Source organism: Dicentrarchus labrax, unplaced genomic scaffold (assembly GCF_905237075.1).
Source record: "Dicentrarchus labrax unplaced genomic scaffold, dlabrax2021, whole genome shotgun sequence".
NCBI lineage: Eukaryota > Metazoa > Chordata > Actinopteri > Moronidae > Dicentrarchus > Dicentrarchus labrax.
In genome coordinates, this window is record NW_026136706.1 from 18,241,998 (window position 1) to 18,356,720 (window position 114,723).

The 114,723-nt window shown below is 41.7% G+C and overlaps 1 protein-coding gene across 4 annotated transcripts; it reads left to right on the top strand.

The window, feature by feature from the left end:
* Window positions 1-5,134: 5,134 nt before the first annotated feature.
* On the top strand, window positions 5,135-105,180 carry myo16 (myosin XVI). 4 transcript variants are annotated; one of them, XR_007885207.1, is made up of 36 exons: window positions 26,349-26,836; window positions 31,397-31,666; window positions 40,759-40,829; window positions 41,517-41,660; window positions 47,721-47,829; window positions 49,329-49,453; window positions 49,617-49,742; window positions 52,888-52,963; window positions 55,338-55,488; window positions 55,652-55,802; window positions 56,446-56,556; window positions 58,798-58,863; window positions 60,523-60,650; window positions 62,527-62,632; window positions 63,920-64,037; window positions 64,504-64,651; window positions 65,518-65,635; window positions 67,503-67,620; window positions 68,285-68,356; window positions 68,995-69,136; window positions 69,762-69,834; window positions 73,107-73,259; window positions 73,769-73,969; window positions 75,552-75,627; window positions 76,799-76,995; window positions 78,130-78,210; window positions 79,970-80,175; window positions 87,371-87,473; window positions 88,234-88,330; window positions 88,429-88,702; window positions 90,266-90,648; window positions 90,763-92,019; window positions 94,446-94,598; window positions 95,333-95,418; window positions 96,627-96,733; window positions 101,690-101,780. XR_007885207.1 is itself a non-coding variant. In XM_051403472.1 (35 exons), the coding sequence occupies exons 2-35, from the start codon at window positions 31,432-31,434 to the stop codon at window positions 101,858-101,860; spliced, it is 5,826 nt and encodes a 1,941-aa protein (XP_051259432.1). In that variant the 5' UTR covers window positions 5,135-5,308; window positions 31,397-31,431; the 3' UTR covers window positions 101,861-105,180. The 4 variants fall into 4 exon arrangements, 3 of the variants coding, with proteins under 3 accessions (XP_051259432.1, XP_051259433.1, XP_051259431.1); XM_051403472.1 differs by lacking the exons at window positions 26,349-26,836; window positions 96,627-96,733 and adding an exon at window positions 5,135-5,308 and having other exon boundaries at window positions 101,690-105,180; XM_051403473.1 differs by lacking the exons at window positions 26,349-26,836; window positions 96,627-96,733 and adding an exon at window positions 12,345-12,549 and having other exon boundaries at window positions 101,690-105,180.
* The last annotated feature ends 9,543 nt before the right edge of the window (window positions 105,181-114,723 follow it).

The following is a 114,723-nucleotide window of genomic DNA, read 5'->3' on the forward strand; positions in this document are numbered from 1 at the left end:
TAACTGAACTTAAAATCAGTTTGATTATTTCACCTGACAGCATAAATTTGACAGAACAAAAAGTCAACATTGATCTCTAACATATCACCAGTCTCTAGTATGCAATACACTTTACACAAACACAAATTAATGAAAGGCTGCTATCTGCTATCAGGGATTTTTGGATACAGATCCAATTGTTTTTTACTCAGCTGCTGGCTAATAAAGCTTAAGTTAAGTTGACCGTTTCCTAGAAGAGACTTCTATTTGTACTTGTTAAGCTTACTTGTTTTTGCTTTTGTTTTTGAATTGATTCATTTTGAAATTACTGGCTTGTACTGATCTGTGTTATGAAATCTGAAATTGATTTTATTATGCAAATGTGAAACATTTACATCTGGGGCCAGATGCCCTCTAGAGGTTTGGAGCAAAATGCCCAAGGGACATCCTCCCCCACAATATTTTTCAATATTTGTTGATAAAACACACAAACCAACTCATTCTTTGATAATGCTTCTAGCTTAAAGCAAAGCTAAAAGGCTACACATGGCTATAGTTAATATTTAGATGATTAATGAAGAATAAAGCATAATTTAGTCATAGCCTAAAATGTAGAAGCGGTGACATAATACAAAAAAAAGGAAAAAGATATATATATATATATATATTGATTCTGGCTTAAACCCTTTAAAGCTAAACCACATTAAATTAAAACAAAATGAACTTGCCCTTTTGAAAAGATTTTACTCAGTTACTCAACGCCCTCCATATTGACCCAGATAGGGTGTGACCTTTTGATATTTTTCAATCAGGTATTTTCTAAGTTGTTTATTTTGAAAAGATGGATATTGCTTTGGGGTCCACCCCTACCTATCACACTGTCCCATCTGTTTCTCCCTCTATGTGTAACTCTCTCACACACACACACACACACACACACACACCCCCACACACACACACACACACACACACACACACACACACACACACACACACACAGGCCTTCTGTCTGTTGGGGCAAAGAGTTAGACAAAGCCCAGTGGGTGGTCACTTCTTCACTCGGCATTTTGCCCTTGGAGTCATGGCTCCATTTGACAAGAAGAGAGAGACCGAAAAGAGGGGGAGGGAGGAAGAAAGTCTAAAATAGAAGGCTGAGAAAAAAAGATTTCAAATGAACTTAATGGATAGGAGTAAGCATTAGTAGAAAAAGCCAACGGAAGAGAAGAGAGAGGCTGTGAGGCTAAAACAGATAGAGAGAGCAGGCCAGGCCCAGGGTACTGCCGCCATGGAAGTTTGAGAAGCTCTTTGATGATCTGGTAAACAGAGCAGACGGCTGTACAAACACCGATCGAGAAAAAGAAGACGAAGGTGGGGGAGGAGGGTATGAGAGAAGAGGGGAGCACAGACCTCTCCTATAAATGTGTCAGGCATGATGCTCCCCCTCCCTCTGGGCCAGAAATGTCTTTGTGTGGTGCCATGGTGACGGCTGGTGTGTTGGCGGAAGCTGATGTCATTGTAGGCTCGGCTCTCAAAAGAGAAACCAGCATCTGACCGGAGAATCAGGAAATGAGACCTGCTGTGTACACATGCTGGCACTGTGTGTAGTTCACACACTCACACACATGTTGCGGCTACACAGAATGGTATTCACTCAAAAAGCAGACAGATATACATCACATATACACGGTAAAAAGGGACAATTTAAAAGACGTCATACTTACAATGATGAGTTTTTTTATCGCATATTTTTAATACCATTTGCATTTGGATATTGAACATATCTTTAAATACAATTGTTTTTAGCTGGAGCTGACCAGAAACAATTCATAAAAGCACTCACAATGCTATCCTAAACATCTGTGTAAGGATCAATGTGTAGGATTTAGTGACATCTAGTGGCGTAGTTTCAGATTGTAACTAACTGAACACGGCTGGGATCTGTTTTTGATGACCCATACGCAATAAACTGTGATGCACTGTGTGTTCTGACACCTTTCTATCAGAACCAGCATTAACTGTTTGAGTAGTTTGAGCTACAGTAGCTCGTCTGTTGGATCCGACCACACGGGCCAGCCTTCACTACCCACATACATCAGTTAGCCTTGGCCACCCATGACCTTGACTCCAGTTCACCACTTTTCCTTCCTTGGACTACTTTTGATAGGTACTGACCACTGCAGACCCGGAACACCCCACAAGAGCTGCGGTATTGGAGATACTCTGACCCAGTTGTCTAACCATTACAATTTAGCTCTTGTGAAAGTTGCTCAAATCCTCACACTGCTCATGTTTCCTGCTTCTAACACATCAACATCAAGGACAAAATGTTCACTTGCTGTCTAATATATCCCACCTACTGACAGGAGCCATGATAACCAGACAATCTGTGTTATTCTCTTCACCTGTCAGTGGTCATAATGTTATGGCTGATCGATGTATATTCCATTTCTGCCAATAGATCCTCTTAAATGTTTCACACTGGACTTTCAAGTGAAAACAGACTAATCTTTAAAAACTGTGCGAGACAAAAACAAAACACTGCAAATACCTTTTTCTTTGTTCTTTTAATGGGCACAGTCTGCACTGCACTATGTATCCACAGGAAGCTAGCAGGATAATCTCATATTTAGATTTAAAAACCGTCTTTGTCTGATATTAGTAAATTTCTCAATATTACAAAATATTTTGCTGGTAGGACACAGAGGGGCAGATTCAGAGGAATCATCAGTCCCAGCCTCTTAGAGTCTGGCACCTTCATCCTCTTCATTTTTCAGGTTTTCTTGTGTTAAACATGGACCTTAGCATCTCTGTGTCCCCATCTGTCCTTTCATTTCCTCCCTCCTCCCTCTCTCCCTGTTTGTTAGCTTTAGGACAGGTCTGACTGATGACAGAGGCTAAAGGTGATCCCTGAATCCTGATTATAAAACCCGGCATGCTCTGTTTCTGTAGCAAACCGCCACTAAACGCTCAAACACATTGCAGTGTTTGCAAGGAGACTTGCACATAGACACACACGTGCACACATGCACCTTCATTTCCTCCCCTAAATACTTACCAAATGTACATCCCTCTCATCATCTCGCTGTGCTTCAGCGCACTACACGGTTGCCCCATGTACGTACTCCTTTAGTATTCAGGGATTACTTTGATCTGCTGCAGTCAACCCAAAGTAATCAGGCTGATCCAGAGCCCTGCAGCTGAACTGGCAACAGCACTGCCTGGATTTCCCATTTAAGTGAGGATTTGGTTTTATCAACAAACCAGATAGTGCCATCCGTTACTCTAAAGTCTAAACACTAAACTGTCCTGTGCTTGCCATGCTGTAGTTTTTTAATCGATTCAGCTTTAGAAGACACTAATTTTTTTTTATCTGAAAAACGTGACCGACCCAGGCAGCATGAGAGGTCTATTTGTTTTTAGTGTAACAGCGTTAACGTTACATTTGGTTAGTTTTCTTCTCCTGCTGACTACATAAGATCTGCTGGAATATAAACTGATCTATAATTCATATGGTTCTGCCTCTGCCTGGAATCAAACCACGATGAAACGCCACGCTTGAAAATCTGCGTGTGTGCAAGAAAAGTTCAAGAAAATAGCAGATTTAAAAAGTTGCCTCTGTTCAAGCTCATCTTGATGAATCTTTTTTTCTGGCCTTGTTCTCGAGCACATCAGCCTATTACAGAGGAGAGGAAAAACATCAAATGGATGAGAGGAGGGAAGGATTTTGGTTTGCCACAACTCTGCCCCCCTTCCTCTCTCCATCTCCTGACTCCCACACTCCCCTCTGCATTATGGCTACAAGATGGAGCTTTGGCAGACACACACACACAGAGCCAGCAACATTCATCTAAGGCTGTTTTTGTGTCGTGCTAAAATGCAACCTCCCCTCAAGCTAATTTAGAGGCCGCAGGACTGAGTGTGCAGTTTGTATACACTGTAAATATAAGCTGTGTGTTTATACTTGTGCACTCCTTTTGCCAAATGTACCCTTATCTCTCTGCCCAGTGTGCTGTGTGTGCAAAAAGCCTGACAATACAACAACAAACAGCACATAATCATCCATGAAGACCATTGTAATTTTAGGTATTTTGTATCTATTCCTCCGGTTATAGTTTTTTGTTAATGTTAACGACACGTAATTCATGTTGGTGTGTTGTTAATTTCCAATATTTCACAGAAATGGGGGAAATCGTTGCCTGATATCAGACAGAATTGGCAACTCGTTACACTCCATTTCCATCAGTCAACTTGCTGAAGTGGGAGGATTCAAAGGGAATTCTGGTTTTGGAGACATGCTTTAAATTTCTTAGGCATAGCGGTGCTTTGAGCTAAATGCTAATGTCAGCATGCTAGTATACTCATAATGACAATGCTAACGCATAAGCAGGTAAAGTGTTTATGAAGTTCACTGTCTAAACTTAGCATGGTAGCATGCTAACATTTGCTAATTAGCACGAAACCCAGTACAAGTACAGCCGAGGTTGATGGGAATGTCATTACTTGTGAGGGAAAAGTCAGGGAATCACCAAAACCATGCAGGTCCATCCTCTAGCAACCATGGACCGGCACTGCCATCCATAGCGCTAAGGGGATGAGAGGAGAGGGGGGGAGAAGGCATAGAGAGTTGTCCTGTTGATCAGCACATGTGCTCTTTATTGTCCTCCTAGGTTTCACTTTCAGTCCATTGTTTGAGTGTTTGGTTCTCCTTCCCCTAACACAAACACACTGCATGCATGCACGCACACATGCACACACACACACACACACACACACACACACACACACACACACACACACACAGCACACACACACACACACACACACACACACACAACACACACACACACACAGTACAGGCGCAACAGAGTGTTGAGTGTATGAAGTTCTGTGTCACTCACTCCCACCAGCTGCTTATGGGCTTGTGTTAAGCAGTTGTAATTAGAGATTTAAACTCCTGTCTCACTCGCTTTTCTGTTTTTCTCTCACACACACTCCCTCGCTGACAAACTCCTAAATCTCTCTCTCTCTATCAATGACTCATGCTCTCTCTCCCCTTCACGCCCCCCCCAATTCACCCAAACTGGCACACTCCCCACACTCCCCTCTCTCTCTCCCTCGCTCTCTCTCTCTATCTCTCTGATGGGATGTCAGTGGAGGATTTTAGCCTATGGGTGTAGATGTAGAGAGAGCTGGCAGTTGAATTCTCTCTCGCTCTCTCTTTCTGAGTGTTTCAGATCTTTGCAGCTGAGACCAGATTGTCTCTGGATGTTATTTCCTAGCTGGTGAGAAAGCATCAAGAACTGCTGCACGGGGGAGATGTTATAGTGAGGTAGGGTGCCACTTGTCTCCTGTTGGTCTGTGTATGAGTTTCTCTGTGTTTACTATTTATATAAGGCCTTGTGGCCAATGGCAATGTGTTCACACTATGATTGTGAGTGCTTTAGTTGTTGCATGAATGTTTTTCCGGAACTGAACAAACATTTCTCAAAGGGGGACATGTCACAGTGACATATATCTTCCAAGGAGAAAAACCTTCTTCTTCTTAATGGGCACCGTCTTTGTTCACTGTCTGTGGACTGGCCTTTGTTTCTTTCCCTTTTTTCTGTCTTGCATGCTGTTGTTTGCCCCGAGATGTTGCATGTGTTGCCGGCTGGCATCGCAGAAAAAAGAAAAACTGGTTTGTTGGCTTGCTCACCGCACACACACAAACACACTCTCCTCCAAAAAAGCCTTTGGGGGGGTGCTGGATGTCAGCTGGGAATCGTCCCAGTTTCAGAGGACCTTGGACGGCTTTTACACAAACGTTGTGTTGTTGTGATATGTACAGTGTGTGCCTGTATGTCAGTGTTTAGCGGTAGAGTGAGGGACAAAAAAAAAGCAGGGAAAGGTAGAGACAGTAAAAGTAAAAGAGAAAAGTGGAGACACAGAAAGAGAAGCGTTGTCATGGGCAGACAAAAAAGAGCAGCGAGGAGAACAGATTTTATCCTCTGTAAAAGCTTTTTCTGCTTGGTGTGACAGAATGTAGCTGAGTAACAGACAAGAACATAACTCTGCCTGTGTCACCCCACAAAACTCTGCTTTTGTTTCACAGGGGCTCACAGATGGGCTCTTTCAGACGGCTGGCTGAGAGTCTACGCACACCAGGGTGTGTTTGTGTGAGTGTGTGTGGTTTGGTGTTAAACCCTTTGGGGTGACATTATAACTGTTAAACACTGATCGATCACTGAAACTGATGTACGAGGAGCCATTTCAGTCACAGCCCCCTTTCAGCAAGGTGTGTGTTTGTTTGTGTGTGCGTGTATGTGTGTGTGTGTGTGTGTGTGTGTGTGTGTGTGTGTGTGTGTGTGATGTGTGTTACACCCATCTGTCCTCCTGCTCAGCCAGATTGTGGGCCTCTGTGTCTGCCAGCATTGCATGGAGGTAACTGAAAAGATTATCTCATCCACACGGTTCCACAATGCCATTTTCCAGCAGTGGACTTCTGGCTTGTCTCTCTTCTTTCATATTTCTCTCCTTTGGAACGTGGCAAAGCGTGCTGCGTTGATCTGTGGGTGTGCCCAACAAGAGGCTAATGTAATGAAAGCTGTAATCTGTCGGCCTGTGTCAGGACAGGACGCAGCCCAGTCCCCTGTGCTGTGGTCAGCTGTTGAGCCACATGATCTCAAGACTTAGTCACCCCCCTCCCTGATAATTATGGGTTGATTTATGAGCAAGAGAAAACGATGACGAAGAGCAGGAGGAGGAGGATGGGAAGAATAGGATGGCTGTGCAAAGACTTTTCCCCGCAAGAAAGCTTTTTGATGGATCTGCTGCCATTGTTTCACTCATGTAAAGCAGCCCACCGACTGAGTTGCAATGCCGAGGCCCTGTGGCTTTGGCAAGATTTAAATTACACCTTTTATGCATGATTAAGGAGGGGAATACTTGTTCGGAGAAGAAGTGTGATGTGGTCATGAAAGTCACAGCTGCATAGAATTTAGATTTAGAGAGGAAAAACTTGAAAATACTTCCACCACCTGTTACCTGGAATATCTGCCTGCTGTCTGATCAGTCAAGTAAAACCGATAAAGAATTTCTGCTCGCTAACTGTGGGCCTCCCGACGGTCAAAAGCTTTTACTACATTTTTTATGTCTAACCCGGGTTCTGATCTATTCTTAGATGGGACTGACTGGTTACCACACTTACTGGATTTCCTCTGCAGCTCTGATGGAACCCCCCCCCCGCTAACCCCTTCAGAAAAAAATACATGCATACATACACACTGACACTGAGTAGATGCATTTCATGTGCCTGCCATCAGAAGGCAGACAGGTGACTGGGCAGACAGAAGTGGGGGTAGGATGGGATTAAAGGGGTTAACCCATTCATCTTGGAAAGCCATAGATTTGTTTCACCCACAAATCTTATTAGTGCAAATTGTAATCCACACCAATATGTGCTATTTATAATTGGTGAACTTGAGACAGATGTCTATCATTTATGATTGAAAGTGTGCAATATTTACAATAGATTGATTGAATCTTTTTATTTATTAGATTTTTTGGTTAATTTTGGTAAAAATGTTTATTTTGTCCAACCAACAGCAAAGCTACTCCAATACATAAAACAAAATCAGCAAATTCATATAAAAAGGTACTCAGAAGATTTCACACTGCACTCCTGGAACATTGTCGGACTCACAGTGGACAGCATAAACAGAGATATTTTCTTATTTCCCCCGCACATACTACTTACGCCTATGTTACCAACAATGCAATCAGGCCACTAGCTCTCTTCTTTCCAAGTACAAAATTTCCAATGCTGGAAATCAGAGCTTATTTAAATGGAGTAGATTCCTGAAAATGTAATACATAAGTAATAAAATAAACAGGAAGTGTAAGCTTTCTTATTTGCATTTGTCTTCTTCCTATATCTCAGGTGTCCACATGAGTTGAAAACTGATCCTGAGATGAAGACTATTCTGATAAGTGAGGCCCATGGGACTGGGCAGTTGGCCGACTCAAACAGCGGCTAAAGCTAATGACAGGTGGTTGGGAGCACTGCTGGCAGCAGCCGCAACATGGTATTTGGGAGTGGAACACTTCCAGCAGCCTAAGATTAAATCCAAACCTTTGGTCGGAGATTTTCCCCCATCTGATGAAACAACATCATCAAAGCAGTGCAGTCTGTATGGGTTCAATACTAAACAGGTGCACTGACTGTTGACCAAGCTCTATATGATAGTAGTCTTTGTCAGAGGAGGGGGAGGTTGTTCCCCATGCGACCTCATCTTTCTATAGAAGACTTCCTCTTATTAATGCGGGCTCGCTGCCTCTGGCATGTGACTGCCGGCCTCGCAGACTTTGTTTCCCTTCCAGAGCTATTATGGGACACCTTGTCTGTATGGGACATCAGTCTCAGGGTCAGTGTCTGGGCTTGCCAGGACTTGCTTCTGCTACATTTGTGTGTGTGTGTGTGTGTGTGTGTGTGTGTGTGTGTGTGTGTGTACATGTGAACATGTATGGCCTCTCACCTGCTTGTACTCTGAAGTGGAATGGTAGAAAAAAAGGGGCAGAGCTCACAGTGATGGAATTTCTGCTTCTGGTGAGAAAAAGAGCGCTCGACAGTGCAGGTACTTGAATGTTATGAAGCTAATTTAATGTACATGAGTGGGAGCTGAAATGATTGTGTGACAATAGCAAAAATGGTGAAACAGGTAGATGGTAAAGGTTTTAAAAAGGAGAGAGGTGGGAGAGAAGAAACTACAAAAAAAAAAAAAAAAGGGAAGGCGAGAGTACCTCATGAAGCAGCTCTTCCCTTTATGGAATGTGTGGTTGCAGGTGCAAAACCTGCAACCACTGTATTGTTCCCATCACTATCAAGCCTCTAACACACACACATTAACACACACGTGCGCACATGGACCCTCCCCCTTGCACACAAATGCTTGTCCACCTACCAGGTTTTCTTGCCTGCAGCTAGACAGTGTGTATTAGAGTGCTGAGTATGAGCCCAGCTGCAGAGCCATGCTAATGATTTGAACAGGATTGGTTAAGCATTCCCTTTAAAAAACATCGCTTTGATCTATCCGAGAAGCCGTGGGGGAAGTTTATGCTGAGATGAAAGATAACGTCTGGCTGTGATGTTTGTGTGCTTGATTTCAAACATGTCATCTCTCACATTCAACCCTAATCAAACTGGGTCAATATCTAATGGGGCATGATGCCCCCCTCTGACAATGCCATGATACACTCCGACGTACTATCGTACTAATCTCTTACGGATCCCTGTCAAACGGTTGTCTGCGACAGAGGGGATGAGATAGATGGAGCGTGTATGAATGAAAGAGTGAGGTAAGAAGCAGAGTGTGTGAGGCAAATAGAACAAGACTGACGCCACGGCACAGCTTGACCGATGGAACGTAGGGTTAAAGAGAAAAAAAGAGAGGGATATGGGGGGAAGGCTGATGCGAGTGATGAAGAGGAAGAGAAGGTATGGAGGAAGGGGTTAAAAAGGACAGTCAAATCTCGTCATATCCTCTGCTCAATTCTGTATGTGCAGATAAGAGTTCTGAAGAGGGGGATTATGTCTAGATAAATCAACATCTCACACCATACTGTGGAGGGAATTACTTCCGACTTTGGATTACAGGTTCCCTCCTCGGGTGTATTCTGTATATGTGCGTCTGTGTGATTTCAACCACTAGTCTGGTACAGTCATGCCTCTGAAGGACCTCAATTCTGAGATTTAATAGACCTCTGAACTTCTCCCACCTCTCTTTCGTTTGTCTCCATCTTCCACTTCCATCCATCCATCTTACATTTTTCATTTGACCCTATTCCAGAGTAGAGGGAGTTTAAGCTCAACAAGCGTAAGTAGCGGGCCGCACCACCTAAGAAAGGAGAGCGATAGGCTGCTATTCACGGTGAATGGCCGCCTGCTGAGCTCCAGATTTTCAAAAGGCGCTCTGTGGCACCACAGAGAAAAGTCGAACTTTATGCAAATGTCCACCGACTCAAAGCGAGAGACAACCACATCTAAAACTAACTGTAGAAGAAAAACGACCTTCCTCAGCACGGTGTCTGCATCAGAACACAACTGTTATTACGAGCATGTAAATTACATCCTCCTTGAAACACAAATACGAGAGCTACAGCTTCACGAGAGGCCAGACACAGCCTATCTCTTGGTGTCCGTATTTGAACGCACCATAAGTCATCTCCAGTGTGACACTGGTGTTACTGTAAAGCCAGGGTGCATCGCAGGACCTGCATGAATTCAAATCGAACCAACTGGAACAATAAGGTAAGAAAAGACAAAAAAAGGAGGTCAATGTAACATACATTAAAAACCCACAAAAACTGTATAACTGTAGACTCATTTAAAAACACAGGCACAAAATAAATGTTCCTCCTACGCAGGCTATATTAATAAATTACAGTTAGTTAGCTAGCATTAGATAACACCCTAAAATGTATGTTTAACGTTAGCTAACCTCACCAAGACACTGCTAACAGCTGACATCAGGCAGCTACAATAGCACAGGTGTTAGCAATGAGACTAATTAAGGGTCCATCCCATTCAGATTCAGAGTGCTGCTTTGTGCGTGTTGGCCTCCGACATGTTGATGATGTTGGCTCTGGAAGGGCTCTGCAACACTAAATGGAACGGAACCTCGGTAACTCCTGTGTTTTCATTGGACAGCAGCCAGCAATGAGCGACAGGGGAGGAAAGTAACTAGCGAAAAGGTGGAATTGGGCTTCTTTTTTTTTTTTTTTTTTTTATGACAACCACTTTAATGAGAGACCACAACCATACTAACGCTAACACTTGGAGCGCCATACTAATGTCAGCTCAACTGCTTCTCTACCATGAAAACTGGAAACGGAAAACAACCGCAGGACAATAACAAGGTCAGAGTTGTTTCGTGTCAAAAGTTATTGCATTGGCTTGTGCTGTAATTTTGCCATGTTGAATGACAGTTGCTAATCATCCTATATCTATTTTCAAGTACATTTCACTGATTTAGTGCTGCTATAAATGAGCCAGGACGTCTAATATATATATATATATATATATATATATATATATATATATATATATATATATACACATCTCTCAATACAGTCAGAATGTTGAAATCTGTGAAATCACAGAGGTTGAGAAGCAAAAACTTGTTACTTTATTGGTGGATTGGGAAGACCACCATCAATTATGTGAGAAGCAACAGAGAGATAAAGAATGATGTGTGAGGGATTGATGCAGACAGATGGAGAGATTTTCCAGGAGGAAAGCACAGGAAGCCAATTAAAAACCAGATGATGTGTGAAGACAGAGGAGATTCCTGTCTTCTCCAGTGATGCCTCTTTCTTTCTTTAGGCTTCTTGATTTACTTTTCTTACAATTTCTTAATTGCTTTTTTAACCTGCGTCTCTGTGTCCTTTGTCCCACTCCAGACCATAGTCCCCTCAGGTTTTTTTTTTTTTTTACCCTTATGTGTCTTCTTGTTCCTGTTTTTGATCTGCTCCTTAATGTCAGTGTGGTTGACAACCTTTCAATGGCTCTCTCAGTTCTGTAGGTGAAGATGAGGGTGAAGAGGGGGGATGCTGAAGGGAGATTTAAACATTTGAAAACAGCAGGGTGGTGAGTGGTAGGTGTGGCGGGTGAAATGGTTTAAATATGGCAGTGATGCACATCTTAAGCCTATGTGGGGAGGTCTGTGAAGAGAGGGCATGCTGGGTAAAGAAATGTGGACTGGGGGAGAAGGCGGCTCATAATTGAATAAAGGAGGCGGCTTCAGACAGGGGTGGTGGTGTGTATGTGTGTGTCTTTGTTTGATTTGTCTCTCAGTGACCAGCTTTTCCTCCTCCTTTTCCAAGGTCAACATGGGGATTATTAGCAGAGAGGCACCATAGTAATAGTGGTGGTCATTAACTATTCATCAGTTATAGACACATCTGTGCATCAGTATTTAGGCTCCATGATGTGTTGTTGTGTTCTGTTCGTCTGTGTGCAAATGAGACAGCTGGCTCATGTCTAAACAAGAGTTTTCCAGGTGCACCTATTCAGGCTCTGTTGTGTCTCCAAGCTGCGAGCTCTTTGTCTGTCTTCACAAAAGTGTGCCTGTTTGACCGCAAACTCTTCAAGGCGTGTATGCTACATGAGGTGAATCCAGGCGCCTCCCCTTTTTGTGTTTTGTACCCTCCTACTGGTTTTTTTTACACCAGCTCCGCGATGTAATAGTAGAGGGGGGGAGGCTGGGGGTGTAACTGTACCCCGTCAGATGGAGTAAGTGGGTTGGGTTCACTGGGGTCTGGAGAGGGGGAGGGACGTAGAGAGAGAGAGAGAGAGAGAGAGAGAGAGAGAGAGAGAGAAAAGACAGATGTAAAAGAATGAACAGCTCCAAGCGGCAGAGTTGCCATGGCTACGGGGAAACGGATGAATGAATGACATCACAGTGGCGGGGAGGTGAGAGAGTGTGAAATTGATTTGGTGGCGGTGCACGGGGAGGCGTCTCTCGTCTTTTCGTCGGGCAGACACATTTCTATCTCCTCCGTACCCCGGTGTCTCCTGTGGACGCGCTCTCACCGGTAAGGCTCTGCTTTTTCTCTACTCCTCATTAGAGTGAGGGCTGATTTTGAGGATGGTGGTGAGTGCAAGTGTGATTTCTCTTTTTGCTCTGATAACTGTCTTCAGGTTTTGACAACACGTGAGACAGACATTGAGAGACGATATGTGTGTGTTCCTGTGCAGGGCTGTCATTTGGGGCTCCCCGCGTGCCACTGGGAATGAAAGGAAAGGCAGATGTGCCGTGCAGTTGTCACGGGTCTAAATATACCATGAGATGCTTAGTGTGGAAGAATGTGTGTGTTTCTGGGTAAGAATGAACAGCTGATTGAAGAATGATATGAGTGTGCTGTGAAATATCTTCACTATAATGAGGATTATTATTGTATAGGTTGTCACATGTGAGAGCTGTACTTATCTGTTGATATTATGCTTATGTGTTAGTGGAGACGCATTATTTTGTAGCGGTGCGGTTGTCAAGCAACTTGCTGTGCTGATGCTTTCAGTTATTATGCAATAATGTTCTGGTCCCTTAGCGAAATTGTCGTGTCACTCTTCCCTCTCCGTGGGGATATCAAAGCAAAGGGCCACTGAACAACACCCTTGGAGCTGGTAAAGTTTCACTAAAGAACACTTCAGAGAAGCTGCGTTTCAAACACTGGAGTTTGAACCTGGCTCCTTTCCGATTAAAGGGTGGTCTTCCTTCGTAGTTCACCACCCTCCTCTGAGTTCATTGGCAAAGCCTGTGCCATTCATCTGGCTGTGTGATTAATGACAAAGTTGACTTGCGATGACCCCCTGAGGCACAAACAGCCAGAGTGGAAAGGTAGAGGCTAGAGGTCACAGCAAAGCCAATCAGAACCCTTAGCTCAGTGTCTCTTCCCTTTTGGCCAGCATCCACAGTGGAGAAACCGATTACATTAGGGATCAAAGGATAAACATTAAGGCTGATTTGGAAATCATAATCCATTACTAGGACTATCAACTGGTGAACAGATCTAGTGTGGAGGTGGATTTGGAATGGTTGATGGTTTCACATCTTTTCAGTGGCTACCATCAAGGCCAAAATGTTGTTGAACAGTGAATTCAAGCTCCAGGGACACCGTACTGCAGGCAATCTAGTGTGTTGGCCTCCTGTGACAGGCATATGTGAACAGTGCTGTCTGTTTGGTTTCTGGGAGAATATGCAAAGAGAGAGATTTACATTTGAATCTGCATTTAGTCATTTAGCTGCTGCATTCAAAAATCAGAGCAGTCAAGTACAGAGTACATTACAATACTATACAGTTACCTGAAAGGGTTGGAGTTAAGGAGTAAAGGTTGAAAGCTTAGTTTAAAAAACAGCAGGAGAAATGTTATTGCTGATGTGTTTCACATTGTGCAAGGTAGAGTTAAGTGGAGGAGATGTTGTGAGAGTGTCTTTGAGAAGGAGTGAGATGCCAAAAGTCAGTTAGGCCAGCTTCAGCACTGAGGGTATGCTCAGGGCATCAATTATTAATTGGGAGGAGATGAATATACATGAAGCTATTTCAGACAGTTTAATTTGAAACTGAAGAAAAATGTCCCTGGCAGGTGTAGGTTGTATACAATACATATACATATATGTACACCGATCAGCCATAACATTAGGACCACCTGGACACCCTGGTGGTCATAATGTTATTCAGCCCCATACCAACAAACTGTGATACACTGTGTCTTCTGGCGTCTTGCCTAACAAATACCCCCCATATTATCATAATAAAAAAACAAAAACACTGACGCTAATAAAAATATAAACTAAACATCTATAGACAATAAAGACTAAGCAAAAATAAGCAAACTGACTAAACTAACTGAAAAAAAAACTCAATTCAAAAAAAATTCAAAAAAGACAATATAAAGCTATAATAACTCTGGTACAGACAATATAAAGCACTACTGGCCTGTCTTTTAAGTCAGTTTAAAAGCTCAGTGGCTGTAAGTCAGCCTGCTTTTTGGATGGCATGGTTGGGGGCACAAGTGGGTCAGTAGTGTAGCGCCACACCAGCTCTGATTGCACTTTGTCTCCAATCACTAAACAGAACTGCCCTGTAGCAAAACAAGGTTTTTTTTTCTCAAAGTAAATAATGTGAAGTGGAATCTAAGCCGTTCCACTCTGGGCCTCTGACAGTGCATCCTTTTTTTTATGTGATTCTATTAAAGAGTGAGTTGAGTTTTATTCTTGGTCTTTCAGTTCACTTTGTGCCTCTTTCATTTACTGTTCCTGACCACTGGAAAGGAGGAGGTGTTTCAGTGAGGTTGCTTAGTGACATGAGGAGTTGTATTTACACCATGCTGAACACTCTGCTTATGTGTGTGTGTGTGTGTTTGTGTCTGTGTGTGCAGTCAGTCCTTCCTCCTGGTTGCCAGTTGGCAATGCTGTGGTCCGATGTGGTGACTGGACCTGGACAAATACCCTTAAACATGCCCACATCCACAGTGTGGAGGGTTTTGTCATGTAGGTCTACCCTATAGAGTTAGACAGAGACTTATTATATATGAAAACGGTTTGTTTCATATGTAACCACCACTTTCATTTACTGTATGTACTATGTCACAATATGAGATATTTAGTACTCGATACCAATCCCAGTGAAATTTCATGATTCTCAATACCAGTTCGATACCACGGTAAAAAACAAAAATAAATCCCAATAACAGTGGCCCCTTTTCTTATTTACTTATTTCACAATTTAACTCACAAACCACTTTAATCTGCTCACCTTGCTTTTCCCTTCAGTACTCTTTTTTAAATTTTCTTCAGCAGTAACTTTTATAAAGTCGGCCATAAAACACAACCATCCATGATTCTGTTTTAACAGCAGGTTGGCATTGATCTGCTACTGAAGTATCGGTTCTCCTGACATCCCTAGTACGTAGGCGTTGAAAGCAAGTGTTCAGATGGTTAAAGCACCACGTTTTTGTGGAGCACCATGATTGCTGTAGCATAACTATAAGGCCATACATGCTTGTGACTTATTAAGTCCTACAGACAACAAACTCTCTCTTCCTCACTTGGTGTCAGTCTCTCTTTGACTTGTAATTTGTAAAACAATGGTAATCTGTTGAGCGGAAAACCTGGAACTTTTTTCTTGAAAAATAGCCCCTAACTTAGATCGCCTAAATAAACGCTCCCTTTTAAATGCTCCCTTTTCATTTTGGCCATGTCAGTCAATCTAGCTGTTCACATCAGACGCAGAGTGGAATGGACTTGATGACACTTGATCATTAAAAAAGGAGGCATTAAACTGGAGTTAAAGTCAGTGCTTGTCACACTGGTAAATTACTGCTGTTTGTAGCACAACTACTGTTTGTGAGCAAGTGCTGTCCTAAATTGTCAAGAAGAACCCCTGGAAAGGTCCTGGAAAATGATTTCTCTAGAAGAGTGTATGTTTTGAATATGTGGGCATGGATTTCAAATCCTTGGGCATGGTTTACAAATCTATGGACACAGATTATGAATCTGGAAGCACAGTTTCTAAACTATGCCCACGGACTTGAAAACTGAGAGTACAGATTTGCACATGAGGGCTCTGTACAAAATTGTGGGCGCAGGTCGCAAAACCGTGGGCACGGTTTAAAAGTCTGTGGGCACGGATTATGAATCTGTGGGCAAGGTTTATGAATCAGAGCGTGCCCACAGTGTGCACACAGACTTGGAAACCAAGTGTACAGATTTACACATTGATCTCTTTTTTTCCCAGTTGAGCCCAGGGGGGCACCGTACACAGCAGAGACTGCGGAATGATTATAGCTTGTTGAGGTCTGTGCTGTGATTGAAGACATGGAGTTAGGCTATGAACTCCTTGCCTCCTAAACAGTTCATTCTACTCTAGATCTTTCTTACACAGGACATGTTTGGGTGGAGTTTGCGCAAAAGAAAATGTTGCTGACTGGTCAAACACAAGCTTTGTGACTGCTGCAACTTGTATGGAGCATTCAGTCAGATTCCAAGCATGCAGTGGTTGTTAATAGAACATGGGGTGGGAACTGTAATTGTAGTGTAATTTAATTTTGAGTGAGACATAATGTAGCTCACTTTGTTTCAATGCAGTTATGTACGAAACACTCACTGATTTTCAGTACTTCAGTGACGGTTGCCAAGCCTGTCTGTATTTTTTTCACTTTCTCTTTTCTCTCTGTACAGCAGCTTTCAACATCAGTGTAGACAGCACGCAGTCATGCAACATTAGATTATGAAGAATGATAAATGACTCTGCTATTGTCTAGTCTTATTAGAAAAATGTGCCTCAGTTTAAACTGAATATATGACTATACTGGGATGAAACACTAATGCTGGTGTTAAAATTGACATTATTACCAAATTTTTGGGCAAAAAAAGGCTCAAATGTTTTAAATCAGCCTGTACGTTTTAAGACAAATGCTGAGATAAAGTTGACTGTTTGGACCAACTCTACATCTTAACTTCTGTTCAAGAAAAGAGTGTTAATGCCCTCTAATAACCACCTCCTCCAGCCTCCACTGTGAGTGGGAGTCTGTGAAACTGCTGCGCTCATTTTCAGATGTATACTGATTGCGACGCTCCATTGCTGTGGTCAGTCTGTCAGTCACTCCTACCGGTGTTAAGGCCACGCCCCCTACACTCACTGTCCTTTGTAGGTCTCGGATGTGTTTTTTCAAATGTGTTAAGAAAGGGAGCTAGCAGAACTGCCGGGTGTAGTTACACTTTGGTCTTTTATCAGCTTAATCGTGCTCTTCTCAGTCTTCTTTGTTTTGTATTGATTTATCAAGACCACTAGGCTGGAGAATGGCTAAATAAAATCTGAACTGAACATAAAATTGAACTATTGATGAAGGCACTGTGACCAAATGTCGGTATACTTTCTGTGTTTGCCTTAAGATCGGTTTGTTCGATGACTCTTAAAGCTGGATGGGAAAACTTGCCAGTTGTGGAGATTACAATGAGATAGGAAACTCTTTGTTTTGCATGTTGGATTTTCTGACAACATCAGCAAGTCTAGCTACAAACAAAACCATTTTGCCAGAGCTTGTCTGATCCCACTTCTTGATCCACAGTCAACAGTTATTTAATATCTGCAAACATCTCAACATTTCACTTTATATAGAATGTCCTCCCTATTACAGTCACAGTTCACATGATACAGACAGTGCTATGAAGTTTTCTTCAAATCATAATACTCAAACCAAATTATTATTATTATTACACTGATAGTTGTGTTGTAGGTGTGTCGGTGTCTTCGTCTACTGTCTTTTGTCTTGACAGTTGTTGCTTTGGCGATTATCTTGGTTTTGCCAAAGAAAGAACAAAAAGCTTTTTGACTATAATTGTACATGTTTTGGAGTGTGTGTGTGTGTGTGTGTGTGTGTGTGTGTGTGTGTGTGTGTGTGTGTGTGTGTGTGTACTCTTGCTCTTATACACAGCAGTATCTCAGGCAACATTGAAATTGAATCTGAGCAGAGTGAGCGTAGCATAACATAAGCAGAAGGGTGATGTGGGGTAGAAAATTAGATCCAACTGTTCACAGGTCTGTTAGCTCACTGTGAGTCACTAATACAGTGTGCGTCAGGCAGTGGTCATGGTTTTCACTCTTAGTCAGCGGAGAACAGAACAAGGTAACAGGAGGACGCCGCCTCTGCGCTGAGTGCTTCTTTAGTCGGGAGCTTCTCACATGCAGGACTGTGCTGCTCTTTTGTTTGTCTGGTTATTGATTGTCTCTCGCCGAAGCTTGCAGGCATCTTTTATGTTCCCATGTTGTCCATTGTGCCAGCTGCTTGGAGCTGGGAGCTAGGGGAGAGGGTAGTAAAGGATAGACAAAGGCAGAGAGAGATGCACTCACTTCCAGTCAAGGGATTTTGGAGTTGACGAGCGGCGGGGAGGTGATCTAGGGACAGAAAGAGAACCATAATTAGAGACAAAAAGTGAGGTCTTCAGCAGGCGCTTGTGTGAGAGTAGAGAACCTAGCTCATAAGTTATTAATTGCTATTGCTCTCCTCTGTCTCTCACTGCCTTTGTCATATACTAATTTACTTAATTTGTCTGTAAAATTGTCCTGATTCTGACAGTGTTCACCCATAGCCTGCGGTGTTCCATTCACCAGCGTCCCATCTGTAGCAATCTACTGACTGAAAGATGCCGCTGATACGACCTCTGCGTCCTTCCCTCACCCTCTTCTTTCTTCCAGCCATTGACTGTGAAATTACAGAAATTAAACTTTTCCTGGCTGCTGCATAGTTAATGGTTGGGTGATATGTTTAAATTTTCCAACCGGCCATTATCAGTCCAACAATCTGTGATTGCTGATATATTAGCCCATGTGCTGCGTTTAGCGCCCCCGGACCCCCCTATTCACCGCCACAGTAGGTTCAGTTGGGACACCAACTCTGGTGTCTAATTATCTACTCTGTGAAAATATTCTGCTCTACGGGTGTCTGTCAACTCCCTGTGTGTCCTCATCTTCCCCAGACTTATCTTGCTTGAAATTAACTTATTCCATGATGCTCAAAAACAATTTGAAATGGGCGCCCAGTTAGCTCAGTGGGTAGATCTGGCGACCCATGTACCGAGGCTGAGTCCTTGCTGCAGCTGCTCAGGGTTCAAATCTGACCTAAGGCCCTTTGCTACGTGTCATCCCCTCTCTCTGCCCCCCTTTCCTGTCTATCTTCAGCTGTCACTATCATAAAGGCAATAAAAAGCCCCAAAAAATACTTTAAAAAAACAATTTGAAATAAACCCTTAATTCACCGCAGTCAGATATGAAAATACAGGGGCTCTACAGGTCTTTTTCCTCATTTGTTTTGTGACTCAGTGTCAGAGACAGACCATTAAATTAGCAAAATAAAATGACAAAAATTGGCCAAAAAAAAAACCAACCGCTGATGGACTCAGCTAATTGCCGATATATTCGTCCAGTCGCTATCGAATAAATAAATAAATAAATAAAGTTATTACATATTATAAGTATGTCCGCCACCTGATCACTCAGTTAGGATCATATTCCCAATTTAAAGCTAGCAAGATGAATTATGATCAGCTGTCCAGTTGTTTTCTAGTCTTTCTGTTTCTTTTTCATAGGGAATCTTGATCAACCAATGGGAGTTCATCCTTTTTTGTCTTGATTGTATGTTTGTATGACAATATTCTAAGGTAAGGGGGATTCCAGTTGAGTATTAGGGAACTTTTCACCACATTTGAGTGTTGAGCTGACTGATCTGCTTAACAGAATGCATTTATTGTTGCTCTAAGTACGCACAAATGACACGACTGTAGCTGCACTGGCCTGGCACACATGATGGACAGGCAGCTCCAAAGTAGATAGTGCCTATCTTGTCACACTGGTGGACCTGTTTCCCTGGAAACAAACAAGTCTTGGTTCAGAAGGATGGAATATTATGAAAAAGTATTTACAATGGTCCTTTCACAATATTTCTCAACATTATTGCCAATATTATACATGGGTTTTTACCAAAACAATACTTTTAAATACTTTTTTTAACAAAATGCTTTCTTACCTACCTCTTCTACCATATCGTGGTACCATGTACCAGCACCACAATGAGATTGAGCATCGTGTCACTTAGGGATGTCACATGAACCGATACTTCGGTACCCAGTTAATGCCAACATTTTTCAAACTTGACGGTACAGGATTTTCTACAGTAGCGTAGGTACCAAAGGTACAGAGGACGTAATTCTTCCTGACCTGACAGGGCAGCATATATGCCTACAGATATTCTGGTCTGCCCCTAAATGCCAAAGGAGGAAGAGGAACATGTAGGAAACGGCGACGTGCAGCTGTACTGGTGATTTACTCTGGAAACTTTTAATGCACAGTGCTCCTGGTCAACTCTTTCCTCTGCGTCTCTGTTACTGTGCTCTCTCTGTGTGTGTGTGTGTGTGTGTGTGTGTGTGTGTGTGTGCACGCGCGCAGGAGCTCAGCCCTGCCCGCAGTGATATACCGCTGCAGGAGGGCCTGAGCTGCTGCTCTGAGGCGAGACAAGGTGGTGGAGGCGCACACTCACCACTCCACTGCAAGTGCAACAAAAGCCCTGCACACAAAAAGCAAATAAGAGTAATTGATTAATGTAATCCGTGAAAAGATGTACAGACCAGGAAAATAAACACTCAGCAGAATCCAGTTCATCCAGGTTACTCAGGTGAAGGCTGCACTGAGGCAACAAACACTGCAGAGAGCAAGAAATTCCCTCTAGACAGCTACAAGACCAGACAAGATTACAAAGATTACAGGGGGTTTGTTAGGCGATTGTATGGCCTACTTTATTAATTAGTTATTTAGTATAAAAAATAATATTAATATATTAAGTATAAAAAATATTAAAGAACAGCTTGGTTACAGGCATTTTTTTCTTAATGCAATGCAGAGCTATTCACTTGTATTATTAAAGAAAATACATAATATTATATTAAATCAGGAACAGGGGCAAAAAGACTTGATTGGGACATTTTTACCGTGGTATTACATTGGTATTGAGAAATCATGGAATATTTGTTGTATTGATTATTTGTACTTGTTTCCTTTTTAAAATGAATGGAGCAAAGGTGACATCACGGGCGGCTGTGGCTCAGAGGCAGAGCAGGTTGTTCCTTAATTGGAAGGTTGTGGGTTTGATCCCGGGCTCCTGGTGCCACATGTCGAAGTATCCTTGAGCAAGATACTGAACCCCAAATTGCTCCCGATGCCGTGCATTGGTGTGTGAATGTGTATGAATGTTACTTTCTGTTCGATGCACTTTGCCATCACTGAGTGAATGTGTGTGGAAGGGTGAATGTGGCACGTAGTGTAAAAGCGCTTTGAGTGGTCGGAAGACTAGAAAGGCACTATACAAGTACAGGTCCATTTACCATTTACCATCACCTGCTGTGTGGCAGGCAGGGGAGTAATGTGTCACTCTGCAGCCCTGCCTGTTGGCTTGTGAACAACTATCAGTGATTGAGCCACATCAGCAACTCTGATATGTCCTTTGTACAGATAGTCAGCATGACTGTTGTTTACCTGAATGCCATTCTTACATTAATCTCTCCACGTTTTCCAATAATGCATTTAATGTGTTTTTTAGCCAGTGGGACTTCATTCAATGCTGTGACAGGCTTAGCTGTATCTGGAGAGGAGAGACTCCAGTGTGACGAATGTTGCTTTGCTTCTTTTTTTGGATTTATAAGTAGGTCATTGTCTCTTATCCAGAAGAACTAATATTGTGCCAGGGTTTGTTGCTATACGTTGTTTTTGAGTCTGTCTGCCTCTGACTGGTCAGAAATTGCATAATGCAGTTTTAATTACTCTCTATTTGGACTTGAGCAAGGCACATAAACCTCTATTTGATTCAGTGAAGTCTCTTCGTGCGTTGCAGCATCACTACGGAGAAGCATTTAAATCCTCCCTGTGCAGGCAACGATCCACCATGGAATTGACCAATATTACTGCTAGGCTATCAACTAGTATTATGAATAATAAATAATAATCCCTGCTGTTCAGTTTAAACCTGGACTGAGCTGCTGTTTTGGAGGAAATATGGTCGGATTACAATATAATCCACCCTAAAAGGTGCTACCCAGATTATAAATAGATTTCACACATACACAAGGAGGTCTGTGCATAAATGTATTTATAGTTATTTTTTAAGTAATTCCTCAGTTTCTGATTAATGTGACAATCTGACAGATATCCAAATGAATTGCAGCTTTGTGAATTCCTTCATGCTGTTTACAGTCAAGAATACAATATCTGAGCAAAGATAGAAGTCTTATATGCTTGCTGTTGACAACTCTTACTTCAGTCAGTCTCTGTGTTACACTTCATTTTCTTCAATGCTTGTTTTCTGTTTTCTTCCTGCAATCCGCTATTAAAGTCCATGTTTGTGTTTGTGCCTGTGTGTATGCTAGAAGCTCCTATCTGTGCATATTGCTGTCTTGTATCCTCCTTCCCTAGAGAATTAAGTTGCTAGTTTGTGCTCTAGCAGATAGATTCCAGAGAAAAAAGTGAATGGAAGAAGCAGCAAGGAGCATTGAATGCTTAGATAGGACACCCCTCTCTTCACAGCCTAGGAGGAAACATAAATACATTAATACATCTGTCATCATCACAACTGAAGCAAAAAAAACAAACATATAAAGGAGTTAACAGAGCAGTATTTTTATATTACAACTCACACATGTGTATGTATGTATGTATGTACAAACACACAAAACACACTTTGTAAAACACTATCCAAGAACAACCTTCTAGTCTTGCGTAACAACCAGGTTGGACAGCAGCTGGTGCAAATCAGCATGTCACTCCCAAAAACTCGACAGCATGTCAGGCAAACCAGCAGGACATCAGTACCATACAGCAATCAGAGGGCCAATCTGTCTTAACCACATAAACTCTAGATTAAATACATGGCGCACTTGAGCTTTTAAACAGAATGCACCTTTTAATCGGCTACCATCTATATGTTGTTGGTGTTTGCATTGCCAAAGGATATTTGTTCACTTTTAGACTACCCCTTCAGTTGCATTTAGTCATAAATATTTCATTCTTACATTTAGTTCTTGCACATTGTCAATTCTTCCTTCCCCAGTAGCTAGGAAATATCCACAGGTGTCAAACATAAATGACTCAACATTCAGTTTGATACGATATGTTATGGCGTTGTAATGATTCTGTGCTTTTGATTGTGCCTAAAGTTCAATTTCCAGTTAGATAAAACCTAGTAAAGTCTCACATAAAGAAATACTTTAAAAATAAACAATGGACCATTTCAGAGTGTATCATCAGTAGGAAAATGAACAAAACCAACAACAGTGTTTGGCAATGTAACAATAAAACCCAATGTTCTCCCCTCAGTTTAACAACTGCAGCTCTGTGTACTGCAGCAGATTTCTAAACAATACACATGGTAAATTATAAAATACACTGCGTATTTAAAGGAGAACCTTGTTGTGTAATAGTATAGATTAGCCCTTAAAATTAAATGTTGCTGGGAAATAGCCGTAGGACAATCAAATGACTTTGACCGTGCAGATACTGTATAAAGGAGAGGGTTTAAGATTGAGATAAGAGGCCAGGGAGATAACATAATCTAGTGAATAGAAAGGCACTGGATTAACCTGAATGGTGGTGGTGTGTGTGTGTGTGTGTGAGAGAGAGAGAGAGAGAGAGAGAGAGAGAGAGAGAGAGACGAGTGAGCAAGTGTTTCTCATTATAATCACCAGTGGTCCATTGGGGCTTGAGGGATTCTTGTTTCTGGTAAATGCACTATTGGTTGCAGAAAAAGCTTCATTATGTGTGTGGATGCAGGTGCACATGTGCCGCCCAGCATGCAAGGTTTTTATTTGCATACAACATTAAGCAATCCATAGTACGTGCAAATAGTATTCAAAATTTAAAATTTGGCTGCTAAAATAAATAAATATTTATTTGTGTAAATATTTCACATATGATGAATAATTAATCCAAAGAGATCTCTTTTCATATTTAATGCATCACCCCCAAACTTTCCAAGTGCCTTTGGCTTTACTGTAATTGGGAACATTTCCTGCATCAGACATCCCGCATTATTGGTGTCAGATGGCATGCGAGCATATGCACAAACTCAAGGGTGGTAACCATAGAAATCATGATGGTAATACACGCGTAGTATTGATAGACACCTGAGGGTGATGATGGCAAGATGACAGCCGTGTCAGAGAGAATGAAATTTGTCATCTCCTGTGGAATAAAAGCTGTTATAATGAGACTTTGTCACTGCTGTGTAGATGCAGGGAGCCAAAACAGCATTCGCTACAATATGAGCTATCATCCAGAACATTCATTCTGATACTATACAAACATGCGGTGTAAACAGATGTATATCACGCATTTAGATGATGGAGCAAACACACTGAGAAGTGGGTTATTTCTTTGGGCAATCATTTTCTCTCTACCTGTCTTTTAGATTTAGATATCTGTCATAAATAAAGAAGTTCTCCTTTCTGTTTATTTTCTTCACTGTATCCGTACTGGCTGTGTACCTCGCTGCTCAGGTGCTTGACCTAATTGTAGCTGCAGAGAGGTAGAAATTATTAGGACGTGACTCCAACCCATTATCCTGTCACCGCTTCACCAGAGATGAGTTGACTTGCCTTCTAGCAAGATGTCTCACATTGAGACCTTGTATTACCTTTTGTCCTAATGTTCCAGCACATCACTACTCCCTGATACAGCATGTTACATGTCTATCGCTGCAGGCGCAGATAGCAAGATTTCACACGAGCCATTAATGCTTCACGACATTCAGATGTAAAAGCATGACATTTTCTTGTCAGATCTACAGCTGTGAGGTCTAGATAATACGGGTAAAGTGTTAATAGGGTAGTCATTGTGTTATCCTTGACCAGAAATACCACTCAATCCGGGTGGCAAGGGCAGCAGAGGTGTGAATGTGTGTGATTTAGTAGTCAGTATATTGCAATCTTTACAAGCCTTCAGATTCAGACATATAAGCATGCACACACACACACACACACACACACACCTGGCATCTTATTTTACCCAGGTAGATGTTAGAGTAGTTGTTCTGGCAGTGTTTTGCAGAAGATGCAGCGAGTTGCTTCTGTGACCTGATTTTCTATGACAGGAATTACTCGAGCATTCAGTCTGACACACACACACACACACACACACACACACACACACACACACACACACACACACATTCATCTCCCAGTCTCTGCCTACCTTTCGTTGTCTTTCAAGCTTGCTCTGCCACTCCTTCTTATTCAGTACCCTCACAAAATGAATTCACCTGATTCTCACATTCCTTTATGCCATCTCTACATGCCTGTGTTTGACAGCAATGTGAGATAACAGCTCAAAATCTCCCACAGAAAATGCAGCACGCTATATAATCTACAGATGTGGAAGCACCGTGGCACAGATTTCTTAAATGTGTGTCACACACCCCGTAAAGCAGTTTTTCTACGCTCATGGGTATTTGTGTGTGTCTGCAGTCTTTCTTGCTATCTCACTTTATCGTTTTCTTTGTCACTTTACCTTTAATCTGCCGTTTTTTTCCCCCACTTCTCTCTCCCATCTCTTTCATTCGCTCTCCCCCTCTCTCGTTCATCCTCACATTCTCACCCTCCTCGTGCAAATCCTCTTTTTAATGCACAGCTTAGGTATTCATGTATGCAAATCAGCCTTAAAGCACAAAGTCATAGAGACTACCCTACAGACACACTGACACTGCGAGGACATTGGGCATGTTGCATCACTTAACACAATGTGTGTATGTGTGCGTGTTGCAGCATGATAAACGCATGATTGAGTGTGTGTTAATGTACTGGTCTGAAGCCCTACCATTCTAGTAAACTACACTTAGTTTGTGGCCAGTTTAAGGCCGTTTACGAGCACTTAACCTGTCACCGCACCAAAAGCCGCACTGCAGCAGCTTCTCTTTCTCTCTTTAGCTGTCCTTCTATCCAATTTAATGCCCCCCCTTCCTGTCTCTTGCTTATTTTTCTTTCTCTTGCTCCCCCTGCTGTATCTGCATTTCCTCCATTTTCTATTCCCATCTCTATCCTTCTGTTTTATCCAATGACCTCCTTTGCTCTCTCTCTTCATCTCTCTCTCTCTCCATTATATCTATAGTATAGTGAGGCACAATTAAACCCACCCCCTGCCCCCCGTTTTTCTTCTTTTGGCTGAGAAGGTAGAGGATCGTCCAAAGAGGTGTGCATCCTTATGAGTCACTCTGAATTTGTGATAGGAGACCGGGAGGGATGTGTGTAAGGAGGTGAGGAGCATTGCGTCATTGGGGGTGTGTTGAGCAGGAGGTGGGCTGAGCCGGCTGTCAGTCAGTGACGCAATTGGAGCACGTGCGTCGGTCATGGCTGAGAAGACGTTGTGCAGCGGTTATCTGGCTGTAGGCGAGGAGAGCTAGAAACAGCCGCAGCTCTCCTTGCCCACGGGTTGATCGAGGGAGTGAGTGAATGTCTGTGTGAGTGTGTGCGTGTGTGTGTGTGTATGTGAGTCTGCGTCTGTGCGCATGTAGATGCTGCATGGGCTGCAACCGGAGCTGCCGCTGCTGCTGGTGGTGAATAATGCAGACAGGGGAACGGAGTTTGGATAGCATGCAGGGAGCCAGATTAATAATGCATCCTGCTGGGTTACGAGCTCTGCATTAGTTAGTTTTACTGGAACCTGTAGCTGCCTACCTCTCTGCTGCCTGCCTGCCTGCCTGCCTGCCTGCCTGCCAGCCTTTTTACCTGACAGGCGGACTGTCTGACTTACTCTCAGAAAATGTCTCACTACCATTTCATCAAATGCTGTAAGTAGCCATACACCATCTCCTTATCTGTGCATGCATGCGTGTGTGCAAGTGTGCTAATGTATGCCTCAGCCATGGGTGTGTGCCTGTTGTATTAGCACTTACTATATATGCAAGGTGTCATATACTGCATGCGTTTACATGTTTAAGGGTTCTGGTCACCAGCTGCCGACACAGCAGCGCAATATAAACTTCAAATGGGTATTTGTGTCCCTGCTTGTGTGTGCGTGCAGTAAGTGGGTGTGTGAGCTTGCTGCAGAGAGCCGCTGCAGATGTGTGAAGTTGACCGGTGAATGCGGCAGGTAGCGGCAGAGGGATAGAAAGATGAAATGTAGCCACAAAGATGCAGATCCCATGAGTGTCTGGCATATTCATAACACAGTGACAGACTGACAGGGAGAGAAAGTCATTTCAGAGAGAGAAGGACAGATGGAGAGAAACTGAGGGTGATTTAGAGGAGCGTTGGGAGAGAGGGAGAGAATGGCAGGATTGGGAAATGGAAAGGAGGTGAGGATGGGATGAGTGACATATGAAGAATGCGGCCAAGTGGTGCAAAGAATGATGAGCAGACACAGGGAGGAATGAGGGAGGGTGATGCTGATACTTGAGAGGTAATGGCAAGGACAGAAAGAAATGGGAGGAAGGGAAAAGGAGAAATAAGTTTAATCTATGATACTGTAGAGGTGATTATGGCTGTCAAAATCTTTCCTCGACTCTGTCTCACCTGCTAATCTCTCCCTACATACATGTATCTATAGCCTGTAAATTTATGGTGTCTGCAGTTTGCAGTGTGTGTGTGTGTGTGTGTGTGTGTGTGTGTGTGTGTGTGTGTGTGTGTGTGTGTGTGTGTGTGTGTGTGTGTGTGTGTGTGTGTGTGCTATTTTCTAATTTACAAGCTCCTGCAGTGCTGTCAGTGTTATTAGCTGGAGCCTGCATGGGATATTCCAGTCAATCAATAACTGATAGCCTGGAGATGGGATGGCAGGAGAAGAAAGCTCCCTGTCTTTTCTTATCCCTGTCTCTCTCTTCCTGTCTCCCCACTAACTCCATCTCTCTCAGATTATTTCAGCCCTGTTTCCCATCAGACTCAGTCCTGTCCTTTTACCACTCTCATTCACATTCCATCAATCTGTAGCAAACGCCAGTGTTATTTTAGTAGGACTGAGCAGACATTATGTCATAGTTTTTCCATCAAACTATTGAGTCAATTGTATGCAATTGTCTGAAAATGATTTGGAAAATTAGGCAGTGATGTTTGTTCCTTAGCTGATGGAGCTGAGTTGATCTGAATTTATATACTGTTTTCATGTGAAAAATGGAAATTCAAGCATTTATTGATTGAGGGCAAATTTGTATGGATCTTTGCTGGCAGTGCTGGTCATATTTGATGTTTTCATCTACAAACGTAAGACAAAGAAATTATCCTGGGAATGTTCTGATACAACAACCAATGATTTTATATTAACAACACATTCAGCCACATTACATGTAGCAACATACAGCAGGTTACGACAAGTCATGAGGGACAGATTTTATAGTCACAACATTTAGAGCCGCATGTAGACTGCGGTGCAGTTAAAGTGAACCTTTTAGCTTACTAAGCATACATCATCATTTATTTAGAGGTGCATTTGTATCACTTTATGTAAATGTCTTTACCGACTAAATGTTATTTTACTTTGGGGTGTTCAGCTGAATCCAATATATATCAATCAACTACATACTGTATTGTACTGTACTGTATTGTATGACTTAATGTGTGTGTATGTTATGTGGCGTCTGTCCTGTGCTGGGAGTTCATGGGTTGATGTGACTGTAGCCTTGAATTCATAATAGATGATATACGAGGTTGACAAGAGAGTGTGGAGGATATGAGTGGCCGAACCAAGGAAGAGATGACAGAGTCAAGGCGGAGATGCAGACAGAGTTCACCATGTCCACATTTTGTATGGTACTGACAGAGCTAGTGTGCTTTATGATCTCTGATACTTACTGTTCATACTACTACCTAAGTATTAAAGAGAAGAAGAGAGAAAAAAGAAGAAAATCTGCAGTCTCAGTGATTTTTCTAGGTGTGGCAAATCTGGCTCCCATCCTCATACTCTCACAGTTTACCACAAACCTTCAATCAAGACAAATATCTGTCTATAGCCGAAATAATTAGCTGATTAATCTGCTATTACTATTTTGGCATTTTATAAGCAAAAATGCGAATATGGCCATATTTTGGTTTTTACTGTTCGTCAGACAGAGCAAGGATATGAAGATATGATTATATAATGAGGATTTTCAATGATTAAATCAAGCAAATCATTTTCTAAATCGACAATGAAAATAGTTGGATTAGTCACAGCCCCAGTTCTTTACCTTTTATCCACTTCCACACACCGGCTGACCCTTGTGCTCACAACATATTCGCCTCTGGCCTAGACTAGTCATCGGGGGTGAGTGCATGCATGTACATGTATCCTAATGCTCCAGAAGTAGAGACAAGTTCTGTTCTTGATGCTGTTTTTTTTAGATTTGCAGTGAGCTATGTGTCAGTATATGATAGATCAGGGCAACTTATATCAGTGCGCCCACTACTGTATAGATGTCTACTATGGACCCAGACTGAACACACTCCACCACTACTCCTGTAAGTCAGAAATAAACATGGGCCGGGTAGAGGAAAAGGTAAGGGGGAAAAATATGTGAGAGTAGAAGAAAAAAGGAGGGAATAATAGTGCACCGAGGAAGCTTGACTGTGGAGAGATGGAGTGGCATTATGGAGTGGCATTATATTGAAAAAGGCAAGAGATTGAGTGTGTTTCTGTGTTTGTATATGACTGTCTGTTCAACCTGCAGCCAAATTTCAAAAATAAAATACAGTTAAAGGAGACACCTAGCATGAACAGTATAATAATGACCCCCCTTTGTCTGGGACCTGAACACAAAAGAACCTTTTTTACATGTCTATCCAGAGCAGATGGCACTAGTGTATTGTGCAGGGTGTGTGTGTGTGTGTGTGTGTGTGTGTGTGCATGTGTGTATGTATGTGTGGCAAACGGGGGTGGAGGGGGCAGGTGTTGGATTGAATGTGTAGATGTATATCAAACAGAAGAAAGCACAGAGACACAGCAGCTCCATTTGTCTGCCAGGATGTCTTTGTCTCTACACGATAAACATCTAGTCCAAACACACCTTGGCCCTTACAAATGAGCAACAGCAGCATGCTGTGTAAAGTAGACACAAAATAGCAACAGTTCACTCGTGTTCGTCGGAGGAGTCACTGACTATCTTTTATTGTTGTATTGCTTTTCCGTCCTGGATGTGAATACTGTTTAAATAATATTGTAAAGAATATTGTCACTCTGGATAGGACGTGAGAGGAAGAGAGATAATAAAATAGTGAGAAAGAGACTGGTGGGGTTGAGGGAAACATGGCGACAACATGTAGCACTTCAGAGGTGTCCAACTAACATTGTCAACCTCACGACCAAACTGATGTGTTGTCCCTCACCCCGAGAGGGAGGGAGGGAGGGAGAGAGGGAGAGAGAGGGAGAGAGAGGAGAGAGAGAGAGAGAGAGAGAGAGAGAGAGAGAGAGATCCACTAGAAATCAGTGGAGAGACAAATAGGGGGGATACTTAAAACAAAAGGATGAAAGCAATAAAACAGCAACATGGAGTTTGGTAAAAGAAGAAATGAGTTATAGTGACAGCAGGGGCCAGAGAGAGATGAGTCGGCGAGTCAGGAGAAAAACACACTCTATTTCTGCAAAGACATCCTACTCTTTACATTTGACTTGTCCTATGGGGTGGCTGTGGCCTGAATTTGTCAAATGATCAATGCTATCAAAGCCAGATTCCTGCTAAAGCTACCTTATGTAATACATTTTTCAAATAAAGTGTGTCTCCCTTGATTTTTACCTGAGCACCCTCAGCGAATCTCATTCTGAGCCCACCTCCTGCACAAGCCTTGTACATCCTAATCAGCCAAGCAGACCATAATAGGTTCAGCAGCTGCCTCACGATGAAATCTGTTTGGCTAAGTTCCACCGAGAGGCAGGGAGATTATGCGGAGTCAGGAGAATCACTACACACTGTTGGGACAGGAGGGACTACACACAAAAATGCTGTGATGCTTCTCTCAACTCACCCCACGGCTAAACAGACACAGCAGATATCCTTTACAGTCAACATGCTAAATGATGGCCCGCAAACAACTGTGAAAACTGAAGACATGCAAGCATACAATGCACGCACACAGAACAATAACACGTTAAAACCGTTCTGCCTGGAGATGAAACAAACAGCGTTACCTCATTAGCTCAGTGTCAAACTGTATCAGAGTAAATAGACTGCAGTGTTTTCACTGATTCACCAGATTATCACTTTTAGCATGGACAGCTTGCCATCGGAGCTTGAATGAAAACAAATAATGCATAAATATATCACATTTGCATCTAATTCTATGCAGCTATATCTTTTTCTGACATTAAACATTGTCATTGTCTTGCTCTCTCTCTCTCTCTCTCTCTCTCTCTCTCTCTCTCTCTCTCTCTCTCTCTCTCTCACCAGGTTGTTTCCAGCTATGTAATGTCTTTCGTCAGAACATGGAGATAGACCAGTGTCTGCTGGAGTCTCTCCCCTTTGGCCAGCGCCAGCGGCTGGTCAGGAGGATGCGCTGTGACCAAATAAGGGCGTACTACGAGAGGGAAAAGAGCCTTCAGCGGCAGCAAGGTGGTATCAAGGTTCGAGTTCCGCCCGCCCACCGCAAGAAGCACCACATCCGCTTCGGCCTCGCCGATGTCCTACAGGATGCCATCATTCGCCATGACGACAAAGAAGGTGCGTATGTGGATGCACGTATGAGGGTGTGTGTCATGGCAGTAGTGTGTGTGAATGTGTACACGGTAAACTTATGAGGGAGAGGACTGGCTACTAGATTTGCAGTGGCTCACTTATTATATTGACCTATCACACACACACACACACACACACACACACACACACACAACACAGCCGGCCAAAACAGTGCTGCTGTCTGCAGGTTACACGTTCTGCTGGAAGCTGTCCACTTGACTGAGTGAGGAGAACAGAGTGAAGCTTTTATCCTGATACAAACAGCTCTCAAGGACAAATATACCTTAGCTGAGAAGAAAATATCTGCTGCTGAGAGCAAACTAATTCCACAGAATGTCACTTTTTGTTGGACTCGGGGTAAAAGACGTCCATTCGCTTTTGTTTTCTGTCACCTGCACTGTTCAGTGTCAGCGACAAGGGGGTTTGAAATATTCTTCAAAGATAAAATGCCTAACAAAAAGTAACGTGAGAACATTTGACACAGATTCTTTTCTCTAACGCAACAGTGAATAGCAGCCGGTTCGTATTATTGATATTACGTCTGTTTGTGGTTTCATGTGGCTTTTCACGTTTGTAACACAAACAACAAAAAAACTAAAACAAAGTAAGGCATTAAAACAATCATTAGCAAGTTAACATATTAGCCCTGGAACATTGAAAACTGGGCAGTGTTTGAACCCTTCAGCCATTGGTTTCAAACAAATGGGAGCTTGCTAATACTTAATGCACTTTAATGATTTTGTTTTCTATAAATACAGATGACACTGAAGCACTGGAGCATTTGAAAATAATTAAAAAGATTTGCTAAGCCTTATTACTCTGGAATGGCTGTTATTTTAACTGCTTTTAGTAAACATCTAGTGTGCATTTCTGTCTGTGAGCTTTTTTCAGGTACACAGTAAATCATGTCTGGCTTCGGGTTGAAGCAGGACTGCAGCTTGCCTGGCTCCTGGCAAAGACACATGCAAGTACTCAGGCTGCTCTTTAGATCAGATAGTCAATGAACTCATAGGACCAAGAGGTCCTCACACTTTACTGTAAAGTGCATTGAGTTTTTTTTGTCCAACCTCACCATCTTTCTTTTTGTCTGTGGCAGGCATTTGCCAGTCCTTTACCCAGCTGTCCGGGTGTATCTGTGTCAGTCCTACAAGCAGTCTTTGCAGGTCACTGTATTAATCTTTGCTCTCTGGCTGCCAATGAGGTTCAGCTGGGGTCTGTGGGAGCAGCTGGTGTGCTATTGCAAACAGCCAGACTGAAACTAGGGTTCCTTGGCTTGGCATGAATCAGATCTGCAACCCCTCAGCCTAATGCTTACCTACCACCCAGCACCGCTATGGCGCTGAACTGGTCCCAGGCTACCTTTTGTTTGGCCTCCTGACCTTCTGGTGGTGTTCAAGGCAAGAACTGGACCTAGATCAAAGAAAATAGTAGACCCAACGTGCAGCAGTCCCAGCATGAGGGACAGATTCACTTCTAACAGTAACTCTTCTGTTACTCTGTGTTGGCCCGTCTTGCTCTTCTGTCCGTAGTGCAGCGTGTATCTCTTTGATGTAGCACTTGGCTAGGCGGATCAGCACTAGCTCCATTTTGACAATGGTTCTCGAGCTTTCCTCGCTGGTGCTGGTGAACTGAGTGATAATAGTTTTTCTCACCGTTGCTGCTTGAGTTAGCGCTCTTCTCCTTTTGTACAGAGTAATAAGATTTGCCCCAGGCTTGGGCTTTTCCCAAAGTAATGTGAGAACATTTCTGAATCGTTCCCCTTACTGCAGAATTACTTTAAGAGATAAGGGATTGTGTAAACATAGTTGTTGCAATGAGAGCCTAGGGCTTTATCTAGTGGATAGGGGTAAAAGAATAAGGGATTTGCATTTGACTCATTGACAATGCCAAGATAACCCAGACTAGAAAGCAGACTACAACAGAAATATCAAACAGGACATGTGGGGGCTGATTTTCTCTTTATGATGCAAGTATTTCATCACATCTGTATCAGATAAGCCTACCAGAAAATGTTTATGCTCTCAGTTTTTTAAGGGATCCACGAGATGAAGGTTGAACTGTGAAATGAGACTGAGAGACTGTGTCGAACTAGAAATTCACGCCTGTTAACTGATAGACAATGAGATCTTTAACATTGCTGTCGTGTTGATTGCACCATGTTTCAACTTGATTAGTTTTCAATTTTCAGTACCATGTCCCCCAGATTAATGAAAAAACTGATTGTAAAGACATTTTGGTGACTCATCAGTGTTTTTAATGTCTTGTGACTCTGCAAAAGAGAAGTAGAAAGATTAGCCAAAGAAGAGTCTGAGAGGAAATGGCAAAAGAAACACAGAGACTGACTAGAATGAGAGCTAGACAGAGAGATTAGCTGAACCCTTGTTATGTCCTAATTAAAAACTGGGTTTAGTGAGCTGACTTGAGAATTACATTCATAGCTGTTGGATGTTCGTAGAGATATATATGATCAGCAGAAACTCAGTCTGCTGACAAGGCAGCCGGGTAATCAGAGATATCTCACACACACAGTCACACAAGGATTTATTTTCTTATCGGTTGTCTTTTACAGGAAACAAGATGAAGGACAATGAGATAAAGCTGGGTGGAGAAAAGGTAAATGGGTGAAAATGGAAAATTGTAAAGCAAAAGAAATTGAAAGGCAGCAGGAAAGAAGCATCAGTTCAGGGAGGATATTGTAGGGTTAGGGTGAAACAAATACCAATAGCACACAGCCCTTAGATAGGCGCTATACTATACCACATCTCCATTCTCCATTCCCATCTGTCATATGCAAACATATTGCTCACTTGCGTTTTGACATTTGGTGAAATTGCTTTTCCCAAACCAATCTCTTAACTTCATCAAAGCAAGACACAAGTGGAACGGCAGCAGCTGTTGCCCTTGTAGCCATAGAATCTACAATCAATTTTTATCATGTCTTCCCCTTTCAACAGAATAATGATATTAAAGATGACATTTTATTGTCAGTGGTTCTTACTGAGATGATGATTCCTGGCAAAACACAAGGTGAGAAATCAGAATCAGAGTTAATGTAAATCATTTATAAAGAAAGGTGACGTTAAGGTGACTTTTTATTTGAGGAGAAGAGTTTTTCTAAGTCATCTGATGGTAATGAAACTTCAGTTAAGAGTCTAACATTACATCATCTGGGAATTACTAGTGATGTATGTATGTATGTATGTATATATGCGTCTCCACAGCCTAGATAATCATGAAAGACATTCAGGGTCCCTAAAACAATGAGTCTTTGTTGGTCTCTTGACTTTATATCTAAAACAGTCCTCAGGTCCGACGTCATTTTTTCCCCCACTGGCACTTGAGATCACGTCATCTCCCACCCACAAATACTTCATATTATTTTCAGTGGGTAGGCCAGAGGCAAGCTGGTGGGGACTGCACCCAGGTCTCTGCTTTAATAGGCTAGTGCTTTTCCCCTGTGCCTGTGTTGGTTGCGTGTCATGTATGTGTGACAGCATGTGTTTATGCGTCAAGAGGTTGACATATCCTGTTCCTTTATCATACATAAGGTACATTTACTGTATGTGTGCATGCAACTTCACAAAGAGTTGTTTGACTAGCCACCCACCATTATTGATCAGTGTGTATAGATCCATCCTGTAGGCACAGTACAGGGACTCACAGACTCCAATCAGTTCTCCATAGTGAGCAGAGGTAACAGTAATAGCTTTTGGTCTTGTTTTTTTTCAAGCACTGCTGTGTGCCAGTGTTATACAATGTTTAGCCATTTGTGTTGACGCAGTCCCCACCTTCAGATCAGTGCAGCAAAGCTTCTTAACAACAGAGCAGCCAGTTTTAACAGGCTTTTTTCCTTTTGAATCTAACTAATGAATACCTCCTAACTCCGTAGAATCCTGTGACGAGGTGGCCTTGCTGCTCATAGTCCTTCTTAGTCCTCAATACTCAATACTCAAATGATTATAAATAATCAAAATTTCATTTATCGTATTCTAGTGTGAAGATGTGTGATGCAGATTTAGGTGTATATGCTAAACTGTATCTTTCTCTATATTTTGTTTTACAGTAAGTTTGTATTACTCTAGACACCTGTTGTAATTGTAAGTGATGTACTGGACGGCACCACAGCTGAAGATGAAAATCAATGTACCACTCACAGTAGTAGGGATGTCCTGTACTTCAGTGGGAACTTACAGACATTTAGCTGTCTTTCATTTATCAGTCATCTTGCCATCACCACCTCACATCGATCCAAAACTCAGATATCCTGTTCAGTGGAGAAAACATGTCGCTGCCAGTCACTTTCCCAGATGATAAAACACAAACCGGAGAAGTGGAGGAATATAAATTTTAGAGGAATACATTGATATTTCTCTGCAACAGAGCATACTGGGATTATAGGCATGTCAAACACCTGTCATGTTTTTGACAGAACGGGGCCTGTGCCCACAGAGTGCAGAGTGATGCCATAATATCTTTTACTGAAATTCAATTTAAAACCTTATGACTCTCTCTGATACAGCAGGGATCCCTTTAATGTCAACTGCATCATCGAGCAGCATATTGAAACTTTTGACTAGCAGTGTTGTTTATCTGAGCCTCTAATATTAAACCTTTGGTTCACTTGATGATGCATCATTTTTCCTTAAGAGATTTGGCAGTACAGGTTAATATGAGAGGGAGGAAAGGATGTAAAAAAAGTACTTTGTGTGAATTCATTTTCTCACCAATGTCTTTACTGCTAAGCTTGAAGTTGAAATGTTTTCCTCCTATGTTTGAGTTTTTCAATTAACATTAAAACCAAGAGGGAAGCAGTGAAGTGTGTAATGGCACCTTTTTCCCAAATACGGTCAGCACAGACATCAAAACACATTCACTTATTTTCAATCTCTGGAGTGTTTACCTTCTTCTTCTTCATCCTAGTTGGTCTGTTTGCTGGATTTCCTGAGGAGATTTCACAAGTACTTATTAACAAACAAACAGGAACAGTGTCATTCCAACAATGAGATATCAACCAGGTTCCACAACGATTGCTAGTCTGAGAGGAACACTACAGATACAGTACTACAATACGATGCACATTACAGAATATACTACAGTACTGGTAATGGTAACACTTTCAGTACCAATGGTTTTGTTTTTGGAGGACATAATTAGCATATTATTGTGCAAAAGAATATATATATATATATTTATTTCATGAGTAATTTTTGTTATTCACTCACTATTAACACAGTGGCGTGACCACAGTTTTGCTGATTAGTTGAAACGCTTTGGCCAGTATTATGTTGCATAAATGCATAAACACACTGGTGTGTTTGCTGTAAATGCATGGCATTGTTTAAGAGTCTTTTACCACCTGAAATCCATAAAGCCATCTAATTTCTGAACATGTTGGCAGGAGATGCCTGTTCCATCTTACAGAACTCATCATACAACAATCTACATTTAGAGTTAAGCATTATTGGAAAACTGTACAGTAAATGTTTTTCATCAGGATCGAAACGAAGAACAAATGTCAAAGCTCATTTCAGAAACATGGGGCAGCGAGGTGAGACAGTGCCTCTGGTGACTATGACTGTATGATAAGGACCAAAGAGGCAGAAGCACTTAGAAGGGTGAGGGATTTGAACAGAATCTCATATGGGGCTGCCAAGGAATGATGCTGTACATGGAAAAAATATGTCTGGTGCCTACATGAAGAAAATTGGCAATACTGCTGTAAGTAGCATATTATGGCGGATGAATTACAGGGATTTGTTCAAATGCATTGAATATCACAGTCCAATAAGATAAAGAATCAAAAAGAGAGGTTGAAGAAAAGTACTTTTGATCTTAGACCTGCCAAAAACATTCAGCTTGTGCATCTACCTCAAGAAGTTCAAGTTCAAAAAAGAATAATGTTGTTATGACTTACATCGATTGCTGTGAAGGTTTTTGATATTATAGCGTAGGAGAAAAGCATATCTATCTGCCCTTTTCAGGAGCGGAGAAGTGCAAATGGTTTTTTTTTAAGCGTCAAGTGTACTTACCTGTAATTTTCTGTGTAGGCAAGAGATCCTGAAGAGCTCTATTCAGGTCTTACATAAACACAACGACTATGGCTAAGGACAGAAACTCTGTCAGTCTGAATTACATCACAGATTTCGAGGAGAGCAGGTCTGAGAAGACTAATTAACTTTTTGTGCATGCTTTTAGCTGTAGTTTCTGACACGTGTTGATCAATCTGACCTTATTTAGGTTTCTCTATCTCGTCCTCTCTTCCCCCCCCTCTCTCTCTCTCTCTTCCACTCTGTTCCTATCTGGTTGCCATGGAAACTCCACATATGTCTTGAACAGCTGTTTTTTTCAATTTTCCACAAAATGACAGCCGACTTTGCTTCGGCCAACACTCTATTTCCCAATCAGAAGTGTCCTGATAGAGGGGTAACACACACACACACACACACACACACACACACACACACACTCCACCAACTGAAAGTACAGATTTAATATAGTCAGAAAATGACTGTTGTTGCTGTGGGACAAGCATATAGCTGTTCTCTTGGGTAATGTTTAGGACTGCACGATATGGAAAAATAAATCATATTGCAATATAATTCAGGATTAATGGGAATGATAATTTTGCATCACAATTTTCATTTTCTAGATGACCTTGTAGGGTCTGTACCAAATAAAACATTTTTTCGGACATCTGGAGAACAAGATTTGTAAGCCGAGACATCTCTGCACCACTACAGTACTTTATTATAATGCTGTTTGTCACATGTTTGACTTATTATTAGTGTCTCCCCCTCACACCTTGTGTGCTGTTATTGGGTGTGGGATACACAACCACTGCTCGAATGTTGATGCTCCAAAACTTCCCAAACACAATAAGCTAAACACTTCTAGTGGGTCATAAGTTATGATTGAGAGGGATTCTTTTTGCAGTCTATACATTGTTTTTTAGGCAAATCCTACTCACTCTGCTGTGAAGCCAATCAGATTGGTATTCATTGCCAGCTGTTTTGAGCTTTAACACAGGAAAGTCATTTTTATCCATTCTAATATTGGCTTGACATATGGCTTTCTCCAGATAGACACAGTGGATACGTGGGCTTCACACACAGACTAGAACTGTGGTTGGTGTTGACCAATCTGTCAATTGTACAACAGTACTATTGATTCGTAATGGCCGTATTACTAGACAAACACTTTGATTTTTTCTTTAACTGCCTGAGGGTCAATATGTACCTCTTGACCTTTGACCTCTCTTTAGGCACATTCAATAATGTGCCATAAAACTCTGGTAACTCTGCGCTAACAGATACTGTGCTGAGCACTGACACTCTCCAAGCATGATGTATTTTTGTTCAGAAGCAGCCCTTGGATATGCTGTTTGATAGACAGGGAAGCAAGAGCATTATCTATTCCCTTGTAACGACTTTAGCTCTAAATGAGCATTAATTGGTGGTTTACAGTCTTGAGCCCCAACAGTACGTTGAAGAGATGGGAGATAATTGTGCTGATTGACTCTATGGTTGTTTCTCATCAACCATTTAAAGCCCATTAAGCACTGAAGGCCACGAGAAGAGTGAAAATGTCTGTGTACAATATGTGTTTGGTTTGTGTGTCTCTGAAATGATTAGTCAACTGACATCAAATGTGCTGACGACAGTATTGATAAATGATAAATATGTAAGTCATTTCTCAAATAAAAATATCAAACATTTGCTGGCTACAGCTTCTTATATGTGACACTATAATGTAACAAACAAAAGTATATAACTGTATAATATAGTGTGTAGCTATGGGGGTTTGGAAATGCATGCACAGATATGTGCTGCACACTGACAAGGTTATCTGTAAAATATACATGTGTATATATGATGAAGGCAAACCTATAAGTGTGTATATATAGTTAGTGTACACATACATACTCATTTTGGAGGCTGTAGTTTGTGGTGCTGTTGAATTGTATGACCGTGTTTGTGAGAGTTTGGTGTTTGATCTGTTAGGGGAATTGCCGTTCATCTCATATCACCTGTACACATACATTACAGTAGCAACACTGAAAGGTCTCCCAATATACCTATCTATTAGTAGTGGTAGTACGTTCAGATTAGCACAAGATAATTAACCTGCATGTACTGTTTTACAACATGCTTTCTGTATGTGTATGGGGCTGTGTGTACGTTGGATGATGTTATTTAAGCATGACTGTCTAGATAATGACCCTTTTAAGTGAAATGACCTCATGGGGGTCATAAACAGGGTTCATTAGTTGGAATTATCACCACCGTAATTACCATGGTAACTGTCCTCAGAGCCATTGGCTTAAAGACTATCGTGTAGTAGTAGTAGTAGCTGTAGCTGTAGCTGTAGCAGCAGTAGTAGAAGTAGTGGTAGTAGTGTGATTGCGTGACAGTGGTGGCTGTTCTGCTGGTATAAAGTCTTCCAGGGTCAAATCAGTGTCCATCTACTGCTGTCAGTGTCAGTGAAATCACGTATGTCCAAACCACAGCGCTCGCCCTCTCTTGTTTGTCCATCCTGTTCTATTTATCTGTCACACACTCCAGTACTCTCTCACTCCCATCTCTCTCGCTCTCTCATGTTGAATAAAAGATGATCTGTGGTATAGTAAAATCACTGTGACCTTGTTTGACTACTACTGTCTGCTCATTTGTTTATGGCTGACTGCGTGAACTTGTTTGCAGTGGTTTGTGTTTCCTTCAGTGGATCTGTGTCAGTCTGTGAGTGAGGCTCTGTGGCTCACTGGAGCCTACAGTGTGTTACATGAATGTGTGTAACCCAGAGGCTTTCTGACCTGCTGCTGGAACCAGGAGCAACCACACACACACACACACACACACACACACACACACACACACACACACACTGATGTGTCAAGGACAGTCAGAGGACACTTGACACATATTGGGTTTGATAGCGAGTGGCAGAGATCTGTGTGTGTGTGTGTGTGTGTGTGTGTGTGTGTGTGTGTGTGTGTGTGTGTCTTCTGCACATGCCCTAAGCACCCTGTCTGTCTTCACATACAGCAAGTGTTAACGTGTGGATGTTGTGTTGTGTTGCAGTGCTGCGTCTCCTGAAGGATGGAGCAGACCCCAATACTCCTATTTCTTCTGGGGGATCCTTACTACACTTGGTAAGATATATGTATATATAAATATATACATATATATGCACACACAGGTTTTTGACACTTATCTTATTCTAGCCCTGCATGCAGCCCTTCAGTTCATCCTCCGTCTGAAACCAGCCATCTCTTTTAGTTATGTTACAAACTGGTGTAGATCGTTATATCAGCAGTCCCTACATACCAGTTTAGTTTTTGTTCATGTTTTCAGTCATCCATTACTGTTGTATGTTATGAGTAATATTATGAAATACCACAATACATTACACTGGAAATTTTTAATTAAGAAAATGTTGTTGCAAAAATTCTGGGCTGATTTAAGATGATAATCATTAAATCTAAGAAAGTAGCCCTCATGTGTTGATGTGTCAAAACAAAATAACTTGAGGGTGTGCATATTATGCTACAATTGACTAAGAAATAGTCAGGAAGAAATAGGTGTTGTTCTTTGACATAATGGTGTCCCAATAACCTTTCTCCATGCCTTTATCATTAGCATTTTGCAATTTCCTTTACATAAGTTACCCCTGTGGTAATACAACAACCTAATAATTGCTTTACAGTACATTTGTTCACATACATTAATCATTACGCACTGAGCCATTCATGTGTACTGTATATAGACAGCAATGCTTCAGGAAACCTACATTTCTGCAAACTGATAATAAGGAAACCTACTGTCCTTGCATTCTGCAGTGTGCTCGTCACGACAATGTATTTGCGGCGGAACTTCTGATTGAGCGAGGCCTGAATGTCAACCTGCAGGACGAAGACCTGTGGACACCCCTGCATGTAGCATGTGTTTGTGACCATGCAGATGTAGTGCTGCTGCTGCTACTGGTAAGAAACACACATGCAAACATGAACATGCAGCTTATTTTGTGGTAGTGACTATTTTATATAGTGCCAAAAATACACACACACACACACACACACGCGCACACACACACACATACATTTTGGCTCTAGTTTTAGTAATTTTCCTGTTGAGCCTTGCAATTCCAAGCGTGTCAGCTACAAATTAGATTAGTGTTTTGGAATGGGTCAGCATACTAGCTACATGTTTCGCATTAGCTTTGAACCAGTGGCTGTATTCATATTAGTCATCCAGAATTTTCTCAGCAAGTGGAGCGTCTTCCGTTGATGAGGGGTTTTGGATTACCAAGGGTCTGAAACGCGACTTTCCAATCTCTCAAAAACCCAGCTAAAGACTATTTAGAAATTTGGCATTAGCATGATATCAAAGAGAGAGCCTGTTCCGTGGAGGATGTTTCCAGCTCTTGTCGGGTCTGTCTCGTCAAGAGCTGCGGTTGTACTGATTAGGTCCATAACGAGAGATGGGCCAGCTGCAGGGGAGGGCATGCACATCCAGCCCATTCACTCAGTGGGCTGGGTCTGTTCTGCTGGTGTTGATTAGACCCGGGGAGGGTTAACTGCAGTCTGGAGCTCAGAGGCATCCGGTACAGCCTGGTTCTGCTGATTGGGCCCTGAGTGGTTGCTGACTGTCTTGTGTGTGGGGCAGGAAAGAGACGTTCCTGAGAGGAATGGATATGTTTGAAGAGCTGCCAGGGAGAGGGTGTGCAGAGTGGATCTGTCAGCCTGTAGTGACTGTATGACGGTTGGTTCATGTGTATGTTGAGTGTTTGTGTATTTGCATATGTTTAATGTCCCTCAAGGCAGAGATTCATGCAGGCAGCCTAGTTTGCAGAGTAGGGTGTGATATAGATATGCCACACGCAATTTATGCAATGAGTTATGTTTTCATGATAGGCAATACCATGAAAGAGAGCGAAAGAGAGATTTAATACTGCTCACTGGGAGGCAGTAGCTAAATGTCTCCCATTCACTACTAAGACAGAACTTGTTTCCAGTAAATGAGGTCATATTTACACAGAACTCAGCCCTCTTGGAAGAGAACATTGTCTAATAAAGAAAGAAGGAAAGAAGTACAAGAACATTAAGAACTTTAAAAAAATCTGATTTCAAACATTTCTCCATGTCCTTTAGTGCTAAGTGCTTATTTATTTGACTGTATTTTCTTCTGCTCACATTCCCTTGTTCATCCTTGTGTGACAGTTTGTGACTGTGAGAACACTAGCCAAGTCAGATTTATCATTTCCAAAGTTGAGCACATTTTCATGGAGTGCTTTTATTTTTCTTTAGGGTAAGATAAACACTTGAGTTTCCTGCTATAATCAGTAGGGAAGACGGTCTCTGAAATGAAAGCCCGAGGCTCTTCCTGTCTAACAGGATAAAAATAGCTTCAGTCAGCCATATTTCCGATAGAGATGCAATATCCCTCTTCTTCTATTCATTCGTTTTGACACCCATCTCCTCCACCACAGACCCTGCCAGTGCCCAGTCATTCTGCTCTGTTCCCAAACTACTGTCTTATCAGAGCTGTAAGTGGGAGATCTCCCCTTCAAATATAACGGATTTACATTTTAATGAGAAGTGGAACAGTGGTCTTGAAAGAAGAGCTTGACTGGCAGCTTTATCTTTGATTGGCACAGGAAGGAATAGTGCTGCTAATATGTACTAATCTATTGTGTCCTACTCTTCCACCTCCTTTCCCGTTTCTCCTCCCCTCATCCTCTGCTTCTCTGTCCTTGATTCCCTGTCTCTAGTCCCTCCACAGAAAAGTGGGGAGGTTTTTGCTGACAGAGATGTTACCAGGCTTGTCTTATGGGGAAAGTAGGGGGGGGTTGATGAGAAGTCTGGGTGCATTGTCGCTCTGTGTCCGGATTGGCAGCAATGTAAATTCTCTTATCTCTTGTCTCCAAACAGCAGGAGAGGGAGTAAGCTATTTCTGTATCTTCTCATTCTCAAGCCATTTCCAAAGTAATTCCTAAACCTATTCCTAGCTCCAGCTCTGGTTATTGTTAGTCATGAGAACCTGGTAGGATTAACTGGCAGTTTAGAGTCGCAGTGGATTGGCTCTAAGCAAATACAATATGACAAGGTGTGTACTTAATGTTACAAACCAGACCGATCTCATTTGATTTCAACACAGTCAAGTTCCTAAATGGATACATATCAGAATGCCTCAGCAAAGGTTCTTGCTCTCCGTGTGTTACATCCTCGCTGGTCTTCTATACAAACCCATAGCCCAGATGTTACTTATCAAATCTTACTTCTTTTAATGTCTCAATTATGTCTTTCTAATTTTATTTCTTATTAAACTCTGAACTGAAAAGTGACTCTGACGGAGGAGATGTGTTAAGTGATTAGAGTTAATTGCAGACTTGCCCTAATTATGCTTCATTGTCTGAAAGAAAGCTTCTACCTTTTGACACAGTGTTGAAAATACGGACTCATCAAGAGCATAAGGATGAGTATGGCTGTCTTAAGCTGTTAACCACCGATGCACTTCAGCCTATTTTTTGGGAAAAAGGTATTCTTTCCTTTTCTTCTCTGTCATATATCTTAGTTCTGTGAGATATTAGCTTTCAGTCTCTAGACGTATGCAGTGGAAGATGTAGAAATGCAATCATATGATCCATGACAGGTTCTGTTCCAAAATGTTATTTCTCATCTCATAGCTCAAAACCCAGCGGGGTTACAGTTGTAGGATTGACCCACTTTCTGTGCTTGTAAATGATGAACTTAAAACTTCTCAACTCTGAGCCTTTTGAAGTCAAACGATTAACAGCAAGCCCCTGGCTGCACTGAACTCCACTTCACACCAGCTGAATTTTTTTGGTGGTTTTCTGTTGAAGTAGCCCTGCCTCTTCTAAACATGATAGTGGTTCATCAAGCAATTGTGGTACATTCCTCTGGTCTGTGATCTGCTTTAATTGAAGTTCAAAACCTTCAAGTCTTTATTTTGTTTTTTTGTTTAAATATATGTATATATATCTTTCGTTTAGAAGGAAAGTTTATGAACTAACTCCTGGTTAGGTATAAGAAATGTGTTATGGTGACGTGTGGTCCATTTTAGGTTGTTTAACAGTACAGTATGTTGTCTTATCCTAGCATCAGTATCTGCGGGAAGGTCAATGTGCAACCATACAAATTAAAAAAAAAATTCTTCATGGTGATTTAGAAAAGGAGTCAGTTTTTTTCCCCAGCAGACTATGTTAGCAGATCACAGCTGAACAGATGTTGTGTGCAATCAGTTGAGAATAATAATAAGGTCATTGCTCGGTTGTAAAACATGCTGCCTCTGGTGCATTTCTTTGCCGCAACTGTTGATACTGATAATCATATTTCAGGGATCATTGACACTGGGTTAAATTTTTTAGGAAGAAACAAAAACGTATGGAAATCTAAATGGTACAGTATGAGTGAGATATGCTAGTATTTTTATTAGAGGGAGTGTTGGGATTATTTTTAACCATCATATACATGAGATGGGAGAGTTAAAGGACCAGTTTGTCAGATTTAGTGGCATCTTGCAGTTAACTTGGAGGTTAAAAAACTCAATACCACTCCCCTTCCAAGCAGTGCTGCATACAAAATTGTATGGGAAGTATTTGCTTTGTATGATTTCCACTGGGCCGTGACAGTGTCCAGCTCAGCAATGGACAGCTCTGAGCGCTCCACTAGCTGTTATTGATTCTGTGGCAGTCACTGCATGTAACAGCTTCCATCATGAACCGCAGGCAGCATAGACTTAACAGATTTCCTTCTCCGGGACGTCTGAGGCGGATTCATCATATTGTGGCGGGGAGTGTGTCGGAGGTCAGAAGTCAACTTGTTAACCCCTTGCAGCTTGTGTGGCTGCCAGCCTGCGCCAACTCGTTTATATCTGTCAGCCCTTATCACGTGAACTCAGACACATGATTAATGTCTCTCAATCAATGACCCACGCATCATGCTTCCTTCACCGTAATCTGTGTGCGGTGGTTCGTGTGCCATAACAGGAACTTCGGCTAAATTATTTCTGTAGTAACAGCTTTCTCTTGTCAACTTCTGTACAACTACTGTAGGCTCCGGAGGGCAAGTATAGCATTCTCACATTAATTTAGAATATATTTCACAGTACACATTGTTATGTTGACTGTCTTGTGATTGTTTTAAAGACACTCAAAGATAATAACATCTATCTCACAACACTTACAAGACTTATCATTTGCAGGATTACATCCTAGTGTAGCACCTCAATTCTCAAAGCACCACATACATTTCAAGGTTTTTCCTGCAGATTTTTTTTTGTACAGCTGTGAGTAAAGGTGATGAGAGTGACATCCTGACAGACAGAGCAAGATATATCTGTCTGTCAGCTGATAACTTCATCTAGCCAGACCCCTATTGACTTTTACTGGACCTTGAAGAGAATTGTCTGGGTTAGCACACCCCTTTAGTACCCACTATTCAGTACACACACTCACACACACGTTAGCAGAGGACCCCTGAGTTGAGCTGCCAGGTTTATGGCGAAGTTGATCACTGTTTGGGGGCGAAGCACAAAACAAAAAGAAATATAGATGGAGCAGTCCAAATTTGACATTAGAAGGTACTGTAGGGATGGTGGATGGAGTGTGTGTGTGTTTGTGTGTTTGGGGGGAGGGGTGGGTGTAGGGGGCATAATATTATGCTTTCTCTCTGTGACTCACTCATCATCTCATCTCATGCTCTTCAAGCTGTGCTTCACGTTGAGATAAGGTTTTCTCATGAATAGTCAGCAGCTGATAGTTGTTAATGTTAATTAATTCCCATTGTTAACCCCAACTAACCCTCATAAGTGGGCAAAAAACAGCTCCCAATTGACAACACAGATGGGTGCACAATGAAACCGCAAAGCTCACCAGAACAGATTCTCTGATAACTGGAATTGACAGCATTGTACTGCCTTTATTGCACTGTAATTGCTTGGCGTGTATTGGATAGAAAAATTTCCTTTTGAATATCTGCAAAACATTTGCCATAATTGAAAAAATTGTAGCCTGATTTATACAGTAAATCAACTAAGGATGACAAGGTTGCGTTCAAGGTTTTAAGCTCAGTCTCCTTGTGCTTTTGCAGTTTTCAGAGCACTAAGGTTAACAGCTCTTGTGTTGCTCTGTTAGCGGGCTCCCTACCTCCCTCAGCTCTCTTCCTTCCATCTTTTGCTTACCCCACCCCTTCCCTCTCTGCCTGCCTAGACTAGATCGTAAATCTCTTTGCCGCACTGCAAGCTGGTCGTTAGAATTCTATTAGCTGTAAATATTCAATAAGGATCCTCACTTAGAGTCCCCTGTCTGTGTTATCAGACGTGGTCCAGCTTCAATCGTTCCACCGGCTTGTCTTTTATGGTTTAGTCAAACAACAGGAAGCGATTTATGGTTGGATGCGGACAATTGCCACTTGAAAGGATGTATGTTACTTTTAGTGCCCAACCCCAAAGAGGAGATGATAAAAATGAAAAGGACAGATGTAAAAGTCCACATAAGTACATTTTACATAGCTTGTACACAGTTCTTCTCTGCTGGTAAAGCATTGCAATGTTTTTTTTCCAAATAATGAGTGCAGTAGAGTTCCTTTAGAGAGAAGCAATCAATCATAACCATTTTGTGACCAACGACTGTGCTGTTGTCAGAGTAACGTTCATTTAAGGAGCCCGAGGGAAGGTCTCCCATGTTATCTCGTGCTATGACAGACGACTACTCTGGCAGGGTACCTGTTTAGTAAACACACATTAATCTTGTCACACGCACAAACACGCTCACCCCGATGATCCCAGGTAACGGTAACCAACGCCCTCGCTCTTCACTGCCCCACCCCCAGGAAGCTATTTAATGAGTTCTTTAATTCACTGTATTGTCTGTTAATGTCTCCACGGTTCTGCTCAGGTATACGCCTCTGGGAAGCCAAGATAATGGAGGCCACTTTATCATCGATTCAAGTCTGATGAATGGCCCTCGCTAAAACTCAGTTTGTTTGTGCCTTCTCTGCTTTTTCCCGCTCTAAATCGGCTAGGCCGGGGTAAACGTTCTGCTGCAGGACGTCAACGGAAACATTCCTCTGGACTACGCCTCCGAGGGGACTGAGACCAGCTATATCCTCCGAAAACACCTGGAAGAAAATGGTAAAGCACCTCCTGGTTGTTCGGCATTTGTACAGTGAGAGAAAGACACAGGGGTAACTTTGACATTTCATGTTTAATTTATCATGAGCTCTATTAACAGTGGAAACAATAAAAAGCATAATGTTCCATTCCCTTCAGATACAAAGTATTAGGATCATGTGAATGGTTAATATGTCATACCCGCGGTTAAATGGGAGGTGTTCTGCGTGTGTGTGTAAAGGTGAAGTACAACCACAGGCCTGATGATGGGGGATTGTTATTGGGGCGCTTGTCTCCCACAGAGAGAAGAGAAGGTCAACACAGGAGCTGCGAATAACAGAGACAAAGGCACACTGAGACATAGAGTGACAGAAGGAGAAGCAGGGAAAAGTGCCAGGGAAATATAAAGAGACGCAGAGAATGGGGGACGGGAATTGTGCTGACAAAGCTAGACAGAAACAAATATCGACATTGATGGAGGGTCTTCCCTCATCCATTTTCACTGACCACAGGATCACATGACAAATGTAAGCTTCTGACTGCAGACAGCCAACTCATCAAAGCTCAGACCACCCTACACACACACACACACACACACACACACACACTCATACACACTTACTTCCCAGCCACGGACATTAGAGACTTTTCTCTGCCTCTGTTTGCCAGCCCCTGTGGGGATCTCTTCCCTCCTGCCCCCCTGTGGGGATCTCTTCCCTCCTGCCTACCTTCAGCTCCCCTGATACCCCCCTCATCATGCTGGGCTTTGCCACCATGAAAAACCCTCTTACTCACACAGGCTCAGTCTGCCTCTGTTGCTATAGCAACATGGCTGCATGCTCTCTATCCTCATCAAGTTTGTGTGGTTGTGGAAAAAAGACAGACTGTCCATGTGTCTCTACATCATGTAGAAATAGAAATTCAGTTTTTCTTCTCATTGTCCCAGCAGAGTCATGCAGTATTGGCACTGCAGAGAATAAGAATTCTCTTCTGTTACGGTAATGTTCCTATGAGCATGTCTCAAAAAGGTACACACCCTGTGGCTCTCATTTGTCTGCAAAGGCAAACTTATGGATTAACTAATCCAACCAGTCTATTTGGAAAAGTCCAATTAGTTAGTGCCCTAGAGCTTCTCTGAGTCACATATAGATTAATTGATAATCAATCCATACTATTACAGCAACCAATCAGGTCTACGATCTTCATAGTTTGAAACAGACGCCCTTGTAGACAAGCTACAGTGGCCTAAAATGACTGCCAGGTTTTGGTTTTAGCACAAGAGGGTTTCCTGTCAGATGGTGGGTGTTTTCACTGTCAGTGCTTTACAGATTTTTGAACAGATTAAGTTAATATAAGGTGTTAATTAGTGTGCTTTAGAGGTGTAGGCTGATTTTTTTTTCTTTAGAGCCAGGCTACCTGTTTCCAGTGTTTATGCTAAGCTAAGCTAAACAACTCCTGACTCCGGGTTGACAACCAAAGACTTAATGTAACGTATATCTCAATGTGTTTGTGTTTTTTAGGTGTGGATGTGCCATCCATGCACACCATGAAGACGCAGAGACCTAGCACGATGCTGTCTGATGTTAGACAGTTTGTAGCTACAGGGGGAAGCCTCAACCAGCCCAATGATGACGGGGTCACTCTGGTAAGTGAGGTCACATGTGTGTTAGTGTTTGTGAGTTGATGGATGGATTTCCCATGTCCATCCCTGATTTGTACTCTTTCTTCAGCTCAGCTGTTAAAATATACTATAGCTTCTTCTTTTTGCTATGATAACTTTATGTTTGGTTCTCTCTCCCTCTCTGAAGCTCCACATAGCATGTGCCAGTGGTTATAGAGAAGTGGTGTCTGTGTTGTTGGAGAGTGGGGCGGACCCTCATCCTGCTGACAACAACTTTTGGACCCCTCTCCACCTGGCTGCTAAATATGGACAGGTAACTCACAGCGTCTCAACAAAGTGTCAGAATGTTGTTGACCTTAATGAAAATCCCTTAATTTTAACACGTATAACTGCATTGATCCAGTGTGATTGCAGTCATTAATGAAATGAATGAAATAATTAGTTTTTTATTGATAGATGGATTGTTCCTCTGAGGAAGCTGCCTCCAGTTACCCTGCACACACTCTAAATAAACTGCTCTTTTTGGGCCTATTGATCAGAACCAGTCAAAGTGCTGGCACTGGGAAGCAGTGCATATTCATTTTTTACAGCATTTCAGTTTAGTTGTCTAATGGTCTCTCTTAGAGGAAAGGAGATTGATTTCCAGATGGGGCGGAGGTGCGCTGTTGGAGCGATGGGAACTGGTGGTTTGGAGGGGCTCCAACTATGAAGAAAGGGAAGTGATCACGTTCAGATCTTGCTGACCCAACTAGATATTTAATTACATTTCTGGGCTGTGTGCTTGGCTGCTGACAAAGAGGATTTATTCATGTGGTATTTAGAGTTTCTCTCTACTTCTTCAGTTCATCTTATCTTCCAGGCATGTTTTTTTTTTTTTGTCTGCACTAGTGTGTTTTAAAAATTCTTTCTTCCTCTTCCTCTGCGTTACATTGCAGCCTTTCTCTGTTTCATTCATAAAGATCTTTTCTTTCTCTCCTCTACATGGATTCTTTCATCCAGCTGTTCGTTTGAGAAGATCTAAAACAAATCTTCCAGACAGCAGTATACTAAATGGACCTTCTTGTGTCTCTTTGTTTTTCAAACTTTCCAAATACACAATTACTTTATGGGTGTGTGTATTTGTGTGTGTGTGTGTGTAACATCTACAGTAAGTGCATCTGACTTAAGAGTGGCAGTCTAGAGGATTGGAGAATCGATTAGGCTTCCCTTTCAGTGCTAAATCACCTCAGCCATCGGCTCTTTACTGGTGCCAGTGCTTTGCCTCCTGCATACCAACTACTTCCTGAGCATTCTTAACACTCACTTCCGGTCACCATTCCTCTATAGCTGGTCTGACAGTGACACATCAGTAATGCGGGGCATTATGGGTTCAAGATGTGCAAGAAAATTACTGGTCCCACTAATAAGAGGTTTTGCTGATATAAGACACAAGCAAACTGTTGCCTGGAAACACTTGCTGGCAACTGTAACACTAGCTGGTGTGTTAAACCCAAAGACCCCTTCAGCAGTGTGCCATACGTACCAGACTGACCCTTTAAGAAGATGTATGACCCTATTACTGCACCTAATTAAGCTTCCCCCTCTCTGTCTTGCGATAAGTTGTACTCTGGCTGTTGGCTGCCTTGGTTTGAGTCAAGGCTTTTTAAGTTGTGCTCTCTTGAGGGAAGAATTTTAAATAGTCTTGTGTTGGATTTTCAAACAGAGATGACAGAATGTTAAAATACTACCCTACTGGGATTGGATTAATTCATTCAGTTTCATAATGAAGGTACATGTGGAAGCTGTGGCAATATAGCAACTACCTGCTTTACATGAAAGTTTAATTTTCTTAAGTGCTTTAATGTTAATTTCAAGATTAATCCAGCCCTGACAGATATTATTAAAAGGACATTTGGGCTCTTTCCCTAAAAAAACTGTTCTGTCTGTATGAATCTACATCAGCTTGAAGGTCAGTTTTTTTCCATGCTGATCTCCCATGTACTGGTGACCTTTTCCTGGTCCTCCTGTAAACTTTGACTTGTTGAAGAGTTCAGATCCTGTGGTGCCACTGACGTGTTGTCAGTATTTATAGGGTGTGAGTGCAGCTGACAGAGTTTGTGGGCAGTAGAGATGCTGTACACTCATAGTCGAACAGCTGTTAACGTGGGTCAGAGCCAGTCTGCTGAATGTGCTGAGTCATTCTCTTCTGTACTGCGGAAGAACTCTTATTACTCCGCAATAGTACAAAGAAGTTCCTAGCTACTTATATCAGTAGATGACTTCCATAAATTTGGGCTCCTAACAGGATTCATATAAAGAAGAATGGTCAGAATCGTTGCAGCAGAGGCTGAGATATAATGACTATTATGCACCTAGTATGGGTGACGATCCAAGCACTAGCCTACAATTGCCATAATGTTGTTTGTTTAACCAGCCCTGCCTGGTAAATTACTAAGTCTTTCATACTCACCATATGATGAATAAAATAATCTTGATGTGTGAAATTGGTGGAGTTTCTGGGAAGCCTTTGTTGATTCAGTAAAGTATTGAGAATCTGTAATACATAGGCTTATTTTAGTTTGTGTTTAGTTTTACCAGCTATTATGATATAGTTACTTGCTCTTTAATATACTTTATGCCTCAGTTAATGGCAAAGAAAGTGTAAATATGTTGGTGTGAGGTGTCCTGATACAATGCCAGAAAATCAGAAGTAAATATTTTTTCCTTGGTAGTGACAGTATGAACCTTAGTGTTTAAACAGTGCATGTTGCATTGCACCTATATGTAGTAGTCTGAAAACTGAACAGTATGCAGGCATCTATTGAGATTATTTTCCCTAAAATGTTTTCCTAGAATTTGCTCTGGTTGAGAAGGCGGTTGTATTTAATTATCAGCCATGCTTTTATATTTATTTAGCTGCTGAGACGGTTTCTGGGTCATACCGTTGAATTATGAAGATATTTTATCAATAAATGCAGTCACACTGCAGACACTTCATCCCTGTGTGAGCTTAGACTAAAAGAAAAACCCAGACAGAATAGAGGACGTTGGCGACAGCCATCACATGTCACTGTGTGTAGAAATGAGGGTAGACAACGACTATAGGGGTTGTTCCACTGTGACATGTGATGGAAGATACGCTCATTATTAAAGGATCTCCTCGGTCAGGGGCAACATTTGTTTAAACCTGTCATGAGTGACATACACTGAATGTGTCATCTGCTCAGTGTTTATATTCTAGGTTTCAGAGTATATCCTACATTTACATATCTACATCTGTACTGTTGCAATAAATCGGGGGATAACCACCATCTCTCTTATGACCTTTAACAGTCTCCCCTCAGACCCTCAGAGAACATTAGAAATGTGCTATGAAATGTTTTTGTTGTTGTTGTGCTAATGGTTTGAAAGAAGATGCCGTATGAATCTTTTTAGAATCTAATGAAAATGGATCTGGGTGTTTCTTCCATCTTTAACAGACAAGCATCGTTAGCCAGCTCCTGAGGCACGGTGCAAACCCGACTCTGTTGAACTGCAACCAAGACAAACCCTCAGGTAACACATTTAGACATTCACGCAAATATACACATGTTCACGCACACACACATACAAATATTGCTGCTAGAATGGGTGAACATGTTTTAGCAAGCAAGAGGTAATGAAGCAAAGTAGAGGAATGGATTTTGATTTATTCAGCTGAGACTGTTCAAATGCATTAATAATCACTGTGATCATATGAAATACAGACTTACATACACTCCTAGTGTACACAGGGAGTGAGTCTCTGTCATAATCTGTGCACACCTGACTGTATCTGCAAGAGAGAGCCCATTTATTAATGAAGGAAAACCTGACTCATGCTGATTAAATTTGGGTGTTAGCAGTAATCAGAAGGGGCTTGTGTGATTAATTTGCTAATGGGCAGAAAGGTGTCATATCATTATCTAGGGACATGTATTGTTTTTTTCTAAATCATGAAAGCATACAAGATCACCCAGAAGAGGTCTAAATTAAGACAATTTGCACCAATCCATTGTGGGGGTAGTGGTGTGTATGTGGCTTTCTGACAGTTCAGGGAGGAATTCAAATAATGAGTTACAAATAGCAGATTCATCATCCGCTATATGAAAAATGATGCCAATTCTGACAGTGATATTGTGATTATAGATAAAATCCCTCCCTCCTAAACTGAATTTGCATCTAAGTTACACTAATATGTTTGATGCCGTGAAGCAATGTTTTGCTCTCACTCCAAAACTTACTCTAATGGATATAGAGAAGGATGATGGAAATGGAGGGTGGGGTGATGCAGACTCGTTTATGTTTGCTGCTCCAGTGCTCTCAGCTTTGGAGCAACAACTCAAACAGAAAGGCAGATAACTGGAAACATCTCATCAGTTGCTAGACAGGCATGTATGTCAAATACTGCAATGTGATCCAGGAAACATGGCAGAGTGCCAACAAAAGGCAGGGAAGGAGAAGACTAGCAGTCGATGTAAACAAATGTCAACATCGCAGGTTTCAAAATCTTTTAAAAATAAACTCTGCAAATGTTTTATGACGCATATTGAATATATACATGTATTACTAAATGTTTATATATTTTATCTGAAACTTGTAATATATAGTTTTTATTATTGAGTTTTTTGTTTAATACATTATCAATAGCAGGCATTCAGTGAAATCCATGTTGCAAATATCTACTTCTCTGATAATAAAAGGTATGAATGGCTTTGATTCTTAAACAAATAATACAGATACAGTAGATATTTTGTCCATTAAAAGAATCCTAAAAAGGTTTTTGAATCTGTGTAGAACACATGTAATTAGTATAGATTTCTATCTGCAAATTCAAAATGTCACTTTAACACAAAAATATGGGAAAATAAGGTCCAGGTTGAAAAATACCAAAGTTACCATTTAAGTCTTTGATATCTATCTATAATTTAAAAAAAGAAGTAATCAATTCTTCTCTATGAAAGGCTACATCTCTCTGTAGTTTGTAATAGTGTTAATTTCTATATTTACATCTGTACTATTGCAATAAATGTGGAAATGTCTCCTATGACCTTTAACAAGAGGACCCCCCCCCCACACACACACACTCACACTCACACTCACACACACACACACACACAGAGCATCTCAAACCTGAACGGAACTATTATAAAACCGCCCATTTCACCAGGCTGCTGATGAATGTGGTTGTGACTGTCATTGTTAATGTAAGCGCTGTCTCTGGTGTGATAATGATGAAATGTGTCATTTAGAGGGGCTTTGGGCTCTAACCTCTCTATTGTGGGATAGAATATCATAGCTGCCTCTAACCATTTACTCCCAAGGCTTCATTGCACCTCTGACTGCCTCACTCTGGCCGTAATCAATAGCCCTTTCTAGCATGTAGGCTTAGAAAAGATGTGAGGCAAGCCCTTAGAGACTGAGACAATCCCCCTCTTTTTCACTTGGAGCCCCACACCCCTCCCTCAGCAGCCACATGACGAAAGAATGCCAAAGCAAGAGATGGGAGTCTAGGGGGTTGTCAGTCACACAGAAATAAAAAGACAGGATGAAGCCATCCCCTTCCCTTGTGCCCTGTTAGACCTCATTACAGACAGGGGGATCTTAACTCCCCCTTCCTCTTAAGCACAGTTTCATTGATTCACAGTGGGGTTCACATTCTGCACCAGTGCAGGCTCATCCATGTGGATTGTGAAAGAGTGTTGGCATGGGAAAAGACAAGAGAACAGAAAGGTGTACCTAGTTGTTTTAGCTAGTAGAGTATTATGGTCTTTAGTTAACAATATTAACACACTTTCATTGTCTTTTCACCAATGGCACAGAATGGTGAGAAAATCAATTTTGGATTTTGCAGGTTTTGTCTATATTACAATAAACTTCAAATTGCCTGTTTCATGTCTCATGTCACCAGACATTGCTGCGTCAGAGCCTATAGTTGATATGCTGCTGAATGCAGAGGAGAGCTGGCTGCAGAGACTGGCGGACCCCTCCGCTCCTCTACCCTCCACTGACCAACGCTACGATGGCGGTTCACACGACCTCAACACTCCTGTCAAGAACCTGTGGGTTAACTGTTTCATAAACACAATTGCTTTCTTGTGGTTACTCCACAAGTTGAAAATCATGCTTTTTTTAAAAATATGTTTCTCTCATTCACTGAGCCCTTTCCTGACCCCCCATCTACTGTTTCTTTTCCTACTCCTTGGCTATCCACCTTTCCCTCAGGAACCCCCTGGGTCTCCCAATCTCCAAGCGGGACAGTCTGCTGGAGAAGTGTGCCATGTTCAGAGAGGCAGGTGGAGCACTGAGCCGACAGCCATCCCAGGACAATGGCCTAGATGGACCCTTTAGCTCTGGAGCCAGCAAACTGGAGCAGGTAAGTTCTTACATCTGCCACGTTACAAAACACACAGTTAGACAATGAGAGCATAGATAATCCCAAATCCATTTCTTGTTTTGTCTTGTTTTTTAAAAGAAATGAAGAAGGGGTTTACCACACACCAAATCTGAGATTTTGAAGTTTTTGTCTATTTCAGATTAGTATACTATAATGATCAGTCCAACCTGTGTGTCATTTCATCAGATAGCAGTAGGCTCACTTGTTCTTGTTTTTATCTTGAATCTCACACACTGCGTAATTACTTTGGAAAGGGTTCCATTAGCCCAAAGTGATTCCTAGAGGTTTTTGCACCTGGCAGAGAGGCATGGAATGTGACAAAATAAATTAAAATATAAAAACTGTTCAAATTGGAGTCTGGAAGTTTTGATTCAGCAGTGATGATTGAGAAGTAATTAAGTATGTACTTTTTAAGCAAGATATGCTGTAGATTTATTCCCTAAAGTGCATTTGAGACCCAAGAGCATTGCAGATCCTCCAATTAGTTTCCATATCTGATTAGAATAAAATCCTGCAATATCTAAATAACCGCCCCAGACTTTAAACTTATCATGTTCTGCCCCAAGCTACAGATTTTAGTGCCAGCATGTTAATTTTAACTCTCACCTCACATTTTTCTCAGGTCAAGTTGATGCCTCCAGCTCCCAATGATGACCTGGCATCCCTCAGTGAGCTGACCGACAGCAGCCTGCTCTACGAGATGCAAAAGCGCTTTGGCAACGACCAAATCTACGTAAGACAGTTCTTGTGACACTCAACATTAAACATGCATTAGACCCTCAAAGCACACAACACAGAGAAATACAAACACGCATTCCCTCTCGGGCATAACTGGGCCACTATCATTGTTTATTTGTAGCGGAGTGTTGTGTTGTTTACGGTCTGGGAATTTCACAGTGTGATGTTTGGATCACATCACACGCTCCCTATACCAGTGAGCCCTGCCGTTGGTTTCCCTCCAGCATATGTACATGTAGTGTTCTTTGTCGCTCAAGTATAAACATTACACACAGTGCATCATGTATTCTGTACCACCTCTCCTGAAGACTGTTCAGATAATATATATATCTGTGACCTCTGACATCTGGCTACTCTTACAGCATATAACTGGGGGTGAATAGTTATTTTTCTGGTCGTAGTTAAGTATTTATTAATCTCAGTAGTCTGGCTTGTGTAAGACTGGTACCTAATTCTAATAAACACATGCCCCCACACACACACACACACACACACACACACACACACATACGCACGCACGCATACTTACATTGGTGGCAATTGCAAAATCAATACCATTTGGAACCGATTGGAAAGATAAATCCATAACTATATTGAAGAGTAAAATGCCTTCATCTCCAACAATCGGTCCATTTTATATTCTTTTCATTTCCTCCATTCCTTCAAAACTGTAGTCTAGCCCATACTTCTCCGTGGGGACTGAGCTCTATAAAGACTGGAACCAGATCAATGTGGCACTATCCGGTGCACCCTCTTCTCTGTGAAGAAGCAGTAATAGTCTGTTATTAACCCAGATGGGCGACAGACAGTAGGGTTAGCCACAGCAGGGGACACAGATAAGGGGATGACAATAAAAGGCAGTAGATTGGTGGATGAAGAAGAGAGAAATGATTAGAATTTATAATAATGAGGGCTCGAGTCCATTTGGAAGAAGGAGTGGTGAAAAGAAAGGATTGTTAGTGGACAAAGATCAGCCATCATGGGGACATCACAGCACGTCTGATGTGATTGTGTATAACTCTTCTGCCATGAAGGTGCGCATGGTACAGTCACACATTATGCTCCATTCTGTTTGTAGCAAAGATATTCCTAAACACAGCCAGTTAGCCTAACAAAAGCTGAAAAAATGTAATGATAAAGATTTAAACATAGTATCCATCTTTTCTTATAGACCAAAAATAGCTTAAACCCTTAATGTTACCAAATAAATTAATTTCTTTGCATTTCTGTTCTCAACCTTCTTGTTTCTATACATAAGGTCTCCTGACCTTATGTACATAATAGAGGGCATTTCACGAATGAGGTGAACAGAGCAGTGATATGGCAAAGGACAGAAATAGGGGGAGGACAAAAGACAAAAGGCAGTGAATGCTCCATATGTTCCCAGCAGGGTGGTCAGGGGCTTTGATGAGGGGTCTACTGGCTTCTGCCAGGATCGAAGGACCAGTGCACTGCTACACCCCTGAGGAGAGCGGCAAGGAACTGGGGACAGATATGACAGAAGAAACTGATGAAAGCTGGATTACTGACAAGCATGTCACAAGATTAAACAACAGTTAGTTGGGAAGTGGCGCACAGTTCTCAGACAAGTCTTACTCAGTTATAAACACCAAACTTGTAGTGTGAATTTCGCTCTGTGCCTGCAAGCAGTGGGAATATGTTCAAGTCATTAACCTTGAGCCAGGGCCTAAGGACAGAGCAGAATGTTACAGAATGTTACCAATGTCAGTGCCCTCCCAGGGGACAGAGCATTGGTTTTCAAACAGCCTCCAGGACTCTTTGTGAGAAACGGCGGGTTAGCAGTTTAACGGAAAGGGTCAGATATTGGAAGTTGGTTATTTGTATCTAAATGGCCTCAGGGTTTGTGTGTGCACTGTGTGGGAAGGCAGATTTGTTGTTTTTACTCGAGAAAGGTCATTACTGAGGTTATCATAGGAGGTCCCTTCCTAACCTTTCTCTGCCATGAGATTACCATATTCTTTTGGGAACAGAGATTGTCACCACCATGAATACTAATGTTAAGGAAAGAGTGGGACAGCACTCAGGTCAGTGTTAGCTCGAGGCAGTCTGTAAGTAATTATAACCCAGCTTCAGCCTGTCTGTGTGTCAATCAAAGCAGAGCCATGTAACCTTACACCCACAAGATAAACGTTTCACATTATTGGTTTTACTTCTTTTCCCCAACCGAGTTACAGAGTGAAAGATAATTCATGGAGTTTTTTCATCTCTTTTGTAGACTTACATTGGACACATCCTTCTGCTGGTCAATCCAAACAAAGAGCTGCCCATCTACTCCACTTTGGTAAGCATGCATTTAAAATAGCCCTATCTTACACAGGCTTACAATACATGCTGTGCTTTGCTCTCTTAATGTTGAATTTGCAGGTCTGTGTGCTATGAGCCACGCTAAAAATACATGGTTTTACATTTGATAGGCTATGCATTTTACATGCAAAGTCAGACTATAAAGGAGACATGTTTGCTGTATAATAAGCAGGACACTAACAGATGAAATGGACCTTGTGGCTGATAAATAATGCAGTCTTCCTGTCAGTGATACACAGTATAAGGCTGACTATGCATCAGCTCGGGAAGAGAGGGATTCCATTCAGCCAGCACACACACACACACACACACACACACACACACACACACACACCTACACACCTACACACACACACACTGACAGTCCACTACTTCTCCACTAAGAATTAATTTTATTGGTTAAAAGCAGCACATTTAACATATGTAACAGCAAGAGGATAATGACTCAGTGAATGACTAACAGATGTGTGTGTCACCTTATTTTAAATAGTGAATAACTCATTTTGAAATAGCTGAATTAATGCCAGCGTAGTGCTCACCCATGTGGACCCAGGAGGGGTTGGATGGAGGAGGAGACATCTTCTCCTGCCATGACAGAATGAAGCCAAGCCCCCTCTGGCTGTCCCATTCCTGGCTGTGTCTGGATTCACTCCATGCATCCATACCCAACTGAGAGTGTGTAAGGAGGAGCAGGGAGGAGCCGGTGTGTGAAGGACATATGTCACAACATGTGTGATCTGCTGGCCGTCTGTCACCCCCTCTGGTCTGGTGGTCTACATGCCATCCTCCTTTCTTTTTCCACAGCCACAAATACAGCACTGTCACACATCTGCTGGACTGGTTACAGATAGAGGTGTTGCAGTACATCCATCTATAAGTCTGATACACTTACTATGTTTTTTTACAAAGTTGGATCTATGATTGTTCTAAATCCCTTATTTATTCCTCCTTATGCATAAATTGTGCAACAACTGTGTTTTCAAAAAAATGTCATTCAAGTTTCATTGTTCCTACTTTGATAAAACAGTTTGGGTTATAGGGTTTAGTGCTAAACGTTCCTTTTTACAAGCAGATCTATCTATGTAAAACTAAACTGAGAAAGAGAAATGTCTAGATGAGAAGCTCTTTATTAAGAACATCTGAACCTGTCTAGATGAGAAGCTCTTTATTAAGAACATCTGAACCTTGTCAGAGTAACGCTCTCCAAACACTTCTGTTGGTCAGAAGCCACAAAGAAAACATCTTTGCACAAACTGGTCTGGACTAAAAGCTTATCAACATTTTCTATTACAGTGACATGGCCAGGAAGAGCATTTTGCTGGCTAATAGGTTGTTATTTTAAAGTAAACTAGCTATAATGAGGATCCGGTTCAGCTTAAGCATGTGCGTTTAAATTGACTGTTTTCAGTTAATTGAACACCTAATTGATATTTTAGTCACTTTGGGTTGAATTACATGGTTAGTCTGAGTGGTAAACCACACCTTCTTAGTGAGGTTGACACTAACTTATACCCAGTATGGTTTCACTGTTTTGCTGAAACTTTATCTTCCGTGTTGCTCAGCCCATGTGTGTGTCCTTGTTATGTAATGTAATTCAATGTCTTGACTTGACTCCATCTATCTCTCTCCCCATCAGGTGAGTCAGCTGTACCTGAGCTCCACAGGTCGTCTGTGCTCCTCTCTGCCACCACACATCTTCTCCTCAGCAGAAAGAGCTTACCACATGATGCTGCAGGAGAGACGCCCGCAGTGTTTCATCTTAAGGTACATCTTCCTCCCTTAACACACAAACATAAACTCTCACAAACACTGGACACTGTGTCTTGCGATTATGAGACCAAAATGTCAACAGAGCAAAATAATAATTCAGCTGGCCACCTGGTTTTGTCCACACCCCTCTGCCTCACACCTGTTAAACATGCCCTGAGAGATTAATAGCTTTTTGCGTGAGTTGAGCTGTAGACCTGTTTGGTGTTCACGCAGAGAGGGAAGTTTGCTGCTCTTTGTCCTCGGCTGGACGGCGGCAGCTCCCTGATTGCAATTAAATCCCGTTCCAGCTCTCCAGTGACATTCCCGCTGAGTTGTAACCAATCTGGCAGAGAGTTAATGCACCCCGGCCACAGGCTATCCATCTCACTCATACACGCAAACAAACACACACACACACACACACACACACGCACACACGCACGCACACATGCAAGGACATTGTACTGTGCATTCTCACAGACACACACTCTCTCTGTTTCCTTAATGCTTCCTGTTTCACTCTGTTTCCTCACACATGCACAAAAGCACACACACGCTCACACACTCCAACACGTTTACAAGCAATCAGCGTCCATGATCCCTCGAGGCCTGTACTCTAACAAAATGCCCTTGAAATCTAATAAAAACTGCTAAATGAAAAGACAGTGGAAAGGGCTTTGGACTTCACACTCAGCAGGGCTGTTAGTAGGAAATATAGCAGCACACATAAACACAGACAAACAGTGCACCACAGCACACTGCGGTCATTAGTAAGGGCTTCTGACCTTCTGAAGCCATCTGCTTGGTGTTACTACGCAGGTCTCAACTCTCTGCATGTCAGTGAGTGTCAGAGCATGTACTGTAGAGGAACCTTATGTCAGATTTAATATCCACTCAACAGCAAATTAAAAACAGGCCTTCAGTGTCGGATAAGTTGTGACAGTAACAGCGTGTGGAAAGTGGTGGTCAATGTAGGAACATTAGTTGTGTTAGAAAGAAGGAATAGATTGTTAATTTAATGGGAGGGGGGTCCCTGAAGGGGTGATGTCAGGTAGGTGGAGAAATGTAACTGAAATGACAGATGTGGGCAACACCCTGATAAGTAATGCATTACAAACATTCTTCTGAGACACATCCAGAGACGTGTAACACACACAGATGCTTGATTTTTACACTGTTGTTTGTAAGTTTGGCTTTTACACTTGATGTCTATCCTCCTAAGCTTTTAATTTTATTATTTTTGCATGCCCACTTTTGACTCTGACTTTGACTTAATATCTTATCATGTATAATAACACAGAAACTCCCTTTACAATACAATACAATACAGCACGTTTGTTGTTAGTGGAAAATGTGTGACTACATCTCACCCGTATGAAACACTGCAACATTAAAGGATTCAGAATGGTTGAAGTCTGTCTGAACATAATAGTCAGATGTCCATATGATCAGTGAAACAGGTTTTGCTTGGGTTAGTCAGTATTATGCTGAAGAGACTGTAACTTTGGAAGATACTCACTTGATTTGTCTGAGAATACTGAAGCCTCATATTAGCTTCGGATAAACTTTTGAAAAAGGTTTTACACTGAATGAGGACTGTGGATTTTGTCCCCAATCACTTACGTTATAATTAGGAAGGGATCACTTCTTTTTTCTTTTACCTTAACCAGATAAGTCAGTTGAAAACCAAAGTACCTTAAAGTCCAGCATGAATAGGATAAATGATCACAGCAAGCCAAACCTGTTCCAGTGTTCATCGCTTAAAAGCAGACTTGAAAAATTGTGAACGTATCCTTTAAAACAAGGGACATTAGAGAGAATGACAATATGTAAAACAATATTGACATCACCTAAAGCATGAATTACATCAAATCTGCATTTTTCTGTCTAGTGGTGAAAGTGGTTCTGGGAAAACGGAGGCCTGTAAGCACATAGTGAGACACCTAACAGCCCGCTCCAGCCCCAAAGGCTTTGCGCTGGAGCCCAGGATGAAACACGTAAGTCTGGGCAGTCATCGGATGGGGGTATCCTAGAGGGTTTTGTTGCTAGGGAACATGTGATGTCCTGGGCTTCATTCTTGAATGCTTTGTTGCTGTCATGCTCTTATTTCTTTGAGCATGCAAAATGCTAGAAAAATAATCATATAGTAGAGATCTGTGCTGTTTTTCATTCCAATTTCTGTCCTCATTGAGAAACTCAAGAATATTTGTGTGTTCTTCAAAGCGAGGCACTGACTGAATTTTACATAATTTCTCTCTGTGCTTATGTCTTACCGTGTTTATTGTTCCTTCCCCAATGCCATCTCTGTGATCAAAAATCAGATAGCACACAGTGTAGAGAGGCAATTTTCATAGCTGTGTTAATGTATCCTACGGTTCCTCTGTCGCTGTGGTGCTGGGAAAATAGATGTATGGATTAGTAGACCAGAGTATGGGGGGCCTTTACCGGTTCTCGATTCTTCTCCACTTGGTAGCTGCTCATTTATCAAAGACATCATTTCAGCATTCAGACCCTGTGTTTGATTGCATCATCAGAATTTCCACTAATGTGTCTCTTTTGATACTGTTCTTTAGGACACAACCATTTGCAGCAGAGAAAACAGTTTGGGGTGTTATTCTTAGGCGCAGTCCATTTTCCTTATACTATTCAGCCAAATGAAGGGGGTATTAATAGTACAGTACAATAGAACAGCAAATACCCATATCCCCTCCATGGCACATTTTACAGTAAATCAGGACAGGCTACAATCATAGAATGGATAGTCACCACTAATTTTGCTCGGAAATATATACTTACAATTGTTTATTTTAATTTTATGTGTTTCAGAATTTTGTATATGAAATCTGACATTCAGGTCAGCACGTGATGGCTGCTTGTTGTATTCCCAGATGTGTAGTTGTGGTTGTTTGTGGTGCTTAACACATGATTCACATGGTCTGCACTCGGTCTATCAGTTGGGTAACAAAGCAGTGTGTAGCCTGGGAGTGTGTTCTGATGAAGTCATTGTTATGTAGTCGATAAGTGGGTCAGCTTGCTCCCTGATCATCCTGGGATACAAAAAATACTGAGCACCCACATAATGGTTGCATACTGACGCCTAGTGGTAGAAAGTGAAATGGGTCCAGAGCTCCCTTTCTCTGGTCTAGAAATCTGTGTACTGTAGAAAAGATGCTAAGTGTGAATTGAGACCATTATTTTGGAGAAAAGTATAAATACACTGTGGTGAAGTATATTCTCCAAATCACTGGTAACAAACATTTGCTTTGGTTTGATTAAATATGCAGGTCAACTGTATTCTGCAGGCCTTTGGTCATGCAAAGACTCTGAGGAACAAGAACTCCAGCCGCTTTATCAAGCTGTTGACCATTCAGTACTGTGACAAGAGGAAGACACTGCTCAGAGGTAACCCACATAACTCTCAATTTAGCACTTGATGTCGATTGTTAGTTAGTAGGCTTTACTTTCACTTTCATAAAGTATTGTCTTTATTCCCAGAGTCTACATACAATTTCTATATTCCTGTTTAGTTTTGCTATACCTAAAATTAAACATTTAATTTTTTATTTCTTTTTTATTCTTAATAACTTAATTTAATAAAACATTATTTGCCAAGACAGTGTGCAAATATGAATTATAGGCACATTGCTACTATATAAGATCAGGTGCACAGTAGTGAAGCACCAGCAGGGGGCAGTAAAAGCCCATAACTCTATTTTTTTACGGCCCTGCTCACCTTATCTTACCCCAGTTAATTCGATCAGTGAGCAGTGGTCACAGATTGAATTTTCTGTTTTTTACTACCATCAGCATTGTTGAAATGTAATTTACACTCCTGTTATTGAAGTATAAAACACATCTGATGTTTAAGCCCGTGTGTACACCCACATGCTGGAGAAGTCTCGTCTGGTCCACCTGCGTCCTCACCAGCACAGCTTCAACATCTTCTATTTGATGGCTGAAGGCTTGTCGCCGGAGGAGAAGAGTGCACTTTACCTCAACAATGTCGTGGCTCATAGGTACGTGGCTGTCACCTGCCGTATGCATATTGATAGTTCCTAAAATCACCGGTGAAATTAGACTGTTGGTTCTGTTTAGTGATCTTGCTTACAAGACCTGGAAAGTTGAATGATGCTTTATGTGTTTGGATCCTTAGAGAAAATACATTTTACAGACCATAACCTGCTCATATGAAGCACATGCTGCTAAAAAGCTGCGGAGGTCACAATAACAATCCAACAACCATAATATCATACATTCATATTGGATATCCCCAGAGCATACAAGAGTGTTTGTATCAACTTTCAACATCTGTGTGTGTGTCTGCGTGCATATTTATTTGAACATGCATTTCTTACATTGATCTGATGTGATTTTTATATGTGTTTGTGTTGCACATCTCAACTCCGCTCATGCATTTTCTTCCTTGTAAAGTGACAGTGTGATTGTGAGTTACTTAATCCTTATTCCTTACTCTGGTGTTATCCACTCTACGCCACCAGTTTGATAACCACTGACCTGAATCGGTCTGTTTCGGAGCTTGAGAAGCACGCTAGCCCTTCTGGCATCACACCAACCCATTGTGTCTCCCTGTGTCTTTGCGGGGAGTTCTGTAGATTTTAAACCCTTTATGCCCATTCTTCTTGCTCCCAAACACAGCTCTCTATACAGTTTGTAAATCAACACAAAACTACCTCATTACTCTTTTGGTTCTAGGCCTCTTTCATCCAAAGATATGCACAAAATTGTTGCTGAGCACTTGGGTACATGTTTGGAAACGATGCACCTGTCATACGCTAGCCATGTGATTCACCTTGTCCTCTGTATTTTGTTTTTGTGGTTGTCTGAAATATTGGTCCACATTACCTTTTTGTCCTTGCTACAGGTATCTTGGTGGAGGACTTCCAGGGGAGAACCCTCCAGTAGCTACAGCCTCTACCCAGAGCAGAGAACGCCTTGCAGCAGTCAAACAGGCCCTGCGAGCCCTGGGCTTCAACAAGCAGGTATTGACTGGCACTCTATTCAAAGGCTATTGACAGCAGGGATCATTTAAAGTGTTGATGTCACAGACCCTGAAATAGGAGGTCACTGATGAGATTTACCACAGATCTTTTGCTTGCTAGAGTCTGTAATGCTGCATTTACATGGATTAACACAGATGGACAGCACCTTCTGGATGGCTTGGTAATAACAAACAAACCATAATTTACAAAGACTACCGACGCTGGAATCCATGTGAATGCAGCATAAGTGTGTTTTAGGGGCTCGACCCTCTTAAGCATGTCAAAAGGATAGGTTCTTCAGTGGTCCTAACGGCTAGAGGCTGAACCTTCCTCTTGTCCACACTAGCAACACTAATGGTTCATTTTATGAGCTTTTGGTCAGTTTGTAAAGTCAGATATTTCAAAATGTATTACTTGAATGTTTTCCCAGTCATACCTGGTAAATAATGACATGGTCACAAGAAACTTCCCAACTTCACAAATTGACGAGTTGACGCCCATTGCATAATGGATTGTGGGATACTGTGGGGGCACCATTGTCCTGTTATGACATATTCAGCATACATGTGTGAATTCAGGAACCTGAATTAGGACTCATCATGTGTTAATTATCTATCTAAAGACCATATGAAATGTGTGACCAAACGCAGAAGACAGGACTTTGATTTATGCATACTGGGTGCATGTAGTGTGCTTCGGTGTGTGGTACAGTCCGTTCTGTGCACTACCCGCTGTGTTCCCGGACCATAATCAGGTTCTATTCTTAGATTCCCAGTCAGCATCTGTCAGCAGTGAGTGACCACCATCTCACCTTTTAATCCAGCAGCAGCCAGTACACGCAGGCAAGGCCTAAGGGACAGAGGAATAGAGCGATAGATAGTGGTATTATCAGAGGGGACTAGTGTCCTCTGCATAAGAGAGAGTCCAAGGGACCGAAGGAGGAGTGGGGGGAGTAGGAGTGGAAGTGATAGACCACCCATTGGTCTCTGTCTCAGTCTAATCAGGGGATGACTCCCAGTCCGGACCCAAAGGTCAATCGTCATTAACGCTCCCTATCGCTCCTTTTCTCTCCCTTGCTCCCTTTCTTCTCCTTCCTAAGTGTGTGTGGGGGGGGGGGGAGCTAGAGTGTCAGACAGAGACTAATGCTTGTGTTTATCTCCCAGATATCGGCTCCAATATCCTGCTTTGAGAGAGTGCACACGCAGACATATTCCCACACAAGCACACACCCCTAATCTCAAACATCCCCCTCTCACAGATTCAGAGCAGTGGCTACGGGGGTATTCCATTAAGTGTCCTCTACTCAAGGGCAGAAAGGAAGGGAGGGTAGGATGGGAGGAAGAGAAGTGTGTGAATGAAGGGAGGAAGGTGGATGTTTCATAAAAAAGCGTTGGATTTTTTAAATGTTTTGGTTTTTTTACATTTTGCAACAAATGGAAGATAAAAACGGGTTATTATATATTTCTCTTATTTGTCAGGAAATGCCATGAAAGCTAAAAACCAACCATGCAAGTGGGTTTCTCAGTGTGTCAGCGCCAAGCCCATTTGTTCCCACTGAAGATGTAAAGCTTTAAAAGTGGGTCATAGACATATTATTATTATATTAAGACTTTACTTTTGTAGTTTTTAGCAAATGTAGTTTCTTATTTTGAAGGGGAGTGTGGAGCACGCCTAGGTGTCACTAAATCCTACAGACTGGACCTTTTTGAAAGATTTTGCAAGTTCTCAAGTTGGTACAGTATTATGAGGTGAAAAAAATAGAAATCCATGTTTTGATTTTGCCAAGATTTTAATATTTTTTGTCTCCCCACCCTTTCTCTTTCTCTCTCTCTCTCTCTGTCTCTCTGTCTCTCTGTCTCTCTGCTAGGAGGTCGACTCAGTGTTCACACTGCTATCTGCTGTGCTCCATATTGGGGACCTACGTTTTACTGCATTGACCGATGCCGATACGGCCTTCCCTTCTGACCTGCTGCTGCTGGAGAGAGGTCAGTGCAGTGGGGCGGTGGGGCAGGGAGAGGAGGGATGCATCACAACCTCTCATCTTGTTTACCTCATTGTCATCGCTCCTTCCTTTCTCTCTGCCTTGGAGTTCTGCTTGGCAGCTTGCCAGCACTAGCTAAAGGCCAGACAGTCACCTTTTTGGTAAGATGCATTTTCTGCCAAAAACGTAACCATGGTGAGGAGGTATCGCTCTTATACACGCACTTTCCCACTATTGGGGTCGTGTTTTCTCTTTCTCGCTCCCTCATTATGCAACCGCTCCATGTGCTTCTGTGACCCCTGACCTTAGCGAGATGGAAAACAAATGACATCAGTGCCTGAACGGGAAACAGCCAGTCGATGTCAGGGAGACGTGATGTCATGACTAGTGATGTCAGCAAAGGGATTCTGTGTTGCTGTCACCTGTTTCTGCTGCTTTTTTATGGGTTCTGCTCAGAAATCCACTGATGACTAATTGCTGCCAGGTCAATGAAGTGGGAATGAGCTGTAGCTTGTTGTGCTGGCAGCATGATATCATCGTCAGAGCAGGGAAGAGCAGGTTCACATCATGATAGTTAATGTTTAACGCTGTTATTTTTGTTTTTCGTCCTGTCATCGTGTCACCGTCATTTATTATGCCTTCTTCTTTCTCTGTCTTCCTCCACACAGTTGCTGGACTGTTGCAGGTGTGCTCCAATGACTTAAGCACTGCCCTTACCTCTGACGTTCAGTACTTCAAAGGTATCCACTCATGAACCTCCACCATCACTTGGCCCTCCCCGTTCTACACACATAAGCAGATTCAATCACACAAGTCACAAAGCTTATCAACTGATTAAACTTTACTGCAAAGGCATGTTATAAATACAGCTTTTAATAAGATGCAGCAACTTACTTGTCAACAAAGCAACATTAGAGTAAGATGAGCCTAATGTGTCGTGGAACTACAGTCGGGTGACTATTGACCACAGTGTTCAGGGAATTAGGCATTCCATACTGGTGAAAAAAAGAGGGGGGGAAATCACAATGGAAAAAAAAAGGTTCAGTGAATAAAAGTTTAACACAACATTAACATGTGTTTAAAGGATCCTTTATTGTGACAAAATATGTACAGACCAGAGACATTTTATAGTTTACAAAATAAACTCAGTCAGTGCTCTCTGATGGACAATATTTATTTTATAATTATATTTTTAGATATGATCAGTTCTACAAATTCAAATAACATATATGGAGATACCGAGATATTTGTAATATCAGCAATAATATTGGCCATGCAGATGTATCGATCTTAGTCTTCAGTAAGTAAAAAATTAACCTTACTAGTATTGTACTATCACAGTGCTAGAAATTGTATTGTCATGTCCCTTTTGTGTCAGGTGACGTGATCACTCGGCGCCACACAGTGGAGATGTCAGAGCAGTACAGAGACCAACTAGCAAAGGCAATCTACGGACGCCTCTTCAGCTATCTGGTCAACAGTAGCAACGACTACCTACACGGACCGGACGACAGCATTGGGTAAAGCAGCGTGTGTGTTTATATGTGCCTTGGGTTTATTCAGTGTAAACCACCAGACAAATTTGAAAGCACAGGCCGTTGATAACCGTTATCACAAACACCACCAATGTAGTGTATCTGTCATCGCACAAGAGCAGTCAGTCATTCAAGGCCTCTGGAGTGACAACACTGATATTGTAACATAACGGGTAGAGCAAAGGTTCGTAATAGTTTACTTTGCCTGACAGGCAAGAAAAGGCATGATACTTAACAAACAACAGAGTGGAGATGGAGGGCAAGCCCAAGGTTTATGTGGAGGTCTCACAATACACACACACGCTCTTCTAGGTGGAGGCCACTGGATCCTTGGTGTTGTTGATGTTGTGAAGCCTTATCACACTGAAAAGATAAACCCAGTTCCATCTTCTGGAATGTGTTTGTGCTCTGCCTTGTTTATACACCAACCACAGACTGTAATAAATTTGTCAACCACAGTACTCATGGCACACCCCCTTCAGATGCACACACACACACACACACACACACACACACACACACACACAAAACATGATAAGTCCTGTCAGAGTGACACAATCCTGATCCTGAAATACAATAAATATGCTCTCTACTTGTTTATTTCTTTCAGCGATCCTTCCTTGGAAATTGGGATTTTGGACATCTTTGGGTTTGAAGAATTTCAAAGGAATGGCTTTGAGCAGGTGGGACGATGCTTACTTTTATTAGATTTCAGTCAAACCCAACCCCCACCACACACACACACACACACACACACACACACCCAAAAACAGAGCATCAACATTCCCTTCCAATCTTCCCTTCAAGATGACAGAATATTTCTTCTAATCAAACCAAATCCATTTATGATGTTCCCTGATTAATGTCATTGGGTTAGAAGGACATCCTGAGCTTTAGAAATCTCTCTGAATAGTATGTGGCATTGTAGTTTCAAACAGATCTTAATCAAATTGTTAAAATATTTGGGGCTGTTATCTATTTTAGCCCGGACATTTTAGTCTGTAATTGTAATGAACGAGGTGAGGTCTGTGGCTGACTGTGGCATGATTTTCAGCTGTCCTCGAATGAACTGGCCACTGACACAATGACTGTCTGTGTGTGAGATGTCAGAATGATAGGCAGCTTTAAACCAGTGTGTGTGTGTGTGTGTGTGTGTCTTGTGTTTGTGTGTATATCCTATTTTTACAATACGATTCAGTTTAGATCTTTGGGGTCACAGTGCAAATCATTATTGATACCTTATTCAAAATCCATTCTTGGATCCAAGATCCAAGGTTAGTTTTTTGTGTAAGGTTTTTGTATAAAGACTGCATTGTTCACATTATTTAATAAAACAAACAGCAACAGTTACCTAAATTATTTTAAATTAAAGAAACTGCACGATTACACAGAATGTTGTTTTGTGGTCATACAGTAAGCTCAACTGCCAGTTATGTTATCAGTATTCAGCAGTCTGGCTAAATGCATGAGTAAATCCATCCTGTATTAGCGCTCAGTGCACAGCAGTCGGAGCCTGAAAATAACACACCAATAGCTTCTCCTTAGAGAAGTAGTAGTATTTAGTGAGGTAAAATAAAGGTATTTTTAATATACAAAGATAGATTTCTGAAATATGGGAGTTTAATTAAATGGGTTTTTTTCTTTCTTTTGTCAGATGTCTTTTTCCCCTTACCTCTCGTGTGTATGTGAAACTGTCTTTACTGTATGTACTTTTGTACATGGAGGGATCAGAATGTCATTGATGCTTGGATGTTCGGTTGTTTTCAGTATGTCAGTGGCTGCGATTACATTTCAAAGTGTACAGAGTACAACATGTGCAGCTCCATACAGCTCACCTGTTATTGGCTGTTAATCTGCCATGTGCCCATCAAGCATGCACCGTTAATAGACTTCTCCTTTGTAAGAGCAGCAGGGACCAGGCAGACAACTCTGTATATCACTGTGTGTGTGTGTGTGTGTGTGTGTGTGTGTGTGTGTGTGTGTGTGTGTGTGTGTGTGTGTGTGTGTGAGAGAGAGAGAGAGAGAGAGAGAGAGAGAGAGAGAGACTTTTGACTTTGAACCCTCCTTTATTAACATATTAACATGTCTACCAACAAAACATTACAGCTCCGTGTGACACACTGAAAAACGAAAAAAGGAGAGAGAGAGAGAGAGAGAGAGAGAGAGAGAGAGAGAGAGATGTCTTATGGTGTAATTCATAGTGCTCAAGAGGCTAAGTGCTTATTCCTGCTACTCAGAGCTTACGTTCCCTCCCTGTGGAGCTTCCAATCTCCTCCCAGCTTTTATTAATTCCGGTGTCTGTTTGGATTTGTGTGTGTGTGTGTGTGTGTGTGTGTGTGTGTGTGTGTGTGTGTCAGTAAGATGTCAGTGGCCTTACTCTTCCTTTCGATGATCTCTAATCCAAGTGGAAGTGAGAGATTGCGTGACCTTTCCTCTTCTGGTCACGCCGAGAGCAAGAGGGGAAGAGGCTAACAAAACGAGAAAAAAACAGAACCTACTGTATCTCAGACAGGCTGTGGCATTGCCTCCTACCTCAGACATCTTCACCATTGTTGCTGCTGAGCTGACTATTTATATCATATTTCTCCAAATCACTCTCATTACCCACCGCCCACAGAAAAGAGAAGAGGAGGAGCAAGGTCTGGATAAACAAACATGATGATCTCTTAACGTAGATGTGGCACATCAGTGACAAACAAGCCCTCACACTATTACATGTTTGTACACACATATACACACACATGCAGACGTGTATGCAGGCATGCTCCACACGCGCAGCGTGATCAGGGTCATTAGTGCTTGTTAATTAGAGCTGTGTTTGTCAGGGGTGTGTTGTACCTGCTCAGCACTTTGCTAATGAGCTAACTCAATCAACCACCTGCTGGGACTAAGCCTTTAATGTACCCGACTAGCTTGCAGACAAACACAGATGAAAGAAAAACAGGACTACAGCCTGCCTGCACCAGAGAACAGCACACCTCTAGATCAGCACTTCTCAATCAGAAGACAAAATGTGGGTCACGGCACTCTTCTGACACAATCACATGATGGTGCCTAAAGAGAAAAACTCAACTGTTTATTAATGATTTTCACACTTCCAGCAAAAGAACATTCAGTCTTTTCAGTGACTGGATAAATCTCTGTGCTCAAATAAAGCTCACATCAATACAACATCAATATTTTTCATTTTCACTTCATTTTTGAGATGGTCATTATGAACTGACCTACATTATCACGTGGCTTGCACATTTTGCCCGTCTGGCATCTATTTTCATGTTAGATGTAAAACAAGTTAGAGTACAAAGGACAGATGAATCAGATCCTAGGTTGAAAGAGGGACACCTCACTAAAGTACAAGTTCATTCCGAGGCTACAACACAGGAAGACTTTTTTGTGTACCACTTTGTGACACTTTTGGGTTCAGGAGAAGTTTAAACAGGCCTGCTGCTGTAGTCTGCTGTCCTGCGTTGTTCCACTTCATATTCCATGTTCCTTCTCATTACATCAATGTGACAAGTCACATTTGAGTGTCCCCTTCAGAGCCCCACACTCCTGCCAGAGAAACCCATTTGATTGAATATTCCCTGTGCTGTGATTGGTTGACTGCTGGGTTAGGAAGAGTTCATGTTTCCCAGCAGGAACACTTTATCCATATTATACTGGCATAAAAAAAAGCCCTACATGGGGACATCCGTTCCTGTGTATATCATGCATGAGGTGTTCCTGTAAATAGTTCTCATGTTGTTAGGGTCAGTTGGTTATTTGAGTAGTCAGTTCATTTTTGCCCCATTGGCTTTCTGTTTGTGCCACAGCAAGTTGTGTTTGACACTGTATTTGTGCATTTGTGTCAAAACAAACATACAGCAATGCGTCTCTGAGGAGGAACAAGCCTCTGACTGAAGTTTATGTTTCCAGGTTTATGTGTGTGTCTTAGAGTGTGTTGTGTGCATTCCAGCTGTGCGTGAACATGACCAACGAGCGGCTGAGGCAGTACGTCTCTGAGGTGCTATTCCAGCAGGAGCAGGCTGAGTGTCTGCAGGAGGGCATCGCCATGGAGACCCCACGCTCCCCCGGCAACCAGCCAGCCGTTCTGGACTTCTTTCTTCAGGTACTGTACGTTACTGGTTTAGACCAGTGCAGTCCAGTTTGGTGTCTCACAATGTAATTCAGCATTGCAAGCCCACCCAGAGCCTTTAAATCACACAGCTAAATTCAAATTCTGACAATTTCATCACTTGTTTTACTTATTTTTTCCAAAATTATAAACCGTTAAGCAAAGTCTATTTTGAAAGTGCGGATGTGTAAAAAATAAAAGGACTGGTGGTAGCCTAGTGATTAAGATGCGAAGACCATGTAATTGCAGCATGTCCCCCTCAGTTGCAGCCAGGGATCTTTGTTGCATGTTACCTTTCACCCCCTACGTTCTTTCTCTACTATCTCTATCAATAATGGCCGAAATGCCCAAAATATGCTATTTGATATCAGAGGGACAATTCCACCCTATGGCGGTCAATAAAAGTGTCATAATTAAAATAAATGATTACTATTATTATCAAGGGTGCTTTGTAGACATGACAGACATAAATAACGTGAGCATCTGTTTTGTACCTCCTCCAGAAGCCTCAGGGACTGCTGTCTGTCTTAGATGAAGAGAGCCAAAGCCTGCGGCCTGCAGAGCAGACCCTGTACAAGAGGCTGTCAACCCAGCTGGACTCGAATCCAACTCACAGCCTCTCTCTCACAACCAAGGACGGGAACGGAAACCCCCCACCCAAAGACCAGGGCCCAGCATTCACTGTCAGCCACTATGCCGGACAGGTCTGTTTGAATTTCCGAGGTGGTAGGGCTAGACAATCAGTCTGAAAATCAAGTAAGATAGGCTCTGTTTCACACCTGCAAAAATAATGTGATATACCGGTGTGTATATATATATATATATATATATATATATATATATATTATTTTAACACCTTGATACCTTACATTAGCTCATTACATCTGTAGGACGTTTTAGGCACTTGAATGGCTCTAGCAAACACTTTTTCAAAACCCCCTTGCCAAGTGTGTGATTTTCTGTTGTTACTGTTTTTTTCAGCCATGCACTTGTATTTCAGGTGATGGAACAAAAAGTTTGTTTCCTCCCGAAGCTGTAACTATTTTCAAATGATTTCCATTTAGCTTAGTTTTGTTTACTGGAGTAAAGTGCGCCAACAAGATTTACATTATTTCTTGTTTTTCTCTCAGCTCCTCTGCACATGCAGCAGTTTCTCCAACATTTGTCTTGTTTATCCAACTGGGCATTTGTTATTAACATCAGCCACCTACCCTTGTCTGTTTTGAATGCACCTAAACAAAACAAGTCAAGAACATGTGCATTGACAGTGATCGCTTGTTACGTAAAGGCTAGGTGGGATTTATTGTTTTACGTTCTACTGCGTGAAGGGGGAAGGCTACAAATAACAGCCTCTCTGATGATTTGGCCTGCTATATATTTGTGTTGGTGAGCTTTTTTGATGCATACAAGTTTACTCTGTTCTCAAACTGAAGAAAGAGAGGAGGTGATGTGATAGGCTACAATTGTTACTCACCCCTAACATGTCTACTTCTAATATATAATAGATGATATTTTTTATTCGGTGAAAACATATTAGACACATATAGATTGATACCGAATAGGAAATAGCTCAAATGTAGAGGAAACTGGTCCATGGACAACCTACCATATTACAGTACAGACTACAAAAAATTGGTGAACCTTCAACTTAACGCAACAATAATTAATTTCAGTAGAGTTCTCACTCGACATAGCCTTGCCAAACCAGCAGCTGCTATACAGAACATAGTACCAAGCTATTTAACACATTTACTTTTCTTATATATATATATATATATATATATATATATAATGTATTATAGTTTATTATATTGTTATTGTGCTATGTGATTGTAAGCTTGTATGAAAGCTTTATGTTTTCTACATTGGAAACAAGTTGACTTTTTTAAAGCCACAGACCCTGAGAATAATAATAAGTCTTTATTTAGATCAAATAAATAGGTTGAACTTGATAAAACACATAACAGTACTCCCATTTATCTGCTTGTAGCAAGCATTATGCAGGGGCTAATTGTAAATAGGAACTTTAGAGTTGTATTATTGTATTGTTGAAATAATATTTTTCTTCAGAAAGGTAGTGCACATTAGAAATGCCATGCTCACAGTAAGAGGGGGAAAAAAAGATATTCTGTTTCTGGTATAGATATTTTCCACAAAAGTGAATCATAATTTTTATGCTACCACATCTTATAGCCGAAGGAGCTTTTACAAAGGCATAGGTCTATGTACATTAATATATTCATATCGTATTAGTAAATGACAATGTATTATTTGTTTCTCCACCAGATATCATATGACCTCACAGGATCGCTCACAAGAAACAAGGACTCCCTTCCTCAGAATCTCTTGTTTACGATGAAGTGTAAGTACCCAATGAATAACATGCATATGAGCACATTGTCGCGTCAGAGCACACTTGATCACAAAAGATTCACTCTTGTCTAAACCAACAGCACACAAAACCAGTCTCTAAGTGCAGTTGTGTTTGTATATGCGTGTGTTTGTTTCACCACATATGCAGCAGACAGCACCGTCTGTGTGTATATTGTCTATAGAAGGTGCCAGATGTGGGGTGTTGTGGTTAACGGGACACAGGCAGTCGTTGTGCGACTGCCAGGCTAGCCTTACGTCCAGCAACCTAATTGCTATAATTCCCATGATGAGGCTAATCTTCTAAAGGCTAGCCCTTCACTCACACTTGGCTGTTGTCCCTCCGTCTGGCCGAGTCGATGCGTCATTGCCACTCATCACATGTGCCGTTTCTACTTATGGATGTCATCCCCTTTCCCACTTTAAATTTAAGCTTTAAAGCTAATAGCACATCCAAGGGATGTATGTAAGTCTGTATGGTGGCAATGAATGTTTTAAATGAGAAGACATATAATGTGGCTGTGTGTAATTAAGTCCTTAAATGAATCCAGGACTTGTGTTTGTTTTTCTTCGCTTAATACGCCTACCTGCCATCATACTGCCTCTTTCTCTCTGACTCTCTCTCTGGCTCTCTCTCTGGCTCTCTCTCTCTCTCTCTCTCTCTCTCTCTCTCTCTCTCTCTCTCTCTATCTGTTTCTCTCTCTCCGCCTTTCAGATGAGAGCCACACACCCACGTTCACACACATGTTGTTTGGCTTTTTTGAATGAGCTCATTGTTGTTGTGGACTGCTCCACGTGTTATCGAGTGGCATGGTCCACCCCCTCTTGTGCTTCACTGATTGTTTACATGGAGCCTAACTTGTGCCTCTTCCCCACCCTCACTCCTCCTCCTCCTCTGATGCTTATTTCCTTCCTTGTTTACATCCTTTACCACTGTTTGTTTCTTTCTTTCTTTTTTACTTACTTACTTACCAACCACCTCTCCTCATTCTCCTCCACCCCTTACTTACCAACCACCTCTCCTCATTCTCCTCCACCCCTTACTTACCAACCACCTCTCCTTATTCTCCTCCACCCCCTTATTTCCACCAATGCTGTTGCTTCTTTTCACGCTTCTTTTCCTCCCTCTCTCTCTCTCTGTGTATGTGTTTTGTGCCCTGCAGCCAGTGAGAGTGTGTTGCTCCAGCAGCTCTTCCAGTCCAAGCTGACTCAGACTGGTTCTCTGCTGCCAGCAGCCCAGGGCCGTGCCGGGTTTAGGGGGCCTAAAGCTGCCCTGTTGCTCCACAGGATGCCATCAGCCTCCCTTGTCACTGCCAACACTGTCCCCCAACAGCCCAGGAGGTACCATGACCTTACCAAGGTACAGTACACTGCTCACTGAGTGGTTAGTGTCAGACTTTACATGAACCACACATGTTAAAAGTGTGCTGCTGCACTGTAGCTCCGGTCAACTCCAAAATACACTCAAGCATCGAGAGGTGTTGATATAATTATGTTTGAGGCAAACATTGGCATCGAGAGGTGTTTTTATAATTATGTTTGAGGCAAACATGGGCACAAAAGGTGCATTGCTCATACTAGCTTCTGAACCTAGATAATGAAATATAAGAATTGATGAGTTGAAGGAACAGTCAGTCACAAAGCGACGCAATCCAACAGGGCAACTGACTGCTGCGCCGATCAATGGAAAAACAGAAATAGTTTTTTTGGAAAAAAAACCAACAGTCTAATTTAAGCTACTTCCCACCACAGTGCTATATATAAACCTCTGGGAATTGGATTTGTTTGAGATAGAAACTCCACAAGCATGCATACACATGCACACACAGTCATGTGATTATACGCTTTTCTCATGACACACAATCATAAAAAAACAAATCACAGACGATATATATATTCTACATAAAAGAAGTCTCATTCTCTTTCAGTACATCCTCCCCTCTTGGTGTCTTTGTCTCCAATTTATCTTTTTTTAATGTTTTGGAAAGCATACTGGTGCACATGTGTGACTGAAGTCTTGCTGGTTGTGTAACCTCATAGGGACTTCTGCCTGCTGTCTCTGTGGCTCATTAGCCATCTACAGGCTTACATAAGACCTCTTTCATCTCACTGAGCTGTCCCAACAGCTTTATATGGTAACATTAGGTAATATTGCTGTATTAAGACAATAAATAATGCTGTAAGACAATAAATAAGACAATAAATGCCATGGGCTGAAGCTGTAAAACATATGAAACAGAATAATAAGGAGTGACAGAGAAATGGACTAATGGGACTGGTAAGTGTGCATTGTAAACATCCAAACAGCACCAAAAACAAAAGGATTTTTAAGTGTAATATTTTGATCTTTTGTCAAAAACCACTCTTCGGTCTTCAGACTTATCTCATGTTAATATGTTGTGATTATGTTGTAATCATTCCATATTCCTCAGTGGCCACTTAAAGTAAGCTATTTCATATTTTATTTCTTTATATTATGACTTTCCATTGTCAGATCTTGAAGAAGAAAGGCTCGAGCTCCTTCCTCCAACGCCTAGAGCGTTGTGGGCCCATCACAGTGGCTGTCCAGCTGAGGGTAAGAACCATTCCCGTCCACCCACCCACCCACCCACATTTGCAGTTTTTGTAAGACATGGTCAGGCCGAATTCTAAAAGATCAAACGTCTGAATCAGAAATGCACGGTCATCAATGAGCATGTTGACTCATTGGTTAGCACTGGTGTCTCAGAGTAAGAAGGTCCAAATCAGCTGGTTGTAGGATTTCTTCTATGTCAAGTTTTCATGTACTTCCTCCCACAAGTAATGCAGGTCAGATGACTGGACTCTAAATTGTCCATAGGTATGAATGTGTTTACAGTGTCTGACTCTATGTGTTAGCATTAAGCCCACTGTGTACAATGCCTTTTGCCCAAAGCATGCTGGGGCAGGCTTCAGTTCATTGAGACCTTGCACTGAATCAGCAGTTTTAAAAATGGAGTTTGGAGTTTAGTGAAGACTCTCAGTCCTTCTGCAAAAGAGTAAGAAATAGGAATCAACAATATTAAGCTACAACTGCATAGCATTGAAGCTGTGTTTGTCACAACAAGCATCTACTGTAGCACATATACATATCACATAACATACATAACAGCTTTCAATTGTGGGGGTAAAGTCATTATATACGTTTGAATTACTGTTTTAATTGCCAATCAGACAAAACCAGTCAGTTCATTTTAACTTTTTTTTTTTACTGAATACCCGTTCCCTACATAGAGGGAACATCTGGATCAGATCTCAAATTATTGCAGGGATTTGTTACTGAAACTTGAGATTTTGTGTGACTTTAGTCCTCATCTCAAGAAATCGCTGCTTATGCATCCTCTTCCTCCACTCCCTCACGCTAGTCCTCAAAACACTACACATTATTCTCACGTATGCACAAAACACAGCCTTTGCAACAATGCAGCCCTAAGACCCATTCAGAGTGAAGTACCGTGATTTCATAACGATATAAAAAAACAATAATATCCAGGCAGTTAGAGGAACACAGTTCAGTGTCTGCTGGTGACGCAAGGAGGCTGAAATGTGGCTCAGAGAAGCTGTACCTTTTGGTTTGAATGAAGCCAGTGTGTTGCACAATCAGAGTTGTGGGCTTGTGGTCAACAAGTCCCTCAGGGAATGGCAGAGAAGGAGAGAGTGGGCTGAAGAATGATGCTGTACCAAGCCAAGCATGAAGCCCTCCACATGAATGAATGAACAATGAACAACAACCACTGTGTGCCGTGCGCATGCATTTGTGTGTGCATGCGCATGTTTGGAGGGACAACGGCAGTGTGAATGCTGGTAGTGACGTTCAAAGATGAGGGGTGAGGTACTGATCATCGTACATATAGGTATGTAGAGCATAGACTGACGTCAGTTTGAGGAATTGCAGACACACAGATGTAAGTGTTTACGCGTATGTGAATGTGTGGGTATTTGTGTGTCTGTGTGACCTTGGATGCAGCATCTGTGAATTCAGGGCTTGAAGAAAAGCTCTCTCACACTCACACCATTAGAAAGAGCAAAGAGCTCTTTGTGTTTTTGTTTCCTCCAGAGGGAAAACACACCCCAAAAAATCAGACCACTTTGTCTCAAACACAACGTGATCTCACTCCCAGTCACTGTGGCTCAGAAATCAAACATCAAAAGGAAAAAGAGAGAGAGCCTCCTTCCCTTCTATCGTACTTATTGTACAAGAACAACTTAAACACTAATAAATGTTGTTAATAATAACATGTTGTTCATTCTGTTATGATTGTAAAATTACCAGTGAATGCCTTCAACTGTATCTCCTTTCTTTTTCCATGTTTCAGAACTCGCTGTCGGAGTTGATCAGTAAGCTGCAGGCTTGCACTCCACACTTTGTGGAGTGTGTGTGCCCCAACGCCAGCGGTCAGTCAGACAGTTTTGACAGCTTCCATGTGTCTACCCAGCTGCAGTACATCGGGGTGCTTGAGATGGTGCGCATGATCCGTTATGGATACCCTGTTCGTCTGTCCTTCCCAGGCTTCCTCAGCAGGTTGGTGCCAGAACATGTTGCATAATTAAGAGCACTGCAACTGTTATAACTTATCCTCTCTGAAGTTATTGTTCTATCTGTGTATTCTCGTTCATTCACTTCAAAGACTCCTCTCCTCTTACAGCTTCTTCTTTTAAAGGAAAGGTCTTAAAGATGGTGGTTTGCTCTACTTCTTCTCTGTCTGTCTCACTGATTTCAGTTGGTCAGATACATTATGCTGCCAGCAGGTCACTGTGATCTCTGTCAGTTTATGTGAAAGTTTGAGCAGGTCACAGTAAGCTGAAAGTTTGACAGAATATGTCTTGTCTACGTGTGCTGTACAGGATCACGTGCTCGCATGCAGACTGACACATTAGCATTGACAAGTCACAGCAACCCTTACTGTTAGAAGCACAAAATGACCTTGAATGGCTTTTGAGAGGAGTCTGTTTGCAGCTGATGAATGCCACTATCACATTTCCCAGGTCAGCCCGACACACACACATTAACCAGTCAATTGTGTGTAAGGTCTCCATGTCCCACACTTGAATGTTTGTCATTATTTCTCCCCATCACCCTTTTTCTTAACTCTTTCACTTTATTCCCGGCTGTCCTTCCCCTCAGTTTGGCTGTTTGTCTCAATCTTTTGCTTCCTGTTCCTCTGATTCTTAGAACCAGTGGAATACTGAGAGGATTTAGGAGGATTTATGTCTCTCTCTCTCTCTCTCTCTTCTTTCTTTTTTCTTTCTTTCTTTCTTTCTTTCTTTCTTTCTTTCTTTCTTTCTCTCTCTCTCTCTCTCTCTCTCTCTCTCTCTCTCTCTCTCTCTCTCTCTCTCTCTCTCCCATCCTCAGTCTGTCTCCTGGCCTCTCTCTCTCTCTTTTTGAGGATAAAGGGATTAACATGAACATTCCTGCCAGATAATAAGAGAGGACAAAGCTGGTCACATGACCCCTCCAAAAGTTTCCACTACCCTGCTGTAAACATCATCACATCACCACACACACACACACACACACACACACACACACACACACACACACACACTTACACACCGTAGCTTTGTGTCCAACATTTGAAATAGGAGAAAATACAGAGATTAAGATCCTGTTTATTTTATTATTGTTTAATAATACTGAATCATAAGCAAGAAGGCTTACGTAGGGAGCAATGGCTTAGATTTCTTGTCCTTCCATTCAGTTTCTAGTAGACTGGTAAGTAACACTTAACCAGCAAAAGGTGCATAATGAAGAATAGATAAAGCAGCTACATAAGCCCCGTAGACTATTCTGCAAATGGATGAAGTATGCAGTATGTATCATTTAGAACATACACCAAGTGAAATAGATGAGTGAACCTCAGTTTTTTTTTCATAAGGGAAGACAGGGAATTGAATCTGGAGAGCTAGGCTTGTGTCAAATGATGAAGTGAATCCAATATAGATTGTAGTGTTGTCTGTCCATAGGCTGCCACCAGCTCCTTTGTGTTTTTGATGGATATACCTTGTAGAGCCAAAACTCTCATTGTTCAAGCTGTAATTGAAAAATTCCTGATGAGCGTTTTGTGAAAGGTGTTTGATAAGACATAAGTGTGTGCGTGTGTGTGTGTGTGTGTGTGTGTGTGTGTGTGTGTGTGCGAGAGAGTATGTGAGTGAGTGTCATATAGTTTTAGGCAGCCATGTGTTGTATGATAACACTGTGTTGGCAATGGTTGTGAATAGTAGATAACTGAGGGTCTGCTGGTCACCAAGGTCTGCTGGTATATGTATTTCCAATGAACTTGTCAGACATAGGTTGAGGTGATGTTGATTGTAATATCGCTCTCAAGCAGCTTGTCTAAGATTGCAGCCTTGTTTCCAGGACTTTTGTTGTATATTTGCATTGTAAAGTAAAAGTTGTTTTTCCTCATGCATGAGTAGAGCTTATCTGTTTAACACTCTTCCAGATCTTCTAGCTGTTCCAGAGAAGCCAACTAATTTTATCTTGTCTACAATCTCTAATGGTAAACATTAGAAAGGGAAGCAGCAGTCTATCCACTCTCTGGGCCCTATCTTACACCTGGCGAAAAGCAGCGCGCAGCCCAAGTGTCATTGCTGGTTTCCAGCAGACGCAGTTGTCATTTTCAAATGTATAAGTAGCAAATGTACTGGGTGTGTTCGTCATAAAATGAGGTGTGGTCAGGCACATTGTTGGCGCACTGCTATCTTGAACCAGTAGAAAGGAATTGCGCCATTGACCAACAAAAAAATCTGGTGGTGATCTAAAGTCAATGGCACAGTATTTTTCTGCTATTTATAGGGCACATTATTCAGATAGTAAGATGTACCTACATAGGCGGGTTCACAACGAGCGTACACTTTTTATATTTTACAGTGACAGCATAGCTCCTCATCAGTGAAATGCATGTGCATTTGCTCATATGCAGTCAAATGGAGTTGTGGATGGGACAGGCATCTCTGTGATTTGGAGTCTATATTTTATTTTTAAAGGTATGAAATGCAGAGCAGCAGCAGGAGGTGGAGAAATATAGTGGTGCACATAAGATCACTAAAGTAGTAGAACAGTAGCAGCTATCAGTCTATCAGCGAGCACAAACACCACAGTTTGCGTGGCTTTAGTCAGCAGGTAGCAGGGGTGCGCACGTACAGTGCTCTCGTAATCACAAACCAGCTAATTTTTTACTTCTTTTGATTTTCTATAATATCTATAACATAATCGACTGAAATGTCCATCAAAATATAGCTATTCAAAACATCCCAATCACTCTCTTGACTTGTAGAGGCTGGATTGATGATCTGCTGGTTGACTGGCAGTGCATCTATGAGATCTGTAACACAGTGTAAACATTACAGTGAAGTGGATAGATGATAATAATGGCTTATTGAATCAAGGCAAGCTACGGGCTATCAGGTCTAACTGACCAGTGCCAATGACCCAGGACAGCACTAGGATTGGCACTATGGACAGCGGCCAAAGCAGAGTGATGGAGAAGGTTCTGTTTTATGTGATATAAGGCCACTGTTACAGACTGTCCAGACCTCTCAAACAAAATTCTTCAAGCGTAATAGGTCCCACATGTTTGCGTTAGACCAGAGAGTAGTAAATGGCTGTTTCATGTGTAAGGAAAGCACAACAAAAGGCAGTGCAATACAGAAATAGTACATTTTGGGTTAGTTACTTTAAAAATGTTACTTATAAATTAGTCGTTACTTGTTGCTCGGTAGAAATCACTATAATCACAATAGAAATCACAAGTTATGTTACCTATTACATTATTTCTGGTAATCCATCAAGGGCTCCTTCCAGCAACTCCACAGCTGCCACACCCACATGTCACTTCTTCCAATTTAACAACGTACAGAATAAAAAAACAGACAATCAACAAACTCCTTGCCTACAGGAATTGGAGATATTTACTGACCAACAACAGCTAGCTTAGCCATGGTGACCGCGAACAGTACTCAAGAATTCTCACTCTCACAGCAAAGCAGCAGGGTTTTAACTCAGAACAACACCTTTCTGAATGTAAGCGTAAAATATGACACAACAAGTAGATAAGACCACTTCTGAGTTCATGCATATTCCCAGTCCCTGTGTCAAACTAACATTACCCAGAACAGATATAAACACTCCCGTCCACCTACTGGCTTAATCCTCGAAATTGTGAAGTAGTACAACTTTTCTGGGATTACAAACTCTAATTTAATTACTGAATTTCGAATTGTAATCCTGCTCATTGCAGAAAATGTAATGCAGTTACCGTTATGCTTTACTCAGGAATGTGTTACTGCCCAGCTCTAGTTTGTGTGCATTGTGCATGTGTGTGTTTTGTGTTCATACAAATGGACCTTTTGAATGTGCCTTTGTCTGACGTGTGTCCCTGTTCTGCTGGTTATACATTAAGGCTGTGGTTAATTTAAGTGGCTGCCACTCACAAAGACACCAGTCAGCTCAGCCCAAGTGCCATTCATATCTCCCTCTCTCTCTTTCTCCCCTCCACTGGGTTCAGACAGAGCCAATGAATGAATGAACACAGCCTTGGCCATGGAGGGAGCTGCTGCAGAGTGGGGGTGGACTACACTGCTGGCTTCACTCTTTCTCACACAATTTTTCATCCTTTTCTCACATGCTCTCTTCTGAACCACCATTTTCTTTTTTTCTTTCATCTTCCCGCCTCTTTTTTCTGCCTGATCCAAACATGTTTTATTTCTGAATTCATTTCAGTCTTTATCTTTCCTTTGTTCTCTGCCTGTTTCCCTTATTTGCACACACACTATCGCAATATTGTCCAGTTTCTTATTATTTTTTTTCCTCTTTCCCTTTGCCACTCTTTCAAAACAGGTCCTGGTCCTTGACTAATCAAAATGACAGGCCAATGAATCAGCCATTAATCTTGAGGTTGCTATATTCTCGTGAACACAAACACATAAGTGTGTACACACAAATAAACACACTGGAACCATGCAGGCCACTTCACTAAGTCAGAGTGGCTGCCTGAAGCGAATTACATTAGTGTCCTGGTAACCAGAGTGATTTATGAGGAAATCTATTTTACTGTTGCTTTTATTTGTCTTTTATGATACACTATGTGTTTTGTGGACGGGTTTATTTTCTGCCAATGTGTAAGGTCAAATACTGCCACTTGAACCTTGTTTCTGTAAATCCCAGCCCTCCATGTCTGTTGCTTTTCTCAGTTCTTCATTTTTATATATATATATTTATAAAGTGGGTGAGACAGGCATCAGTATTCATAGAGCATGTCACAAATGTAGCTCACAAGCATATAGGTCATGTTTTCTATATGGCCATGTCCAAGTGGGTCCTCATTAACTCATTACCACCAATGGCTAAACACGCACATTTGTAGGTTATTAAGTTACCTACAGTAGAGTATCCATCATTCAGACTGACTACTGGGATGAAAATCCATGACTAACAAAGCCAGTAGGCTCTGAGGATGTGGAGCTGAAGGTTTGTCTGATAGGTATCAGCTTCAGAGAGGAAGTGACTGGTTTAAATTCCAGCTGCACTACCTTTACCATCTTTGTGATGCTCAGTAACAGTAGTCAGTGATGGCCCTTTGGTCACAGAGAACCACATCAGCGCCCTGTAGCCCTCGATTTAAACTCTCATCAAAGAGGTTATTTCACTTCTTTGACTCCACATGAAGTCCCCTTGGGTCTTGTAAAAGCAGGGACCATCGATGGTTTTCATATCCTCATAGGTCATGGGTTTACAAAGTTCCTTTGTGTTTTACGGGCCCAGTGGGACAGCGTGTGCTGTCTGTAGGACTGGTATTACCATACAGAGAGAGGGTTAGGAAGAGTTCACACAGACCCTACTTCTGCAAATCAAACATTCACATGCCCTCACTTATTCACTATTGACAACACAAGTGGTTTATGCTTCCAGCCATCTGCTTCTTATATTTTCCTCATCAGATGTGTGACATCATCAGCTGGCTCTGCCTCTCATTGATAACAGAAGAGACTGAACTGAACAACCGATATGAAGTTTTGGGGTTTTTTGTATTTGCTTGGCTGATATTCATTCAGATTTCATTCAGAAAATGTCATAATTGCTGATATATCTGTGTACACACAATATATACTCATACATATCTTACATGATGATATCTAAAAGATTATACTCAAGTTACACTGTGGTGCAGTAAAACCAAAGATGGGACTGAAATAAATTGATCTGAGTGGGTTTGCCCTGTATTATGCCCCCATTTTAGCTGATATCATTACCGTATCACAGTTTATTAGCTTTCTTTGAGATTTGAAAAAATCTGTTAGTTTCTAGATAGACTAATTATATTCACCTCCAGCTCCAAGGCAGAAATACAAGGGTAAACTTTCAAGTTGTCTTAAAAATAAGGAATTGTGTCATGCAGCATCAACATAGCATTCATATCCAAATTGACTTAGTAGTGTATTAGTATTTGAAACATTTTCTTGTGGGTAGAAAATAACTAATGTGATAATAAATGTGAAATATGTTATTGATTATTACTGTTATTTTTATATGTCATTGAAAGCTCCTGGAAAATATGACACAATTATAATTATATTATAGATTATTATTCCCGTTCATTACCACTATATGGTTTATAATATAAATTATTTCTACAGTAACTTGTTTTATTTCTGTGTAGTTAGTATTGTATATGGCTTTTACACAAAAAACATTTAGACATGTCACAGTAGGAAAAGCACAGGTGTAAATAATAAAATGAATGATGGCTGAATTCCATTCAGTTGTTCAGTTTCAGGGTCCTGATATTGTGCGTGTTGGCTGACAACTGTGCTTTTCCTATTATGGCAAGTAAAAATGTCTGCTGTGAAAAACCAAACCTTGTTACTCCACACCTGTATGTTAGTTTAAATTATTACTTGTATAATAGTTACCTAATTTCCGAGTATATGATATTTTTGTAATATAATATCAGGAACATGTATTCTGTTAGTTCTACAGTGAGGGAAGAAATTTGTTTGCCAGTTCTCTGTCACAGGTGGTAATGCTCAAGTCAAAACTGAACAGTGTATATAGACTATTCTTAACACCACACCCAGTTTTACAGTGAGGACCAGTGCAAATGGAAGATTTCATCATTGCCAGAAGGAACACACACTGCTGTACATTTGGTGCCCAGTTACACCATCTTAACCCATTCACTTGTTCTTCTTCAGCACAATTATGTTGCCACAATGTGGCGGCTGAGAGTTCCTGGAGCAGGTGGAAAGACACTAACTGCTCATGAGAATATTTAGTTTTTCTTCCTGTCACTTTTTTTTATGTGGTCCAGGCTTTCAAATTGGCCAGTTTCCCGCCATAAGCCTGCCTCTGCCCCCCTTATGTCTACAAATTCAGACGACATATAAAAACATCAGTTATTTACATATAAAGACCTATATGTTTTCTGACACTGAATTCTGTGTCAAGATTTCTCTTGCTCACTTTCCCTTTCACCCCCACAATCCCAGGCACAAACAAACCACTGTCTCCATCCAGCTGACCATTTATAGCAACGGTTGCCCAGGGCAACACCAATAGGAACAGATGCTTGGCTGCTCTGCCGTATGACCCCACTGACATTTGAACCCATTGTTTCTCAGAAGAGGGGGTTTCACTCTGTTTATTCTAAATTTTTAAGTTCAGCACTCTGATATCTTTTGTCCCTGCAGCTCTGATGTTTTCTGTTTTTATTTCTCAGATATAAAGACCTTGTGATCCCAACTCTGGGAGACAAGAAGAAAATGTCACCAGAGGAGAAATGTCGCTCAGTTCTGCAACAGTCCAAACTCCAGGGATGGCAGGTGTGTTTGTGTGTGTGTGTTTATGTCTTGCCTCTTTTTCCGTCTCCATCAATAACAAAAGATTTGCCAAATGTCTTAATCCCTGACCCTCTATTTGAAAGATCCCATGGAATCTTTCACAACTCGTTCCAGCTGTCCCACCTCATCATCATTCTCCTCACACACACACACACACACACACACACACACACACACACACACAGCAGCAGCAACATGGATCACTCCACCCCCCTCTCTGTCCTGTCTGCCAGACTGCTGTTGTGTCTGAGTGTGTGACCCTACAGGTCCCGCCTCGCACACGCATACACACTCCTCCACAATGCCCAGCAGACACCTTTTCATACAGCCTTCATTTTGCACACACACACACACTCACCACTCCTACAAGTAGTCGGAGTGTGTTGGAATGAATAGTGTCTGTCAGTGGATGTACGTCACCCCACAGTTCTGTGCACCTGGTATAGAGTGACCTCTGTCACGCCCCCCCAAATGCCCCCTAAGCCAAGGAAGTGAATGCAGTGTCAACGTGCAAACCCCATACCCTGCCCACACTCCTCACCCACCCATTATCATACATCATTGCCACATCACTGCTCTCCCATCTTTCAAATAGAAAGTCACACTTTTCTGACATTTCCAGCTGAAGGCAGCCTCACTGGGTCACCTTCTACTCCCAGAAGCTAAGGATGATGGCAGTTTTACTCTGCGTACAACAATGCTTTTGCATGTATGTTTGATCAGATTGTCATTGTGTGTGTAGATGGGCAGCAATAAAGTATTTCTGAGATACTGGCAGGCAGACCAGCTCAACGACCGCTGCTACCAGCTTCATAAAAAGATCATCACCTGTCAGAAAGGTAATGTAAAACCCATGTTGTTCTTTTAGGGTTTGTCTGTCTGTCTTTCACTGACACCTCTGAAGTCTCTTCCTCTCTTCCTCTTCCTCATGTCTCAGTGGTGCGTGGCTGGCTGGCCAGACAGCGCGTTCATCACAGGCTGTCGTTACAGCAGAAAGAGGAGGGTAAGGTGCAGCGTTTCCTGCAGGGGGCAGAAGACATGGGGCTGCGAACCTACGACCAGTTGGTCATCCAAAATGCGTCCGACATCGCAAGAGAGAGCGACCGCCTGCGCTGCCATGGCAACAGCCTTCTCAACACCCTTGGCAACAGCCCGCCACTTGGTGAGAGGCCTGAGCCAGTGGGCAAGGAGGAGGATCAGCCTGTCAGGAGGTAAATTAGCAAACACCATCACAGTCACACGCCGCCATTTAGGTCTAGATGAAGATGTTCCTTTATTAATTTTTTCCCCCATTTGTGTTATTTTGTCCCACTTCCCAGCAAATTTTAATTTGATCAAAAAGTGTTGTTTGGATGATACATTTGCACCATGCTACTTATTACTTCACACTAATGCAACAAAGCAAGACTAAAATTCTCAAGAAAAGGGCTTAATCGGCTGTTACTGTCATTCACAGGATTTATGACTATATAAAGGAATCATTTGCATTTATAAATGTGTATGTGTGTTTCTACGTGTTCTTATGTCTGCGTGACCTGTTTTGTGATTAATTATGTCATTGTATCCCTTTGTGCTGTAGGCTTTTAATTGTACATTTCATGATGGATAGTAAGATAATGAGCTGTGTTATCAGATTGAATTAGTATTGTGTTGCACCTATGGAATGCTATCCTTATCTCCACCTCACTTCATTCTAGTATAACCTATCATGCCTGGAGAAAATTGAATAACCTTTGAGGGAAAAGATAAAAAAGTCATAAGAAGCTCTTTAGAGGGGGTACTAAATCACTTCCCTAAGTCATTTCCCTATTTTTTTTTAAAAAACCTTGTTTACAGGATACCTGAAATGACAATGGCAATTCAGCCCTAATAAACCTGTAAATGTGTTTTTATTATCGTCATTATTACATAATACTGACTTTCATTTCAGCTGTAATAAGGCTTTCTGACAAATTTACAAAATATATGTGTACACTTAAATTTTTAGGATTTGTCTAACTCACAGACACATATGAGTGTTTTGCTTCAAAACATCATTTTACAGAAATGTAAAGCTTTGAAGCACCTGAAAAAGTCAATACAGTGGAAAATTGCGCTATAGCCACAATTGTAACACAAAAATGTAAGAATATCAAAGTCATCACACAATGTATTATAATATTTAAGTTAAATTAAATTAGATTTAAATTAAATGAATAAGCAGTACATGTTGAAATATGAAAAGAAACGTGTGTCCAATGTGCACGTAACATCTTGCTGCTAGGACTGGAGACAGGAGCTCACAGACGAATATACTCACATGCACACGTTTGCCCAAAGTCGCCTAATTTCTTTTTTTTTTTTTTTAAATGCCCTCCCCCATCACCTACACACATGCTCGACCACCCCCCCCGCCTGCAGTTGTGGAACCAACAGATGGCTCACGCAGATTAGCAAAGGAAATATTAAACTGGATGTTATCAAATTACTGCAAGGAGATTAGATTTAAAGCATAATCTTTTTGGTCTTTATCCTCCAATTGGCCTCCTTAGCTAATATTTGTGGTTTGACAGTTGAAGCAGGCATACGCTGATTTTGAGTTTACTGATGATCTGAATGGTATAATTAAGTCAATCTGGATCAGAAAATTATTGGATGGGAAAAAGTAGTTATAGCTAAAGCTGTTGTGCTTCTGTGAAAAGCATGAATGAAGCGAGGGAGACCATAGAAATGATGAATCTATTTCTTTCTTTCTTCCATTTCTATATGAATTCTGTGATTCTTCCCATTTGTAGGGTTCTGGAGAAAAGTGGGAAAGCCTATGAGGGCCCTGTCAACGGGGGCAATCGAGTTATTCGCCACTTTCGGTCCAGCTCAGTACCAATCCCACTTGCCATGGAGAACATGGTCCTTTCTTCTGCCAGTCAATCCATCAAACCAGCCCTGCAGCAGGTAGCTCATACCAACGAGGATGGGGCAGGCGGGGTTGGTCTTTCCAGTCCTCGGAAGCAACCTCCTCCCAAACCGAAGAGGGACCCCAACACTCGTCTGAGTGCATCTTATGAAGCAGTTAGTGCAGGGCTGATGATGGCGGCCAAAGAGAGCCCCACTCCAGAGGGGTATGGCTCACCAGCTGGAAGCCCTCCTAAATCCCAGCTGTCCCCCACAGACCCTGCAGGTATATCACCTCTACTGGTCTTTAGTACATTTAACAGATGGTGGGTTTTTTGTGCCTCAGTGCTGTTGCCTTGACTCTGTCTGGATTTAATTGCTTCTTTTATCATTTCTTCAGCCTTGTCCAAGCCCCGTCCCCACAGTGATGACTACACAACCATGAGGAAGGTGCCACCCCCCAAACCTAAGCGCAGTCCCAACACTAAGCTGACAGGCTCATATGAGGAGATCAATGCCGTCGCACCCCACATCCACCAGCTGCGCCCTGCTGATGTGAAGCTGGCGTTGCTGTCCCGTGCTGGGGGATTTGGTGGGTTTGGTGGTTTGATGCAGAAAGCAGCTTCTATAGATGCGCCACACGGGGTAGGACTGAGTCTGTACCAGGGCCAAGACGAGGAGGACGTGTACATAGAGATGTTGGGTTCCCAGCCACGTGCTCGGAGCCTCCAAGAGCCCCCTGATAGCCTGGAGCTGGCTGACTCAGAAGCGGTCTACGAGGAGATGAAGTATTTCCCTCACGAAGATGGTGGAACTTCTGCTGCTGTAGTTACCAAGGCAGCCAAACTAGAGGCTCTAGGCTTGGGCCTAGTGGGATTAGGGACATCTCCTCCTCAGAGCGGGGACACCAAACGGATGGCAGCAGGGGTGACCGCTGTCATGGACATTACTAACTCACAGAACACGTTCAACAGCGGAACTCCCAAAACTCCACATGGCAAAGATGGCAGCTGTGACATCCCTGCTCCCTTCCCTAACTTGCTTCCCCACCGTCCACCTCTCCTGGTGTTTCCCCCCTCCCCTGTTACCTGCTCTCCTGCGTCAGATGAGTCACCCCTCACTCCACTAGAGGTAAAGAAGCTGCCTGTGTTTGAGACAAACCTGAACTATGCTACTGGCCCAGATAGCCCCCTGTCCCCACAGTATGCCCGCCAGCGGGCTGACTCCTCCCCTAGCCTCACTGTTCTCATGCCAGAGAAGAAGTCCACACCTCCACTCACCCCTCCACCTCCACCTCCTCCCCCTAATGCCCCACCTCCCCCCTACAGACCTCCTTCACATTTCCCCTTCCCACCTGAGGCAAACTTCTTGGTTCTGACACGAGCAGCATCTGTCACAGGGAGCTCGGACTCCCCCAAAACCTCATCCTCTCAAAGAGCAAGTGGGGAACCACTGGGGAAGCCACCTCCCTACTCCCCAGTGAAGGTGTCTCGTCCTGAGCCACGGAGAGCCCACTCGTGCTCCTCCTCTCCCCTGCTGTTCAACCCAGCCAATGGCAGACCCCTGACCAGTCCCCTGGATGAGCTCAACACTCTGTTCAGCTCTGGACGCAGCCTGTTGAGGAAGTCCACATCTGGCCGCAAAATGAGAGACGGAGGTCTGTCAGTAATCCTCACGCAAACATGCACACCCACATTCAAACACACCAGCAGAGAAAAGCTCACAGCACATATACAGTTTGGAACCTTCCCCCCCCAATCTTTGTTTTTAAATGCGTAAACATTCATGACATCACCTATAGAGAGTGTGAAGCTCAGAGTGTGCGGGCTCTGGCCGTCGCCATCCTCGCAGACCTGACTCCACCAGCTCCTGGCTAATGCACAAATGGGAAAAGACATGTAGCATGGGTCTAGTTTGGGTGAAACCAGCCACCTGTGGCCATGCTTTTAATTATGCATAACTTTAAGCCTTAATATAATTGAAACTGGTGACTTATATAAAAATTCAGCCCTGGCATTTTGTTGTCTGTGTGTGTGTAAGTGTGTGTGTGTCCATTATTTTTTCTATCTATTGCAATGAGTTCATGATCAAAGTCTCAGCCTGCTCAGTGCTACATGATTTATTGGGTACTGGGTGATTACCTTCTGTACAGCAGGAGTAGTGTGGGCTTGTAGGTAAGTAATAACACCCTATTTCTGTGTGTGGGTCTGTGTGCATGAGGGTTTATGTGGAAGGTGAGATACACCAGAAGCCAACAGCCTTTCTCAGAAATTCCCCTTGTCTACATTTAAAACCTCCTTACATTCAGGTGTTGTAGCCAGCCACCCTCTTTGGCCCACTTGAGGCAGCCCATTTGTTACAGTCTCCAGTGCAGTGCCCTTTGGCTACTGCAGCTGCCTTCTAACATGTTACCTAATGAGGTAGCTGGGGTAGCCCACTTAGCATCGCACTGCACTTTAAGTATGAACTAGCTGTGTTGGCGTGCGTTGTAGCACAGTGCACTACATGCAGAGCACATACAGGCTCTGTGACACTGATGCAAAGGTTGACCTTTGCAAAACAAGGTCAGATGTATTTGTTACACATAGTGAATGAAAAGGGAGGGTCCTCAGGTCAGAGGTTTTACACCCATAGATTACTTTGTGGTGCTTTTATCAAAGTGAATTTGCCATCCATGCGGCAGCTTGAAAAAGCGCAGGCATATGAGGGAAGGTAGAAGCTGTGTTGATCCACTGTGTTTTAGTGTATTAGTTGTGGCTGGGTTAATAATGCATGAGCAGTAGAATGATGAGGATGGGAATCAAATATTTAACAGCTCACTCATGTTCTACTGAAGCCAGTGTGACTGCCCAGCAGCAGTAAACAGGACATTCAGAACAGTTAGAGAAATTACCACCAAGTGAAAGTATTAGCTGTTGGTGTCAATAATCAGTCATCTTGCTAAAGGCTCATATTATTGTGGAGCTGCTTGGTTTGTTTCTATAATTGAACGCAAGTTCAAGGGGCAGGAAGCTGAACTCCTTATAAGAGACGGTATGAGAGCAAGTCCACAGGCTGACGCATATGCCTCACGTGACGTCTTGCGCTCGACTCTTCGTCAGCAGCTGGACCTGCGCAGGAAAAGCGCTAGCGTCATGGAAACAGTGTGTGTGAGACAGGAGAACCTGGCACTGAAGTTCACAACCTTGCTGTTATTTTGAGTAGGCAAAGCAATGCGCTCTGCTTAGATCAGAGCGCAGAGGGATGCCGATGGGCTTAACAGGATGGCCTACTTCCGCTCCCTCTTGGCTGTTAAATGACAGAGTGTGATACCTGACGCTGTGGGAGTGGCCAGGGGTTACAGCTGCTATCCCAGACATCTCTGTGAAGAGCAGCTGCCTCTCCTTCCTCTTCCTCCCCTTCTTCATCCTCAGGGAATGAGGAAACCACAGGAATGCCAGGGGAAGAGGGCAGGTGGTCTTGGCAGGCTTCAGGAAATCACTGGCATGAGATGTCATAAGACACCTCATGCCTTAAAACTCAGATTTCCTAAAATTGGATAAAAGTCCAATTGTCCCTCATTATAGTCTTCATTGTGCAAATCCAAATACTCACTGTGACTAATTTCATCACAAGCATGCAACCCTCACATGGACTCCCTTCCTCTTCCTGGCCTTTTGTCTCTCTGACACATATACTACCCCATGGGACCTATAGTAGAGTCTGCTAAATTTATATTTAGCATATCTTGTGACCATGGCGGAGACCACGAGTCACACATTCTCAGTGTGGGACAACAGCTGACAAATTCCCATTCACACTCCCATACACATATGTACCCACATTTGCTTACTCATTCAGTGTGTGTGAGCATGCAGGCCCCAAGGAGCAGCAGCAGGGGCAGAGGCGCATCATGTGGAGTCACCTTCCTAGCAGACAGAGCGGATAAAAGCTAGGAGAAAATATACCGGAAATGATCGCATTATTTTTTTAATTATAAAAATGTAACTGTACTGCTGTACTCCACAAATGCTTTGATTATATTATGCATCTAAATAGTCATCTCACGTCAACTGTGTTTTCCTTTGGCTATGTTCTTCCCAGGATTCAATTCTAATATCAATCTGCCAGGGAGGGAAGAATGTGGCTCTGCCCCCACTTCACCTTCTCTGCAGCTTCAGGACAAGAACGCCAACAACCACTCTCCTCACTCCCCAAGCCCTGCCCCCGTAGAGAACGGCAACCAGATCTCCAACGGTAACATTTACATTGATTAAACATTATTTTCATGTAGGTGGATCACTGCATTGTCCAAGTGGATTGATGCTGAGGGTGAAACAGATGGTGTGGAGTGAAAGAAATGCACACATGAACAGCAGAATAAATGAAAGTCTGTCTAAAGATGAGTGTCATTTTGGTGTGTAGGGTACATCTAGATGAGTAAAGTGTAGAACTAAATGATGGATATCAGGCTACTTATACTTTACAGTTTGCATAAAGACTAGACTACTTATGTAATGAGGCTAACAAAGTGGCTAACGCCACTGACTCAACCTGTGAAGTAATCTGGTAGGCCAGACTTAGCCGTTAACTGTCCTTTTACCTTTTTGCACAAGTCACATAATCACTTACAGTCATCTTGGAGATGCCTGAAATTAAAGCACTGCACAGGCACTGAAGAAGGGGAGGTAGGAAAGATTACATAGACATAATGAAGTGACCTGAGAAATAAGGAAAGGAGACCCCAGATATCATAGTACCCTCATTTCTCAGCTGCAGCCAGAGAGTGATTACAATATAATATTCCTTAAATGCTCAGAGAGATTGACAGCCACAGTATCTTTCTTCATGACAAAAGCAGTTTCAACCCCTCTACCAAATGCTTGCATTTGAAGGTGAGGTGTCCTTCAGTCTGCACCTGTTTGTGTGTGGGTGGACTTCCAGTCAGATGTTTTGCGCTTTGTAATGTGCTTTTGATATTGTGTGTTTAGGGTCGCTGGAGGATGAGAGTCCCAGCAAGTCAAACTCCTCCAGCTCCACCTCTCTGCACAGACACATGGACAGCCATCATACTCAGGTAAACACATAAAGATACATTATAGGAGTTGTTATAAGATGTTTCATACTGATGGCAACAGGTGCCATTTCTTTTTGATGTAATCTTACTTTATAAAGTAGGGTTTCAGAACCTTATGTAACACTCGCACCTTCACTGACTGATCGATCAACTAGTTTAAAACCTGTGACTGGCACCAACATACACATGCTTACACACATACACCCACACTAACAAACACACAATGACAACAGAACTTTATCAGGCCTGTGTTTTGTTTGGGTTTGTTGACATTTTGAGTGGACAGGAAAGTGGCCTCCTTTGAACAACATGTATCACTCATGACATGTGAGCTTTCTCTTGCTCTGTAGACAGGTGTATGGTTACAGGGTTGAATTTAATGCATGCGCACAAGCTCACATACATGCTCTCATGCTGGAGCACACACACACACACACACAGCCTCTGATATATGCAATTGATAAAACTGATGACAAAGAGGAAGAACCTTTTGAAAACTGAGACACACTCCAAACTGATAAACACATGTATTTTAGAAAGCCTTAATAATTTAAAGAGATAAAGATATACAGTAGATCACCTTACCTTTGTATTTTTGCTAGAGTAACCCGTGTCACTGAAGCAGTTCACAAATTCACTTGTGAATGCCTTTCAGTGTCTGCATTTATTGGCAATTCACTCAAAATTAACTTTGTTAAGCGTTCATTACCAGAGAACTTCTGTGTCACTGCATTGTGTATTCCAGGATGCAGCTGTTCCATCCTGGTGCAGTTTCACCACATGGAAACTGATTCAGATTCATCACAGGCTGCAGTAGTCAGTGATGGAGTGTCACTGTCAGTGGTGCATGAAGCAGAAGAGCAAAGCACGTAGTGTCCCATTTTCAGAGACGCTAAGGACACACCATTCATAAGAAACTGCCACTAGAGATGTGACGGTACACTATGTACCCACTTCACAATCCTCAGGTTGACTAAATGTTCAGGGTGAACTCACCTTATCCATTTTTTTAAAGCTTATGTGTGTGTGTCTGTGTGTGTGATAAAATACTGATGTGGCAGCACACCCTGCTTAAGGCTGCCTTCTTACAGCCTTTAAAAAAAGTCTGAAGCACATTCCTGCTGCTGTTCTCTTCCACAAATGACCCCCTTTTACTCTCTCCCTTCATTCTAATGGCTGTTACTCTCACTCCCGCCTTTATCTTCCAGAGGGGTCATCTCAACTTTTCTCCGTTCGGTGCGGGGGCCGCCCTCTAAAACAGCGAGGGGGGGGTCAGGGGGGCTTACTGGAAACCCTGTTCACATGTAGGGATGTGGTGAGTGTATGTCATTCCTCGCTGCTCTCCACCCTTAATAGCAGTGTTTTTCATTGACCCAGTGTGGGGACAGTAATGATCCTTTTGTAAAAAAAAAAAAAAAAAAGCCTCAGAAGTTTTGTCTATATTTAAAGTAATACTCCACCCAAAGTCTATTTTTGAAGTATGCATGACTCTTGTAGACTTGAAAAGACTAAAGAATTTTTAGTTTGTTCCTTTTTGGAGAATGGAGGCTCATCTTGAATCCATTGCAGTTACAATGGATTCCAATAATAACCAGTATATGTGGCAGAAAAATTACAACGTTTTGATCAAAATTCCTGGTAATGTTGATCTAAAGATTCAAATCTTCTGAAAATCTTGAAAACCACTGCTTTTGCAGGACATCATCATTTAGCTTTCCTTGCTCCCATTGTTTACTGTGCTCTTTGTCCTTTAAACACTGGTTTGGAATCAGATTAGCTATCTGCCCTCTCTCCTGTCGGGAGGCAAAAAGTCTGATCCTAGAATCAGTGCTGATGCTGCCGCTTTTATCCTCTTTTTTTTCTCCATCCATCTTTTCTGAAAGGAAACTGCAGCTCTTGAGTTCAGCTAGACTCTCTACATCTGTACACCTGCACATTCTCTTAAAACTAAATATATTCTAAGCACACTGTAATCTTGCCTTCTCATTTGAGACTATCAGCATTGTTTCTTGTTTAGCGAGATAATGGGATGCTAAATTCAGAAGATTTGTAGTCAGTTTAGTTTAATTCAAAATGATACCAGATGTATCTGGTATGGATGATTTATCTGCTGTTCAAGTATTTATGTATTTCAGCTCTGGACAATAACAATAACAATAACTATTCCATTTTTATTTCTGTAACCTTCTGGCAGTACTAAAGGGAGCAAATTTCTCCCATTTCATTTATTTATATTTTCACTTGAGGCAGCAATGTGGTTGTCAGCAACTTACAGGAACAGTTTCAAGGTTGTATGTGACGTAGGAAAAATGCAAGAAATAAGAGTTTTGAAAAATGTTATGCCAAGATTTTGGACAATCCATTTATTGGATATGGATAAAAATGTCAGTACTGTGCATCCCTAAACACAAGATTATATGATCAAAGTAAATGCATTTTATAGTGGACAGTAAGCATCCTCGTTTCCTTTGATGCTGTCCTTGGATTAGCATATGCTAATGATTATGCAAATAAGCCGGCATGCCAACACTGATAGACATGAATTGTACTTGATACTTGAACTTTGAGTATGTTTGTTCATTAAAGAAGAGCTGCAGTTTTTATTGTTGCTTGTTCATCTGCTGGGATTTTATGTTGCTGAATCCATCACATGACCCCCTTTTTTTAAACCTTTCTGAAAATATTTTCCAGATTCTTTGTTGTCTAACTAAAAGGTGTATAACCTTAGAAGTCACTCTACATGTTTATCCTCATGTGATGACAACTAATTACTAATCTCTCTGCAAGAACTGGTCAGTGAAGGTGCGGCTGCTCAATGTTTCCACTGAAACATGGAAAAAGAAACACTTTCATCTTAGTTTCTTATTTTACTAATCGAGTGAGTTGTCTGGAACAGGTTCATTACCATGAGTTCATTCAAGAGATGGGAACAACTCTGCGACCCAGAATGCCTTTCAATTAGTTGCATTCCAGACTGTGTTTATGTAGGATTAGCAGATCTAATGGGATAAATGAAAGGGAAAGGATGAAGGAAGAAGAGGGGGACGGATAACTCAGTTAGGAATGAATGGACTGGCTTGTTTGGTTCCTGTAGTTAGTAGTCAACAGCAGTCTAGACTAATTATATAAAGAATAGACAGAGAGACTGTTTTGCCAGCTAAATTAAACAAACAAATGGTACAGAGATTAATATTCTTTGTTTTTCCCTTCTGACAAGGTCTAGGCAGATATAATGACATTTAACGCAGGAGTGTAACGCAGTGACTGTGCCACATGTTTGTTATTCAGAATAACAACACTTTATTAGTGGCACCATTACATTGTAATGCATTTATATTCTGTGCCAAGGGTGTGTAGGTGATGTACACACCAGCACTGAATGGGATCAGTCAGAAGACATAGGGTTTTGCCCATCTGACATTTATCCGTCTGTGTGTACATGTGCACACAGTATCATGAATAGATAGGTAGGTGTGTGTGTGTGTGTGTGTGTGTGTGTGTGTGTGTGTGTGTGTGTGTGTGTGTGTGTTTGTGTGTGTGTGTGTGTGTGTGTGTGTGTGTTTGTGTGTGTGTGTGTGTTTTATGAGGACAAGCTCAGAGGTTATTATCCCACTTTGTGGCCTTAGGACATCCAGTCTGTGAGAGTTTGGGATGACCACTAGTTATCACACATTACCATATTATTACCATAACATTACCCAATCATTAACATATTGGTTTGGATATTGGCTCCCTCCCCCATACCCTTTGTGAGGGAATACAAGTAAGCAGAGATTGGACACAAAAACAACCCTGTGTTGGGTGGGGTCCTGTTGTTTCAGGTACAAGTGAGACAAAAAATACTGAGGAACAGGTTTTTGAATTCTTATCAACAACAAAACACTACAAATAATCTACCAGGAATGTGTCCTTGTGCGTATTTAATTGGCCAACTTCGCACCTTGCAGAATGACATCGCATTGCATTCCTTAAAAAGTTGATCTCGGCCTTGCATTGTTTTTGCCAGAGCCCTCTGCACTGGAATCCACCCTCTCAACAGAGTGGTCCCTTTCACATGAATGAGGAGGCATCGTTTTTTCATGCAGTTCTCTCTCCCCTGTCCTTTTTTAACATGAAAATTGTGCACAGTGTGAGGTCCACATAGAAATGGCTAAATGACTGAGAGCAAATCCCAGCAGCCAGGTTCCAAAATCCTGCAGAAACAGTACAAGTTGTTAGAGCAGCATATTATTGCTTGTGGTTTTGGAATGAGATGTTTTAAGGATGAGTTAAATACAGAAATACCATTTTACCTCAACGCTGTGCTGACACTAAGTATTAAAATTATTTAGGGAGGAGTTCAAGGCCAAAAACTATGAATCTCTCAAAATGATCTTCCCTAAGAATAATTTGGATTGTCACAATTGTATGTGATGTTCATTGCTGTGTGTGTGTGTGTGTGTGTGTGTGTGTGTGTGTGTGTGTGTGTGTGTGTACAGCCATGCATTGCAGAAGGACACGGTGTTCCTACTTGTCTACTGTTCCAGTAGCTGGTGTTCCTGGCTGGCGCCAGTGCAGAGAATAGCCTGGCAAGGAGGTGTAAATTATGGATTAGGTCGTTGAGTATTGTACTAGGCAAACAGTCTATATGTGTGTATGTGTGCATGTACATATGGACACTCACAGGTGTGTGGTTCTCTAGATATGTGCATATGATCCTGGCTATGTACTGTATGTCAAAGTATGTAATCTATGCAATTAGTATTTATTGGTGTGTGTGTGTATGTGTGACTGTGTGGAATGCATCACTAAATGTACTGTATGCTTGGAAATATGCAGAGAAAATGTTGCAAGTACTGGTGACTTGATTTAGCTCACAGCTTCAACTCAAGATGAGAAACACAAAGGTTAAAGGAAACAACTGTTGCAGGAAACAAATTATGAAAGGAACCGCGATTACAGCATTTTACTTTGTAATTATGTGAATGTTATATTGTAGATTTTTCTCATTGTAAATGCATCCCATGAAAAGACCAAAACCAACAATGACAACAATAACAATCCTGCCTGTCTAGCCAAAGCCTGATACAGCTTATTTCTATTTGCTACAGAGCTCCTTTGTTTTCCAAAAACGATTAAAAAAACACATCAATGAACCACACTGTTGCACTGGGTGACACGTTCCTCCATTATGATGAACATGGCCCCTGTAGTTTACTTTGAGTCAATTCCACATACACAATCCTGGTGCCATAAATTGTTACTTGAGCATCCAGTGTGTATAATTGAAACTACTGCCCAACAAAATCAGTGTTTACTACTAAGAAAAATGTATTTGTGAGTTATTTACATCTTCAGCAGGAGCCGGGGTACCTGGAGCTGAGTCCCATGGCAGGGTAGGGAAGTCAGCAAGCACCTGGGACACAGAATAACACATTTTTACTTTTGGTGTTTTCATGGGATTTGTTGACCTTCTGGGGGGAAAAAGCCAGCTGTATCCTTCAAATCTCATCTCTGAGCATGAGGAAACCCTGTAACAGACAATCAGCTGCCACCATTATAACCGCCAGTTCATAGTCTGGTCTGCATCATCAGGGCTGGGTCCTGTTGCTGGTATTAGCGACTGAGGGAGATTGGAATTCCTGTCTGATTGATTTACTGGGGTATTGACTGGCAGACCACTGACAGTGTGCTCTATACAGAATGAAAACAGAAAAAACAGGAGGTGCTCGTTGCACAAGGGTCCCTACTGTAATTCACAAGATCTGCTGTGAGGTGATGTATGGAGGGTCCAGAGACAGAATATGGAAATGAGTTGCTGTTAACGCTCTCAGTCAGAGTAGGGATTCCCCCCCTACTGCTTCCCTGTGTATCAACTGTCTCATGAGATGGCTCAGTGCCAGCCCCAGATTCATGTCTGTGTTGTTTATTAGAATGATTCATGAGAAAAACTGCCCTACTTTTAAAGGAGAAACCCAGCCCAGTGATCACCGCCTCTTTCAAGATGATGGATCAGACAAAACTGTCCTATTTTTCATGATCTGTGGGCGGTAATCTCGAATAGAGACATGATTAGGATACTTTTGCACTGACAATGAGATATGGTTCATGTTTCTTTTTTCTTTTTATAAAACCATTCGCATTCCCCTCTCCCTACCACCTCCAATCATAGCCTGGCTTTCTGTCATCTACATGTCAACCCATTCAGGATCATCATTCATGTGTAATTTGAAATGTAAACATGCTCTATTCTTTCCTCCACCTCTCCTATCTTCATTCATTTCTGCTCCAGGTGTTCCAGCGGTTACGTCTGTCTAACGGGGACGAGAGTTCCGCCCTTGGGGAGCTTTTGCGATGGAGGCGAGTGCAGTGTGAGGGGCGAGGTGACTGGAAGCACCGTCCGCCTCAGTCCCCACCCCTGCCCCCCACGCTGCTCTGGACAAACAGGAAGGCTTCTCCATGACAGAGGTTGTGTGATGCATTCACATGTATTTGGCTATGAAGCTCCTCCCTCTCTTTCTCTTCAGCCACACTCACACATGCTCTTTTTTTTTCTTTTTTTTTTTATGGACCAAGTAACCTCAGAGCCCAGGGACTAGGTTAAAGCTCCAAGCCCCAAAGCATTAGCCTCGTCCCTGGGCTGAAGGTCCTGCCGCTGCGCCTTTGACCTCGACTGTGAAGGATTCCCCAAATTATATGAAAGAAGCACTCTGTGACACTGACTGCTGTCTGTGAAAAATGAGTGAAACAGAGTACACAGTAGAGGTTCATGGGGAGCAGCTTTTTTGTTTTTTATGATCAACGATTTTATTCAATATAAGAGACAGACAGAAAAATAAAGATGACATTATTATTTATTTTTCAGTTCTTCTGAGATAAAGGTATTAGGTCTATCAATGGGAGGCTGAATTAAAGAGCAGACTAGCAGTGTTTTCATAGTAGTCCGATATGAAATGGTCCCTTTAGTCCATCTGAATCCGAGCCTATCATGTTGTTCTGAGCTCCACCCCAAAACATGGTGCTGATTATACTTGACGTGCTGTCCTGTGACGTTCCCATGAGTGTGTGTGCACCCCCAGAGTCTCAGACCTCCCTGAAGTTTACAAGTCAACCAACGCCTTCGGACACCTCCAGTTTTTTGCATCAGTGTACTGACTTAGACATGGGACCTTTTCAGGTACACAGCTCTCACTTAGCGTCTCACGTTTGGGCTCTAAGTGCTACTGCAGCCCTGGCAACGAGCGACCAGGGGTCAGGGTAACCTCAGTATAATATCCCAAGGTGCACTTCTCTTCCCCATTGTTACCACCAGCCTTTGAGGAACAGAAACCTCTGGCCAAAATGCAAACTACTGCACTAACCTTTACTAGTAAAAGAGGATCCAACAGAAAAACAACCTGCTTTGGTTTAAGATATAAAGGTAAAGCTAAAACAACATAGCTTTAGCTGACAGGTATATAGTTCATGTTGTGAACATGAAACTCTGTGCCAAAGTGACACAACTTGTGAAAGATATGTCTAAACTAACAGTTATTATTATCAGTTATAAAAACTGATGTATACAGTAGTCCCCATATACTCATATGTACAGACTGACATAAATGACCAAATCAAAACTGTTACTGCGGTTCCGTGAGTGATACAATGGACCGTTTCTAAATAGATCAAAAGAAGAGGAAAAAAACAACAGTCTACACTTGAAAAGTAGCGACTTAACTCTCATTGTGTCTCATTGTGTCTCGTCAACATCTGAACAGTTTCATGTGTTCAGTGTTGTTCAGGAAACTGTGCAGAGCTCAGGAACTCATGCACAGATGAACTCTATTCTTGTACAGATTCTTCCACCGTGGGTGTGTCCGCACAGGCGGCCATCACCTTCTTGTGTCCTCCCTTCATCTCTTTTCCCCCCACTTCACCCAAACAAGCAGACCCTCTTTCTGCCTCTTGGTCTTTGACCCTGCCCCCACCTTCCTAATGGATCAAACCGGCTCTACGGGTGTCTCCATGGTAACCACTCTGTAAATACTGACCAGTGTTGTATGTTCTGGCTTTTACTATAGCAGAAAAGCACAGAGATCGAATTGAAAGACGAAGAAGAGATGAGATAATACTGTCTATGATGGTGAAACTGAGATTTAAGAATGTCTTGGGTTAGATGCAATGAGGTAAAGAGAAGAGGTTTATTTTAAAATGTGAATATCTTTTTTTCAGAATGATTGTCTATGGCTATGAAATTCTTTATACTCTATTTAATATTTGGTTTTTTTCCCTCTTGACCCCCGTTGTTCTGTTCCTATGATGCAAGGCAGATGTTTTCATTGTATATGGATGTTTTATTGCACAATATTTATGTGGTGTCGTGTTGACTTCTGTAATGGGCTGGGTGTGTCTCGACAAGCTGTTTGATCTTTGAAGATCAGTCTGAATTGTTAGAGCCGCAAGGTATCAATAGCTCTAATTGATTTCTCATTCCCACTGATCACCCACAATGTGTCTGATTGATTCGGGCTTACGAATTAGCAGCACCATCACAGGATCGATCTCAGCTGCTGTCGGTGCATGGAGGTGCACAAATATTCGAGAGAAATTAGAGGCCACTGATATTCACAACAGAGATGGCAAATCAGCTGAGCTGCATTTTTTGACTGACTGGCTGAATGTATAAATACAGATTTTTCTTTCACTGCCTGTGCACATCAATGAAACCCTGTGTATCTTATTACTGGAACACGCGTCTGTATCTAAACAGTGTACCTGACTGCTTAATGTGATTGTTGTCTTCAGAAGTTATGTATGCGGTCCATTTGTTTTAAAGCAAGTTAATAACGATGCAGCATTTCTTAATAGGTATAGATTTCCTCCATGATTCACGCCTGCTGGGATTGAGGTTGCATGAGTAGTTATTGCATTGAAGAATCATGTCAAACATCTTCATCATAGTATGATTCAGCTCATTCACACAAGGATTTAAACCTATCTGTGATCAAACAAAGTAGAAAGGAACCAAGATCAAGCTAATCAAACCTTGCCAATGCCAATGAAAGAGAATTTATTGCCTCTGTATTGGTCCTTCGTAATTTTTAGTTTTGTGTATTACCATGTTTACCGAAATCATGAAATGAGGAGATTGATTGTTTTTGTTGTCTTTTAAAGCATATCCGTGCTTTTTTACCTTGCATGACCACATGTGGGCCCGGCCCCCTATAACATGCTCATGCTGAAAAGATAAAAATGTCTGTCTGATGTGAAGAACTGCTTCCCACGGCACTGTGAATCACTGCACTGTCCCCTGTCTCTCACCTAAACACTTGTCATACATTTACATCCACCTTTAACAAGACCGTCCCACGCACATATCAACTCCATCATATAGGATCCCTGATGACCTCGCTCAGTCTGTCATAAGCGCTACCAAGCTCTGGCAGCCAGATTACTGCCAGTCATAGTTGTTAGTCAGGAATCTAAAAATCCTCTGCTCTGAGATCAGCTCTCTGGTGCTACAGCCAGTACAGAATGGCCATTTTATTGTCCCCAGTCCATGTATAGTTGTCCAGAGAGACACAATACCTTAGCACCTAAACAGGGGTATCTCACTGCCTTTCATAATGTTGTTTTTTATTGTAGTCTTTCTTTTGTACATGACATACAGTATATTTTAACCTGCATACATATGTGTTTGTGGAAAGAAAAAAGATTGTATGTGATATTTCATAATTATTATCTTCCCAATGTTTTATAAGTACTGTACATGTACAGCAATAAAGCACAATTGTGTCAATGCCAGTCTTTGTGTGTGTGTGTGTGTGTGTGTGTGTGTGTGTGTGTGTGTGTGTGTGTGTGTGTGTGAGCGTGCACACGCATGGGAATAGTGCATGTCAACTTGAGGACTCAGATGTAGTAATAAAAGTGTGGGTCTGTGTGATTGGTGGTGGAAGAATTTCAGATAATTTCATTACTCAGAATGACCCCTATTAGTAACATATGATTATATATCATATAATCCTAGCAGCATTTTAATGATGTAGCTAGCCAAGGTGACATATAAGTGAGTGGTTTAATCAATAGCAATGCATCAGATTATAAAATGATTATAAAATACACATCAAAGTTTATAATGAAGCCTTCTGTGGTTCCAGAGGGAGCTGCTGAAAATCTGACAGCCTGCCTCAAGTGATGACATTTGAGTCGGTGTCAGTTGGAGCTGAAGACATGTTTGAAAATGTAAAAAAATCTTGGGTTGAGGAGTTAAAAAGAAGTGAGCTTACCTCTGTCAGTGGTATGGTTTGCATTGTGTAAGCACCAGGCTGTGACCAAGAAGAATACAAAAAAAACAATATCTCTGATTCTGCTGCATTAACATTGATCCTTTAAAAAAGAAAGTATAATAAGAGTACAATGCACAATAATTGGGAGTATTTTTTAAATCTGAAAAGTAACTAATAACCAAAGTTATCATATAAATATAGTGGATACAAATAAGAAGTTATAAGAAGTGGAGTAGAAGTATAAAGTAGCATAAAATGTAAATACTCAAGTACAAGTACCTCAAAATTGTGCATAAGAACACTACTATAAATAATAAAATAAATATACTTGGTTGCATGACACCACTGGGTTGCACAAAGCACAAAATCCTACAAGTGAAGATTGACGTGTGCAGAGCAAACTGAGTATTGTCATTGACATTAATGTTTTATAACAGTGAGAGGCAGATTAAAATGGTGGAACACACATGCAGCACACATGCTCACTTGTGGTAACTAACCATTGTAGATTGTTTTGCTTTCATCTGTTCAAGTTTTGGATACCTGTTTATTTGATTTTTGCCTCAACCCCAGTACAGCGGAGGTGAATTTAATTTGTGGTGCTCATTCGATACCACTAGCGTAATTTAGGTGAACCAACGCTTTAAGAGGTGTGATTTGTTTGCAAGGCCCAATATAATGCCAACGTGAAGTGACATTTCCCAGGATGAGAGGCAGCCCTTGCAGGTATTTACTAACCTGCAGCGGTTTCTGTTCAGAATCAGGTCAAGACAAGCACAAGTCATAGCTGGAACAGTTCAACAGCATCTTCCCACATTAATAATCTGCTATTGTAATTTAGAGGAATGTTTCCCCCAAGCAGTAGTAACTGGAAGGCTTCACCTCAGAGTGTGGGAGCCTGTGTTTGAAGTTGATGTGTCAGTGTGTGTCACAGTAAACAGCTTCTACCACAGTGTGCTGACTCATACACACCCAGGCGTGTACAGTATTAGCTCTGCGATTAAAAAACAAAAAAACAAAACGTAGGCAGTATAAAACTGAAAGAGAATTTGCTAAATCATCAAGTTAACATGAAGTTTTATAAGGTTCGGGAACAAAGACCACACCCCGAACTCACCTAATTTCCTTTCACCTTTCAAAACATTAATCATTGAAATGGTAACACTGACAAATCAAGGGCACCCAGCAGGAATGATGTATAACATAATTTACTTAAACAAAGGTTGCACACTCTTAAAGAAGTTACTTCATTTACATATAAAATTGGGCTTATCTGACTATAATAACAAAACTGAATGGTTTAAATCATATTTTCGGAAATACTTTTTATGATATGATTCACCTTGCATGCATTCTTACACTTAAACAAAATGTGATAATCTGCCACACAGTTCTGATTATAATCATTTCTATTATTACATTTGTATCTTCTTGTAACTTTGGGTATTCTAGTGTTGCTAAATATGCAGTTAAGAATGGCCTGTTTTCATGCAATAGATACTTTTCCAATTAAAGCTAATGGGCATCTCCGTTGCTCTCATAGCCCGTTCTTATTGTCATTATACTTTTATGGTACATTCAAGGAATTTTAGGTTTAGCTTTGCCAGCTTTTTTTTTCATAAAAGACAATTGCCATGACTGTAAAAAAAAATCTCATATAACATCTACCAGTATATATTACATTTTCTATATTTGCTGATAAGAACAAACATCCAGTTGCTCCAGAAGGCCTGCTCGTGCAGCTCTCCAACCTTATATAAATCCTTGTGATTCATTTCAATATATAGATTTTTAAAGTAGTGAACAATCTGTATTTTTCTTCTACACTGATTATAAGCACTAAAAGAGCTGAACAACTGTGAATATTTATACTGCTGATAAAGCTGACACACATTTTACATTAATTTCATACTAACAGCCACTGACATTGTGTTGCTTGCAGATAGGAAATAATGGTAATGGGAATCAATAAATGAGCCATTGACTTTGCACAGCTCAAGAAGACACCTGGCATATGTATGTGGATATATACTGTACACAGATGAGTGGGGAGCAGTGATGTATTTCTACCATGAGTGAAGTTATGTTTTCACTCCCTTTTTCCTGACTGTGTGTTCGACTTTTATTTTTCTAGATTCTTTAAACTGAAACTAAATGTATCTATCCGTATGAGCCACACCCGCCTCTACGCACAGTTTTTTGAAAACTACATCTCCCAGGGATTCATTGATTTTTCATTCTTCAGATTCAGTGTAAAAAAACTGTTTCCTTTTTGCTGTTTGAGCAAGTCCACAGTTAGAACTGGGGGTCGTTAGTCTAACGTGTTGGCACCTGTGAGGCCTCCCCGAGGCCTATTTAACCCGTGCTGCTTGCAGTCGCTCTGCTACGTCTCAAGTCCTCTAGTTTGCTTTGGTTTGCATTTCCATCCATGCGCTACTTGCACTACTCATACAGCTACATGTTACGTCCTATCCTTATTTCCTTAATAAATAAAAATGCAGTTATTGACATTTAAACTTGAGGTACTTTATTTTTTGTTCTACTTTTTAACATTAAAAATGTTCAAACATGCACACAAGATGCAGCAAGATGATAATGTATAACCACATATATTGTATCCCAGGTCCCAACACGGTAGAGTGTTCTTTCCTTTATTTGTCAGATTTTTGCTGTCATGATCATGTCACAATTTAACTTTTTCAAAATTCATAATTGTAAAAGCAAAATATTCTCAGTATTTAGGTTTTATATATAACATTCATTGTGTGTATTTTGATGTAGAGTTTATATTTAAATGTGTTAACATTTTCTGTAATGAAATACCAAATTAAGAAGACTGCGAAACCTTGGTGAAGGTATATGAGTATTTTTGCCCTTACTTACTACTTACTACTCATCTGTAGTGTGCTACAGTGTAGTGTTAACACAATGACAGTGATAGTGTTCACTTACAAATGTTGACCATCAATCTAAATCCAAACCACCACCACAGGAGTGTTGTTTCCCTATTTATCCCCCCACCAGAAGTGGCATGTATTCTGGGTTGAAAAGGTCTACCATTACACAGAAGGAGGGGGTAAATGGCCAAGGGGTAATTTGGACCAAGCTGCCCCCTGATGCTACACCAATAAGACCTTCAGTCGTCCACTCAGGGCACTGACAGTGGTCACCTTTGCCATATATCTTCAGCTCCTCCTGATCCTCTTTGGTCTCCATCGCTCCCTCAGGGCTACTTCAGGGGGCAGTTTGTACCCAGGTGTGTATTGTGTCTATAAATAGCATTTGTATGTGGTTGGATGGTCAAGAAGATAGCTTTAAGAAGCTGAACAAGATGGTGCAGATGGTGACCGGGCCGACAACCTGACACCTCTCAGTATTATAGCAGCAGAGAACATAAAGCACCATTCCTTGAATTGATCATCATTCAACCCCTACCCTGAACAGCAATTATCCATGTGCTGTAAATGTTAGCATGCCCAGCTAACTATGAAGGCAAAGTAGCATAACATTTTGTCGGGTTACAGATTATCTGTAACCTATTCACATCTGGAATATCAACTATGTGTGATATAGGGCTGTTACTTCTTCAAAAAATGAAGTTCAAACAAATATGAAAAAGCATGTAATCTGGTCATTTGTAAGCTACCTACCCACGTCTAATTGTAAACTATGCTGTAGAATTAACATTATATGCATTTAATTGTGGCATGAAAAGAACACCCATGGTGGGTGGAAGGTGCAGGATAAAGAGCAAAGAAGTCCATGGAGCGTGGAAGTCGGGATTGATGGAACAAACACACAGGTCTTTTACCTAGGCTGTTTGAACCCCATGTATAACCAACATTGACTTGTCAGATAGGTAGAGTAACTTTTCTTAAACCTAACACAGTAGTTTTGTTGCGTATAACCAAACTATGGCCTCAGCAAGCTTTATATTGAAAGTGTAAACAGATTTATTATTGCTAAAATTACACTGCCATGCCTGGGCATTCCATGACACCATGACACCGCCATGATGGACCAGTGTGTCTGTTACATGTCTATTACATACCTTTGCATGATAGCATGTCCCTTAAATGCACATTTAGGACTCTTCTGCAGGATTCTCAGATTAAAACGAGTCTGCCGAGACGTTTGTTTCAAGCAACCCATGGAGTTAATGCCAACATAGCTTGATTTCTTTGATATCTGTTACCAAATGTTATTTTAGCCGGCAAATGCTAGAATTGCTTGACACGGGGAGCAGGACTTAAGCTGCATTTCCTCCCCAGCTCCATGCTTCAATCCCGTCCAGATATTGTCACATCTGGTTCCAAAAAAACAGGATGACTACGGCCATAATGCATATAATGAGGCTTCAAAACAAAACTGGGTGTTGTCAGTGTAGGTTCACATTGACAAAGACACATTTTACATGATTCTTTTGTCTTGGTATTTGGTTGATTATTACAAAAAGCTGCAGGCAGCAAGACAAAAGACTGCTGAAAAAAATAAGAGAATACAAGAAATCCTACATGACCTACGAAAACTCAAAGAACCCAAATCACGCTATTTGAAGTCCTGCCATTCTGAAAAAAAACGGACGGATCCAATCAGTATCTGCATAAAATGTTTTATCATCACATGCTAATGGATCCAACCAGATTGTTATTGTTCCTTGGAAGAAAGGTTGCTCAACAGGGTGGGTGGGGGTGTTGGGAAAGAGGGAACAACTCTGTGCAGCTTGCACAATGAGAAGGAAGAGGCAAAGTATTGATCATATGTGCTCGTTGTCTTCTACAAACCACCTTTACGAACTCACCAGAGACAGACTGACATACAGTACTGTTTGTCCTTGTGTCTATATGTTTGTGTGCTTGACAAAGAGAACAGCAAGAGAGAGAAAGCAGATGAGATATTTCAAATGCCATGAAACACAGGAGTAAACACGAATCCTACCTCTATTGATTATTTGAGCACTGGTTGGAGGGTTTGTGGGTTTATGTTGACTTGTAAACAGTCTGGGGACTGGCTTGCTCCACTATGATCGATGCTGCAAAGAAAAGGCACAGGTTAGAAGGGTTCTTCCCCCTAGCTGGGAGCCATCACTGGCTTTATGATAGGCAAAGGTTTAGGGTTATGCTCGTAACATACTGAAGCTGCAAACGATGGTAGCTCTTTCCCAAGCATTTAAAGGCCACATAATGTCCATCTTTCAACCCCACTTTACTGCCTAACCTAACCTCATGATCCCCTTCCCTCCTCCTTTTTCCCACTCGGCTCTTCCTCTTCCCCCATCCCATTTTCTCTTTCCTCCTTTGACCCCACTGTTGTTCCCCCCTCACCTCATCACCCATTTCTCGCAATGGCACCAACTTACATATACTGCACGCTGAGACTGTGAAAATCAATAACATCATCTCAACACTGTCTCAATTTTCAATTAACGACTTTGAGGTCTGTCTCTCCAGACACATCCATCACATCAGATCAGCCTTCGAAACATCAGATTAGACACAAACTCTCACAAGCAGAGACTCTCACACAGCCGACACCCTATGTGCACAACACCACCCTCAGTAGTGGGAAAGAAAATACTGAAATCATGTTCTTAAAGCAGCAGTTATGAATATTATATGCAAACAATGGATCAAGACTACATGTAAAGGGGCTAGTAGTAACTCTGCAGCTCTGCAGTGTTTTCATGGTTTTGGTTTGGGTTTCAACAGCCTTGTTTCCAGACAGAGCATGCAGAAGAAGCAGATATATTTCTCAGAAGTTTGTGGAGACCGAAACAGAGCTAGAGTGAATACTGGACTCAGATTTTCCAGATGGCCAGAAACGACTCCAAATAAACGGTAATGTTGCTTCGTGCCTGGTGGATGCATAAACGGGCAACTGTTTGTGAACACATTTTTGTCATAAAAATGTTATAAGGTGATATAATATGTCGCAGCTGTGTTTTTAGCTTGCTCCACTGCCTGCAGGTTGCCAAAAACTAAACAAAATAAACAAAAAACAATGCAGCCTTAAGTGAAAGGTGATAATCTAATTGAAATGCTTAAGGAAAAGTCTTTCATTCAAGTGTATTCAAGGAAAAAGCAGCTACAGTAAGTATCAAATGTAATGTTACTGTGGTCATTCTGAAGACTGATCCCTTTAACACAATTGAATTATTATTGTAGTAGATGGTTCAAGTATAGCTATGTACTGTATAAACATCTGGGTAGTAAGCTTTCATGAAGAAAACTTATTTCCCCATTCATGTGATTATTCAGTCTTTTTTTAAATTATATGGTTATTATTACTGTAATTTATGGCAGGAAAAGGACACTGTCCTTTTGTGATCTATTTCCAGGCTTTAAAGGTCCAGTGTGTAACATTTAGGAGAATCTATTGGCAGAAATGGAATATAATATTCATAGCTATATTTTATTAGTTCATCACCTGAAAATAAGAATTGTTGTGTTTTTGTTACCTTAGAATGAACAGTTATGATTCACAGACGCTACAGATGTTGAACCACCATGTTTCTACAGTAGCGGTGTGTGACTTCTGCCGTAAAGTGTTACGCACTTGTTGCGACCCAAAATCAAAAGTGAGCATCAAAATGATTGTTCTGATGATCTAAAGTGAAAGAGTAAACGCCCATAGTCAGCTGAAGATAGTCTTCCTGATTGAATTAGCATTGAGCTTCATTTAGTTTTTTGCTTTCCACACTGACAACCCCTCTTCCAAAACCATCAACAAACACTGTGCTCATATGCCCCCATTAGTGTTCAGTATTGTGTCAATAGCTCAACAAATATATGTACTCTCAACATACCCACCACGGAAATTCTTTCCCCCATCTGAACTTGATAATAACCCGAAGAGTCTAGCTATCTGTGTCTTGATGTAGAACCACAGTGATCCCATGCTCATATGCTTTTAGAAAAGGAAAACAAAGTGATAAATCATTGACAGCAGATCAGTAACAGAAGATGAATCCTGTCTGCTCCACCCTCTCTGAATCCAAACGGCAGCCACTGAAATCATCCTCCTTCCATTCCCCTGTTACCCAGCAGTCAGCAGATCGGCAGACACAGAGGCGGTCTTTGATGATAAAGCTAATTAACATGGCAATTAATAGGCCCTATATTGCTGACCGAGACACTCTTTTTCCTTGGTACAGACAAAGGGACATGCACATATACACATAAATGTCTGTCAGGTCTGTAGATGTGGGCCTTATGGAGAAACTGTGTAATTGGGTCTGTAATGTGGCTACAGAAACATAGACCTGTGTAGTGCACATTTCATAAATGTATTAGCAGAACTTCAAAAAAAAATAAAGAAACCTCTACTACCAATCCAATGGCTCAAATTTGCTCCCATATGCATTAAATATAAATGTATGGATATAGCAGCAGGTGCTTTTGTTGCTCTCCCATAGACGCATCAAGCAAATGGACAAAAATACGCAAATATAGGATTCCTGGAAACTCTCAGAAAATGTCAATAACCTCTGTATCGTATCCTTGGCAACCGAGGGCCTTGTCAGTGCAGCGTAACCGTTGTGCTCCCCCGGGCGGAATCTCTCTTTGCTGTATGTCGTGTTTACATTAACAACCCACGCCACTCCCAAAAGCAAACATATGGCACTCTATACCACGCTCTATACCCCTGTGAAGAGTGCTGCAGAAGGACATTCCACAGCCATTCCAGCTCGCATGTGTGCTCAGTGGGGGTTTGACAAAAATACCGATCGACTCCATGGATCTGTAGGCTTGCAGGTGAGATTAATCATGCATTCCATGAATTCAGAAGAGATGTGGTAAAATATATAAGGGAAATGCAAAATGCTTAGAAAGCAATACAGCCTGGTAAAGGTGGAAAATGTCCGATGTTTCTCTGCTTCATCCCATGGGCCTCGCCTTTGTGTGGTGGCCAAGCTTTCTTCCTTCATTTGTCTCTGCTGTCAGCAGTAAAATGAAAGATTAGAGAAAACCCCAGACAATTTATACATTTAACATCTGACGGAGACACAGTGACAAATGTAGAGAGGAAAACGCCCCACAATTTTATTTTGATCCTATATATATATATATACACACAGACCTGTGTTTAATTTAAAAGATCTGAGTTCCCATCATGCCTACCCTCCCCCAAGTATGAATGGCAATCAGCAATTGATAGTTGCTGTGGCACATTTTTAATCAAGCATTGGTTAACTATCTAATCAACCATTCACCAACCAATTAAATCTCATAATTGCCCTATTTAAGAGGTGTAAGTAATGTAATTAGCATGGCTGGATCCTCTTCATGTGTGCTGAATGGTGCTACAATGAGCTGCTTGGTCCATCCTACTTTACCCATGACTCACCTAGAGGACATCTGCATTTGTTGTCTGTCAAGAAAATGAAGGGTTAAGACCTGACAAGCACCCAAAGACACACATGTACGCACTCACGCATACGCATAAATCAGTACTGTTGGTTATGTGTGAAAATGGGAGACACTACACATGTGTGTACAATTTATTAATGTGTAGCTCATAACAAGCTCCATAAATATGGAATATTTTGTGTGACATGGTTTAAATAATAGGTTCAGTTTTAATTAATAGGTGGGGCAGCTTAGAAGCAATTGAAATTACTACTTTGGCAATAATCAAGATGTTGGTTGGTTTTTATTTGATCAAAATGTATCATTGTAGCTTCCAATTAGATTTTTCTAAACCTTATTCTTACAGGATTATGCCTTCGTTCGTTGGGGAGAGACACGGACAAATGAGCAGACATGCAAAACTTCTCTGAATTTGAATTACTACTGAATTATTGTTATATGTTAGAATGGAAGACCACCAGAACACCCCAACCTTTAATGTGCTCACGAGAACAAATATGGCTATCCACATTAACACCAGTAAACGTTCACAACTCCCTTGACACTTTTAGCGTATTAGCCCAATATTTGCATACAATACGGCACAGTGGCCGTGCAACTAAAAGTGTATTCTTTTTGTCCGTGTGGTCATCCAGGCTTCCATCCATTAACAGTTTTTTTTTGTGTGAGGTGTGTTTCAGTATTGGCACCAT

What these genes read in the sequence shown, in the direction of transcription:
- myo16 (XM_051403471.1), top strand. Translation starts at nt 26,809, where the DNA reads ATGTCTCACTACCATTTCATCAAATGCT. An exon ending in GGGGATCCTTACTACACTTG is followed by an intron (nt 40,830 to 41,516) that starts GTAAGATATATG and finishes TGCATTCTGCAG; the next exon opens with TGTGCTCGTCACGACAATGT. An exon ending in GAGGATCAGCCTGTCAGGAG is followed by an intron (nt 88,703 to 90,265) that starts GTAAATTAGCAA and finishes TCCCATTTGTAG; the next exon opens with GGTTCTGGAGAAAAGTGGGA.